We start from the raw sequence: 107,656 nt of genomic DNA, 5'->3' as shown, positions 1-107,656 counted from the left end.
CTAAAAGATTAAAATACTTTATCCCAAATATCAGCCTGACAACAGCTATAGCAAAAGCACTCAAAAGTAGCTACTCTTGACCCCCCCCCATTACACTGGCCACGCAGATCTGGTGTATTTCCAGAGGGAGGGAAATGGGGGGGTCACAGCGGCAGGGCCCCATTCTCAGTGATGCGGAGGAAGCTGTTTTGCTCCCAGTTCAGCTACTGGGCCGCCCAAAAACAGCTCTCAAGCAGGGACTGAGCACAGAAGCTCCTGCACATATATGGGGCATCTCACCTCAAGTGACAGTCTCTCTTTGGATTGCCAGCGGAAAGCCGAATGAGGCTCAGAGGTCTGCTCAAACAACCTGGGGAACACTAGCAGTGCTGGAGTTGCATAGGTATGGAGCCAAGCAGGACAAAACACATACCCCCAGGAGCCCCATGCGTGGGAATGCCAAATGCCCCCCATCCCTGCAGAAGCCTGTTGCCGGCCAGAGTACTGTGGTGCCATCAGCTGGCAAGGAGGGGCCCTGTTGCCTATAAGGTATCCCTTGCAAGGAGAGCCTCAAGAAGGGAGAACTTGATGGGGAGAACAGGGGGGGTTCTTGCTCTCCCCTCCTGCCCTCTGTACATCCTTCTCAGACACCCTGATGCGCTGCCCGCCTCCCTCATCACTCGCTCACAATTTTCTACAGTCAATTTCAGCATTTGCAGAGCTATCAAGTGCAGCCAAGCTGAAAGGGGTGCTTGTGTGCATGCAGAGACAGAAATCCATGTCCACCAGGCAGGGAGCCCCACAGCCAGACACTCACATCCCTCTTGCCAGGGCACCTAAAGTCTGCTACCCTGACTTCAGAGATTACTACAGTCCCCTTTCAAGGGCTTTTCTTCAGGAGCTGAAAAACCTGTTGCTAATTCCATCAGTCTCAGCCCTAGAGGAGCTCTGAGCACATGTGCTGCATCACAGAAATCACAGCTTTCAGATTTTTTTAATGTGGCTTTTTGGTTTTGTTTTAAAGAAATCACCCAAGTTTCCAGTCCTCATGACTACAAACTCTAATTTGATTTTCAAATCAGCCAATTAATTAACAAAGCATGTATTAGATGTATGTATCACATCTGTATCCCACCCTCCCCCAAAAAAGTTTAGGGCAACACAAGCAGTTCTCTCCCCTCTATATTTTATCTTCACCACATTTTATCCTCACAACAACCTTGTGAAGTAGGTTTGTGGGACTGGCCTCAGGTCACCTACAGTGCAATTCTATGTATGTCTACTCAGAAGCCAGTCTCACTGAGTTCAATGAGACTTGCTCCCAGGTAAGTGAGCATAGGATTACAGTCCTAGCAAGCTTGACAGCCTTGTAGGAATCTGAACCCAGCCCCCTCCCCAGTCCTACCCCAACACTAATCATGGCAACCTGCCTGCTTCAGTCAATTACTGCTGCAGGTTAAGGGGACATTTGATTATTCTTTGAACCACTCTTGGTGCCGGGGTGCTCCTGTCACAGGGAATTAAAAATTAAAGAAATTACAAATTGCCCAACACATGGATTGACTGCTTTCCTTATCACATTGCATTTTCTCACACTTCTTTGATTCTCACAAGAAGCCACCAAGGTCAAGATTTGGCAACATACAAACTGGCTTGAAATTTAAGTAACTCCTTAATTAGTTAAGCAGCAGATGGTTAATGAATTGAGGACCTAAATTTCTATACATTGCAGAGAAGCCTACTAACTGGCAGCGAAGGCAGCTCACTTCTCCAGGACCCTCCTCAGGGCCCATCTAGGGGGCTGCTGCCTCAGGCAGGGGGTTGGTAGACAGACACCTGCCTCCATTGCCCCTCCTCTTTCCCTGCCTCCCTGGATTCAAAAAGGAAAAGGGGAATGGAGCAAAGAGGAAGTCTAGAGGAGAAGAGAGAGGGGAACAGAGTGGAAGAGGAAGTGTGGAAGGCTAGAGTGTCTCCAAAACCAGAGAACTGCAGAAGGGGTGGTGGAGGTTTGCCACCTGAGACACCAGGAGGTCTTGGGCCAGCTCCAACTACCTGCTCAGTCTCAAACAGAGGGATTCTGGCAGGCTGCATCAACTCTGGCCCTTCTCAAAAACTACATGGCTCTCTTGGTAAAGCTGTTAATAACACTTGGTAAACCTGTTTGATAAACACTGCAGATACAACCTCTTGCATCCAGTACAACGTGGACTCCTTGTTGAGAACTTTATCCATATTGGGGATGCAAAAGGACAGAAGATGTAGTGATGGCCATTGGCTTAGTTGTGATGGTTACCCCTGCTACTTGGGTAAGAGGCACTTTTTCAAGTGGGTGCTCCTTTTTTTAGCAAGGGGAGAGTAACTGGCCCACATCACCCCAGCACTGTCTGTTCTAGTGGCTGTCTGCTGGTACTCATTTGCATCTTTTTAGATTGTGAGCCCTTTTGGGACAGGGAGCCATTTAGTTATTTGATTTTTCTCTGTAAACCGCTTTGTGAACTTTTAGTTGAAAAGCGGTATATAAATACTGTTGTTAATAATAATAATAATAATAATGGTTATGTGAAACCTCCAGATTCAGGGCCAGTCTACTTCTGAATACCAGCTGTGGGCAGCGACAGTGATAAAGGGGTTTGTGTTCCAGTTTTTCTTGAGGCATTTGGCTGGCTACTGTGGGAAGCTGAATCTTTGATCTGATCCTATCCAGGTGTCACATGGAGGGGGAGACGACCAGCAGCAGCATTTGGTGCAGTTCATCAGGTGCTCAGAGGTTTTCAACTGGCCCTGGGAGAGACTACGCTAGGCATTTAGTGATAGCATACATGTGAATTAGAGATCACCAGTGATGTGCCCAAGTCACTAAACCTGAGTTGCAAGTCACTGAACCCGCAACTCGACTCATGAGTTGCACACACCCATCGTGACTTGACTTGAAAGAAAGTCAAATTCTTTAAGGCATGAATCTGAATTATTTTGAGCCACAAGTCCCTGAGCAAAAATGCACAGAAAAAAGGAAGGTGGAGTTTGTAAATAAGCAAGAACCCCCACATACTATAGAGATAGGGACTGAATCAGTCCAGACTCTTTTTTTCAAGTCACTGGTCAGTGATGTCTATAACTCAAGTGGTCAAAAACAGTCGCTTACCGCAACTCAATTCGAGTGCCCATCCCCAGGGATTATACGATGAACAAATGTCTGGCGAAAGAAATGTCTCCGGGGGGGGGGGGGGGAGAATCACATAGTAGAAACAGGCTTCCACTTACACCGGAAGCCCTTAACAAGAAATCAAGTTTGAGACTGGGGGGGGGGAGCAGAGAAAAGAAAGGAGATGCAGGCTGAGAACTCTCCCAAGGCAACAGCAAGAAGCTGAGTACGAAAGAGGAATCTTGCAAAAAAGGCTCTAATTGCAAACAAATATTAGCATAAACCGTGACACAAATTTAGCTCAATTATCACCGACTCCCTTGCCGGAGTTATAATTAAAGCCCTCAGCACTCAGTACAACTCCAGAGAGAGAGAGAGAGAGAGAGAGAGAGAGAGAGAGAGAGAGAGAGAGAGAGAGAAGGAGTCTTCATAGTTCTCTCTCTCTCTCTCTTTTTTTTTTTAAAGAAAGAAATCAAACACATGAATTTCCATCAAGGTCGCCAAATTGTTAAGGCAGTGGCATGAGAGAGTGTTCAACTTGTGTGCAGGAGACTAGTGTTCAAGTCTCTGCCAAAGACTTGCTACGCAGCCTTGGGTAAGTCAACACTCATTTCCCACCAGTGACAAGCCCTGCTTTTGCAAGGGTGAACAAGTCAAACATCAGCCAACACTTTGCACTGATGCCTAGTTCAGACATAATGAGAAACCATGGCGTCCCACTAGAAAGACAGGCCTCAAGACCTGCAGGCCGGCAGACTCCTGCTCTCCTTCCCTTTCAGGCTCAAGAGGAGGAAGAGATTTTAAGTTTTGGTTTGAATGAAACAAGTTTCCTAAGGGAACTGCGCTTTGTTCAAACGGTGGTTTCACAGCCTCTTTTTCCTGTAGTTGGAATAAACCACAGTTCTGAGTGTACGCATTACAGAAGACTGTGGTTTATTTCAAACCCAAAGTAGGAACCTTAAATCTCCACATCTTGCACACAAGAAAGGAAGAAGAGGTGCCCCATAATCCCACAGGCCTGAGGAGTGATGTAATACTGGGGGCATACTATCGTCCTCCAGACCAGAAACCGGAAGGGGACCTTGAAATGAGGAAACAGATCAGGGAGGTGACAAGGAGGGACAGGGTTGTAATCATGGGGGACTTCAATTACCCTCATATAGACTGGGTCAATTTGTGTTCTGGTCACAAAAAGGAGACTGGATTCCTTGACATGCTAAATGACTGTACCTTAGAGCAGCTAGTCATGGAGCCCACCAGAGGACAGGTGACTCTGGATTTAATACTGTGCGGTACTCAGGACCTGGTTAGAGATGTCAATGTTACGGAGCCATTGGGAAACAGTGATCATGCTGCGATCCGTTTTGACATGCATGACGGGGGAAGAATACCGGGCAAATCTCTCACAAAAACCCTTGACTTAACGACGGGCGGACTTCCCTCAAATGAGGAGGCTGGTTAGAAGGAGGTTGAAAGGGAAGGTAAAAAGAGTCCATTCTCTACAGAGAGCATGGAGGTTGCTCAAATCAACAGTAATAGAGGCCCAGTGGAAGTGTATACCGCAAAGGAAGAAGGGCTCGACTAAGTCCAGGAGGGTGCCCGCATGGCTAACCAGCCAAGTTAGAGAGGCCATAAAGGGCAAGGAAGCTTCCTTCCGTAAATGGAAGTCTTGCCCGAAGGAGGAGAATAAAAACGAACATAAACTGTGGCAAAAGAAATGTAAGAAGGTGATACGGCAGGCCAAGAGAGACTATGAGGAACTCATGGCCAGCAACATTAAGGGGAATAATAAAAGCTTCTTCAAATATGTTAGAAGCAGGAAACCTGCCAGAGAAGCGGTTGGCCCTCTGGATGGTGAGGGAGGGAAAGGGGAAATAAAAAGAGAGATGGCAGAGAAATTGAATGAGTTCTTTGCATCTGTCTTCACGGCAGAAGACCTCGGGCAGATACCACTACCTGAACGGCCCCTCCTCACCAAGGAGTTAAGTCAGATAGAGGATAAAAGAGAAGATGTTTCAGACCTCATTGATAAAGTAAAGATCAATAAGTCACTGGGCCCAGATGGCATCCACCCTAGAGTTATTAAGGAATTAAAGAATTAAAGTTGCTGATCTCTTGACTAAGATATGCAACTTGTCCCTCAAAATGGCCACGGTGCCAGAGGATTGGAGGATAGCAAATGTCACGCCGATCTTTAAAAAGGGAAAGAGGGGGGACCCGGGAAACTATAGGCCAGTCAGCCTAACATCTATACTGGGTAAGATGGTGGAATGCTTCATCAAAGATAGAATCTCAAAACACATAGACGAACAGGCCTTGCTGAGGGAGAATCAGCATGGCTTCTGTAAGGGTAAGTCTTGCCTCACAAACCTTTTAGAATTCTTTGAAAAGGTCAACAGGCCTGTGGATGCGGGAGAACCTGTGGATATTATATATCTGGACTTTCAGAAGGTGTTCGACACGGTCCGTCACCAAAGGCTACTGAAAAAACTCCACAGTCAGGGAATTAGAGGGCATGTCCTCTCCTGGATTGAGACCTGGTTGAAGACCAGGAAACAGAGAGTGGGTGTCAATGGGCAATTTTCACAATGGAGAGAGGTGAAAAGCGGTGTGCCCCAAGGATCTGTCCTGGCACCGGTGCTCTTCAACCTCTTCATAAATGACCTGGAGACAGGGTTGAGCAGTGAGGTTGCAAAGTTTGCAGACGACACCAAACTTTTCCAAGTGGTGAAGACCAGAAGTGATTGTGAGGAGCTCCAGAAGGATCTCTCCAGACTGGCAGAATGGGCAGCAAAATGGCAGATGCGCTTCAATGTCAGTAAGTGTAAAGTCATGCACATTGGGGCAAAAAATCAAAACTTCACATATAGGCTGATGGGTTCTGAACTGTCTGTGACAGATCAGGAGAGAGATCTTGGGGTGGTGGTGGACAGGTTGATGAAAGTGTTGACCCAATGTGCGGCAGCAGTAAAGAAGGCCAATTCTATGCTTGGGATCATTAGAAAAGGTATTGAGAGCAAAACAGCTAATATTATAATGCCGTTGTACAAATCGATGGTAAGGCCACACCTGGAGTATTGTGTCCAGTTCTGGTCACCGCATCTTAAAAAAGACATAATGGAAATGGAAAAGGTGCAAAAGAGAACGACTAAGATGATTACTGGGCAGGGGCACCTTCCTTATGAGGAAAGGCTATGGCATTTGGGCCTCTTCAGCCTAGAAGCCTGAGGGGGGACATGACTGAGACATACAAAATTATGCAGGGGATGGACAGAGTGGATAGAGAGATGCTCTTTACACTCTCTCATAACACCAGAACCAGGGGACAGCCACTCAAATTGAGTGTTGGGAGAGTTAGAACATACAAAAGAAAATATTTCTTTACTCAGCATGTGGTTGGTCTGTGGAACTCCTTGACACAGGATGTGGTGACGGCATCTGGCTTGGACGCCTTTAAAAGGGGATTGGACAAGTTTCTGGAGGAAAAATCCATTTTGGGTTACGAGCCATGATGTGTATGTACAACCTCCTGATTTTAGAAATGGGCTATCTCAGAATGCCAGATGCAAGGGAGGGCACAAGGATGCAGGTCTCTTGTTATCTGGTGTGCTCCCTGGGGCATTTGGTGGGCCGCTGTGAGATACAGGAAACTGGACTAGATGGGCCTATGGCCTGATCCAGTGGGGCTGTTCTTATGTTCTTATGTTCACAGCTGTCCAAGTCTTGTTCTCATCACAGCAAACTATGATTTCCGCTTATGTCTGAACCAGGCCTGAAAGCAGTATGGATATATTAACCCTTCAAATGCAGAGAAGTTGAGGCAGAAGGTCATCCCTGGGACCCATGAATTATGGACTTTGGGAGATGGAGGCACCTTTTGCTCTGTGCCCCAGCACTGAGACAGCCCTTGGGAAGGTCTGGATAACTCCCATCCACTGAAGAAGACAAATAGCAAAATAGCCCAGTGCTGCTTCAGTGGAGGAAGCTGAATTTTGGAGTGGAACCAAAAACAGCCCCTGGCCAAGGGTACCTTGCTGCAAAATGATCCGTACAGGCCTTACTGGAGCAACCAGAGAAAAACCAGTTGCTTCCTTTTCTCTCCCAAACTGCAAATATCGTGGACGGAATAGAAGGCAGGGTGCAAGCGCTGATCAATCCCCAAAGAAGGTGATGTAATCAACTGAGCATGTACAGAGCACCCTGCCCTCTCCACTGAGCATGCACAGCAACAGCCTGAGCCCCAACCTGAGCACTGCCTCAAGAGCAGTCCAGAAACATTCCAGAAATGCACAAGACCAAGTCGTGTTCACGACTAAATCATTTACAATGTGGTTTGTAGTCTGTCCGCAGTTTAACGCCATCAGCGGCAACTGCCCTAGCGCTGCAACTCAGGGTCTCTCCCTGGACCAGCTGGAGATGTTCCTGCTCTGCAAATGACACCCTGGCTCACGCTAGCGGCACTCCATGTAGAACAAGCACATGGTTCGCTGTCCCACAGCAGTTGCCTGGGCTGCCCAGAGCTCGGCCTCGCGGTTCTAAAGGCCGGCGGAGAGGACGTGAGAGCAGTCTTGTTGTACGGATTACAAACACAGGCGAGACTGTCTTTAAAAAGGCGGCCACTTCCAGGCTTGCAAAAAAGAGGTTCAAAACATGATGATATAACACATTGCACATTAGACTCCTGGCCCTAAAAATCAGTTTAGGGATAGGAATAAACTTCTCAACGCAACAGACTTGGCTGTACAAACAAAACTGTTACGAATCTGGGGGTTTAGTGGCCCAAAATGCGGTGGTTTGAAATGGAAAGGAGGCAAATTCACAGAGGAATTTGGACTACCAGCAGATATGATGGTCAGAACGAGCTTCCATGCACAAGGGCAGTCTCCCATACCGCATGCTGGGTAGGGGACTGCTGCCTTCCAGACTGGGACAGCATTCAGTCGGCCACTGCAAGGGAAAATGAACGCGGAACTAGATGGACCCTCCAAGATCCGATCCAGGAGGCCGTTCTGAGCCGTGTTAACCTTTCACCTGGACGTTGCTCAATTTAGAAAAATATGCTTTAGGCCCCTAGAACAAGCCTCTTTCCAGCGGCTGCTGAGCTATTTGCCAAAGGAAAAGCCTGCCCAGTGGATCTTCCCAGCTCTGCAGGGCCATTTGGAAGTGTCCAACATCCGTACAAGAAGCAAAGGCACCGAAAATACTGTCTGCAGTAGACAGAAAACAGAGGAACAGTCCACACCCCAACTCCCAAGCACCGGCACAAACACAGATCTACAAGCAGACTCTTGCCACACTCTGCTGGCCACACGTCCAGGCCTCCCCCCACCCCACATCAAACACACGCACGAGCGCCCACGCAGAGATCCGGAGGCAGGCACAACTGCACTGGCACCCTCCTGCACATACCAATACAAAACCCACACCTCTTGCGCATATAAAATTCAGATCATCAATAGACATGCTGCCTCGCGCATACCAATGCTTCGCAGCATGGAGAGAGCCCAGCCCTTGCTCGACACCTTCGCAGTCTGCAGATGGGGCGAAGGGGGCGAGAACCACTTCAGGCGGCCACAGCAAGGCCCTCTGGACATTCCTAAAACTTTCAGTCTGGGAACAAGAGTCCTGAAACGGTGCCATTTGTCCAGTGTCGAAACAGCCACAACAAGCAAACCGGGGACAAACTCTGAGATTTCAGGACGAGCCTGGAAAATGCACGGCCCTCTTCTGTATGGCGATCGCTCCTTCAAAGACAAAAGGGAAAAGGAAGGAGACAGGAAGGAGAAGGTGGGCAGGCTTCGGGGTCACTGGCACATCAGCACCAAATGCTACACTGCACCAAACAGATAGCTGCCAAGGACCAGGTGGGGTTAGACTGGGGGGGGGGGTAAGGAAGACTGAGAAAACATTTCAGGGTGTTTTAAAATACCATAACCACTTTCCAATGTGGACGAATGAGTATCTTCAGCCAGCAAGGCCAAGAATTTCCCCGTAAGGGGGGGTGGGTTTGATGACAACCCATTTAGGGGAGACGATGAAGCAGCGTGAGGCACACAGAATGCACCCCCAATCCCCTGCAATGACCCCAAGGGCGCTGGGCGCACTGCTTTCAGCGCAGGCAGCCTGAAGCATCTTCTGCGATGCTCACAGAAATTCCAGCTCGCCCCCTGGGATGGCCAATGCAGGCAAACATTTGGGGCCAAATCCTATGGCGGCTGCATAGGAATTTGCTTGGCATCGCAGCTATGGGGCCAGACTGTGCCAACCATGGGGAGAAGGCGCCAAACACACCCAGCTGAGCCAGACGTTAAGGACGACAACCCAAGTGTTCAAAACACACACACACACACACACACACACACACAAATGGCTTTTAGACGCCTGTAGTATAAATTAGAACTTACCATGGATCAAAGCAGCCCAAATGGGAAACAAAGACAGACTGGTCCAGAAATCTGTCCCCAATGGCAGGGACCATGATCCAACACACAACCACCATTAGAAAGTGTCAGAAGGACAGAGCTTAGTGACATCACCACGGCTGCCACCACAGGAACCCCTCCTGCAGGAACAGGAGCCACCCACGAGCGATGTTCTCCCACCACATCCAACCAAGCTGACTAAACACAAAGTGTGCTTGGAAGATACTGCCTGCGTTGCCCGAGGTTTGGTGGTTCCCACGGAGAGGAACTGGCACAGAAGCATGCACTGATCAGGGCCCAGGACAGGAGATGCAAGTCGAACCTCCATGCGCAAAGGCAGCCTGTTTACAAAATTTTAGAGCTGGTGAGCCTCCTCCTGTTGGACGAGAGGGTCTTTGGTCTGCATCCAACAGAGCACTGCTTTCGAATCAGCTTAATGTGCTCAGCTGTGGGTCTGGGACACAGGAAGCCGAAGCACAGAGGGGTGGGTTCCTCCTGCCACCAGCCCCAACACAACCGTGATTTGAGGAAGGGGCTTGTGGCTCAGGACGTCTGATCAGCCAGCAGCAGGCTGAGCGCCAGCGCCTCTCTCATTAATCGAAGGGAAGTTTTTGTGGTCTGGTAATTGGATAGAAATGTTTCACGGCAGGGTAGCGCGCCACTCACAAGTGCGTTCCTTTCTCCTTTCACTTTGAAATGAGTCTGATCTATAAGGCTTCCTGCAGCCGGTGCAAACAGGTGCCTGTAGCCAAGACACGGGTTTGATCTCAGAAAGCTAAAAGGCTGGAAGCAGGAGTCCAATTTTGTTTCCCCCCAGAGAGCTGAAGGCTGCTAGAGAAAAGAATCACTGCTTGGGGCAAGTACATCAAGCTCTCCTCTCACCTCTGATCAAGCAGGTGTGCCAGGTTTCTCCACTGCAAAAACTTGCAAGACCTGTTTGACAAGAGGTGACAGGGTGGGTGGGGGGTTGTGGAGGTAGAAAAATCAAGCCCATCCTTGGCATTACAATTGATTGTCCCGAATGTTGATTTCACAAGGGGGGGGGGGAGAGATGGGATGATCTTGGAAAAGGAACATAACACTTGCACTTGCTCAGGCCAATATGGCAGCCCCCACTTCTTAATCCCAATGTGCAAAATGGGGGCCCACATTGCAAACCCATAAGCCACATTCTGCAGCTTGAATTGGAGAGTAGGTACAAAGTTGTACCCACCAGTTCCAGGACAGTTCCTAGGCGTGTTTACTCGGAAGTAAGCCCCAGCAGAGTCAACCGGGCTTGACTCTCCGGTGAGCGCGGCTGGGATGGCGCCCAAAGAAATGGCATTTTTCATGAGACACACACCTTCCTACTAGTTGCCCAGACTTAAGTGCAGCCTTGCAAAAGAAGGCCAGAACCCTTAGGAGCCCAGCTGGCCAGACACACTTTGCCAGCCACTTGCAGCATCTCAAGGGCCTGAAAGAAAAGAAGCGGCTGAATCACCCACCAGCCAGTTCCTGAGATTACTTTTTTCCTAGCTGCTTGCTTGGAGATTTTTTACTGCCAGAGGCAACTATGCAAGGGGACAGTTTGCAAGCTCGGTTAAGAAGCAGGGTGGGGAGGAACTTACTGCCCCTCCCTGAAAACCTCTATCAAGCCATCCAGGTCAAGAGTCTGAGCCTCAAGGTTGGCAGTGAGAAGCATTGGCACTGACCACATCCCTCAAAATCCAGCTTTGGTGGCAGGTACACGTTTCATCATACATGTATGGAAACATGTATGCTCCCACCATCTCGAGGTTCCAGCTGCAGCCTTTAAACCCCCTTTCGAAATGTGATTTTTTTCTCAACAAAATCCAAGATCTCCTGACTCTGCTGCAAAACCTGGACATTTGCAAATGTAGCCATTTGAGTTCACATTGGACAAGGTCCAATTCAAACTCCTCACTTAGCTTCTAATCTACAGCAGTCCTGTCCCGCCCCTGCCCCCCAGCAAATGCTCTGGCATCTCCAGAAAATACATTTTAATTACTGGGGGGGCCCCCACCTAGAAATCTCTCCAGCCAACTCTGCCTATTCCTTACCCCAGGCTTCAGGATCTGGATTCCCAGCTGGGCTCCCTGAAGTCTCTGTGTCACTCAGTGCTTCAGCCCTACTGGGACGGACCTACTGGGAATCTCCGCTGGTTTCAGTGGCAATGCCCCCCTGCTAGCTACACCTTCACTGGGCCCCAGCACTCCCACCAGGAACTATCATCAGCCCCAGAATGTGCTAAGCTTCAGCAAAAGGAGTTAGAGCTCAGACCAGGTGTCTCTTTTTGCTCACCAGAGCAGCCCTCGGGCACCCGTGAGGAAGAGCTTTCCAGGTCAGGCCCAGCACCTCTTCCTTGAAATGAGCCGCCGGAAGGTGCGTGAGGTGTGTGTGGAGACGACAACAAAGTCCCTCTTGGTTTGGCTGCAGGACAGTCGGGTGCATCGAGTTCAGCTCTTGCCCACTCAGCCCAAGTCTCTGTCTCTGGATTCAAGTCCCCGGAAAGCAAGCAATACCCGGCAGCCAGGATGATGGTGCCCACCCTGGGGGTGACCAGGCCACATCCACGTGTGCCAGGAGAGGAGCCAGGCAGGCCCTACACAAGCTGTAGGCAAGAAAAGCTGCAACTTCCTCCTGGGGAGAAGACACTGGAGAAAGTGTGTGTGGACCGTCCTGGGCATTTCTGCACACAGGTTCTTCTGGGAGGGCAGTCGCTCCTGGAAAGGGGACCACTGAAGACTGGGCAGAGGGAAGAGCCACAGGGCTGGATAAGCCCGAAAGGCCCCGCATGCCCAGTACCCTGTTCCCGGTGGAGGACAGCTGGGTGCCTCTGGGGGCACAGAAGGAGGCCCTGCAGGCAGCAGCCCAGTGGGGGGGGGGGTCTCCTTGCTCAGCTGCTGCCTGCTTCAGGGAGACTCGCCTGGCAGAGTCTCGCCCAGCCCCTCGCCCCTCTCCCATAAGGTGCCCAGATCCATCCACCCCACTCTCAGACCCCTCTGATGCCACTGCCAGGAGTTTCCCTGAAACCCCCACACTCACTCAAGCACACTTGCCACGGCTCAGCCCCCGCTTTGCCACCCCCCCAGCCGCAGGACCCCCCGCACCCCCCCAGCCTCTGCAGAGAAGGGCGACAGTCTCGCCCCCTTGGCAGCTCCCACCCCCCAGTTCCTTCCCTAGAACTTGCCCCAGACGCCCCCCCTCCTTGGCCCGCAGCAGCCCCCCGGTCCCCCTGGGGGCCCCCACCTGCCCTCCTCCCAGAGGGGCCGCGCGCGCGGCTGCCCCCAACTTGGCCACGTGCGCCCCGACTCCTGCCGGCACTCGGGCCCCAGCCCCCGCGGGCCCCAGCCTCCCCCGCGGGCGCCCGCCCCGCGCCCGGCAGCCCCCCCGGCTCGCCCCCAAACTTTCCGGGCCCCGCGCACTCACCCGGCGCGCTCGGCCGCCCGGGCGCTGCGGCCGGCCATCCTCGGCCTGCGGGCGGCCCGGCGGGGCTGCTCGGCCGGGGATCGGGGCCGGATTTGCCCTGCCGCGGCGCGGGCGCTCCAGCAGCCGGGCGCATCCACACCCCGCGCCGAGCGCCGCTGCTGCCTGGCTCCTTTCACATGGTGATGAGCGGGCGCGGCGCTGCGCATACTGATGGCCGCCTCCCCCTCGCGCGCCGGCCGGCAGCCCGCCGGCCCCCACACCTACCCAGCCTCCCCGGGAGGGGCTCCCCAGGCAGGAAGGCGCTCTGCACGTGCCTCGGAGCAAGCGGCCGGCCGGCATCTCCAAGCAACAGGCGCTCTGCACATGCTCAACAACCCCCGCCACTCAGTCTCCGAGGAGAGTCCCGATCCAGGCAGGGCTGCCAAGCCTAGGCGTGTCTACTCGGAAGTAAGCCCCAGCAGAGTCAACCGGGCTTGACTCTCCGGTGAGCGCGGCTGGGATGGCGCCCAAAGACCGCTGAGAGTTTGTTTGGCAGCGCAGGGCTAGGCGTGCCTACCCAGAAGTAAGCCCCATTGAATTGAATGGGGCCTACGCCCAGGTAAGTGCGCACAGAATTGCATTGCAGCCAGTGGCGTAGCTGGAGGGGGTAAAGCACAAAGTTTTGCAGGGAGCTTCCCCCTTCCCAAGCCATTCTGGGCAGCCACTTACACCCTGTGGCAAGACTCCCAACAAAGTGCTTTGCCCCCCTCTAGCTACGCCACTGATTGCAGCCTTGGTGGGCTTGTGAACCTGCAAGCAGGAAATGCAGGTTCAAATACTTTTTCTACAGTTGTCCCTGGTGGGTGTGACAGAAAAAGAATGGCTCGACTCTTGGGGATAAATGAGCAAGAATGTGCCTGCCTTCATGGACTGATGTTCGGTCTCTGTGCTGGCACTGGGTACCTCCTTTGTCTCTACACCATGGCAAGTACCCCCCCCCCCCAAAAAAAAGAGTATCCAAAATAGGTCTTGCCTTCACAAAGAGATCTACAGACTATAATGTATGCAATGTCACATGTATACACCAAACTCTCTGCCCCAAGTACCTTACAATCTAAATGTAAATAGTGGGAGAGGCAAAAGAGGAAGGGGAGGCAAGGGAGAGACAAGAGCAACAGAGAATCAACAGGAGAGAGGTGAAAAGCGATGTGCCCCAAGGATCTGTCCTGGGACCAGTGCTCTTCAACCTCTTCATAAATGACCTGGAGACAGGGGTGGCTAAGTTTGCAGACAACACCAAACTTTTCCAAGTGGTGAAGACCAGAAGTGATTGTGAGGAGCTCCAGAAGGATCTCTCCAGACTGGCAGAATGGGCAACAAAATGGCAGGTGCGCTTCAATGTCAGTAAGTGTAAAGTCATGCACACTGGGGCAAAAAATCAAAACTTTAGATATAGGCTGGTGGGTTCTGAACTGTCTGTGACAGATCAGGAGAGAGATCTTGGGGTGGTGGTGGACAGGTCGATAAAAGTGTCGACCCAATGTGCGGCAGCAGTAAAGAAGGCCAATTCTATGCTTGGGATCATTAGAAAAGGTATTGAGAGCAAAACGGCTAATATTATAATGCCGTTGTACAAATCGATGGTAAGGCCACACCTGGAGTATTGTGTCCAGTTCTGGTCACTGCATCTTAAAAAAGACATAGTGGAAATGGAAAAGGTGCAAAAGAGAGCGACTAAGATGATTACTGGGCTGGGGCACCTTCCTTATGAGGAAAGGTTACGCCGTTTGGGTCTATTCAGCCTAGAAAAGAGGCGCCTGAGAGGGGACATGATTGAGACATACAGAATTATGCAGGGGATGGACAGAGTGGATAGGAAGATGCTCTTTACACTTTCACATAACACCAGAACCAGGGAACATCCGCTAAAATTGAGTGTTGGAAGAGTTAAGACAGACAAAAGAAAATATTTCTTTACTCAGCATGTGGTTGGTCTGTGGAACTCCTTGCCACAGGATGTGGTTACAGCATCTGGCCTGGACGCCTTTAAAAGGGGATTTGACAAGTTTCTGGAGGAAAAATCCATTATGGGTTATAAACCATGATGTGTATGTGCAACCTCCTGATTTTAGAAATGGGCTATGTCAGAATGCCAGATGCAAGGGAGGGCACCAGAATGAGGTCTCTTGTTATCTGGTGTGCTCCCTGGGGCATTTGGTGGGCCGCTGTGAGATACAGGAAGGTGGACTAGATGGGCCTATGGCCTGATCCAGTGGGGCTGTTCTTATGTTTGTAGGAGCACACCTGTTGCAAGTATTGCAAGGGGCTATTTTATTGGTGTGAGGACATGCAATGGTATTTACCGTGTAGGTGCCATGCAATGCCATGGAGTATTTGGCACTGTCTGACAGTTGATGGGATTTGTATTTGATTCCTGCCCCAAGTAAATGCATAAGAGATCAGAAGAACCCTGACAGATCAGGGCAAAGGCCCCCCTAGTCCAGCTTCCTGTATCTCACAGGAGCCTGTCACAAGACAACAAGAGACCTGCATCCATGCACCTGGCCTTCTGAGGTAGCCTACTTCTAAAACCAGGAGGGTGCATCATGGCTTGTAACCTGTGATGGACTTTCCCTCCATAAACCTGTCCAATCCCCTCTTGAAGTCATCTAGGCCAGATGCTATCACCACATCCTGTGGCAAGAAGTTCCCCACACACTGGGTAAAGAGAGAGTTAGAACAGACAAAAGGAAATATTTCAACACTAAATGCCAAGGTGAGATGCCAAGAAGTCTCACAGCCCAGCTCTGTGTGTGTGTGTGTTGAGCAGGCGGGCCTCTCAGCTTCTTCCCAGACTCCTTGCCCAAGCTGCCAGCCGGCCTCCAGGCCTTTATCCAATCTAGGGATGCACAACTGGAGGACCATGTGCCAAATGTTAAATCTGGCCACATGAATGATACCCACCACCCACTGATGCAGGAAAGGAATGTCTGGCAGGAGTGGCATTGGTGAAAATGGGCCAAATTAAGGGGGTGGGTGGTAGGGCTTTGACTTCCTGCCTCACTTCCATTTGCAAAGCAGACCTCCCAGAAACCTACTTGCTGAACAAGGCTTAAGGGGTTGCAGGCCTGGACTGTCTCAAAGAAGGCTTCCTCTCCCAGTGGCTGGCACAGGCCACCCTGGGGCACTCAAATCAGGCCCAGGTCACGTCTTGCAGCAACCAAGGATTCCATCAGACTCCTCCTCCTCTCTCTCTCATTTTTTCTGACTTCTGAGAAGGAAAGATTTTTTTAAAAAATGCTTTAAGAGGAAAGTACAGCCTGCTTTTGTCTGCGTGGCAGTAATTGGGCCTGACAGATGCAAATAAAAACTGATGGCAAAAGCATCTTCCTGGGCGAGCGTGATTGGCAGCAAACACCTTATTAATGCAGAGAGATTAGCAGATAATGGACATCTGTCAGGCGTAATGACCAAGGAAGGCCTGGTGTGTCACTATGTGCTTGATTGACAGATTGATGGGGGGGAGAGAGCAGCAAGCCACGTGGGCACTGAGGCTGCCACATGCTTCCAGGAAAGCACAGTGTGGTGGGGTAGAGAGGGTGAGGGTGGAGCAAGCTGCCCGCCCCGCCAGTGCTCTTCCCCGCCCAAGCTAGGTGGAGACACAGCAGCCCGGATGTTACTGCAGTCAGGAGCAGGCATCTGTCCTGGAAAGCCCTCCATTGCCATACACGCCGACCACTTGCTGAATGTGTGAACTCCTGGCACTGAAAGGTAGTTGCATTTGAAGTGCTTGGACAGCTCTGTCTGCCCAGTTGCAGGGCAAGGACAGCAGCTGGTTTGCCTGCATTCGCTGCTTGGCCACCGATTGTCGGAATCGGCCCCTTTTCAGCACACTGTGTTTGAGGCACTGCAAAAGTCCTCTTCAGGATATCTGACCTATGACAGTGCATCACACATACACAGCACTGCTTCATACTACAGACACCAACCACCGCACATCCCACACACAAACCAGCCCATATCGCTTCATGAGATCTACCCAGTAGCATAGCTAGAGGGTGGTGCAAAGCACTAAGTTTTGCAGGTGCCTGAACGCACTGTGCAAGCTAGCGGCCTCCCCCTCCCCTTTGGAGCCATTCCAGGCCCTGCAAGCAAAAGTGAAGGCATTTGCCTCTGTTTTGCTTCCAGGCACCCTGCAAGATGGGATTCACACACCGTTTCCTGCAAACTTGCAAAGGTTCTTTTCCAAGCCCTGGTTTGAGCAGAGAAGATGAATGGGCAGGGAGGTGTGCGGTGATGCAAGGTGTGTGTGCGTGCGTGTGTGGGGGGGGCTCTGGATCCCAAGCCAAGAAGGCCCTTCCCTGTGCTGTCTGGGGGGACCAGGCCCTAGCTTGACCTGTGGCTCGCCTGGGAAGGCCTTTGACTCTGGCTGAGGCACAGCTGTCAATCAGGCCGTTTCCAATCCATGTCAGAGGATCCCCAGGGGGCCCCAGCGCTGCCTCATCACTGATGCGCCAGTTTCCAGACACTGCCAGCTGCTGACATGCGCCTGACCCCCGTTAACTCTTTCATTGCTTGGGCTGGGGAGCAGAGAAGCGACCCATTGCCGGTCTCTGGCATTAACGTTCTGAGCACAGCAGCTGAGCCTCGACTGCCGCGACTGTATTAATCAAGGGACGGTAATGGTTTTGCCCTGTTCATTGATTAAAACTCACAGGCCCGTCCCATAGGCTCAAAACAGCACATATAAAATTTGACTTATTCTGAGTCAGGGCCCTATCCAACTTTCCAGCACCAATGCAGCCATGATAACAGGACACATACTGCATCCTGCATTTGTGGGGGAGTCCCAGAGGCATTTGTTCCCTTACCTCAGGGCTGCATCAGCTCTGGAAAGTTCGACAGGATTGGGCCCTCAGGCAGTTTGTCCATCTGATGCATTGCTGCACACCAGTACAAAGGGGGTAGTTGGAGGGAAGCACTGGGTGCCAGGCTGCAGGGGGTTGTCCAAGAGGCTGCCCCTTTCTTTTTCAAGGAGAAAACTTATTACTTTTCAAAACTTATTTTTCAGTTGTTTATTGGTGTGATTATATATATGGAGTTACAAATTTATGTATAGATCTACAAATATAAATATACAAACGTACAAGTTAGTGTGTGTGTACATGTGGGGAGAGAGGGAGAGAGAGAGAGAGAGAGGCTGACTCACAAAGTCCAACAAAAGAAAAGGCTCCCTGTCTGCGTTTCTTCTCTGGCCATTATTATTATTCATTTCATGTCATGACTACTGAAAATAATTTTGTTATAGGAGGTGCCAAAAATTTATGGGCCCTGGTAGTCACTGGGTGGCAGCATCTCTCCTGGGTGTCAGAGAACATTTTCCAACCATCCCTGGAGACACTGCCAGGTATTGAACTGGGGCCTTTTGCATGCAAAGGGGGGGTTCTGCCATTGAGCAACAGACCCTCCAAAAAAAAAGATAGGGAGGGAAAAGGAAAACAAACCGATTAAGTACCCAAAACATACACCCCCATTGCCCAGAATGGCTCCAAAGGGGAGGGGCCCCTTGCACACTATGGTGAGGCTCTCTGCAAAACTTAGTGCTTTGCACCCCCTCTAGCTACCCCACTGCCCTGCAGCACTCCAGGGTTGCCCTTGCCCAGCTGGTACTCTGCACAGCAAACTAAAGCAACTAGTGCCACCCCCTGGCCATTAAATATCACACAGTGCACTTCAGAGCTGTTCAGGAGAAACTCCGTATGTCCAGAGGTATGTAACCTGTTCAGAGGTTAGCTGAAATGAAGTCAAAGCAGCTGAGCCCTCAAGAACAGGCCTGAAGGCAAAGCACAAATTCTGATCTCTGCTCCTTTGCAACGCAGCAAACACATGGTGTGTGTGGGGAGGAAATCAACAGGCGTCAACTTCACATGTGTCAAACGTAGGGCTGCAGGCAACAGTGATCCACTAAGCCAACCCTTGGCAAAGCTCCAAGCACAGGGCAGGCCATCCACGAGGCCACCCAAGGCAGTGGGTTGCCAAAGTGGTGGACATCTTGTTTCCCCCAGTGCTGACGCTCCTGCTTCCTCAGCTGAGAAAGGAAGCAAACAAAGCAGGAGAGGAAGATGATGGGCTAGAACACCGACCGCTCTCCTCTCCTTCACACTTCCTCTGCTTTTCTCTTCTTTATCAGATCCAGGAAAAGTGGTGGCCGTGATGGTCGACACACTACAGAGTAAGGGGCAGAGATGGGCACTCGACTCTTGGTGCTTTGACTTGAGTTGCTCAAAAATGTGTTTTTGGATAACTTGTGCCTATGTGAATCATGGATGTCGCTGACCCCGACTCGTCTTGTGACTTGGGGCCAGTGACTCTAAGAGTTGGGATTCAAAATGACTCACGTCCCTATCTCAAGACCCGATCTTGTGCATGTGTTCTTGCTTCAATTTTTTTTCACCACCACTAAAAGACCTCACGGGCAATCTGGAAGCCAGCACTGAGAAAGACAGCAGCAGCAGGGTAGGTTGGTTCCAGGAGGTGGAGGCTGGGAGGGCTGAGGAAGGCGTAAGTGTTTTTGGGGGGAGCGGCATAAGATTTGTTTCTCAAAATGACTCATGACTCAACACAAAAATCAACACAGAAGAATTAAAATTTTTCAAGATCGAGTCGCAACAGCCATGCATTATGACTCGCGAGTCGTGGGGTCACTGACTTGGGGTTTGACTTGCATCTTGGACTCATGAAGGCATCTCTGGTAAGGGAGGGGCAAATGCCATATAAGTCTCCAGATTTCCTTTTTAAAAATTTCATTTGACCAATTTCCCTAACCATTTAAAAAATTTGATTGTGAGCCTCTTGGCAATAGAAATAGTCCCATCGAGACCAACTACTATGGGGGGATATATCAGTGGAACAGATTGCTGAAGGGAGGTGGTACATTCCCTGCCTAGAGATCTTCCAGCAGGGACAGGCACCTGCTGGAGATGCTCCAGGAAGACTTCCTGATCCAGACAGGGGGTTGGACTAGAGGATCTTGTAGATCCTTCTGTCTCTATGATTAGAAATGAAGCACTCAACATTTTCCAGGTGTTGTACGTAGATTTTTAAATGGTGCAGGCTCTTTACACACACACACACACACACACACACACACACATTATATATTTATTTCTATACAATAGGCATGGCATGAAAGAAAAAATAACAGTGAGGGGATAGTGCAGGACATTTACTTTAACAACTTGGTGGGCCTGTGAGTTCAGGACACAGTCTGAGTCCTTCCTAGCACCACTGCTTCTCCCCTTTGTAAAGGATGCTCCATCTGGAATTGAAAGGGGGCTCTGCTGCCTTTTCTATAGCTTATCTCTACAAGCACCTTCTGGGTGGAAGCGTCCCCGGAATGTTTCAAGAGCTTGCCAGGAGCTCCCGGTGGCAAGATCAGCAATGGTGGATGAACTTTCCTGAAAGATGGATGGAGACTGCCTGCCTGCCCCCAGTTTTTCTTGCAGCGTGCAGGGAAAGGGGAGCATTGGGTGTGCTATAGTGTGCATTCACAGTTCACATCAAAGCAATCACAGCACTTGTCAAGGCTGGGGCATACACCCTCCAGCAGGGGGTTGGCCAGACTTCAGGTTCCAATCTGTCTCCAGCTTGCTCACCCACCTCCCACTCCTTCTCCCAGATCTCTGCACAAAGCAAGGGGTTCCTCAGCAGACAAGTGGACATACGGAGTTTCTCCTACAAGCAGAAAAGTTTAAATGAAACCCACCAGAAGAGATCAGTGTCCTCTGGAACCACACAGAGTACAAAAATAGGGAAAGCAGGAAGGTGCTGCCATCTTCTGGCTTCTGAAAGGTTTGCATTGAAAGTTTTTCAAGGACTTCTGGCAAAACTTGTGAGAACACAACCAGACTGAAGTTGCTGGCTGTGTTGCAAAACACTGGTGCTGCTGTTCCTTAAAAGAGGCTGCACTGCTGGATCAGGTCCACCAAGCCCAGCATCTGAGAAGTGCAGACGCAGGGCAGGAAGGTGACAGCCCTTCTCCCTCTTGCTTCCTGGCAGCTGGTAGTTAAAAAGACCACCAGCTGCCAGGAATAGGAAGGTTTAATTTAACTCTTGCAACCAAGAGCAGACAGCAGGCCTCTCCTCCCCCATGAATCTGTCCAAACCTCTTTTGAAGTCATTCAAAGCAGGGGCAATTTTCATATGTATATTTGTGAGTTGCGCAGAGCAGTTGCAGAGCACATGGGTTGCGAGAGCTTGCACACCTCACGCAGTGGCGGCACTTTTCAAAGGACTCCGGTTGGGAGGCTCTGCATCACCTACCTCCCCCCCCCCCCCCCACTGCATGGCCCTGTATCATAGTTTTGTCAGGTCTGGAAGAGGGAGGCGAGAGGCGGGATTCAAGGTACGAGCAACCCATATTATTCGGTGCAATCAGGATGACCATATGTCTTAACCAAAAAAGAGGAGAAGGTACCCCAAAATGTAGGACAGCCATAGGGCATGACAAAATAAAAGCTAGAAACACTCGTATTGATTTCATGTGCTTAACTTAAACACTATTATTTATTAAATTTAAAACTATATTACACATAATTAATTCAAGAAGGCTCTATGCTGCCTGCAGGGGCCCACTCACAGGAAAAGGAGGACATTTAAGTTCTTTTCCAGAACACAAGGCTAAAAAGAGGACATGCCCTGGAAAAAGAGGACGTGTGGTCACCCTGGCCATGCAATTGAATGACGCTAAAGCATTAATTGTGCACAGTTTTAAAAGCCTGCTCTTTCACTGTGTACAGCACCAGGCTGAAAAGAAACAGGCTGGTTCTCTGGATCAGAGGTGTCACTATGATTTGTGTCACCCGGTGTAGGCCAGTGCATCACTCCCATGATGGACCTTCTCCCATGCAGCGGGCAGGGCACTGCTCTGGGTGGTGGGCATGATGAGGAACTCTGCTGATCCCTGCCCCTGCTGATTTTTGGGAATAGATTTCAACACAATTTGTTCCATTGCATTCTGCATGAAATTATGCATCAAATGATATATAACATGATGGTATTTGGAAAAACCCAAGAATTTAAGAAATTTTTGGCCAGTAGTGGTATCACCCACCCCCGTTCATGTCATCCGGTGTGGCCCTCACCCCCCAGCAATGCCACGGTTTTGGATAGCTAATGAAGATGGCAGAAGGGAGATACAGAATGGCACAAGAGGTCAGGAGACTAAGTAGGGCAGGAACGACATGGGACAGGAAGTAGACAGAATTAGTGACTTCTTAAAAAGTTAACTGATGCAAGGTTTCCTTTTCAATCTGGAATAGCTCAGCATGTTTTCAAGCCTTGTTTACTGAGAGGCTTAGTGAGGGCAGAAGCCCAGGCAGACAATACCACCAGTTTTGCAAGAACAGTCTGGCAGCCTAACCAATCAAAACACATTGCAGCTCTGAAGACACAGCTGGTGAGGATTAGAAAGTTGTCCTGAACTTGCACTACCACATGGAGCTGCTGAACTGTGGAAAGGTTCCCTTCGGAAGGTGGTTGCTTCCCTTTCACAGGAATGGCTTGGAGTGACACAAGATAAGGTGCTCCCAGGGCACAGACCCCATCCTTGAAAAGCCCTTGCCAGGGGAGCTTCCCATCTTCATTCAGCCAGGCTTTGCAGATGCATTTCACCAGGCATTCTTGTCTAGGGACATAAAGGTGGTAGAGTTTTAATTTGCATTTCTTTTACAGGGTTTTCAAAATGGTGTTTTTTCTAAAGGTGCTGCTGGTTGCCCCTTCAGGGTCTCCCCTGAAGCAAGAGGCCTGGGTACATCAGTGCCTTCCGGACCAGTGGGTGTGGTTACCACCTGGATGAATGCTGCATTTGGCTCAGGGGATGTGCTTTGCATGCACAGAGGGGGACAAATCAAGAAAACCACACAGCAGCTCAAAATGTGACCACGTGTCCCGATATGCAAGTAAGTGCTTACAGTAATGGTTCAACTCTGCTTGGGGATGGGGTAGGCCAAATGACCACTACAATGTCCGAATCCTGTCAACAGAACATGGTATGCCTCACTGGCCTGGGCAGTTTGCTGTAATGAAAATGACCCAAACATCCACATGCTCCTCACTGGTCATAACAGCATCAAAATAGGACAGTTGAGTTTTGCAGAGTCCTTATCCAGGAGGATCTTCTATGTATACAGAAAAATGGTGCACTCCAAGGCTAGGTGTAGATCCCTGCGTTCTCAAGACCCTCCTGGTGAAAACCGGTACACTTCAGAACTGCATGTCCATCTCCCCAGTGTGTATGATCTGAATGGGCAGCTGCGTTTTGAGAAGACTTGCATGCCAAAATTGCCTGCATGTTTTGTTCCACACACTGGGGTAAGAGGCAGGGCATGTTTCATTATTGCTTGCACTACTTTCAAGCATGTCCAGGTGCCAGTCTGGGAACGGCTCTGCACTAGGACCTTAGGAACTCATGGCCACTGAAGAAGTGCCATCTTCCTTTTGGATAGAAAATAGAAGAGTGCGGCATTCATGCTCACTACAGCAAGGGATTAGGAATCCCCCCACCCAATTTAGATGAGTAAAATATAAGCTGTCATAAGCAGAGGCCTGGCTTGCCACAAGGTGGCATTTTCCACACAATCGATGGCAACAAAGCTGAAGGAAGCTACTGGATGGTGTAGCCTGTTTTGGGGTACAAGATCAGGAGAGATGACTTTTTCCAAAGCATTTTAGCCTGCCTTGCTTGGACTTGCCACAGTACACAGAAATTTAACAGATGGAGGAACAGCTTTGCTGGTTAGCAAAGACAAGAGTTCCAGCGCACCCTGTTCCTACAAATCTAAAAAGCAATTATAGTTAGGCAATTTAGATTATCTTAAGGAGACCCAACACGAACCTACTTGGGGCCTTTTCCTTTATACAAATGAGAACTGACATGCTCTACATGCCAAATCCTACAAATTTCAGGTTAGGAAGTGACCTTGGCCTGTATGTGACTGAATGGCGAGATACGTAGGAGTAAATAAAAGAAATGAAGCCCTGGAGCATGTCCAGCAAAGCCACAGATGCGCAGGGGCACCAACGGTCCATTACCCCTCAGAGCCGAACATTACTGCTGGGTCCACAAGAACCAACTGGTTCTATAGATTGAGTGGGTGGGGGAGGGAACGCCCTGCACCATCAGCTGGGACTTTCTCTAACCATTCCCTTTCCTTGGCTCTTCCAGCCCATTCTGTGGTGCTCAGCTTCCCCTAGCGGGCTGCAAGGCAGCCTGCAGCTAGCAAATTTTTCTCTAGAGGAGACAAAGAAGCAGGCACAGAACAAAGGATGTGTGTGAGAGCAGGAAGAGAGACGGCAGCAACAGCCTGGGTGGGTTGGAAGGGATCTCCTCCTTTTTGTACAAGATTGATTTATTAACTATGATACATATCACGTAAGGCCTTTTAAGTTTTTACACCATTCCCATTGAGACACATACAATACTCTGTAGCAAATACATGATTTTTTTTTCTTCTTCTTTTAAACTCAGCAGAAAAAGGGCTTTTTTGTTTGCCCAGAGCTTTCAACATTATCATGCACTAATTGGATTGGCCTGGGGGAAAAACCCACGAATTGTTAAAAATGTCCGTAAAAGAAGCATAAAAAGGAATATATTCTATCACCAATAACTAAAAGGAAGTTGTTAGGCTCCTAAGAGTACAGAGAAATAACCATTATACTTTTCTTTACATAACAGATTTTTCAATTTTTTTTTTTTTTTTTTGCTCGCTTCTGTGGAAAAAAGTTGTTTGGGCACAAACTTCAGCTTGGAACTACTAACACATTTTTTAAAATCACCATTAATATCCTTTCTTTGTTTTCAACTCAAAAAAGAATTGTTAATTCAACATATATAGAGATCATTTTACATGTGAAAATACAAGTACCGGGAAGAAAAAAATATATATATAAGCTGAATGCCGAACTAAATTCAACTTTTCAGGACAAGGTTTATTCCCATACAATTTGAAAGACAGATGGGGCTTTATTAAACATACACATGGGATAAAAATTAAGCTTTTATTTAAAAACAATAACTTATGGCCTGCCTTAAACTACACTTAAAATACAATATTTCTATCGTATTTCCATTTCACAAATAAAAAGAGGGGTGGTTAAACCTAAGAGTAAGAGCTAGGAGCTATTACACTGGCAGCGCTGGATGTTCCCCCCCAAACCAAACCTCTACAGAAGACTAACCACAGCTGCAGGTGAGACAGATGGACAAACCTAGTGGGTGGTCCCAGTTTAGCCTGGGGGGGCCACAAGACCTGCCCTACTGGCTAGTGATGGGACCCGAGGAGAAACCCAAACTGGCTGTAGAAAAGTCGAACTTTGAAGGCCAGTTGCAGGGTCACCAACATTAATGACAAATTATCCAATTAAGAACTTTAAAAAAAGAGCCACTAACAACTGCCCAGCAGGGTTCCTTTTTAAAGAACTTAAAAGAGAACTCACACTTGTAAGTCAGCAGATAAACTGTGAGAACTGGGCAGAAGCCTGAAGTGCCAGCTTGCCAGCCTGGAAATGTTTGCCATGTTCAACCACAAGGCAGGTGGGGCTGTTTTAGAGGCAAGCGATCGGTGGGAGGGAGCCTGCAGCGGCAATTCAGTTGAGAACCCTCACAGGACAGCAAGGTCCAGTGATCCTCCAGGGAGAGACAGAGAGAGATGACGGGGCAGTCTTTTCCCCAGGGAACGCGAACTGCCAAGACAGGTCTGACTGGGCTTCTGAGCAACACTACCCCATCCATGCAAAGTGAGACTCTGAAAAGATGTGGTGACAAAAGAATGACACAGGGCAGTGTTAGGCAGCCCCCAGCTGACAGATGCAAGAGGAAGCTAGGACTTCACTCAGGACCCGGAGGTCTGGGCACGTTACACTCAGTTTATTCTTCACCCCTGCTTGCTAGACATCCCCAAGTCCACACATGCTTCTCCAACTCAGGACTGTGTCCTCAGCTGTGGAAAAGCCAGAGAATATTAGCACTGCTGCAGAAAAGCAACAAGATGATGGCACAACATGGGAATGGCACACCTAGGCATGCAGAAGGACTGGGGAGGAGATAAACTCCTTTAAGCGAACCATGACTGGTCTCAAAAGAGCTCCTGGCAACCAGATTTAGGTAGTTTGATTGTCCCTCCTTGGAGAGAGGGGGGGAGATTTAGTCAGCTCTAGAAGCTACTCACGTGGAGAGGAGGAATGGCAATGGCCAATGCAAACAGCCACAGAGATCTGCAGAGGTGGGCTGGTCCTTTCTTTCCCACCAAAGAACTGTCGTTTATTGGGAACTACGAAGAACTCGGAAACCTCTCCCTGCTGGACTGGCAACCAACCTGACACCTCAAATGGAATTTGGAAGGGAAAATCCCAGAGGATTCCCCACTATTTTCTTAAAAACTCAAGGTACACATTTTCCGTCCTTCACACAAAGCAGGCTTCCTCAGATTGCAGCCTTGGGAAAACCACGCAGGATCAGGTCTGACCAGAATGCCTTCTAGGCACACACCTCTCTTTAAGCACAGCAAATGAGGACAGATTCAGAAGGCCACAGACCGGCAACTGGAGGGCACCAACCAGCACCCGGCAAAGTGAGGCTTCTTTCCTCCTAGCGAAGGTGATCACCTGACTGGGAGCTGCTACTTCACTTCATGCAGAGATGTCAACAAGCAATTCACTCAAATTACCACCAGCAAGAAATATAATCAGCTTGTGGGGCACAATTCACAGTGTAGCAGGCAGACAAGTGAACTGAGAGGTCTTGACACAACTCTAATGACCAAACACCTTCAAGTCAGACTAACATGGAAGATTGCCCTCAAACCAAATAGTGAAAGGGGGGGGGGTTTAGAGAGAGACCTCCAGCATGACCCATGGAGAAGGCACAGAAACACACTTCATATATTCAACAGCTGCCACCCAATTCCTGGTCAAAAGTGACACTGCCAGCCTAGGGAGTCTGGGGAGGAACCACAGAGCTCCCCAACGCAAGAAGTAAGGACAGATGAAGCAGCCTGTGTCTTGGCCAAGCTGAATGTCAGCGAGGAAACCCTTTCCAGTCCTTCCCCCCTCTGGGATTTCTCTTTAAGTGCAGCTATTCTCAACCTGGTGTGCCACAGGAGTTTGGGGGTGGGTCATTTGACAGTAGGGCTATTGGGGGATGTGAGCTCTCCACCAGCAGAGCCAATTGTAAAAAAAACTGATGGTGCGCCTTGACCATTTTAGCACCTTGTCAGTGTACCACGAGATGAAAACTGTTGAAAATCACTGCTTTAGTGTTATGCATGTATACTTTGAGAAAGGAAGGATAGTTCTTTTGTTCTTTTAGAAGACTCAATTAAAAAAAACAACTCCAGTATTTACAAATAATCTTTTGACACATGAAAAAACAGAACTTGCGAGGAATGCTTGCAGGAGATCCTTCCAAGCACACAATCCTGCCACTTTTCAATGTGATTCTTAAAATAAATCCAGCTTATTATAGGAGAGAAGTCAGTCTGCTGAAGACGGGGGTCTGTCAGCCAGAAGGAAGGAAGAAGCAAGGAGGCATTTCAAATCTCACTCGGGCATCCCCAAAGTGCTAAAACAGCGATCTAACCACAGGTCCAGTTTTAAAGTGCGAAGACAGAGAAGGGGTGGCACATGGGCAGCTTCCTTTTGTCCTCCCAATGGTACCATGGAAGCTCCTGCTGAAAACTACCCTGCTAATGAGAATAAGCAGACCTTCCTCACCCACCCCCAGAGCAGTCTACTGGGCACAGCTGCTGCACAACCACCATTCATTTCAATGGCACTTGTACAGGGAATATAGACTGGTTATCCCTCTAAGGGTAGGGATAGGCAACCTGGCCCGTAGTTCCAAAAAGATATCTCCACCCGGCCTGCGGCAATGCTAAAAAAGAATTCAAGTTTGCCATTCTCTCTCTGTAAGGCTTACAGTGTAGGCAGACCAAGGGCAGCAGAATCACCCTCTGCCTGGGCCTGTGTCTCTCAGCACTGTGCCCATCTCTTTTTTTCTGTGGCCTGATTGGGAGCTTTGCAGATGTGCATCAAACAAGCATGTGCTTTTACTACTGACAGACCCAATGTCTGGCCTCCATGTGGAAGAAGGTTGCCAACCACTTCCCTAGTGGTTTACTCCTTAACTCTCTCTGGCACAGGAACGGCACACAAGGTGCACAGAAACAAGCAGAGGTCATGCAGTTGCCAAGTCAGGTGCACTGCATGCCCACCGCTCAGGCCCTGGCTTGCACGAGAAAAGAAAAGGCTACAGGCTTGAGAACTGTTGGGAATACACAGCAGCTGCAGGTGTGGTCAAAGGAAAGTGGCAACAAACAGTGTGCTGTGCCAGGGCACACTAGTGGCATACATACCTGTGCAAGCGCGTGCACACAGCATGAAGACAGAGGTTGGGAGAGGAGTGGGCACAAGCAGCTCAGGTGCTGGGCCAGCAACAGAATGCGAAGACAGTCTATGCACGGCACTTGTGACATGCTGGACATTTTCAGTGCTGCTGACAATGCAGCCACTCCCAGCACATTTATATTTTGTTCCAAGGCTTTGAGAGCCGACCCTCCTCTGGCTTGGTCACTCCCCTGATCGACCTTGCTCACAGTGAGGAGCAGAGATTCACGCAATGAGTAACCCAGGGAAGGATGAGCACAGAAAGAATTCCTCAACACCAGCCAAGCCACCTACAGGATGAAGCTGATGCCACTAGAAACAAAAAGTGGGGGAAGGGGTTTTTTTAAGTATCTCTTCCTAAACATGTACTTTCAGTCAGGTTCTTGGTTCTCTCAAACCATAACAGACACTCCAGAAGACCAAAGAACACCACAGCGGAGGCAGCAGCAGCACCTGAAAATATTTGGGGGGCACAGAAGAGGAATAGTGTTCTTGGGAGAGGACAAACTTCATCCCATGCTAGATTTTTGGAAGAAAATGACCTATCTCACATTAATGGTCCCATCCTAAAAATAATGGAAGTGAGCCCATGGGGAACTCTTCTTTCTAATGATGCTCGTCATAACCATATGAATGAACAACTGAGAAAAGCACTGTGCTGGTGAAGAGTGCTTTTGCGACACCACAGCAATGGTCTAGCAATGGAGGAACTGGGGAGGTTCATGCTCCCCCCCCACATTGCCTAGGAATGGAGGTGCCAAAACAGCTCTGGTGACACTCTTCATCTCTCCCAACTCGGGGTCTGGGGAGGGGGATTTAAAATATTACACAGTCCTGCACTTGCTGCAATTTCATCCCTGCATCATGTTTTATGCTTCAACACACTTCCATTGCCACCATTTTTTATGAAGCCGTAACTCTGTTCCCATCACTGTCATCCAACCCCCACGCCTGCACCCACACATACACACCCACACATAGTGTTTGTCAACATAGTGTTTCAAAGGAATCAAAACCCAAGTTGGACAGGAAAACAGTGGCCGTGTCTACAGAACAGGCCTGCGCTCGCCTGCCTGTTAAGTGCTAACACCAATATTCTGTTTGACAGGGAGCGAGGGGAGAGATATGTCATGATTTCTCGGGTGAAGAACACAGCAGGACCAGCCAGAACACGCCTCAGCTGCCTCCACCTACCCAAGGACCCTCTGCCATGCACAAGTTTCCACTCAAGTAAACAGGAGACATTGTCCCGCCCTTCTTTGCCAGCCTAAGAACAACTCAATCAGTAGATGGTGGGAACTTTCTGTTTTCTACAGTTTTTTGTGTATTTCTTCCCACTCTGATGGGCCACTACGCAAAAGTCAAGAGAAAGTTACATTCTGGCCTTGCCAAAACATTAAAAAAAGCCTTCCAGATGTGTTGGTCCAGACCGTCAGAGCAGGTATGCTGGGATGGTGTGAGTTGGTCTAAGTTGAAGTTGTGGTCCCCTCAAAACTGGCAAGTTCTCCAGGAGTGTCAGACAGGCTCCGGTTACGGTTCATGGAATGTGTTGGGGGTGGGCTCCATATCCTGCCAGGCTCTGTTCATGCACAGGCTAACATGGGGAGGAGAGGGAGGGATTCCAACACACTCATTCAAAGCCACTGATCTGAGCTCCACCAGCTGAACCTGGCAGTGTCCACACAAGTCTGAGTAAGAACAGATCGTAACCGGACAGCTTCCAAGAGGTCTCAACCTTCTCCCCACCCCTCAGAGAAATATCCAATGTCATCCTTGAGCGAGCTGGCCCTCCTGTGCCAGGTGCCAAGAAGACTCCACGTGGTTTGATGCTCCAAACTTGCTCCTGCTCAATCAAGCCAAAACTTGCAGTCAGGTGGTACGGGTGGGAAAGAGGCCAAGAGGCATTGGGATCGAGTTTCCAATCTGCTCCATGTGCAAGAACAGAGGCAGACCTCCGTTTCCTGCTGTGATTCACAGTGTGTGCTGCTCTGCTTGAAGCTGGGGTGGGAGAAGAGGCTGGAGAGGAGACTGGGGTGATGGAGGAGGAGTCTGTGGAGGGGAGGGCTGGGCCATCACCGGCGTGGAGGACAGGAAAGGCGTGCTGGCAGGAACGGTGGAGGGAGAGCTGGGCATGGCGCCAGGGGGCTCGAGGATGGGCCGATTGCAGAAAAAGAAGTGGCACTGCTGGATGAAGAGTTCTATGATTGTCTGATAAATACGAGTGGCAGTGAGAGCATCCATGGTGCTGAAGTCGGGTCTCATCAAGGTGGGCCAGAAGCAGATGGAGAGGTTCTCGCTTGTCATCAGATTGACTTTGCTGTTGTGGCTCACCCTGCAAGACAGAGGTACACTGTCACATCAGGTTAGCATGATATGCTCACAACTCTGGGGAAGAAACAAGACCCTCCTTGGAACAGACTCAGGGCAGTACAGTGACACATTTGTGCACAAGTGGAAAGCACACACCATGCTTCCCAACAGGAGCCTGCACGACAGGACTCTGGTTGGTTATTTGGATACCTCCACCCATACACATGGCACCTGACCAAATGAGACGACAGGCCCCTACTCTGATGAAGACATAGGAAGGAGGAGGTGGCAAACCAAGGGCGAACTCGCAGTTTCTGCAAGGACACAGCCTTGGGCCGAATTACAAAAGACACAGAGAACCAGGCAGTTGTTGCACAGACATCAACGGGGAAAGTGGCAGGCTACCCCTGCCCCAGTGCAACCTGCCATCTTGGGGCCATCACTGTGCATCTGGACCCTGCTGGGACTCTTGGCTTCACAGTGTTGTTTCTTTATCATGTGACACACGTGCAGTAAGCTAACAAAGCACAACAGTGAAGACTGCCACTGGAAGCCAGGAGGGACCACTACAGAGGTGGTGGAGAAGAGGCAGGGACTGGATGTTATTTACCTGTGAAGTGTTTCTGCAGATACGGCCGTAACCATAACAACAAGCCACACCCCCCACCATGCTCTGCAGATAAAACACTCTCCCCATAGAGAAAGTACCCATGCAGTCCATCAACAGTGGTCATGGCATTATCTGCTCATGCAGAATCTCCAAAATGGAAAATGCCAGGATAGGGCTTGGGTGGAGACTCCAACTAAAACTTGGGTGTGGTTCAAAGCCTGCCTGTTGGCTAACAGGGACATCAACATTTATGAATGGAGCACTCCAGAGCAATACATCTGAAACAGACGCACACCTATGCAAGAGCAAAGAAAAAGGCATCCTGCTGGCATTTTGTTTTTGTAAACTGTGAGACTGTCAAAGTAATACAGAGAACACATTTCCCAGTGTTTCCAGACTACTGTAATCTGGATTAGTGGCTGTGAGAACAGAACCAAAAGGGATGGTGATAATTTGGACTCCTTAAGTGATAACATAACAGTCCAGCCCTGCAAATATGACCCTCCAGCAAGCACAAATGCCCTATGGCCAAGGCTAATAGAACTAGGGAGATGGCAGACCCAACACAACCTCTGCTGGAGTATAGCTGCCAATTGTTGGACTAGCAGAATTCACCATGCCTAATGAGACCCCTGATAAACGTGGGCTGGCTTAATTGGAAGAAACGCCAGGGAAAGGATTCACTCCAGGCAGGCTCCCCTGCCCTATTGTGACTGTGAAACGAGCCTACATTAGCTGTACACGTCTCCAGTGCTCATTAGGAAGCAACTGCTAAAAAGTGAGGAGACAACCCCCACTTCCCTCATTTGCATCTCAGAGGGTGGAAGGAACATGCCTCAAACGTACTTGTTCAAATGAGAGATAACGTATTTGAAGACCTCATGATTCTCCTTGGGAAATTTCTTCAGCACCTCTTTAAGGGCATGTAACTTCTGCTCTCTGTCGTTGATTTCTGTTTAAGGGAGGAAAAAGAACCATAGTTTAGACTTTTAAAGAAGCAAGTGGCCCTCGGCTGTCCAAACACAACCTGAGAAACCCACAACTCTGCAGCTACAATGAGCTGCTACTCGAGGAGTAAAATGCACTGATAAAAACCCCACAGGACTTCCCCCAAAAGGTAACCAAAGTATCTGAGAATGTTATTCAGACAAGGGAGTCATCTGTTAATGAACACAAAGAGCAAACACAGACCATTTGTCAAGCGATGAGGGCTTCGTGCTGGAGGATCACAGCTAATTTGCAAGCAATTAAAATAATTTTGCTATTATTTTATCACCACCATGACAGGTGTCAAATTGCACTGCGTGTACAAGTTGCATTTATTCTGCAACAGTCGCACTTTGCCACTGTCATCCTCAAATATTAAGGGCCCAAATGTGAGGAGGAACCAAGTTTTGATACATAGGTGGAAGCTACAATGAAACTGCTTCGACCCAAAGCACTAAAAGCAGGGTGAACTGGTGGAGAAAGGGAGACAGAGCATAGTTCCCCCACAATCTCAATGTAGCCATGGCAGGGAAAAGATGCTCCACTAGTGAACCACACTGCAAAGCCACCTCCAAGTTCCAACAACTCGGACAATGTCAAAAGCTAAATTCAAAAATGGACGGAAGTGGGATTTCAGGTCCCAGACATCATCACAGTGCAGAATTCCTGGGGAGGGAATGCAACGTGGGAGCAGCCACTTCCCAGAACAAATGGGACTGCACAGCAGGCAGGAAGTGGTGTGGAATCAGTTTGGCCAACTTATTTCAAAGAGTGTTAAAATGCTGAACATGTCTTGAGGGGGGGACTGAACAGGGCAGGAACACTGCTTTCCGCCATATGGAATCATGGAGCCTGAAGATAACGAAGAGTCATGCTAACATGATGTGTGGAATATTAATGCACAGAAGCTTCATGTTGATTTATGGCACAGTCATCGAAGAACAAGATTCCAATCAACAAGTTCTATAAAGTTTCCCAAACAAGAAGTTTTCTGAAGGAGGGGAGACACCGGACATTAATTACGTCCACAAGCTCCTCCCACCACCACATTCCACGTGACTGCCTATCTGGGCATGCCTCCCTGTACAAAGACGGACACTTGAGTGCTCACAACACTCAATTTCTCCACAATGAAAGAAGCAACAATCTGAGAAAAGACATGTGGACTGTGTGCAGCAAGGGCACATTTGTGAGCAAAGGCCTGAAGTGGAATGCAACATCCACATAGCCCCATCATCACCAGTTTCTTTGAACAACTGGTCACCATTTCTCTGGGAGAGCTCAACCAGTCATACGAGGCTTCCTTGCTTTACCTCTCACCTACGCTGCATCTTCCAAATACAGTATCTGTTAATCTCAGGATCTCCTTTGCTGCAAAATGTCTACACGTAAAAGGCAGTTCAAAGACTTCTTCCCCCAAACCACGCCAACATGCACATTAAGGGCACCAAACTGGCTTATGCTAGAAGTTTAATGTATTCTGCTGTTCAATGTTGCTTAAAGCAGCTGAAGTTAGGCTTCTACTCATTTCAAAGTGCATGGAACTTCCTAGTGGATTGGACTTATGGCTCACACCTGCCCCATGGCAGCCCAAAATTCACTGCCTGAGGCAGCCTCCTCACCTTGCCTCCAAGACCACTGCATTTGCTGGAAACAGCTTGCTCAGAGCTATGATTGCTGAACATGTCTTCATTCAGTACAACTCCCAGGAACAAATATATACTTTTAGAAAATTGTGGCACACTAGAATCATCTGATTTTTCTTACCAAGATTGCATAGCATGTTTTTTTTAAAAAGATTATAACCCAGAAGATGCCAACTCAGCAACTCTCACACACAATGGAATTGTCTTCTGTCCTGCCTTCTCTTCTAGCTCTAGATGGTGCAATCGAAAGATTCAAATCTGTTCACTGAACCCCTTCAGAAACAAACGTTTTCTTCACAATAAAAATATTTTACACAGACCTATCAGAAGGAGTGACTAAGGGCCCAATCCTATCCAACTTTCCAGCAGTGGTGCAGCTGCAATGCAGCCCTGAGATAGGGAGACAAATGTTCTCATACCTTGAGGAGGATTCTGTGACTGCCTCCCCACCACAGGATGCAGTGCACGCCCCATTGGCACAGCTGCACCGGCACTGGAAAATTGGATAGGATTTGGCCCTAAGGCTGTGCTGAGGAGAGAACTGCATCAATGCTAAAGCTGATCTGTGGCTTTTCTGAGCACAGACTTGTGCATGTAACTCTAAAAGGACCTGTGGCACATGCTTCTGGAACAGGGACATGCATGACAACTGTTCTATTTCATTCTTTATTAAGCCATGCCTACCTACAGCAGTAGAATCCAAAAGTCAACCCACTGTTTTTAAGACTTGGCAGCATCTCCCTAAACCAAATTAGGTAATAGCTTGAGGGGCTCACAGGGAAGCCTGAAGTAAAACAAAATCTTAATGTTTCTGTAGTTTCAGATTTGAATGTGACTGAGCAGCACTAAGCAGCTTGCATAGACAAGAATGCAGGCAATAAGGCCTGGGGGGTTCAGGCACCTATAAGAATATTGCATCACATACTACAGACCCTAAAGAACATAAAGAAAGGAGAGCAAAGCATTTTAAAAGACAGAAAAAGAGTTCACAATCAATTCCTAATTCTCTTGCTAAAAGCCATGCAGTACGCTGGCAACATACCAGACAAGGAGATAGGGAATACAGGTCTGCTCAGAATCTGGCTGCCATGAATGCAAGTTCCCCAACAGGAGAAAAGTCAAATCCTTCACTAAGGAGATAATGCTTTAAAAGGTTGTCCACAGCGCTAGGAATAAAGGTTTTGAACTCTGACTAATGCATACTCACTATGAGCCTCCACCAGTTCATTCTGCATGTTGTACGGCACCAGGGGATCCGGCAGTTCGGAGAAAAAGCTCTTCATGGCTCCAGCTACAGCATTCACGGTGAAGTCCTTCTCTGCAAGGTCGAGATTGTGGTCTACAAAGAAAAGATTCAAAGGTGACACCTGGCCAATCAGGGCTAGCAGGCTGTCACATGATGACAGATCACATGCACAAGATCCTGGCTGAAACTTCAGGTATTGTTACCAGAACCAAATTTAACAATTTACATCCTCTCTCCACCACCAAGGTCTCAAAGGCTGCTTACACACATGTCTGAATGAAGTCCAGCAGGGGCTTCCAAATGTAGATCTTCCACCTCCCCATCAAGCAAGGAACTCACCCAGTGCCTGACTGTTTACCCACAAGGACCCGCATCAGTGGGCTAATGCACTCTAGCAAAGTACCAGTGGTGGAAGCAGGAAAAGAGAAAGAGCAAGCCCATCCCTGAGGCACACCCCTCACCCCCTGGCTCAAGTAATCCGGAGCAGATATGGTCAGGGCTGCCTACGTCATATAGTTCTTCCCACAGACATATCAGTGACTGAAGGGGATGTTCCTTGTCATTGATAGACGTACTTACTGAAGAATTGCATCAACTATCATAACACAACATCCTACATGTTGAGTGGTGGTATATTTAGAATTTTTAGCATATGGGGACCCACTGCACAGCAATTCAGATGCTGCTGCTGAAATGAATGAGAGAACAACATTTAACCACTTTCAGAAGTCAAATTTGCAACCTGAGAGGTTTATTCCAAGTGCTAGCAATTATTTTAATAGAGCTCAGACAGAATATGAATTTCTGACTTTACAGTGGGGAGATCAGACCCAAAGCTCTTTCACCACATCCCAAGAAACAGCTTTACCTTGATCAAATTGCCGCTGCAAACTCTCCATTTCAGACTTGTTTCCACTAACCCGGTAGATTCCCTCAGTACTTAACCCTGATGAAAGAAAAAGAAAACAAGCTAGAGCAGAGCTGTAAATCTGAATGTTATATCATCAACAAAAGTAATACCTTGAGGAACTGAGAACACCAGTCTTATATTTGGGGAAAAATTAAGCTGCTGTGTGGCTAACCATGTCACAGAGATTAGGAAAATGTGGTTTTGATGTTTTGTAATTGAAGTTATACTGCTGCTCAATGTGCAAAGGAAAAAAAATCAAAAGATGAGGAAATGCTTCTTCTCTTAGCTACTACAGCTCTCTGAAGTTTTAAACTACTCAAATGAAAAGTACAGCTAGAGTTCTACAAGGAAAAACACAAAGCTAGAACTTGGATCTGCAAAATATCCCCTCCTCTTTCCACTCATAAGAAAGAGTCTTCAGGATGGATTTTAATCACTGTAAGCTGCTGTGGGAGCCCACCTTGGCTGAAAAGTGGGGCATAGAAATAAACATCTCATGCTGGAAATGTCAAGTTCCATGACTAGTCAAAACACAGAGTCCATGCAAGGCTGACTAAAGCATTTTGTAAAGTCCTACACAAAGGAATCAGGGCCACAAATAGTGAAGGGGAATTGTGTTGAACAAAGCAGGCCCCTAACCATGGAAATTACAGCCAGGTAGGTGCTTTTGGGCTTCCCAACCTGTATTAGAAACCACCATTTTAAATTTTACAACTTCAGAGCTAAAAACTGTTTTCTCTCTCCCCCCCCCCATGGCCTGCTAAGTTCCATATGAGATACATGATCCATTTGGTTTTGTTTGCCCCAGACAAATGCCTGCATGCAGAGTCACCTGCTGAAATGTACTGCTGTCATATGGAGGAACATGCTAAGTCATCTTATTAGCTCAGTGTGGTCTACTCTCCAGGCCCCCAAAAGAGAAGAGTCTTCACCAACCCTGCAACCCATGATCCTTTTAAACTGCTGCTAGAGACTGTATCTGCTGGGTATGCAATGTGTATGTAATGTAGTATGCAATGTGCACTCTCTCCCTACAGTCCTTTCACAAGTGCTTTTGAGTTGGTTAAAACAAGCTATGAATCAGGAGAGTCCCCAGTTCAAAAACCTGATCCAGGCCAGAAGCTCACTTGGTGGCTTCTAGTGAGTGGTTTTGTCCTCCACAGTATTCACATCTCCCTGCGTGTAGACTCAGATGAGACTACAGCACATGAAGGGCTCCAGACACTCTCAAGAGCTGTATAAGCAACAGAGGTCATGGCATGCTTGTTCATTTTTTTTAAAGAGCATTAAGTAGGTCTGTTGTTTTGGGAGATAGATATTTGTTGTTTCAACTGACTGCAGTCCCTTTGACTAGCAATAACAGAAAACTGGTGCACAAACATATGGGAAGACATGAGAGTGAGTGAGCAGACACAAGGGGGCGAAGGTGATCACTCTTGCTGCAAAGGAGGCCTTCCTCTGCAGGGAGAGGGAGCAGAACATTTCCATTTAGCTATTGTTTTAATTGCTGCTTTAGGAAAAGTCAGAATCTGGTGAGATGAAAGCAGAAGGCCTGCCTCTCTGTCCAGGGCTAGATTGATGGTTGGTGGATCGGGAGTGAAGGGGATTTATTCAGACTTCAGGTCAGCAACTGCCCAGCTCTAAAAGCTCTTAATTGCCACAGAGGCTGCCTGTGCTGAGACCCTGTTTCACAGAAAGCAATTCACCTCATCAGGGAGGGAAACTGGGTTAATGGACCAGCCCAGAGGGCCATATAATTCCAAGCCTGGAACAAAAGGATCACTGTGCCCGTGCGCCAAGGAAAGCGGCAGCTGCTGTTGCCATTTATCTTCCATTGCCTGGAGTCCAAACAAAACTTGTCAATGGACAATTCAGGGTATATTTCTCTCTCACACACACAGACACACCAGTACCTGTTCTGTCTGTACAGAGGCGGACTCTACCACGGTGCAAGGAGAGATGGCTGCCCCGGGCAGTGGTGGATTCTGGATCCCACAAACAGCGTCAGAGTCCTTTCTTAACTTTGCATTTTGTTTTGCTGAGGTTGAACAGCCTTGCACAGATTCCATAAGCAAGAGATCCTCGGTCACCCGCTGCCCTCAACTCTGTGTCTCCCTAGACACATGGTGTCTTGCTACATTACTTGCAGCTGCCCTGCAGTTCCTTGTCATTAGGGCATCTCGGAATACACCATTACTGTGCTGCTGTGACAAAAGGTGGCTAGTTAAGCAGCCACTCATGCTGGTTCCATTTTTGTACACAACAGGGCCCAGGCAGAAAATCAAAAGGCAAGTGCGCGAACGGGAAAGGGAAGAAAGGGCCGTTTGAACACCCTGGCACAGTCATTAGGCTTCCACAAGCGCCACTCTCCAGTTAGCAAGCCTGACCCCGAAAGATCCCCCGCCGTGCTACGCTGAACAAAGCTAGCCTCATTTCTGTGGCAGGAACATGGGTGCTGTGGAATTCTGAAGCACATGCCTGCCCAGCACATGGCACCAAGGACTGAAATTAGACATTTGGGCTAGCAACAGCCAGTGCCAGGCAGTGCTGACAATACTGAGCAAGGCAGACCATGCACACCTAACCTGACGCTGCCACTTCCACCGCCACCCCCAAAACTGACCAGAAAAGAACTCCCACCCAGTAAAGAAAAACCAGAAAACAGGGACTTGCCTTCCTCTTTCCCATGTGATCTTTTTTGATAAAACAAACTGTGGGACATGCTAGGAGTTTCCAAGCTGTTCAGCACTTTGTTTTATTTCAAGGGAGCATGAGGAAGTGCATGAAACAGAACACTGCTGCCCACACCCCAAAAACCAGAACAGGCAGTGGCAATTGGCTTCCCTGACCTCTCACTTTGCGAATGCACAAAAAAAATGAGCGAGGTGAGAGGTAGCCAAGTGGACCAGTGCATCTCTTCTGCAGTGGGCTGGGAGGAGGAAACAGCAGAGTTGGACGAGGGTCACTCCGCACCTGCTGCACCCCCACTACCCTATGCAGGCCATATCATTTGGGTTATGGGTCAGCTGGGAATGACTCTGTAGAAACTGTTTTTTACGTTTCTGCACAAAGCCAGACTGGGTAAAGAGGTACACGGCCTGCAAACATGCCTTGAGACTGCCACATCTACAAAATGGCTTCACAATTACCATCCCTCCCCTCCCTGACAAGTTCAGAGTTTCTCTGTTTCTTCTTTCCATGACCAGCTATGCCAGGGAGTAACAGCAAATGCATTAAAAGGTGAGCCATAAACCAGTGACAGTTTAAGAACCATACAGTGAACTGAGATGAACACAAGTCAACCGCAAAAGCCATTCAACTTCAAGGCACAGAAACAGTGGTGTTTAATAATGGGCTCAATATTTCCTGCAATCCACTTCCATGTTTATATTACAGAATCCTGTTTTACACCAGCCCTGGTCACACACACAGAATGAGACCAGTTTCATATACTGCGGAAGCATATTAAGCTATTTCAGTGAACCCATGTGCATGAACAAGAGCAGCCATGGAAGAACCAAGAGGAATACTCTGGAAGAACACAAGACCAAACCCAATCTGGAGTCATCCAACCCAACAGCTGCTCTGAAGTGAAATGCAACACACTGGTAGTTCTAGCCACAGCTCAAAGCACAACATGCATTCTGACCCTTATGTATCATCACAAGCCCCTTAGAGCAGAGATCTCCAAACTATGGCCTGGGGTCCACATCTGGCCCACCATAAAATCTTATCTGGCCCACAGCAACATTTTTTTTTTGTCAAAGCATTTGCTAATGTTTGACATTTTTACATAGTTTCTCAGTTTAATGACAATGTTTCTTTGTACTTGTCACATTTCTCTTTTGCTCTGAATTGTATCATGCAGATTACCAAAAAGATCAAAGTAAAATTTATTCAATTCATTCATTTAAAGAACTGATTTTTTTTGGCCCATGAAAATGTGTAACCTACGATGTGGCCCTTGGACTGAAAAGTTTGGACTTAGAGCAGTGTTGGGTAGTGGTTACAGTATTTGCACCCAAGGCTTAAATTCCAGCTCAGTCATAAGGCTTACTGAGTTGACCTTGGGCCATGCACTCTCAGTCTAACCTACCTCACAGGGCTGTTATGAGGATAAAAGGGGGATAAGTCATGCACGCTACCCTGAACTCACTGGAGAAAAGGTGGAGTATCAAATATATGAAAATACCCAAATACTACAAAGAGTGTGTGGAACTGAAAAGGCTCCAAACTCCCGCCTCCTAAACAAGGGAACCAAGGCAGAATACTGGCTAAGGGCCTCTCACACAAGGAAAAAGTGACCAAGATGACCCAAGATGACACCTCTCCCATTAATGCTATTTTATCTGGCCCAATTAGTCTAACTCAACCACTGATATAGAAGTCATCTTTTTTAAACTGCTTTGACAAACCATATCTGACCACTCAGTGCCAGCAACCTGCTGGACCCTCACACACAACTCCCAAACCTCCAGTTGAAATCCCAGGCTCTAGTGGCAAGGTTTTAAGTGCCCCACTGCAGATGAACACAGTCCCTCCTCCTCCTTGACCCCACAGGATAAGCAGGCTTCTGCTGGCAAAACAAAAGTTTTACTAGTTTTGTTTGGCTAGGAATAAATCACAGCAGGGGAAGATAAAAAGGCAATATGTGCAGAGGAGATTTGGCAAGTGCCAGAAAACTCCCTTTTCTATATGCAAAAATAAGAGTAGAGTCACAGCTAAGTAACTTAAACCAGAATGGAGTAATGAGGTCTAGGAAATGGACTTGCAGTACTTCAGAATCAACTCACATCATCACATGGGACATGGTTCTTTGGGCCCAAGGGAACCAAAGGAACATGCTGCTGTTCGTTACCGCTGCCTTTCTACCTATGACACATACAGTTCCTGAAGCAGAAGGAGCTGGGCTGCGTGCTCACACAAAGCCCCTCAAGAGAAGCAGTACTCTGAAACTGGAAAAGACTTTGTGCTTCAGGGACTCCTCTACTATCCTGGGAATACCTACATGCACATCATCGCCACAGATTGCTCCCCACAAGCAGATGGGCTTGCGTGTTCCAATGCAGCTGGAAGACAGTAGCATCCTATCTCTCTAGAGAAACAAACCCGGGCTGCATCTGTAGAGAGGAGACCACCATTTCCTTCCAGAAGTTGCAGTCTGGGATTTCACTTGAGGTGGACAAGAGTGGTGGTGCTGTAAGCTGTACTATCCAATTTGGCTTATTGACTCTAATATGTGGTACCTAAATCAATCCCCAGCTTCACTAGCAGGAGACGTCCATGCTTCTCTTTACTCCTGTTTTACAATAAGGATGTGTGCTTCAGCTAGAGTTGGAGACAAGCAATCACCTACTAGATTTCACATTCTTTAAAATGGGGGAATAGTCAATATCACTTCATTGACCCTGAAGCCATTCATCCTCACACCATCATCTAGAGAGGTTAGTCAACACAGTCTGTGAAGCTTCTCATACATTCTTAAAACTGCAGGTTTTGGGGCTCTGCCAACAGCCCCCCCCATTTTACTTTTTCCTTTGTTATCCTGCCTAATGAAGAGTTCTGGGGAACTAGAAAATCCACTGCTCACAACTTCTCCTTTGGTCAGTCCCAAAAGGTATTGCCAGACTGTGGTTTTGCAATGTTTTTTTCAAGGACCAACCCAGCAACGTATGGTTTAAGGACAAGATACTGCACCTTTCTCTAATGGGGAGAGATGCAACCAGACCCAAAATGTCCAGTTCTCTTCCAGTTGGGAACGTCCAGCAAACTCCACAGTCTACAGGCGAAGGCACTTCTGGACACTACAAGAACTTGACTGAGGTGAGGTTGAGGCCTCCCCCCACACCACAACAGTGACGTCAGCCCCCACATATGGACTACTCCCTTGCTTGTTGTAAGGCAACTGCTTCCATGCACATCTCAACTCAGAGAAGCACTTTTGTTGGGACAATGGGTAACTAAGGGGGTTATCCTTAGTTCAAGATTACACACACACACACCTACCTTTTCTAATGTATAGCCCATCCTATGCCATAGTGTCAGTTTCTAGGATCCTTAGCCTACACGTACCAGTGGACAGCACCCACAAATCTGTGCTTTCACAAAATCATCTCATTTTTGTAACATGTTAATCAGTCTTTCAACACTGGGTTTATTTCCAAACTATATTTAGCTTCCTCTCTCCTGTGTTACAAAATAGATTTCTGCCGGAAGAAAAAAAAATCACCACAAAGCCTAAACAGGCCAAGTCTGAGAACATTTGGCTCAGCTTTAATATTTTACGATGCCATCATTCACAATCAAGGACCCATATTTGCAAAGTGCAAAGGGGACTTGTATTTAAATGCAAGTAGCACACGGCATCACCCTCGAGAGTTGCAAGTAGCACACAGCACCACCCTCAAGAAAAAGAAAAGGTTTTCTCATCTTTCCAGATACATTCATGCTGCCTTTTACAGTTCCACCACTCACTGCACTTGCATCACACACAAGTCAGGTGAGTGAGACAAATTTATGCCACTCCTCATATAGTTGCCAATTTTTCTCTTAATTTTCTTTGGCAGTGATCTTCCACAAAAGCCCCTCTATTTGCCATTGTCTCTTACATAAATGGCTTACCTGTCGCAACGTAAGATCCAAGGTTCTGGGGTAAAACCCCTGACTAGAACCTCTGACAAACCTCTGGACACTCCGACTAAATTCAGTTGAACAACAAACAGCTCCCAACCATAGATAATTCTGGTGCTCTGAACTTACAACTATTCTTCCTGTCACACCTGCTGAGTGTCTGAAGCCATAAAATAGCCAAGGGAGAATGCTGTGTATACACATTTATTTTTAAATCCTGAAGGGTGCTAGTAACAACGGGAGCACCAGAATTTAACATGAGACATCACCCTGTCAGTTCAAGGAATCAACTTTAATCTTTTCACTTCTTTAGCATATCTTGTCATTTATACACACCAGACTAACCTGGAGCCTGGCAGCTGTCCAGACTTTCGCTCTTAATTTCTGAGTAGATCTGGTGCAAGCAAAGGTGCGAGATAGCCCCAGAGACCACCGGCCTGCACTCTGCATCTATTACCAGGCATTTTCTATTTGGTAATGGAAACCTCTGTCAAAAGGAAGTGGCTCTTGCTGGCAGCAGGCCATTGCCTATCACCACCAACACGGGATCTTCTGGGTCTGCTGTGACAGCCTTAATAGGCAGCAGCCTGAGGACCAGATGCTGCAGCTCTCCTAATTTATGGAGTCATTATGTACACAGCCAGCTGTGCCATAAAGTGCTTGTATTTAGGGGGGAAAAGAGAGGTGGAAAGCTCACAACATGCTTGGTGCATCATAATGGACACGCTGCTTGGGGGATTCTTTTTTGCCTCAAATCAATTGATGGCAAAATGATCCCAGGGGGGAGGGAAAACCTGGACATGGATATCTTGATTAAAGTCAGAAGACAGCATATTTGGGGGGAGGGCTCATACAAAATGTCAGTACCACACAACCCATGGTGCTCAAGAGTTAGCAGTATCACATTTCCAAGACACAATAATACAGTAGGAAGGGGACCGAAAATAAACCAGTAAAGCTCCAAGTCTGACCAAGCCAGAGACTCTTTTCTACGCAACTACAAACACTGTGTACTACAAGCAAAGAAGATGTACTACGGTGGTCTCCCAAGGAAATTCTTAGGCTGCTTTTCAGCCACAAAAGCTGTCAACGCAACTTCTAATAAGACCAGAGACACTTCATTAAAAACAATTCACTAAAGAAAAAAGTGTAAGTACATTCCAGTTGACTCAAAATCCACCCAGAATTCTACAACATTATAAATGGGTAGAAATCCACTGGTATGACACTTGCAAATGGAAAGGTAGGGAGAAAAGAGAGCACAATTTGGGATGGGATTTTAATGGGCTGGGATGAGGAGGCCCTCTCTGTCTCTCAACAGCCCCCCAGTCATAACCCCAAATCCTTCCCCAAAGCATCAACCACACTCCTGCAAAACCCTGCCTTGCTCCAAACAGGGGCCCAAACAACTAAACACACTTCAAAGCAAAGCTGTCTTGTTGGATAATGCTTTATTTTGTATGATTTCAGTCACATTTGGGGGCCTGAATCATCTGTGGTTTCTTTAATTCAGAAAAATTCAGGATTCCACTTTGCAATAAGTGGGTTTCTTAAAAAAAAATCATGCATTGCTCTCAATAAAAAGATCTGTGTCATGGCATCCGTTTCTGCAAAACTACATTCCAAGTAAATTACATCAGCCTGCTGAAATTCTAAGAGGGCTTCATGGAGCTGTCTCTTCTTTTTTCACTTACTGGTGTCAAAGACTCTTCATGATATTTCTGCTGATATGTATAATCTCTCAGTCATCACATCTGCTGTTTCCCTTGTCTCAGTGAATCAGAGTACTTGGACAAAGCAAGACAGATGTCAGTGACTGGCAAAAAACAGAACAGTAAAATGCGACGAGGTAGTTTTATGATTAGTACTGGGGGAATCTTGTCAATATGATTATTTGTTGCCTGCTCTTGGTTGGTTATCATGCAGCAAAGACATGCCAAGCCAAAACCCCACTTTAAATTTACAAGGTTTTGATCATGATCAGCAAATTTAACAATGTACTCAGCACCTCAACTGATGCTAACTGTAACCAGCAAAAGACCCTTACCACCAGCCTCTCAAGATGCTAAAACAAATGATAAGGAAACAGTAAGGCTAGCAATTCTATAACCAAGTGTCTTATTTATACCCTCCTTCTCAGCCAAAAAGAGCTCCCAAAGCATACTCTCTTTTCAGGACCCCAGCAACTGGGGACTCCAGGTTCCTTCCTTCCAGAGGGAAGGGGCAGAAGGAGCTGCACATGGAGTAAAGACAGGATGATGGTAATCAGGCCAACTGACAGAAGCAACCCTTCCATACAAAGTTATATCTTATTTCTAAATACACCGTTAGTCTTCCTGTTTAAAGTCAAGGTAGTGGCATAATGAGGGGGTAGCTCATTTAAGAAACACAAAAGCCACCCATCCCCATAACTGCTGGCATTAAAAGGAAAGCTTCCAACTGGTATCTTATTTACTATTTACTTGGTGTGCCTTGTCAATTCTAGTGCCTTGTCAGTTTGCCATGAAATGAAAAAGACTGAAAATAGCTGTTTTAGAGGTTGGCATGTTTCACTCTTTTTCCTTCAGTCTCCCTCAACAATAAAAGAGTCCAAGGGAAGAATTGCAGCAGCATATTAAAAGCACGCTCCAAAAACTGTGTGCACACGTGCACTCCCCCTCACTTGCCTAACTCCAGGACTACTAGATTCTAGAAAAAATGATATTTCAAATGAGTCTTTCTAAGACTAGCAGCATAAATTAAAAATGTATCCTAGTCAGAATGAGTATTACTTGTACACCCAAGACATACATTTTAAATATCAAGTGTGAACATTTAACACTGGATATATGAAAGATGCATACATTATTTATGCCTGACTGGATGCAAGATTGATGAGACTGTGCTGAATTCCAGACATTCCAGCTATTCAAACTTGCACTATGCAGACAGCAGAAACAGTAAGCAGAGAGTCACCAGCTGCATGCAAGTTTGACATTCTCCAGTTTCAACACTGTTTGAATTAAGTTTAACAACAAAACAAGCTCCACTTCAATGACAGGAGGGAAGTCATTTTCATGGCACCATCCTCAACATATTGATCGCACATTTTACTGCACCCGATACAGCAGCTCCCCAATTTATGCAAAGGTTCTGTTCTAGACAACCTTATGCAAGATTATTTTTATGTCAGTTGGAATCACTCCACCATAACAACCCTTTCTCTGATGAAGAGCAAACAGGAAGCAGGACATTAACATTCGTTCTTAGTCTCCCTTCTAGGCTGCAGGTTTCTTGTCTGCTTGTCTTGCTATAAGCTTTCTGCTCATAGTGTTTGTTCAAGCAAGACACATTATCACTTTGGGGTAATGAAATGAAGCTAAACAAAGGTAATGGGGCACAGGGAATCGTGGAGATAGAGTTCCCCATTATCCACAGTTTCCGGTATCCACAGGAGAGGAGGAAAATGTCATCTGTATTCATTATTGTTTAGGGAAATTTTTTAGATACATCTAGTCTAGTTTGAGCTGAACTAAAAATGCCATGTTATCTATTACATTAAGTGGAAAAATGCAAGGATTCTCCTTCTTTGGAGTGGGGCAGGAGAGAAATAGAAGCCCCTCAATACAAGTTCAGCTACTGCACACGTTTCCTGAAGTTACAAAGGGAACATCAATTATCCTCATGCAAATGAAGATGAGGAACAGCTGCCTTCAAAACATGCCAGAAAAGAACTACAGAGAAAGTATTGGGTTTCAATGATCAAGCTTTTTCAGGCACCAATCCAGGGTCACTACATTCCCTACCAACTATACTGGTCCACTCCAAAAGCAGCTCTATCCAAATAGTATTCCTGCTACTCTAAGCTTAACTTTTTTTATCATCAACGATGAAGCTGAAAAATATGCTTGAGACCCATGATCACAATTGTTAACTGACAGTCATCGCTTGTGATTTAGTCTTGCTTTCTTCAACTGGCCAACTCATATATATATATATATATATATATATATATATATATATATATATATATATATATATATATATATATATATATATATGCATGCATGCATGCATGCATGCATGGTGGACACTGGACAACAAAAGGCTGTTATGTGAATATATCAGTACATACACAGACAGCCCATGTCTACACTGATCATCATGCATCAAATGAAGAAGAATCCTGTCTACACAGGTTCATGCCACAATATATTTGTTAATCAAAACTGTCACCTGATTGTTAATTACTTATGCCACCCTCATGAGAAAGATTGGGACGGCAGCATTAAAATAAACTCCGAAGGCTGAAAAATTCATCAAGGTTCTAATTTGGGGGCCACCTCCTAGATCCAAAACAAATTTGTTGAACCCTGTGCTAAATTGTGGATAAAAGCAAAAACCATGATGGGGAAGGGGTATTCATAGGGGAGAGGGATGAACACAAACCCACAGCTTTGTAAGCCCTGGTTTTGAAACTGGCCTTACAACACTATCAACAAGTAAATTTCCAACGATTATGCAGTCTTCCAAGACATCTCTGGATGACAATCATAAGACCTTGAGACAGGTCACATGACCAAGAGAGAAACAGACAGACAGATATGGCCTTGAAATGCACATTAATGTTTCCTCTGTTTAACTTGGCCAAAACCAACCATGTTGGTTAATGGCTATCACATTAAGAAGCGCTTAATGGAGCCAACAAGCCTGCCTAATTCATTCTATTTCCAACACATAGAGATAAAATACAAACTGCCTGCAAGAAAACTCTAGTCTAAACCATGACATTCACTTACAAGATGGGGGAGGACAGAGATTAGTTTTAATCCCCATTTGAGAGCAGAAGCAACAAGTTCTGGCTACATTATATCAAGGATCACATCCATGGAATAAGACCAGATCTGCTGAGATTTATGCAGGCAGTGCTGGGGGTGGGGTGGGGGGTGGGATGGCTATATCTTGGTGACAGGGCCGCAGCTCAGTGGTAGAGCACATGCTTTGCATGCATAAGATCCCAGGTTCAATCTTAAAATCCCCAGTGACAGGGTCTGAGGCAGAAAAAAAGACCCTTTCCTCAGCTGAGACTCTGGAGGGCTGCTGCTGGACAGTACAGGCAAGACTTGGCTAAATGGACCAATGGCCTTATCTGTGTTCATATGTACAGGGGATGGCTTAGCAAATGGAGTGTGGAAATTTTACTTTTTTCCCTTTAACTCTACCTCAAAGAAGCAATCACAACAAATCAATTGAATGGCTACAGCAGATTACAGATATAACATCTTCAGTGATGGGGATAGGAGGCAAAGCTAATTTTATTCACATCTTCAGTAAGTCATTAACTATGACACACTCTACTAACAGATATTGAAGTTTCTGACTGAGGTTAATGTTCTCAAGCGATTACACTGGGTAACATCCTGGCTACCACTTCCATGGCTGAAAGGTCCATCCAGGAACAGAAGAAGTGTTCCATTCACACAAGTGGGACAAGATGCTACCCATATCTTCCAAAATGATCTGACTACCACAGACGTCTACTGCTATGTGGTGTGTTTTTGTTTTGTCTTTGTTTATAAAGAGATACCAAGAAGCCAACCAGCTGCCTATGAAAAACCTACAAACAGGTCAAGAAAGCAATGGATCTCCTGTGCCACTGCGTTCCCCACAAGGGATACTCAGAGGCATATCGCCTAATCAAGGAAGTTGCTTATAACCATAGTGAATAGCCAGTGATCTGTCTCTTCTTCTCCATGGATTTGTCTAATCCCCCAAAGCCACGTAACATAAAACTGTTGTGCAAAGAAGCCCTTTCCCTGTCTCCTCACCATTCTAGTCTTATGATGGGAAAGTCTTATCTCAGTCCACTTTCTCTATACCTCACACAACCCCTATTATATTCCCTTGTCACCATTTTTCTAAATTATACTCATACACACCTACTAAATGCTTCCAACTCGCCTTAAAGTATAACATTATTCTGCAACCACAACAAGGTGTTCTTTGTATTCATAACCTAAATGGATGAGAGGGGTGGCAGCTCAGAGGCAAGCCTTCTCTGTGGTGGCACCACAACAATGGAATGCTCTCGCAGGGGGAACTGAAAACAACTCCCTCTCTGATGGTTTTTCAGCAAAGGCTGAAAACATACCTGTTTGGTCAGGCATTTAGTTGCTGACTGGATTTTGCTCTCTGTTTCTCTGATATACTTTGGTGACTTAACTCCCTCCCTGGACTCATCGGTTCCCCATTGGCTCAGTGAGTGCATTTCTCTTTTTCCCTTAAATTTTTTTGCTCTCTTTTTGCTATTGTTTTTCACCATGCGATGTTAAAATTAATGTTTTAATGCCCTGTTTGATTTTTTTCTTGTTGTGATACCTTGTACTTGATTGTAAAGCTTTGTAAGCCACCTTGGGCATTTGCTTCTGCACAGGAAAAGCAGGGTAAAAATTCCTTAAATCAATCAATAAATAATAAAATAAGACAGCAGGCAGCCTGCAATTATGAATCTAATTTAAGTCTCTTAACCTCTTGGAGTGGGGGTGGATGGAACACTTTCAGAAGAGATACCCTCATATTTTTCAAACATGTGTGCCCACACAAAAGCACTCTGCACATTTATCCCATTAGAACGGTGAAACTGAAATGTCAGAACTACTTATTTTGTGTAACTCAAACCCAAATACTCTTAGGCCATTGCAGAAAATAGCTTGGGCTAAAGAGAGAGGCCTGAATGAGCACACAATTTTATCTACAGCAGCCACAGATCCGCAACCCCAGCTTTAAACGTTCTCAGTGAAAGGCCTCATTGGGGTAACTGGGAGGGCCAAGGGGGGCAAATGCCCCAGGGCGCCATGCCTGCAAGGGCAGTGGTGCCATCCATGCCCCATGCTGCCTTCTCCTCCGGAGGCATTTTAAGGACCAGAGAGGCTGCACATGGCCTTTTCAGCCCTCAGAAGGCCTTCAAAGGACTCCAGAGGAAACCATAAGTGATGTTTTAGGCCCTCAGAAGGCCACAGGATGTGACTGGGGGGCATCTTGTAGTCCTGGCCCTGGGTGGCACAGGGGCCCAGATCGCCACTGAAAGGCCTATTTCCCCATAACAGAGACACTCTTTCTCTTACTGGTGACAGTTCTATAGACTGAAATGCACCTGCTAAGATAAGTATCCCTGTGCTTTTCACCACTGCACTAACAAGAGTGCTTGCTGATCTTTTTTCCCCTCACAGGAACATCTGGGTTATTAGCAATGATTAAGAAAGTAGCAACTTTGCTTGCAAACTGTTGGATTAACAAAGCAGTATTCCAATCACTGGGGAATGAGTTGTTTCAACATGTAACCACACAAAACCAAGGCAAATACCACTCATACCACAACGTGAAACCACAGCCAAATGTCCTCCTTGCAGGGAGGAAGTAGGGACTAGTCAAGACAGCTAAACAATTTCATCCACACTGTAGCTAAGCTGACATTCTTATTTTTTTCTGCAAATAAAAAAGCAGATCTTTTGTTTACAAAGCCTGATTTACTGTTTTAGCCCCAATGTTCACCAAGCATTTAAGAACATAAGAACAGCCCCACTGGATCAGGCCATAGGCCCATCTAGTCCAGCTTCCTGTATCCCACAGAGGCCCACCAAATGCCCCAGGGAGCACACCAGACAACAAGAGACCTCATCCTGGTGCCCTCCCTTGCATCTGGCCTTCTGACATAGCCCACCTCCAAAATCAGGAGGTTGCGCACACACATCATGGCTTGTACCCCGTAATGGCTTTTTCCTCCAGAAACTTGTCCAATCCCCTTTTAAAGGCGTCCAGGCCAGATGCCGTCACCACATCATGTGGCAAGGAGTTCCACAGACCAACCACACACTGAGTAAATATTTTGAAATATTTTCTTTTGTCTGTTCTAACTCTCCCAACACTCAATTTTAGTGGATGTCCCCTGGTTCTGGTGTTATGTGAGAGTGTAAAGAGCATCTCCCTATCCACTCTGTCCATCCCCTGCATAATTTTGTATGTCTCAATCATGTCCCCCCTCAGGCATCCCATTTATTCTAGGGATGGAAGGATTTCTCTTAGGACTCAGCCTGGCAAATAATTAAATATTAAAACAGTCCACAGATGTTATCCAACTTTTACCTACTACTGCTATGAGGGATAAAAAGAAACCGTATTCTGTTTGAACTTCCACAGTTAGAAACATTACGTCAATTATTGATGCAATAAAGAGGTGAGCTGATGAGGAGTGAAGTTTGGTGGACTTCTCTCCTGAGAAGAGAAGAGATAGAATTTGAAACTAGCAAATTTGGTTCGAGCCATTGCTGAAGAGCAGCAATTCCATTTTTAGCCATGACTCAGGTTGAAAAAGGTTGTCAGCCCTTCCATGTTTACACAATTTTACCATTTATTTCTCAATACAGTGGTACCTCGCGTAACGAATGCCTCGTGCACCGAAAAACTCGCAGAACGAAAGCGTTTTGCAATTTCTGGTGACTCGCACAACAAATTTTTATGACCCATGCTTTGCAAGACGAATTTTTTTGGGGGGTTTGTTTTGGTTTGTTTTAAGGGGGGGATCTTCATGTCAGTTTATGATCCCCTTCACCCTAGTAATGGGAGGATCTTCATGCCGGTTTATGATCCCGTTCACCCTAGTAAGGGGGGATCTTCATGTCAGTTTATGATCCCGTTCACTCTAGTAAGGGGAGGATCTTCATGTCAGTTTATGATCCCGTTCACCCTAGTAAGGGGAGGATCTTCATGCCAGTTTATGATCCCGTTCACCCTAGTAAGGGGAGGATCTTCATGCCACTTTATGATCCCGTTCACCCTAGTAAGGGGGGATCTTCATGTCAGTTTATGATCCCGTTCACCCTAATAAGGGGGGATCTTCATGCCAGTTTATGATCCCATTCACCCTAGTAAGGGGAGGATCTTCATGCCAGTTTATGATCCCGTTCACCCTAGTAAGGGGAGAATCTTCATGCCAGTTTATGATCCCCTTCACCCTAGTAAGGGGAGGATCTTCATGTCAGTTTATGATCCCCTTCACCCTAGTAAGGGGAGGATCTTCATGTGAGTTTATGATCCCTTTCACCCTAGTAAGGGGAGGATCTTCATGTCAGTTTATGTAAGTAAGTCCCATTGTGCTTGCTCCCAGGAAAGTGTGCACGGGATTACAGCCTTCAAGCTCCCCACTCAGCATCCCCCCGTTTTTGAAATCCTCAGTACAATATGTATGCCTTTAAAGAGCACTTAATAAACACTTTGTAAACCAAATTTGGCTTTGTTCTGACTTTTCTTGTCCATAGGAACGCATTAATTAAATTTCAATGCATTCCTATGGGAAAAAGCGCTTCGCAAAACGAAAAACTCGCATAACGAAAGGACGTGCGGAACGAATTAATTTCGTTATGCGAGGCACCACTGTAATCCTGAAGTTGCTTGTTGGGGTTTCTCAATGAGAAGGATCCGTCATGGCAGTGATGCAACCCTAACTGCTTGCTAGTCAAGAAATCTACGCTGCCTCCCAACAAATATGGAGAAGACACCTAAGAATAAAAATATTTTCTCCAGCCTCTGCTCTGATTCAACTGTCTTTCACCCTTGTCTGGAATCCTGACGACAAAAGCTGTCAAGGTTGGTCCCTACTTCTACATAGTTAAAGAAATTTCTGCATTAGAAGAGAGTGCTCTGTGGTACTATCTTGCCAGATTTCTCACCCCACTGGGACAGCAAGATTCAGAAGCAATAAACACAACCTCACAGCTATTTATACAGTGCTGTCTGAATATATTACCACCAATTATGTTAAAAAGCAACTGAAGGAAACAGATTTCCATGTAACATGGAATCATCCTTCTGATCTCACACTGGCAGGAGGAGTTCGCAAAAAACAGATATAGTTGCGGTGCACAAGGCAAACACCTAAAGTTTTCCCAATATTTAACACTCGGGGAAGGCACCAGGGATTGATCTATAGAACACCCCAATTTGAAGTCATGCTATGTCAAGAAATCTACAAACATATCCTGGGCACTTCAGTCAATACCTTAGTATTTTGAGTTGTTTTAGCTTTTATTATACTCTGTTAAGAGTGCAAGCCACCTTAAATTACCCTGGAAGCAAGAATGGCAGGGCAAAAATGTTTTAAAAGATAATAATCTGCTGGTAAGGTGATCAAACCTTTTGTGTTTATAGTTCTAACATAGCAATTCCAAAAACTAAATATATTCTTCCAAAATCCTCTTAATGATTATCTAAGAACAGCAGAAGACACACAGGAGCCAAGATCAAGAATATGGACATGCTGCTCCACAGTCATGGAAGTGGGTCACAGGATACTGGACTAAGACAGGCTGTCAGCCTGATCCAGAAGGGTTGTTCTTATAGTTTTCTTGCCAACCTCTGCCAATACCTCTCCTTCTCACTTCTGTTTGCTTTTTGATCCATGCCTTGTTTTGATTCTTTACATCCCCACCCCATTGCTTTATCCCTTCAGTCTTTTAATCAACTCACTGAACTTTTTACAGGTACTGGTATACTTGTCTGGATCTCTCAGGAGGGAGCAGGCTGCACATATCCACAAGATCACTACCAATTTGTTCTTTCAACAAATTGAGGAAATATCTGGATTTCCCCCAGATATCTTTAACCTGGGAGAGGAACTCTCTCAAAACAGTTTCCTTCTGCCCAGGTTTCCTAGTTCTAGTGGATGGACCACTAATTTCTGAGTAAATCCCAGTGTGACCAATAAGAAAAATGAAGCAGACAGCAAGGGAAAAGGGACTGTTGCTAACTGCTTGATACTGTAACTGTTTTGATCACTACCTCCCTTCACAGAGCTTCACAGTTCCATTCAAGCAATTTAAAAAATCACACCAACCTCCCTGTATGTTAGGATCCTCAAGAGTTAGGATAACCGCATCATGTAGCCTAGGCCTCCCACACACTGCTCAGAAGCTTTACAAGGCAGATGCACCCTGGTTCTGCTGAAGAACCGCTTCTATCTGCATTGCCATAAGCAATTTGCACAGGCAAAAATAATATCTTTTTGGGTAGTCAAGAACAAAAGACATCAATTTCACCATATGAGGAATCTCTTTTGTTTCAACTGCCCCAAACGCCCTTCAGACCAAAGAGGGGTACTTTTCTCATATTCAGTACTTCAAAGCAAAACCCAATTTTACTGAAAGCAAAATTACTGAAAGGGACCCCAAATCAAGTGGCTAAGGGAAAAGAAGTACAAAATTCAAGATCACAGGAGCAAAATCAAACTTCCCCACACTGTACCCCTAACTTCGTAGATACAGAAATTGAGCAGGCACAGCTGGAAGTAGAATGCCACTTAAAGGAATCAAAAGTTTCTCCCTCTCCCTGAGCTGCATTGAGTAGCACTCCACTGCTTTCCATTCTAGATAAAAAATGGTCTTGCAGCCGTGTCAGGACATAACTGCATAGATTAGAGTTCATCAGAAAGCAATCCTATATTCTAGAAAAGGATTTGTCTTCACAAAGCATTCAGCAGAATTGGGCATGGATGTTCTACATTTGATAAATACCTACAGGTACTATCAGGTGATTATAGTACTTTGCTACCTATTCAGGATAAAGCGAGTTGTGTTTTGGCAGCACCCAAAAGAAGAGGATTTAAAATAAAGATTAGTTTTTTCTGAATCTTTGGTATAATAGAAAGTAAAATAAAACAGCATGTTAATTATCTATAGGCTGCTCAGGCATGGATGGTGTTGTTAAAAGCCTCCAGAGCACAGCAGGCGTATCCTACAAACAATGTTGAAACAATAAACTGCTTTTCTTCTCTGTAGATGCTAATCTGCTTATGGAGTATGTCCTTTAACCTTTTAAAAACAATAGGCAATTCAGATAAGAAAAGGACATATTGAGAAATGTGTAATAGTACGCCAAAGTTCTGTGTCTGTAACATTTCTTTTGAAAAGTCAGTCATGACTATCATGATAGTAAAAACCAATTTTTCTAGGCAACTGATACTGGTTCATTTTACCCATATCATAAGGCACAAATGAGGTAGCATTTTATCAATAGTTACAGCAATGTTGAACTAAAAGACCCAGTCACACATATACCTCTGTGTCAGAACAACAACAGACTAGCTAACCAAACAATTTTGTCTCACCCATGGTTTTGATGTTTAAGGGCTCTTTTGCTATACAAATATCTTACCTGTTGCTTCAATGTACTCAATACATCTCTCAATAAAAATGGGAATGGGTTTCTCTGGAGTCACTACAGTGGATAAAGGCACCCCAAAATAGTTGCTCTCCCATGTCGTCTTCGTGATAGATGGCCGAGGCTTAGGCTTTGGTTTCTGTCAAAAAGAACATATCAAAGTTTAAAATGTCAGAACCGTATAAGTGTATAAATAACGAAGCACTTGATGTAACGAAACTTCAAAAAAGCAACCAAGTGGCCTAAAATAATACTGGAGAGACTGACAAGGCAAGAAATGGCCAGATTTTCCTTCCAAATAGTTTGTGGCCAATCAAACAGAAATACTACTTTTGAAGACAATTATGGGCTCAATTTGCTATAAAGCTTTGCTTGTTATCACTAGGTAAGTGGAACACAATGCATACACAATTATGATAGGAAAAACAATCTTATAAATGAAAGATCTCTGAGTGACTAGTTAGGATGACCATCCATCACAGCAAATGCAACACACAATGGATTGTCGTAACGAAAAAGGTTCGAATGTGCAACACCATTCACACAGGAGATTAAACATGTAGCAAAACAAACAAGTCCAACAAAATCCTACTTCTGCACCTTCTCCTCCAGAGTAAGATTCAAGGTCACAAATTCTACTGCATTCACTTGGAAAATAATGCTATGAAGCCAACAGGTATTTTCTTTCCACAGCAGATAAAGAACAGCAAATAAACAAGGATTGTTTTGGTGGGAGCCAATCTATTCCCAAATAACAATATGACAAGCACAGCCTAGAGCACGCAGGCAAGGGCATAACACAGCAGGTCAAGATACAGTTTCATTCTAAGCAAGGATTCACAAAAGATGGTCAGAGTGATCCTTCAAGAGGTAGCATGGGCACTTGCAAGTTATTTTGAACACCAAGAAAAAAATCTATCCTACATGAGGAGGAAATCAGAAACAAGCAGCAAAACTAGACAACCAAATGAAATATTTTAAGGGTGGGGGGAATGGGAAGGGTGAGATGACTAGCAGCCACCTCAGCACATGCCTGAACCGAGCCACTGCTTAGCAGTAGCAAAGCACATACTTTGTATGCAGGCCCCAAGTGCAGTGCTTGGCACCTCCAGTACGGACTAGAAAAGACTTTTTTCTGTCTGAGTAGACTAGTGGTGGACAACCTATGGTGGACTATAAGCCACATGTGAGGTATCAGTGCTCAGTGTGTGGCCTGCAAGTCACTTTGTTCATCAATGTACATGTAAGATGGTTGCAAGATTCCCCCATGGTAGTCCTGAGATGGTACCCACGCCCAATTTCAACACTGTGGCCCACTGACTAGCCTAGGATGTCCACCACTACCCAAGGCAATACTAAGCTAGAAAGACCAATGATCTGACTTAGTATAAGGCATGTTCATATATTCATGAAAGCCACTTCTCCAGGAGATCTACACCAAGAGTCTCTGCAGCTAAAACAAACACCATCTTGAAATTCTATGGTTCCCTTCAGGGCTGTAAAAATATTTCCAGTTTCTAGGAGCCAAATATCTCATTTTTTAGATACCAACAATGTACAGGACTTAAAACATTTCCAGTGTTTGTTTTTTAATTCTTGGCAAACAGGCAGGATATTTTCAGCCTTTGTTTATCCTCTCATACATTCACTTTGCAAAGTTTAAGAAGTATGGTAGATGCCTTGTTCATGGCTCTAGTGCAGAGGTCGTCCTTTCCAGGCAAAGGGACGAAATGTTCAGCAATGGCATCAACACATCATTACTGAACTTCTGGGTTGCTGAGCTCCTGGAAGAAGCTGCAGGGAGCTCAGCTTGAAAGATGGGCTGCTTGCTCAGGCTCTGCCATTCCCTGACCCGCATGTGGCAGACTGGATGGGATGCAAATTGGATGTAGCGGCCCAGGGACTCAGTGAGCTTGGGTTGATGGCTCTGTCATTCCTTGTCTGGTACACGGCAAATTGGGAGGGAGGTAAAGCCTCCCAAGTCCAGCTCCACATAAGCTGGATGATCTGAACTTCTGGGTTGCTAAGCTCCTGGAAGCGGCTATAGGTGGTGGCGGGCTGTAGGTTGTCGACTCTTGCTCAGTGGGATGACAGTGGAATTCAGGTCATTACCTATACTTTCTCTGTCCAGAGGTACACAGTACCAAAGTATCAGCAGGTTTCTGCATTGACTTTCCCAGGACTAATTTTCTTCTGTAAATCTGAGTTTCAGAAACTAAGCAGCTCCTCTTTTTGCTGTGCCCAATTCTAACAGCTGGACACAAAGGGTATTTTCACTGCTTATAGATTTACAGAACTGAGAGCACAGGTTAACACGTAGAGTATCTGTACCTGTAGAGTACCTCATGAATAGCTCCTTACTCTGGAATCTGCCCAACAATACTTCTGGTATTTAAGAAGATGTTTTTTCAGATTTCTGCGTACAACAGGAATAAGGGATTGGGTCAACAGGAATGAGGGATGGGGTCGAGCTCTGATCAAATGTGGGTCTGGAGGTTATTGATATCGGTTTCTCAGGAATCAATATACTGTATGTAGATTTTTTAAAAAGACCTTGCATATCTATTAGTGTCAGGTATAAGATAAAAACACCGGGGGGGACGGGACGGGACTTTTAAATGATCGCTTTATCTCAAAAACAGTACTTCACAACATTCCCTCTGGATGAGGTAGTTGGCAGGAAACCTCATGGAAGGTGGACATGCGGCAGCAATTGAAAAGTCACAATATGTGGTGCATGACTCAACTGCAAGGAGGCTTCCAGCCTGACAGAGTTGTACAAGGGCAGGTGTCCTGTTATTTTGAGCTCAAAAGAAGAGATTAACTTGCTCTTAGCCAGTAGCTTCTCTTGAGCACATCTGTTGAATCATGTGACCCCAGGAAACCTCTCCCCCCCTCCCACCCTCCATTGTTTATGCCCTATTTCTAACTGAAAGAAATCACTTCCTGTTTAGTCTGTTTCCATACTACTTCCTCCTCTAGAGTACTGGAGGCTGGAGAATACTTAGAACAATACTGGTTTACAACAGGCTGGGTGCACGACAGGTTATTTTCGCACAAAAGTGACAGAACAGGGCTTTTTTGCCAAAAGCACCAGACATTATATTAAGGAAATAAACCAAACAACAGAAACTAAACAGTCAAGAGGCCAAAACTCTCTCCCTTCTTAGAGGACAAACCATTCAGCAGTCCAAGTGCACCTGGCAGGTCATTCCAATATAATATGGTTTTTTTCTCTACACTTGGTACACAGGTGAGAAACACCACCAGTTGTACTTTTAATATTTGGGAATATTTACTGCTATTATTAATGTAACAGAACAAAAACACTGTAGTCATGTTGGTCCATGAGGAAAAAAAAAATCAAGAAGTCACCTCCTGGCAAGATCTTTATTAGAAGAAACCAAATAAAGCATAAAGGGCATTATATGAGCATTATATGGGCATTATATGGTGAGGGAGGGAAAGGGGAGATAAAAGGAGACTTAGAGATGGCAGAGAAATTAAATGAGTTCTTTGCATCTGTCTTCACGGCAGAAGACCTCGGGCAGATACCGCTGCCCGAACGGCCCCTCCTGACCGAGGAGTTAAGTCAGATAGAGGTTAAAAGAGAAGATGTTTCAGACCTCATTGATAAATTAAAGATCAATAAGTCACCGGGCCCTGATGGCATACACCCAAGGGTTATTAAGGAATTGAAGAATGAAGTTGCAGATCTCTTGACTAAGGTATGCAACTTGTCCCTCAAAACGGCCACGGTGCCAGAAGATTGGAGGATAGCAAATGTCACGCCTATTTTTAAAAAGGGAAAGAGGGGGGACCCGGGAAACTATAGGCCGGTCAGCCTAACATCCATACCGGGTAAGATGGTGGAATGCCTCATCAAAGATAGGATCTCAAAACACATAGACAAACAGGCCTTGCTGAGGGAGAGTCAGCATGGCTTCTGTAAGGGTAAGTCTTGCCTCACAAACCTTATAGAATTCTTTGAAAAGGTCAACAGGCATGTGGATGCGGGAGAACCCGTGGACATTATATATCTGGACTTTCAGAAGGCGTTTGACACGGTCCCTCACCAAAGGCTACTGAAAAAACTCCACAGTCAGGGAATTAGAGGACAGGTCCTCTCGTGGATTGAGAACTGGTTGGAGGCCAGGAAGCAGAGAGTGGGTGTCAATGGGCAATTTTCACAATGGAGAGAGGTGAAAAGCGGTGTGCCCCAAGGATCTGTCCTGGGACCGGTGCTTTTCAACCTCTTCATAAATGACCTGGAGACAGGGTTGAGCAGTGAAGTGGCTAAGTTTGCAGACGACACCAAACTTTTCCGAGTGGTAAAGACCAGAAGTGATTGTGAGGAGCTCCAGAAGGATCTCTCCAGACTGGCAGAATGGGCAGCAAAATGGCAGATGCGCTTCAATGTCAGTAAGTGTAAAGTCATGCACATTGGGGCAAAAAATCAAAACTTTAGATATAGGCTGATGGGTTCTGAGCTGTCTGTGACAGATCAGGAGAGAGATCTTGGGGTGGTGGTGGACAGGTCGATGAAAGTGTCGACCCAATGTGCGGCGGCAGTGAAGAAGGCCAATTCTATGCTTGGGATCATTAGGAAGGGTATTGAGAACAAAACGGCTAATATTATAATGCCGTTGTACAAATCGATGGTAAGGCCACACCTGGAGTATTGTGTCCAGTTCTGGTCGCCGCATCTCAAAAAAGACATAGTGGAAATGGAGAAGGTGCAAAAGAGAGCGACTAAGCTGATTACGGGGCTGGGGCACCTTCCTTATGAGGAAAGGCTACGGCGTTTGGGCCTCTTCAGCCTAGAAAAGAGACGCTTGAGGGGGGACATGATTGAGACATACAAAATTATGCAGGGGATGGACAGAGTGGATAGGGAGATGCTCTTTACACTCTCACATAATACCAGAACCAGGGGACATCCACTAAAATTGAGTGTTGGGCGGGTTAGGACAGACAAAAGAAAATATTTCTTTACTCAGCGCGTGGTCAGTCTGTGGAACTCCTTGCCACAGGATGTGGTGCTGGCGTCTAGCCTAGACGCCTTTAAAAGTGGATTGGATGAGTTTCTGGAGGAAAAATCCATTATGGGGTACAAGCCATGATGTGTATGCGCAACCTCCTGATTTTAGGAATGGGTTAAGTCAGAATGCCAGATGTAGGGGAGAGCACCAGGATGAGGTCTCTTGTTATCTGGTGTGCTCCCTGGGGCATTTGGTGGGCCGCTGTGAGATACAGGAAGCTGGACTAGATGGGCCTATGGCCTGATCCAGTGGGGCTGTTCTTATGTTCTTATGTTATGTTATGAGACTCCCAAGCCTGCAGTTTGCAACTATCTTGAAGTACAATTAAGCAGGCTCAGTGCAGATTAACCTTACTAGGTGTTAAACTGGGTCTCAGTTTACACTCAGGGCTTCTGGAAAGGTGAAGATTGAAAATACAGCTCTTTATACCATGCCCCGTCAACCCCATTCCCCTTCTGTTTAACATTTAGCCTGCTGAAGAATTCTGGAGAACTCTGAAGCTTGTTTAACATTTTGCATTTATTTAGTTGGCCCTAATAAAAATATAACCAGAATGGAATATTCTAACAAAACATGCAACACATTTAAATCCCTTCAAAAGCTAAAGAAAATTAATGACAGTTTACCACATGCTTTTTGCTCCAGAAGTAGTTATTAATTTTATATACTGCTTTTCAACAAAAGAAATTCAGAGAGGTTTACACAGTTAAGACCCTCACAGTAGATTTAATTTACTTATTTTATCCAGGCATTTATATCATGTCTTTCTGAGACCCCCAAAGCAATTTTCAATATTTTAAAATACAACAATGAAAACTTTACATATAAAACCAATCCCAAACCAACTTTACTGAACTATAAACCAGTACTAAGAACACAGACTCATAGAACTGGAAGGGACATACATACAAGACTGACAGTCTAATCCTAACCAACTTTCCAGTGCCAATGCAGCCACAGAGCAGTTCTGAGGTAAGGGAAGAATGTCACTTACCTTGAAGAGTATGTTGGGGTGACTACACCCCAACTGCAGAATGCAGCTCTCCCCATTGGCCTGACTGCATTGGCACGATTGCAATGGCACTAGAAAGTTGGTTAGGATAGGGCTGTGTTTCTAACCCACTGCCAATGCAGGCTGTACACATCCCCAACAGACAGCTCTATAGCCCAGAACAGGAAAACACAAGGTTAGCAGGATGAGAAACTTAACATGTCTGCCTGAACAAAAAGTTTTTACCTGGCAACAAGAGAGCACAACGAAGGGGCCAAATTGATTTCCAAAGCCTGGGGGTCATAACTGAAAAGGCCCTGTCACAAGTCCCTTCCCCCCCCCCCGCCCAATTATCTGAACAAAGTAGACAGGCAGATTCAGGTGGCGAGAGAGGTGGTCTTTTAAATATCCTAGGTCCAGGCTAATAAGGGTTTTAAAAGATGGTATGAATTGAGTCTGGAGGCACAATAGTAGCCAATAAAGATGAGTCAAGCTAGGAGTAACATGCTCCCCATGCAGGGGTTCCCACTAAGAACCTGTGCTGCAGCATTACACAGCAGCTGAAGCTTCCAGCCACTCTTCATGGGTAGCCCATGCAAAGCACACTGCAGCAGCCCAACATAGCTTGTAACTAAGGCATACTTTACACTTAGTTGGCCAGTTGCCTTCTTCAGAAAAGGGGTGCAGTTACAGCTCAAGCTGAAGAACTGCCAAAGTGCTCCTAGTCATGGCTGCCACCTGACCATCCAGGAGTAAGGTGGATCCAGAAGCACAGCCAAACTGCAAGCCTGATCTTGAAGGGGAGTCAATCTCCCCCAGAACAGCCATATCCAAGCCAGCTCTCCCACTGACCAGCAACAACTCTGTCTTGTCTGAATTTAGTCTTAGCATATTAGCCCACATGCAGGCTATCACCATGTTCAGATGCCCACAGACAACCTCCAATTCCTTCCTAGGAACAGATGGAAAAGTAGGCGCCATCAAAACACTGCTGACACCTCAGCCCACACACTTGGATAACCGTTCCCAACTGTTTCTTGTAGATGTCAAATACTGTGGGAGATAAGGAACTTTAAGGAACCTCCATAGCTCAAAGGGTCAAATAGCCTCCCAGCACCACCTTCCAAGACTTACACTCCAGGGTGGCGCAGGGCCACTGCAAAATGGCACACCTCCAACATCAAATCCAGTCAGGTGACCCAGAAGGAGCTCATGGTTAATGGTACCCCAAAGATGCTGAATGGTCCAACATAACCCACAGGGATCCCCCCCCCATAGATGTCCTGGCATAGGTCACCCACCAGTACAAAGACCATTTCAGACTCAAGAGTGGGTAGAAATTCAGGGTGATAAGGATCCAGACCCTCAGCATTACCCAGGAAAGCTTGGAGTTGAATCACCACCAAGCACGCAAACCATATCAGATTAGAGACTGGTTTGTAATTACCTGGGTTGGTAAGATCTCAAAGGCGTTTTTATTCATGTGTTACAGAACATTAACATATGTTTCAAGGTTAGAGGAAACAAGCTCAGCCTAAATGCTCTTCAGAAAGCCCCCTGCAGTAATGCCCTGATGGAATGCCTATTGCTACAGAAGTTTCACCACTAAACATAAATTCAGCAGGTAATACAAACAGGATTGATCATGGCCTTACGACACAACAAAGAAGCAGCTTTTTTAAAAGGACTGGTGATTTGCAGCCAGCATGTCAATTAAAAAAAAAAATCTATTGCTGAAATGAGAATAGAAAGTAAAATTGTGATGCCTCCAACCACTGAAAAGCTTTCAAGCTGTAAATCATTTTAATGATGCAGACCACAGCAGGAGGGAAGCCAAATACAAATCTTGAAGTTATGAATTTACCAAGACTTCTTAAAGGTAAGTAAGTAGGATGCAACATCAAGGGACAAGAACAGGAGTCTTAAACAACTGGCAACTCTGTTCACCAACAGAAGAGCTGGAAGAAAACTATAAACCAGAATCAGACCTGCAGGCAGCTCTTATGCAGAGGGTGGCAATATGAAAAAACAGACTCAGGACCCCAGGAGAATGTGCTTGGCCAGAATGTGCTAGTAAGCATGACAGAGAACATTAAACCAGGAATGAAAACTGCCTGATCAGAACCCCTCACAGAGCCAGCATAAGGTACCAAACACAATCTCCTTTGAGCCCTACCCTTAACCAAAACACAAGGCAGCATGGCAAAAATACTACAGTAGTCACTGGAAGGTATGTCAAAACATGTTTTACTACACTTAACTGTACAGCAGGGAGAAACAAAGTAAACTCAGGTAAACGTAACTAAACTGAACACACATTAGACAAGAAGCAAAATGTCCTCTACTGCCCTAAAATCTCTCTCAGTCTATAGGTAGGTTGCTGGTTTTGAGGCCCCAGCCAACCAACTACCAACATGTCACTCACATGACACCACTATGTGGATGTAATCATCAGAGCCCTGACTGAGGCTTCAGTTACCTAAGGGGTTAAGAGCAAAGATTCCTGCTGGAAATGCCATCACTTCAGCGCTTGCCAGATGTCTAGTGGCACCGCCTGTTGCCCTCAGCCAGGCATGTGCGTGCCGTTAGGGAGCCATTAAAGTGTTACACAGCAGTAGCAGCAGGAACTCAGAGAAGAGCAAAAAGCACCATTTCAACATCCAGCTTCACTTAGCCCAGCTAATTCATATCTGGGAGGGAATAGTAAGAAATCCTCTGTACACCCCACACACACACACACGTTCACGCTAGGTTGAGAGTGTATGAGCTGGGCCACCCACAAGCAGCCATGTTTAAGGAAAGCAATTCAAAGAACTGCATCTACAGTTGCCTAATCGCAGAACTGCTCTGCACACTCACACGCTCATTTCCACAAGGAGCTTGGTCTCTGAAGGGTGGACAGGCCTTCCAGTATCTATGCTCAGCTTCTGTAAGCACTGCAGGTGCCTCAAAACAGACTACAGAAAATGCTATGCATAATTGATAAAAGTGCTATAGGCTCATTTGGGTTCTGTCTCAGGACTCCGATTTCCTGGCTCACGACCATCAGGAAAATGGCATATAAAGACCAGCTAACCGGCTTCTCATGCAGTCAGGGACCCGAGTATTACCATTTGCTTAGTGGGAAACAGTACTTCACCGTTATCTCCTTCATCGAAATTCCTACTTCGCAAAAGGGGGATAGGAAAGGAAGCAGGAACCGGCTCAGTGATGGAAAGGAAGGGGCAAACACAAAGTGTGGGTAAGATCTGAAATTTGATGTAATTTATCTGGGAATCTGAAGGTCCTCTAACAGTTATCTCTCAAAACAAAAAGTTATTGCTCCCCAGAGCACCATCTAGAAACCTTCCTAGTCTGTATGTGGACATTCCTTATTAATGAAGCAATTATATCAAGTCCCCACTAAGCATTTGCAAGGCACAAAGAACTCCCTTATATGTAAATTACCACCAAAACAGAAATAGTATTTAGCTCCTCCAGGAAGGCTATGCCTCAAGCCCCAGTTCTCTTATGTATTTCTCAGCCATTAAGCAGAAACCAAGTGAGGTGCACATGAAGCACAAGCTCCCCGTGCCTCAGATCTTCTTCTGTCTGTTTTTGGTTGTCTGCACACATTAAACACATGAACATATCATAAGGATGACAGCACCTAATATACTGTCCCTGTTTGTGTGAACACAGCTTCTGCAACAAGCTAAGGGCATTTTGGATTCTTCTAAAACCACAATTTGATTTTATGCTATGGGATCTGCACAGACCACAAAGAAAGTAATATAACCATTCCTGCTTTTCAAAAATGTCATTTGACAAGGTCAGGATAACAAAGGAAGGTGAGAGAAGGGAACACCTCAGAACTCATTAACACCCATAATATTTAGGTTTCTTGGCTTCTTTGAAAGCCACCCAACGAGCTTAGGGGAAAAGTCAACTCAGCTGGACTGAATCACAGAGAAAACTCAAACTTTAAAGAATAATACAAGCTGCAGTATTCAGTGTTGCCATAAACACAGCAGCCCAAAAACAGAGGCCTGATATGTTTAAGGACAAAACCGGCAAAGTAATCTTGGAACAAAAGAACTGCACAGACAAAGGTACCTCAGCACTTGTTTCACATAATGCAAAACTTTCAGCTCATTCATTCAGACACAGGGAAGGGACTTAGGATGCTTAATTACTAAAGATTGCAAGCAAAACTACTGGGGAAAAGTTTAAATCAGTGTTTCCTAAACTGTGAGTCAGGACCCACCAGTGGGCTGTGAGCCAATTTTTGGTGGCTTGTGAAAAGTTTTTGAAACAAACAAAACCTTTGCAAGCAGCCTTACCCAGTTTGCAGAACAAAATTGTCAGCTGGAATAGGACGGCATGAAGTAATCTTCATACCCCCAAATTAAAATGTCACATTTTCAGATTTTCTTTACTCAGCAGACACCTACAGGAGAAACAGATGGCAAACAGGCCAGAAGTAGAGGAGGAAGACAAATAAATGCTTCTCAATAGAGGAATATTCTTAGCTAAATTTTCTCCAATAAGTGAATGCAGCAGCTAGATCAAGGATGTCAAATCCGTTTCATACAGTGGGCCGAAGTTAGCATTCATGGTGCCTGCTGAGGAATGCAAGTGACATCATTAAGCAGGAAGTGATGTCATTAAGCAGGTGATGGTGAGAAATAAGCACTTTGTTTTCATATAGAAACTCATTAGCTGCAAAAGATGGAAAATGGGTAAATCATATTTTCAAGACATGAGAGAGCCCAATCTTATGCTGGGAGAGCTCACTTATAACAGTGGCCAGATAAAAATTGCTCCCGGGGGCTGTATTTGGCCTGCGGGCTTATGTTTGACACCCCTGAGCTAGATATTGAAAAGGTTCTGGACTTTCATTTTCTCCAAACTGGTACATTGAGTTTCTTTAAGGAAATGCACTGCCAAGCAGGGGTTCATTCTGTACTTGGTTTCTAATGAGACTGCAAACATGAGAATCAATTAGTGCCAATGGTGATTTGTAACTATGGGCCCTCCCCAACAATGACCTGGGCAAAGATCAATTGATTTATTTTGAAGGCGTGCACATTTGGTAACATTCTTCACTCATCCGTAGGTGGAGTCAGAGTGACCCACCAGATTAAGAGGTTCACAGCCCATGGTTAAAATGCACTATTAGGATTCTTCTGTTGCACTTAAGCAAAAACCAACAGCATATTAAGCCACTGTTTCCATACACAATTGACTTGGACCATGTGCTGAATCAGCTATTAAACTTTCAGTCTCGAAACGCAATTAAAAGGGGGAAGAGATTTATCATGAAAAAAATCAATGGGACAGAAGCAAGCAGAAATCCCTGATACAGGCATCTGAGAAGTGACATAACAGAATTGCAAGCAACGGTTGATTTAAGCCAGGGGCATTCAACCTACAGCATGCTACAGGCCACTTTTTACATAGATATCTTGAATGTGACACTCCATAACACCCCTCCCACCCCCTTCTGTCCCTCACCTACAAGGGTCCTGCCCTCCCACTCCCGTGTCCTGCCCCCTTGTGCTGCTTGACGGTGGCAGCATCCTTGCTGGCTCAGCTGGAATGCCCCACGCTGTCAGTCAAGAAGGGGTGGAGCCTGTTCTGCTTGCCTTTGGCAGCAGCTGGACTCTGGCAGCTGTCATCTGACTCTGCTACACCAAACACTGGACTAGAGAAGTAGTGCCCCAGCATGCCTTAAATGTGGGCAACTGGCCTGTGCTAGCCCTGGCTCGGCGGCAGCTTTCATGACTGAGTCAGTTTACACATTTGGGCTTTGCCCAAGTCACAGATGGGGGGAAACAGACTGGGTCTGCTGTGTGTGCCACTTGGAAAGTGTCTGTGTGCCACTAGTGGCATTCATGCCATGGTTGGCCACTCCTCATTTACAGCCCAATCCTGACCTGCCCAGAGGAGCAGTGGCACCAAAACGACTGCTGCTGCATTCTATGCACTGGGCAGCCACTGGTGTCTCCTCGGGGGAAGGGGACAGTTGTCCCCTTCCCCTGTGTAAAGGCACCTTCCCCTGTGTAAAGGCACAGGACCTGCAATGGGGCTACTCAAGTCTGCGCTGACTATTTTGCCAGTGCAGAGTTGAGAGGCTCTGGCCCGACGTGAGTGTCCAGGTATGTAAACAAGTGAGAAGGGCACTTGCAAAACCTCTCCTGCCTAGGGAACAATGTGCATGATCACATCACTAGATGTATACTGGTTCCTCAAACTGGGATAAAGTTTGAGGAACCAATTAGGCTGCTGGAGAACAAGCCAAACCTCCAGTCTGGAGCCCCCTCCTATCATCTCCACCACCGCATCGCTTCCCTGAATGCAGGAATCACATATGCTTTGTCCCGGTAAACAATCTATAATTTCTGCTTTGTCAGTTCACTGGAAGGCAGACAAGTAATAAAATCTGCCATGCATCAAGCTCTGCTATCAAACGAGATGTCAGGAAAATAATGTGCAGGATTTGAAAGCTATCTCTGAAGACAGAATTCAAGACACCTCAGAATTTGCCCATAAGACAATTGCAAAGCTTAGTCAAACCCCTTTAACATCAGCATTCCTTAAATTATTTTCAATTCAAGTTGTCTTCTAAGCTTACTCTACCTCCTGCCTCAACCTCTATTTCAGTATATTATATAGTCAATGAGCAGTTTTTAATTGCTGAATCTAAAAGAAATAGCACTGCAACTTGAGGCAACCCTATCCTTTAGAACCGTAAAAACAGAAAAATTAAGTAGAAGTCAATGCCAAAACTTCAATCACTGGTAACCCTAAGCATGTACAGAGTGTTATTTTCCCTTACCATTTTGAATACAGAAAGCACTCTGAACAGAACCTGATTGTAAGGAAAGACCTTCCAGATTAGAAGGGATGGGTTCCAGGTAAACATGAACCCCAGAACAACCTGAAACTTAGCAAAGTAGGTATCAAGCAAAATAGATAACTGGGGGTGAAGTAAATGGCAGAAGGGAATGCCTGTAGTTTCAAGAAAGACAGAGCTCCACCAACCTCAAAGAGAGACAGTATTATTCTTCTAAAATATATGCCTGCCCTATCCTTATTTGATCCTCACCCTTAACAGCAAATCTGCCTGCTATTACCACTGGTGGAACTGCACAAAACAGTCACTGCTGCTGAAGCTACAAGCAACTGTGAGAGGGCAGGACTGCAATTGTGTTACAGCTTGGCTTGCCTAGTACACTGGTGGGCAGTTACTGCTGCGGAGGCCACAAGTGTGATTCAGGAATATGCAAGCACGGAAGACGGGCCAGCTAGACACAGCTGACAGGAACAATGAGAACAACATTCTTTACTTCAAAGACCCATGGAGAAAGCTATCTGTTGTCATATCAGCAGCTCCAGACTGGGCACAATGCTTAGAAGTGGGAACCCACCAAATACTGAATTTCTGCTTCATTATTTATTCCATAAAGCCTTAGCAGTTCTTCCCTCTTTTTTTTTTTTTTTTGCCTTTTTCTATTAAGCAAGTATCTGAGATTCTCTCCCTGCACTTCCAACAGAGCTTGAAATTAACAAAAGCTTTCAATTTATTTAATTGTTCTTGTATCATCATTAAGCCTTTGTAATTTTGTCTGGCAGTTAACTTGGGCTCCCTCTGCTGGCTACGTTGCTGTTTAGCACCACCCCTTCTTCCAGCCTCTTAAAGCATCTTCCTCCCCACCCCACCCCCATCCCCAAATACTGCATGTATATTCCCAACACAATTTGTGTTTAGTCTTCAGATGGGCAAGAACATAAAGAGGTCCACACCCTTCTCACTGTTCCACACTGAAAGGGAACAGTCAATGATAATCACACTCCAGTGAAGATTTGGTCTCCTAGTCTGCAATCATCATGGGATTCAGGACAGAGTACAGGTTTCTAAGAAGAGGTGTTAGGGTATTCTATTCTTACCTTCAATTGTACACAAACTCCCCTACTTACATACTTTCAATTTACTAATGTGGCAGGTTGGGGCTTCTGCCTCTGGATGTATTGCAAGAGGCCCTGGGGGATTTCAATCCAGCCATTGCTGCTTTCTGGGGAAATTAACTAGCCATTCTCTTGCTGGGTCACCACTGCAAGTCTTCCTGTCTTTAAAAGGGATGCTCAAGCCTGTTCATCAGCAAGAACAGTGAATCTGCACTGTAGAACAAAATGACTTAACAGGCCCTGGAACATAACCTCTTTGTAAATAGGAGGGCTTCTGTATTGAACTGTAACACAGTTTTGAAATAAGTATTTTTTTTAAAGGCAAAAGACAAGAATGCTAGAACCTATTACTCAAGCTTCCTCAAAATGAAAAAGGGGGTTTTACCAGTTCAGTCTGCCTTTGTGTGCTTTCCTCCCCCCTTCTAGGAACAGGACTCTAATGCCAATGAAGAGAAGTATACCCTGCTGGCAAGGGGACAGCTGCTGCAAGTATGAAATCACCACTGTTTTGCAAAGCAGTCACGACATTGTTTAAAGAGACAAAAGTCTTTGCATGAATGAAGCAAACCTACTTCTGCTCAGTAGTTTTTTTCATGGTGTAATGGAAAAAAAGAATCTTCTCTTCAAAAGCCCAGGTTAAGAAAATAACTTGGTGAAAGCTCCAAGTTTGAAGAGGGAATAAATCTATTTACAAGATTTAAAAACTGCCATTTAATTGGCTTCCCCCACACATTTTAGCCAGGATATTACAAGTCATTCTATTTTAGAGTAACAAAGTTCCCAAACTGCAAGTTGCTTGGCCTACAAGCTAACCTGTCCTTCAAAATTCACTGCCCATTAACAAGGGGCCTGCTGCTTTTTATTCATAATTTGCTTTTAAGCTAGAGTTGAAAGAGAAAATAGGACTGGGGGATATTATAATCTTCTCATTACACTTTTTCCATCTTAAGTAGACACACCAGATCTACCATCTTGATCAGAGGTTGCCACCTGCAGACAAAAAAGACGTAATAAGACAAAAGTAGGGAGAAAACCCTGCACTTTAGGAAATGCTGAAAAGAAAGCGTAATCATCCTTCACAGCAAGGTTTCTTGTGCATTTGCATACATACAGGCACTACCAAACAGGTGAAAAGGGGCTTCCCACATTTTGTACAAATGTCAAGAACTATCTCTAAAAGCACGCTGAAGAGGAGGCAGTCCACTGTACTGAGATACAGGGCACGTAACAGAATTTATTAGACATTCAACAGCTGCATATCCTTAGAATATGCACTCCCAGAGCGATAGTCATGTCAGCATGTTGCTACAAGTTCAACAAAGAACCCTGTGACACCATAAGGCAGCCATTTTCAATCACTGTGCCTTGGCACACTGGTCTGCTGTGGATAGTTTGCAGGTGTGCTGTGGGAGTTTGGGGGAAGACCATTTGTTAAGAGGGTCACTGGGGGATGTGAGCCCCTGCTGTCAGTGTGGTGTGCATTGTCAACTGCCAAAAAACAGATTGTGTGCCATGAGACGAAAAAGACTGAAAATCACTGCCATAAGGCCTACCTAATTTATCATAGTACTGTATAAGCTTTTGTGGATCATAGTCCATAAAAATTCATGCTACAGTGTGTTAATTTTTAAGACGCCACAGAATTCTCTCGTTTGGGGGATACAAAATTTCCCTAACTGAGACTGACCTCTCATTTTCTTCCCTGCAAAATACCAGATTTTCAAGGTAGTATAGGTCCAGCCTTGTTATACATGGATTTTTTATACACGGATTTGACTCAACACGAATGGTCACTGCAAATGAGAAGGAATGTGCTGATTCCTGGAGAAGGGGAAAAATGCATCCCTTTAAAAGCACAGTTTTAAAAAACTGCTTTTCTTACTGTTGTAGAGAGAGACAGTCGTGCAAGCCATTACAGGTATAACCTAATCATCCATAGATTTTTCTCTCAGCGAAATGAGAAGCGCCCTTTAAATTAAAGGAAAAGAGTCCTTTAACAATGAGAGAGAGAGAGAGGGTAGCAGGCTGACAATCCATCAGTCATTCTCTCTTCAGGCAGCTTCAGCCCAAGACCCCTCCCTTCCCCCTGAGAAAGTGAAAGGAAGATACTTTGCATTGGTGAAGGGAGGGGACGCAGCAAGGCTGTTTTTAAATCACCAGAGCAAAGAAACTTTGTTTTTTAAATTGATTTGCTATAGTGCGTTTTTTGCAATCCACGTGAGTTCTGGGAATGGAACCCACGCAAATAATGAGACTCAACCTGTATTAGTATACCTTGAACTGGAAGTGAAAGGCCACCAAATTACAAAGCAGCTCTCTAGAACTTTTAAGTACTAAAAAAAAACACCAAATGTAACAGTGGGTTACCTTTGTTGTCCTCCTCAAGCTACGCAAAATGTTCCTTTTCCTTGGATCCTCATCAGTAGTTTCATACGGAATGACAGCATTATCCCCCTTGTATCCTTGGGAGGTCTGATCTTCCTCTTTCTTCCTAATGGGCCCCAACTCATCATCACTCCCTACACTGAAACTGGTCCTGTAACTGGCAAATCTCCCAAGTCTTGTGCACCTTGTCCGATACAACACTGGTTTGCTTATGATCGACACCTTTCGGCCACGTTCTAGGGAGCTCGTGTCCATTTCACTGTCCGACCCGTTACCGCTACCGTTGGACTGGGTTTTGTTAATGTTACGAATGGTAATGATTTTGCCTTGGGTGCTGTCGTGAGGCACAGAGTAGATATTTTCCTCCTCATTCCTTGGTTTCACTACTGCATCCATGGGCTCTGCATAATCAGAAGGGTCAAAGCCATCTGTCGGTGGCCAACTGCTAGAAGACACAGACTTCCTCTGTCCATCCCTGTGCCCTTGATCCAAATAGGTGAGATCCCCCTTTGTAATATCGAAGTGGACAGGGGGCTTTGGTTTCACTGGCGGAGGTACTTTGTGGTTCAGTTTGCTTTCAAAAGTGCTCATTACAGAAAAGACAGAAAGACCGTCATTCCCCTCCAGTTCCATGGAAAGTTTAGAAAGATCTTTGGACAAAGTGGGCATAGACGTGTCCTCTCTGAAAGGGCTGTAGGTTGAAGGCTCAATATCCTCTTCTGAATCCTGAAGATTTGAGTTACAGACAGGTGATCCAGCCCGGGGAGAGTTGAACACTTCTTCCGTTGTACTGCAGGCCTCAGCAGCATTATCGTACATGTGAGTGGCTTCAATGATGTTCTTTTTCTCCACTACATCTTTGAAAAATGGGTGAAAAATCTCCAGTTTGTGTTGAGGGTGACTACAAGGTATGGTTGTAAACTTTCCATCTATATCTTGGGCAATTTCCTCTCCCTCAGTTAACTGGTCCCTGCTTAAATCATTGTCTAGAACATCTATAGAGCCATCAGTGAGCGCCACTATCTGAACGGGAATAATATCCTGCACTTCACAAAGAAAGGCACGTAACATAGCCAAGGACGCTTTACGTTTAGCTGAATAAAACAAAATGTAGCCATGGACCAACCAGCTTTTCCTAATGCTAAATGAGGAATGGTACGAGAGCAAGGAAAGTTCTATGCGTCTCTTGTGTGGTCCTATGGGAAGTTCAAGTAACACGGAATTGCTGCTTCCACATTGGGAAGGCCTACAGGTTTGGGACTGAAGAATAGGTAGAAGGATATCATCCGCATTAAAAGGATCGCCACACAACAAGCACATGACAATCCGAAGGTCAATGTCAGCCAGATCTTTAATACTCGCTGTTGAGCTCACCAGATTTAAGTTGCGTTTAGAGTCCAGCAAGCCTTTCAGAACTTGACTGATTTGCTTTTCATTAATGTTACGCCCATATCCAATACCGGCAGATGCAGGGTCAAGGAAGACACACTGTAACTTACTGGCAATCTGCTGCCCTTGCTGTATTAAGCTGTGTAGTGTTTCTCCACTCGTGTCTCCTCTCTTGTTCACCAGGATCAGAGTCAAGGGAAGATGAACTATGTGGTTGTCCCTTCGGCCAAGAGTAGATTCTCTGCTTTTCTCAATACTTTCAACAACATAAGACAGAGATTCCTTAGAGTTATAAAGGCAGAGGCAACCATGTGGCTGAAATGTCGGTGTCTGGAAAGAATTAACAGGAAGTCTGACGTTGCCTTCTATTGGTCTCAAGGAGAGTTCATACATTTTTCCATCTATCACATACTTGTCATCATTTGTGCAAAGAGCTCGAATCTCATTTGCTAGCTCACGGGCAAGTCCATCTTTACCAAGAATGACTAGGTTTATTCTATCTATATTGGAATCTGAAAGCAAGTTTTTCTGATTGCGATCAGACGGCCGTATAAACCTGGAACTTATCAAGTGCTCAATTTTAGCATCTATGCAAGCTGGACAGCTGGGACACGTCTCCTTTGTTGGGTGATACACAAAATGAATGTGCTTCAAAATCAGGGCATCACGCTCGGCTTGCAGTTTCTGTAATGCTTTAAACCTTTGCTCTTCGCCCAACACATCCTGAATGACACCCATTTTCTCCTTGCTGGGTTTAGCATCAAGCTCAAGCTCATAGAACAGTTCTGAATATTCTAGAAGCAGCTCCTGAAACTCCTCTTTTGCCTTCTCTATAATTTGCTTTTGGTGTCTACTGTAAATATCCATGTAGACAGACTCCTCAAGCCACATATAGAAATCTTCATTCATGATGAAGCTGCGAGCCTCTTCCCAAGGTTTTCCGGGCGTTATAAAAGGAGAAGTCTCCAAATTCACTTTGAAAGACCTTCTCATTTCTGCCCTTTTCCTCTCATTCCGCAGCTTTTCTAGGTGGGCCTCATAGAGCTGCTGTGCAGGCAAGGTCTCCATTATATCAAAGGGAATGCGGTCATTCTCCATGTTGTCTACGTGGCTGGTGGCATCCCAGGGAGTCTCCTCCAGAACAACAAACCATTTTAGGAAGTCTGGCTTGGTCTCCAGCTGCTTCTCCACTTTTATGCAGCTCAAGTGGTTAATTTCGTCCAGATCTGGAATCAGCGCATCGAAAGCAAGAGGCAGATTAGCAAGGTACAGCTTCCTCCTGCGCTCTATATGTTCTTGCTTGAGGCGATGGATGTGCTGCAGGAAGAGCTTCTTGGCTTTCTGCGTCCCTTCCAAATACACATAGTCTTGATACTCTGGAGAGGACTGCATCTTCCGCGAGACATTCAGCCAAGTCTCATTGTGGTTTTTGACAATGCGGCCCACCAGCCACTCATACTTATCTTTGGCAGCAGCGATCTGCTGGCTCTGCTGCTTCAGAGCTTCAAAGTAAGGGATAATCTTAGTCTTGCCCCTGCTTTTGTCAATCAGTTGCACTAAAGTGCTGAAAGCCAAGTCAACGTTCACATTGGACCTGGCAGACGTCTCCACCACTTGGAGGTTCTTTTTGCTTAAGGCAAAAGTGTGCGCGTCCCTAATGTACCGCTCCACGCCCTCATCACACTTTGTTAGGACCACCACAGTGGGCTTCTTTGTTTTTGTGAGTTGATTGTACAGGTTCGAAACAAACTTGAGCTGATCGTCAAAGTTCCTGTTCATGCCCCTGCTGACATCAATGCAGAGCAGGAAGCCGTCTATGAGCAGCTTCCCATCCGGCATCTGCTTCTGCTCAAAGTCCTGCTCCAGCCCCAGTTGATCAGTGCAAAAGTACATGAGCTTTTCGGCCGATGCAAGTTTGGTGGCCGCTGCCCTTTTGATGTAGGGCTGCAGGGCTGTGCTGCGGTGTGGCTGGAAAGTCTGGTCATCAATAAATTCAGTCTGTTCCACAATATGCATCTTACATTCCACACAGTCCTCCAAGGAACGCACAACTTCCCCCCAATACAGAAAGTGGTCATTATTAACAACTCTTCCTCCAAAGTCACTGGTGCTGAGAACTGATGTGTGATCCAGATGAAAATCATCTGCCCTGGGCCGCACAAACCGATTGCACAGGCAGGACTTCCCAATGCCACACTGCCCTTTCTCTTTTTCTGTTCCAGACAATCCCACTACACTTATGTTGTAGGTGGGAATGCGGACATCTTGCTTCCTTGCCATCATCATTGTACAAACATCCTGCCACACCGGGCTGCTTCCGAGAGTATTAGCGTCTTCTGTATCCCATACAATCTCAAAACCGGTTGGGCAATTAGCGGCAGTCTGGGTTGACGATCATCAGGACAACCACGGCAACTGCTTCCATACTGTGTGCACAACCAGCAGTTCAGTTGTCACTGATCCTCACAACAGGATAGGCAGCATTTCCCCCTAGAGAAAAGGAAAACAGATCACAGTTTTAGGATGTTTGAAATTACAGCACACACACAAACACCATTGTAAAAAAAGATCTTTAGCAGGGTTTTAAGAGTTTCAGAACAAATGAAACCTAAATTCGGTCTTAAATGCATTACTAAGCTAGAGAGAAAAGGGGGAAAAGAAAAGCATACAGAAGCTGTTCCTTCAAGTGTTCTAAAAGCCACCCACTGAACTGCTTCTCCCCCACTTCCAGGAAGTGGGCAGGGAACAGCTCATGAGCCATCTTTAGAACCCAGTTTCCTTCTTTTAAAGTGGGAGGTGGGAGGCTGGGCTCTGAAGGTAGCACAGAGGGCTGTGCTTACTTTCATTCCAACCCCCCTTTTCCTAAATGAAAGCCACCAGATTGGAGGGTAGTAAACCTGAGTGCTGTCTCCCTTTGGGTCTTATTTCTCCTGCAGGCAGCCTCCAAGATACGGTTGCTATAGGCAGGGCTTTCTTATTTGCACTGCAAAGCAAGAAAAGAGAAGCAGGACCGTTCTCACCTGGAAACCCCAACAGCACAGCCTTCTAGAAGCTGCTTGTGGGGTTCTCTCATTTCTAGTAAGGTTGGAAAGGGGAAAACCTTGCATACGGCTTCAGGGGAAGTTGCTCTATGCCAAGATTTCAAGATACAAGCACCTTCTTATTCTTCAGCACACGGCAAGGAGGAGAAAGCCCTGCCCATTTGCCCATATCCTGTTTAACACAGGAAGGCCGTGCTCAAGATACAGATGGCCTATATTAGAACAGCACTAAATCACAGCACCCTTCTTGGAGCTCTCTCCAATCTTGGGGATGGAGACAGGAGTGTAGTCCACAAGGGCATGGGCAGAAGTATCGGAAGAGCAAGGAGTAGAGAGGAAAAAACACACAGTCTCAAAGTAACAGAGTGAATGATAACCCCCTACAGCTATCCCCAAAGTTGAGCATGAGTCATTTTTTCCTGGCCAATGTCCTGTGCCCTTAGTAGCCTCTTGACAGACAGATGCTTTTGGCAGGTTCTCTAACATTGAGGTAAGAGACACTGCACCTGCTGAATGGCTGTTAGATGCACAGAAGCCTGGCAGAAAAAGAACATACCCTTAAATTATCTGATTCCCACAATCTATGCCCCCGCATCACTGAATATGTTGGGCCTACCAGCCCTGCAGAAACATTACTGTGCTACTGAGGTTTGAACTTGTTTGCTTTATTAAGGAATTATACACCAGATCCAGTAAATGGTTACAGAAAATGCTCCAGGGTGACATGCCAACATTCAGAGCACAGTACTCTAATAATGGGCTGTGTCCCCAGAAAGTGAATCCTAAATAAATAACATTGAAATAAATGCAACACAAAAGCATGAAAACTGAGACATGATTTTCTTAGGATACAACTCTATACATGTTAATGGCACATATGGAACCAACTTGGGGTAACCGATGTTCAGAATCTTGGCCATTGCCAACTACTGGAAATATTCCCAGAATGCCAGAAAGACTTCCTGAAGTGAAAAAGGAAGTCACTCTGAGCTCAGGTCTAAGTCATGTGCATCTAGGTATCTTTTATTTTCTGCCTTGGGTGATTTTCAAAAACACTAGAGAAAGAGGATGCATACAAGAATGTGAAGCAAGACTATTTTCAAATGTCCTGAAACAGTCAGCTTTTAAGCTAGGATTTCTCAAACCGTTGGTCACGACCCACTTGGTGGGTCGCAACCTGATTGTTGGTGGGTCGCGAAGCTTAGCCAATAAGCTGATGGGTGAGAAGGCAAATGCACAAAACCCTATGGAAACAGATATATTGCATATTTACCCGCGAGTAGGTGAACTTGCCTTAGTCCATTGGAAAGGGCAAGCTGAGAAGAATCTAACACCAGAATGGCCCCAATCCGATGAATACAGTTCCTCCCTCCAATCTAATGAATGTATTGAGCCCTATGGAAAGCAAAACTAAGCTACATGTTCACGTTTACTCAAAAGTACGCAAATGTGCCTTGACTCCTGGTCAGATCAGGCAAAGAGGAAGGCAAGGCCACCAAAATGGTCCCGATCTGATGAAAGTGGAGCTCAACAAATGTTCCAGAAGGCAGCCCCCACCCCATAATAGAATAAAAGAGACACTTGAGCTGGTAAGGTAAATTTTTTTTTCTATTTTAGACTTGTAAAGCTAGGTAGGTCCTTATAGTGATACGGTTTAAATATAAGAACTTAAATTGAACTGGGCACTGGGTAGGGCTGAAAATCTTACTGATTTTTTTGTGGAGGAGAGGCGTTATTGCAGGAAAATTCACTAGGTGGAACAGGGCTGGCTTCCCCTTATTTAATTATTTGTTTTACTTTAATCACTTATAATTGTTTTTTTAAATTTGCTTGATGATGTTGCTTCCGGTGGGTCCCAGATAGATTGTCATTCTAAAAAGTGGGCCCCGGTGCTGAGAACCACTGTTAAGCAAAGCTGACCAGATAAGCTAGTTTAAACAAGGAGCGCAATTCCTATGCACCAGGCAAAGGTTATGCCAATAAACTTTCAGAAACAACTTTATGTCTACTTGCATCATTTTCTCTGGTTACCCAAGTGCTAATTGCAATGGATGAGAAATGCACCCAAATTCCAATTGACCATGCAGTTTGTGATCACTAACTCCATATCATCTTTATGCTATCTACTTACAAAGTCCAGTTAAAATGCTGCAGCATCAACTAGAAGAGTAGACAAATATTAATTCTGACAAAACTTGAGAACAGAAAAACTCAATGTACTGACTAGCAAAAATAACTGAGCACCACTACAGACACATACCCTCCAACTTTACTCTCCCTCCCCTGATAATAAATCTAATATTTCATGCACAAAATGTTAACACAACACACCAACACAAGCTCTCTCTCCATTTTTAGCTTAAAGTGAAGAACGGAACCAGATGATTATCCAATGTTTCCTTTTATCAGGCAGATTATGTCTCTGGAAACTCCAAACAGACAGGCTCTGTCTAACAGGATCACAACTGGTTGTAGTAGCTGGCAACCTTCAGTCTCGAAAGACTATGGTATCGCGCTCTGAATGGTGGTTCTGGAACAGCATCTAGTGTGGCTGAAAAGGCCGATTTGGGAGTGACAATCCCTTCCACACTGGGAGCAAGTGCAGTCTGTCCCTGGTCTGTCTCCCTGGCTATGGGCCTTCCTGGTTAAAAGTGTGAAAATTCATAAGGATTCATACTGTGGCATTTTAACCAAGATCTAGGTAATATAAAAGCAGATGTTTTGTAAATTAAATAGTAAACTGTCTCAATCATACTGCTTTTGCAATATGTTAAGCATGTTATTCGGGATTTAAAAAACAAAACAGATTAACATACTTTTATTTGAAAATTGGAAAAAACAAATGAAACTGGCATGCAGATGACACTGTTGACCTTCATAGCTACAACATGCCTGCTGTCAGAGAACATGGACTTTGAATCTGGTCTAAATTATTCTTTGCTTAGATGGCTGAATAATGCAGTTTAACTAGTTCTTTGGATGGAATGAATTACAAAAGACAAAAGGCGGCTGTAAATCTGAAAATGCTATTGTATGCTTGAGTTAGAAAAAGAAACCTGGAACATTTGATCTTAAGTGCATTCAACTTTTCTAAGAGGCAGTTTAAAAAATCTGTTGAGTCACCAGATTAAGTATTTGGAATACTACAAAAAAGTGGGATGCAGGAAGTTGACATGAACTGGAAATTCAAGGCTCTTCTGAATCTGAGGCCAACTGAAGATTTCGTCCTAGCTGAGTAATAAAAAACTCAAAGATTTTCTACCGACCCATTCAGTAGAGTTTGTCAAGGTGGTACTCTGAAAGACTGGGCTTTCTTCTCACACATCCAAAAGGAAAGGAAATAGTGTTCTCCCTCCTCGACCCCCCCCCCCAGAAAGAGCACACTCCTGATACGGTCTTCTGTATTTAGAAAACTTAACTAACCATTTAAAGAGGATGTTTAGTTATAAAGCTCAAACCAAGAACTGTTTTTTGCATGCTAATGTCAGGGCTTGCTGTCTCAGGTTAGTATTTGTGGGGACAACACAGTGGCCTCCAGTTTGAGAACCAGATCCTACTGGTATGCAGCCTAGTACCTTGACTAGATATTGCATCAGTCTCAGTAACTAAAATCTTATCCAGTAACTGAAGGAACTTATCCAGATGACAAACTTTGTAATTTGATTTTTCAAAGCGGATTTTTCTTTGTAAACTGCTTTGTGAACTTTTAGTTGGAAAGCGGTATATAAATACTGTTAATAAACTCAAAAGTATGGGCGTAATGTGAGGCACTAGGTTTCCACTGAGAGATACAGCTCTGCGGGCCCCAATTAAAAGGAAATAACTTGATATCCAGTCCACCCATAAAGGGCTATCACAGAAATGAGGAGTGTAGCAGCAAACGAAAGACAGAGCATTCAGTCTGCAAAGAGTTCACACTGACACTGAAAAAAGATTTGCCTTGAGGCAAAGTCTGCTCTAGACAGCAAGTCCAACTAACCTGGCAAGGCAGAGTGAGATCAGTCTTCTCCACACTGTGCATCACATATTAGTCAGTTTCAGCTACTGGTACAAGTCCACAGCAAACCAGCAACAAAAGAAAAGCATCAGGAGCCAGTGTGGAATTGATTCAAGGGTGCTGGTACTGGAAATAACTGGAGGGTACCAAAATACACCAGCAACATCAACACACACTAGAGCACCTGAGAGAAGGGGTAATAGGAGGTTGTCCCAGCCGTAGAAAAAAATTGGGAGACTTTTCTTTCAAGAAAACAGCAGAACAACACATGCAACAAACTGATGATACAACTAAGCAAAGGCAAACAAATCTGCAGCTTGGAAGTCTGCCATGTAAACATTCCTCAGAGGACAAAAACTAAACCTTGCTGGACACTGAACTTGTCTACTATTGAATCTTTAGTCACAAATATGCTTAGTGGGCATCTGCTAAAACATTTAAGCAAGCTTAATGAAACCCTATGGCTTGGGGACATCAACACAGACTATTCTTCACCCTGAACTTGGCTGCTGTATTTCTGAGAGTGAAACTACATAAGAGTGTGTCAGCAAATTTACTACCAAGTTTTAAAAGGAAGTTACAGAGACAATGACAAGTGATCCAACATCTAACAGTCATATAATCAGCTGAATTCTATTTTAATTTATCCTTGCTCCTTCTGCTCCACTTTTTTTGTTGCTGTTGCTTAAATACTATGTTACTTCAAATTTTCCCAGTCCAACCCTGAAATTTACCACCAAAACAGACAAGTTTGCAGATTTCTATGAATCTTTAGTAAATGAGGCTCTAAGCCTCAAATTAAACAGCCCCAGGAAAGGGTAAATCAGAAAAAACGTCAGTTCAAAGCTACTGTATTTCAGTGAAACCGAGTGTGAAATCTATGCACATACTAGGTGCCCAGTATTAGCAGCCCCACAGTGGGGGCTGATCACTCCTTCCCCCAGTAAAATGACACCCTGAGGCAGGACTGAAGCTTGCAGCACCACAGGACACATGTCTCTCTAACATGCATTTGTTTTCACAACTGAATAGGGTTGCCATTCAGTTAAAGATATACTGGCTGACCATATGGTTAAAGACAGGAGAGGGAATATAGTCGTGCACCACTTAATGATGGGGATGCGAACTGGCATCCTGGTTGTCAAGCAGCGCTTGATGTTATGTGAAGCCTCTGAAGGGGGAGTCATGCTCCCCTAGCCTCCAGAGGCTTTTTGATGCTTGGAGAGGTAGCGCGCAAGTGTGTGCTGCCTCTCCGAGGCTCAGAATGCCCATTTTGGGTGAAAAGACGTGACTTCATTTCCTGGGAAACCGGAAGTCATGTGTTGTCGCCCAAAATGGGCAGTCTGAGCATTCAGAAGCAAGGGGAGAACAGCTCCCCTTGACTTCGGAGGTTGTCAAGGGGTCAACAGGGGCCAGCGGTAGCTGTCGGATATATGAGCTGTCGCTGGCTAGAATGCTGTTAAGCGGCGCTCACCTGTACTTCTTCCAGGATGGCACCTGAAGTTTTTATACATTTCTACATTGAAAGTGTGAAGTACTAACAGAGGCACCTTTCTAGCAAACAAAAGATTCTAAACTGACTAATTGTTGCAAAAATATAGGGCGCAATACTAACCGGCACTTAGGCTGGCATAAGTGTCCCGGGAGGGTTGGAAATGTGCCATAAAGCACGTTTGCACCTCCGTGGGAGGAAGCTGCGGAGATGCATGGAGTCCAGCAGAAGCCACTGCAGCGGCTTCCTCACCACCACTTGTGTCAGCACACCCGCGCTGACACAAGCAGCGAAGATGGGCGTGGGGGGCGTGGGGGGGCGTGGAGGAGGCGGGAGGGAGGTATTTCTGGGCAGGGGGAGGGCGGGCGCGCGGGGAGCCAGGGGCAGGGCTGGGACCCGGCAGTTATGCCAGATCCCCATCCCCATCCCTGGGGAGAACGGAGTGGCTTCAAGTCACTCCACTCTCTTTGGACTTGCACCACTTTCAGAGGTGGCGCAGGTCCGAGGAGACCCATTGGGGCCAGCAGCCCTTACCCAGGGGTAAGGGGAAGAGCTTCCCCTTGGCTCTGGCTGAGCTGCTGCAGCCAATGAACCTGCATTGGATGCAGCGCAAGCCTCCTGGCTTGCCTGCCCCAGCACAGGTTTGGATTGCGCCCTTGATCTCCAATGCCTCCAAAAGCTGGTCCATGTCCTTACTGAATGTCACTTTCATTTACTGAAATCCAACAGTGATTTTGTCTGCCCATGATAACTGTGGCATATGCAAGACACCAATCAATAAAAATGACCCAGCACTGAGTGTGATTGGAGAGAACCAGAACTTCTTGGCACTAACTAGTTAGCAAAGCAGCAAGAACAAGAGCCAGTCCTGGTTCACGCTGCATTCGCGGTATGGAAACAAAGGCGCACGTTTAGGCTGTCTTATTTGCAGGGTGATATTCCTCTGCTGCAAATGGTCAACAACCAAGTTATCTTCTCTATTTGCTGGATACCACACTTCAGCAAAATCAACACACCCCAAAGGAAGAATTTCTTTAAAACATACCACATTAACCTAATTTAAAGGATGTTTGTGACTGATAAACAAAATTTGCACTATTTGTATTTGAAACGAAGTTTATCTGGTAAACCTTTAAGAGTTCAAAATGACACACTGTTGAAAATCACTTTTAATAAAGGAAATAGCAAATGGCCCTGAAGTCGAGAGGCAGAGGCACAAAGAGTGCCGCTTCAGTCTGCTGAATATACTGTATGTGTAACAAAGGGGAAAGGATTTCCTCAAAGAGTCGTAAATTTTCTCACTGCACTGCAGTGGCTCAAGTGTAGAAAATCTCTGAAATGGGTCATTTGTATCTTTGGAAAGGCTGGTTTAAGCTTTTAACCATCTGGATCTGAAACATTTAATCTCAGGCAACAGATGGGCTATTCTTAGATGGGGCACAGACATGAGCTTACAGCCATGAGCACCAACCCCAAAGTCACCCCATCATTGGATCTCTTTGGAAACTCACTGACAAGGGAAAAAGCAAGTATGGGTCCAACAGCTACTGCATGACAGCCTATCTTTGATCTTAAATGAGGGAAATGCACTCTCTGTATACTTCTAAACAAATGAAGCTTGCACAGGAACAAGTCTTCTCTTCAGTGGATGGAAGCCTTGCACAAGAAAAGGCTAACCATGACAGGTGGCTTTTTAAAACGATTCCTTGAATCTACACTTAGCAAGACTGCACTCTGTTTATTTCTGCAACACTTCCAATACTGGCAAGAAGCCCGGGAAACAAAATGGGTGCTCTAGTTAAGTAAATATATTGCAAAAACTTGGTTTCCAAATATGTTACTAGCCCACCCCCTACCGCATCATTAAAAGGAAGAAGAGGTAAGAACAACATGCTCCTTTTGGTGCAGTGTGAGAAAGTTCAGATTCCTTTCTCAATAAAGGAATCAATAAAGACTCTCAATAAAGACAGAAACATTTCTGAGCCTGCATTCAAGTACTTCTACTACATCCAATGTTGCTCCAGAGAGTGGGTCCCCTGGCTGCTGAGACTGGCTTTTTCAGTAACACAGCAGCCTGCAATAGGAAAGTAGAGACTTCGGAAACTCCCAATGTGTACACTCAAGTTTACTTCACAGTCCCACCTGGGATGTCTGCTGCTTATCCAATGAAAATTAATGGGTGAGCAGGACAAGGTTGCAGAAAGTAGACATCAAGGTATGCAGGGCCCAAACTGCATAGGGTTTTAAAAGTAATAAGCCAGAACCTTGAACTGGGCCTGGAAAAAAATGGGAAGCCCATGCAGGATGTGTAAGATCAGAGTCACATGCTCCAAGCAAGAAGCCCCCATTAACATGACTGTGGTCTTCCATATCAGTTATAATTTCCAAATATTGTTTGGGGACAGCTTCACAAAGAGCACATTGCAATAATTCATTTGGGATGCGACTCAGACATGAACAACAATGACCACATCTGCATTCTCAGAATGGGTTACAGCTCAACACACAAGTTAATGCTTGCAGAAATGCTCTTAAGTCAGCTGTCACATGATTTTGCAAACAGAAAGCTGAATTCAGGAGTACCCCCCAAGCTGTGCACCTATTTCTTAAGAAAGAGACCCCCCATCAAGAACAGAATGAATCACCATTCCCTGATCAGCTCTCCTACTGACCACGCCCACTTCTGTCCTATTCAAATAACTTGCATGTCCCAATGCAACCCATCACTGCGTTCAAAGAAACTAAGAGACAATAACAACATTACACAAATAATACAGCTAATCAATTCAGAAAATTTCCTAATTTGATATATAGGAAGCTACACATCTTCCAACAAGTTTAATCTTATCAGGAGGTGTGTCTAATAGAACCAGCAACTGGGAAGCCCTGTCCAGTTTTCTCTAGGGGAATCTATGCAGTCTGATTCACACATGCATGTCATCATAAAAATGAAGGATAATGAAGAAGCAGAATACTCTTTCAGCATATCAGCAGCAATAACCTCACTGTTAAATAACATTTTTTTAACATGCTACGATTTTGAAGAGCTAGCTCAGGGATGGCCAACCTTTCAACTTTAGGGCTCTTGGACCTTTGTTAAAAGGTCTACACAATTGTTACATTGTGTAGACGAGGGAGTGACAAGTGACACATCTCACAAGTGACAAGCTGCACCTGCTGAAATTCCTTCTTCTACACAATCGTTAAATGTCCAGGAGCCCTAAAGTTGAAAGGTTGGCGGCCCTGAGTTAGATAGTGGAACTGGGGCAAAAGTTGGTTTTGTCATGTGTCATTCATTGACAGTGGTCATGATCCAAGAGTTACTTTAGGTTGAACCAAAGGTTTGCACAAGCCCTTGAAAAAAAGACCCAGGTTGCACTGGAAATCCCTATCACAATCAAAGCAGATGTACAATAAGCCTAGGAGGCAAGCACTTTTTGCTCACCATTCAAAAAAACCAAAGGGGTTACTGCAGAGGGACATGGTCTGTCATGAGGTGAGTCAAATTGTGATAGCAGCCTTTCCTTAAAGCGGCTCATAGTCTTACTTCATAAGAAGCAGAATTGCCACTCAGAACCTTCTCACATGAAACCAGGAGTGCTCAATTCTCTTTTCCCATCTTCCAGTCACTGAACTGTTTTCTATTGGATTGGTTATTAACAGGGATAAATGGTAACTTCTCTCACCTTCTTGCTGTAGTGTTCTAGACCAGCAGATGGGACGCTGTCTGACTGCTTTGTTTTTCAAGCAGCAAAGCTCCACCTCTATGCCAGCGGTTAATTAAAAGTGATAGAGGAAAGAAGGAAATATCTATGCTAGCAGCACTCAAGCATTTCACACTTCTCCCATTTCTTCATAGATATAGCGAGGCCTAAACCTTATGAACCTCACACCCCCTTCCTTGAGAAGAACCAGGTACCCTTCACAATTCTTAGGTTTGGTTCAGAAGATACAACCGAAACCAACTAAGAACCCAATGCGATCCAACTTTCCAGTGCTAATGCAGCCACAATGCAGCACCGAGGGAAGGGGACAAATATTCCCTTATCTTGAGAAGGCCTCCATGACTGCCTCCAAACTGCAGTATGCAGTGCCCACCCTGTTGCCATGAATGCATCAGTGCTGGTAAGTTGGATAGGACTGGGCTCTAAATCAGGGGTCTCCAAACTTTTCAGAAAGCAGGCCACATTGTTTATTTTACACATTTTTGTAGACAGAGAAAAATCAGTTTTATAAAGGGCAGAGGCAAGTGGTGCACTGTACACTCTCCCTGGCTGACCCATTGCGAAGCGCATTGTTATTTATTTACACATATTTGCAAAAATGATGCTATTTTCTTACCACAACCATTTTACAGCATTGTTGGAAGTCAACGTGTGGAAACTCAATTTGTTTTACCTGCAGGGGTGAGGTTTTGAATAATTATGGTTTCAGGGTCTTCATGCACATCTGGCCCAGGTGACAGAAAATGAGGTTAGCCAGAGTCACCACCACTCTGGCCATATAGAAATGAGTGTGGTGGTCAGAACTGCACAGCTTATCTGTCCAACTGTGTGGTTCAGAAGAAAACATTTTAAGTTGCTGAGGGCAAGATAAAAATCTTATGGTGGGCCAAATGTGGCCCCTGGGCCATAGTTTGAAGGCCCCTCGCTAAGTCATCAACCTTTGGTGGTCCTTAAGAGCCACCAATGTTGAAGTTAACTGGAATCACAAGGTTTGTCCTTTCCTCTGGTTCAGAACCAAACTTGGAAAAGGGTTCCATGAAATGTGAGTACTTGCGCCCCATTCTGTATTTTTTTCAACTCGTTCTAGTACAAGTATTACTTTTATGTTGTTTTTCCTCGTTGGATTAATATTGGTTACCCCTTACCACCCTGCTCTGTTTAGAGGGAAGCGTGTTTATCACCATCTTTTCAAAAGACTTTTCGGCAAGGCCTGAAGACCCTTCTGTTTAAACAAGCCTTCTGAGTTCTCGGCCTTTATAACATCTTTTAATATTTTTTACAGGCCTGATTCTTTTATGATTTGCTGCTGCTCTATGCTCTTTTTACCTGACTGCTGTTTTTTATGATATGTGTTAATATGTTTTTATTTGTTTTTAATTATGTTTTTAATCTGTTTTAACCTGTTGTAAGCCGCCTTGAGTCCCTTCGGGGAGAAAGGCGGGGTAAAAATAAAGTTATTATTATTATTATTCAAAACAGACTTGGAGATGAAATGGAGTTAGAAATATTTAACTCACATTCGTTTAACTGCAAGTACAGAACCCAGAAACAGTATGCATGAGACCTGGGAGAGGTAAGACACACATCAACGAGAGAGAATGAGAGAAAAATATTTTCAGCATAGGTATAAGTGTACTTATTAGCCACACAATGAACTTTCCATTCCAATGCAAATAATGCTTTAGCTAAGGAAACAGCTGAAAAATAGAGCAGTGTTACATACTTTTACAGTGGGCACAGCCATTTCCACACCTCAAGGAGCTATTTTTACTAACAAGGCTTTGCAAATCCTTTTGTATCATCAAATAAGAATGTTAAGAATTCCCACTGTATGGCCTGGGTATATCTGGGCGCCAATTAAGATGCAAGGGCACACACAGCAAGTTCCGAGGTTTGCTATCAGCCTGTACTCCAGCTCTTTTCGTTGTGCTCAGCTACTTAAAGTGCAAGGCATTGCTGCTGTGCAACATTCATTCATTTTAACTAGGCTCATTTCAAATAATGCCCTACATAGCATACCATACAGTCATGCTTTTTCTCTCCCTGATTTATAAGTAATGCACGCTGATTTTTGTGACATATGCCTGTACCTTGCACTATAACAGTTCAATCAACAACAACAAGGCCTTTCTTCTATTTTCTACATTAGGAAAAACTAAACAGGCGCAGGCTATAAAGTAAGGCACATCTGTCACTAGCAATGGAAATCCTCATTCTCTCACCAAAAATCCACAGTTAAAAGAAAATGTGAAACCCAGTTTGGAATCATTTTCACTCTAAGCAATAGCTTATTATAAGCCCCAACAACTGTCTTAGGGGAGCAGAATTAGGTCTTAAATATCTAAGAACCAGGCAAATAATGCAAGGCATTCTACAGCTCGCTTAAGCAGTTCCAAAGCCCTATCACTGTGGTATCAGAACACTTTGAAGCATCTAACAGCTCAGATGGTGGAAGACTTGGACAGTAGCCAAGCAGCCTGGACTCTCTCTCCAGCTGGGTCATTAAATTTAACTAAAGCATGCAGGGGAGCGAGGGGGAGGAGATCCAAGCTCTAGTAGAACAGTATCTCAGGCCATAAGATTCTGCCTTTTGCACTTCCAGAAATGCCTTCAGATGGGCAAATACTCCCAAAAGAACCAGGTAAGTCTATTGTTGCAAAGAATTGCTTAAGATTTCGGCAACTGTAACCATACAGCTACAGCTAGCATTAGCCTCTGAAACAAAGTTGTGCACTTAGAAAACCAAGAGAGAGGGAAAGGAGGCAATTCACTGGTAAGTGGGACCTGCACAAAACCTAATGAAACTAATGGGAGCTGCACAAGGCTATAACACCTGTAGTCCTTCCATTTTCAAGGGCCTTCCAATCCAAAAGTTCTCAGTTGAACTGTGAATCAGATCTGCTAACAGCTTGTCTAACAAAAGGTTGACATTTTCCTACTATCAAAAACTCCTCTGAATTTTTTTCTATGAATACAACTAATACAAAATATAGAACATGCACCAAAAAAAAAAAATACACATTTAAGGAATTACCCAGCAAAACTAGCAGCCCTTCTAATCCCAGAGACATATAGCAATGCATGGATAACATGTGAAGATGACTCATGTGATCAGCAAGACATAGAGATGGCTTTCTATGATGCTTATAGTTCTGTAAGCTATAGATCAGCATTTGCCTCTATAAAATGGGTGGAAGCTCTCAAAGATTAAGCCAATCACCATTTCACCTCCAATTAATTGCCAACTGGACGTGACACTTATTGAATACTCCACACCTGGGACAGAACACTCAGGTGGATTCATGTGTATAAAAATTTGATGCCATTCAACTAAAAGTTCTGAACAGAAAACTTAGTACTCAGGTTTTCCCACAAGTCACTTGTTCTTTTCACCCAGCTGAAAAGATTCGGGTGGCAGGAAAGATTATGCATCACTGAAGGAGACTAAAGTTTAATACTAGAGGAAAACCCTATGAAATCTGCAACCTATCCAGCAGCCATCAAATACAAGTGTCTTCTCACCTAAAAAGTAATACTAATCAGGCTTTGGTGAATTCTCTAAGGCAGTGGTACCCAAGCACTTTAGTGCTGGGACCCACGTTTTAAAACAACACCCTTATCGGAACCCACCTAAGTTTACAAGACTTAAAAAAAAAAGATCTAGAAAATGAAACATTGGGACTAGATCCTATAATGTGTTTTAATTCATGGTTTAAAAACTCAAGCAACATATTAAATTATGTTTTAAACTAATCCAGCCACAAAAGCCTTAGTATGTTTGTAAATTATTTATTTGTTTATTTACAAGTAATAAATCGTTTATTTAGGGAGTTGAGCTCTTTGCAGGGCAGTTAGCAGCTATCTGATTATTTAATTATCTGATCTTTCCATTATCTGTGTTTTCATTGAAGGCTTTGCTTGGTAGGACCCATCAAAAATCCACTAGTGGGTCCTAACCCACAGTTTGAGAACCACTGTTCTAAGGTGACATGAGGAGATTCCAAAAGATGCACAACAGTTATCATGAATATTGGCCACTTGCTTTAAACATCTGAACATGGATAGTACTGTTGAGTCCAAATGCTTCAGCCTTACTGGAGATAGTTGTTAATAAAATGAAACAGACATAAACACACAATACAAATGAAGATATGAAAAAACAATTGGTTAAAAACTGATCTAATTTCTGTAGCATTTGACTACATTTAATTTAAAAATATTATTAGACTGAAAAATTCACTAATGGTATAGCAAAATTGTATAGCAAAGTTAAAGTCTTTTCACACGTTATGTTTTACATTTTTATTCCATCTTTCCTACAAGGAGCTCAGGTTAGTGTACATAGTTCTCAGGGTGGTGTAACTCCTTTTGTCATCACAACATCCCTGTGAGGAAGATGAGGCTGAAAGATAGTCACAGGCCCAAGTAACTAAGGAAATTTCGTGACTGAGTAAAGATTTGAACCTGGATCATTGGCCATATAGTACAACTCCCAAACCACTACACCAGCGATTTCCAAACTTTTTTGACTGGCAGTTTGACCTACTGGGCCATTGACTGCAGCTCCTCATTAGGGTTACAATCCTATACATTGTATAGGCAGCAGCTTTTTTGTGAGGATTCAACAGTTCCCCTGGCTGGTTTCTACAGCTCCCCGGGGAGCCACAGCTCACAGTTTGGGAACCACTGCACTACACTATCCTGGCTCTGAGATTTAGTGATCTCAGTTCTGAAGTTTACGCAGTCTGTTCTCTGCAACAAACAACTAAAGACAAGCAATTTTGGGTTAGCCAAGATTCTGGGTGACCAGATTTCAGTTAGTAGTAGTTTAAATCCAATTTCTCAGGCTAAAATCTCCTATTCCAGGGGGCTATTGCCTAACTGCAGGCACATTATTATAATGTGCTCCCTACCATCACCATTCTGAAATAAAATAAGCTGACAATGTCATCGTCAAAGGAGCATATGGAAGGCTTCTGAAACATTAAAAACCAATACAGAGGCCTCTTAGAGCATAATAGTATTCACGTGATTCCTACAAGAAATTCTGAAAACATAGCTCTAAGGCAGGGGTGCCCAAACCCCAGCCCTGGGGCCACTTGCGGCCCTCGTGGACTCCCAATGTGGCCCTCAGGGAGCCCCCAGTCTCCAATGAACCTCTGGCCCTCGGGAGATTTGCTGGAGCCCACACTGGCCTGACGCAACTGCTCTCAGCGTGAGGGCAACTTTTTGACCTCTTGCATAAGCTGTGGGATGAGGGCTCCCTCCACTGCTTGCTGTTTCACATCTGTGATGCAGTAGCGGCAGCAAAGGAAAGGCCAGCCTTGCTTTGTGCAAGGCCTTTTATAGGCCTTGAGCTATTGCAAGACCATTCATTCATTCATATAAGTTCATCTTTAATATATACATTTATGTAAAATATATACATTTATGTAAACATACGTAAATTTATTCAAATTTTAAATGTAAATTAATTGCACACAGTGTCAGAGAGATGATGTGGCCCTCTTGCCAAAAACTTTAGACACCCCTGCTCTAAGGCTTAACAACACTGGATCAATGGAGCTATATACTCTATGGTAGGCCTGACCTTTAAACCTCTCCAGGTATCAAACTAATGGTGAGTCAACCATTTATGCAGACATTCAAAGAAATGCAGAGTGGGGGACTGGTGTCACTCTGGCTCCTCAACCACTAATCATTCAGGCTTTGGGCATCACATCCACATATAAGATTACACAACAAAGGCTGGTGCACATTGGTCCAAACTACAGGATCTGAACACTAATAAATCCAAGCATAAGGTCCAGCTGTTTGGACCTACATGTGTTGAGCTTTATACATCTATGATATGGACAAACAGAGGGGCTTGGGAGCTGGGTGAGCCAGTGCAGACCTGATCCTCCAGAACACATTCACTCAAACTTCTGCATGGGGCAAAATCATGACCCAGAAAGTGGCTAGCTAAGAGTAGTAGCAGTGCTCTAACCTGACAACTCCTGGAGATCAAGGGCAATTATCTTCAGAAACTTAATACCTCCTTTTAGGAGAAAGAAAAGTGATTGTAAGTAGCAGCTGCCAGTTTACTGTGAGAATTTTCAAGCAATTTAATATGCAATCCAGAGAACACACAATGCCTCTGCAAGTAACCAGCAAGAGAAGACTTTCTCCAAAAACGAGATATGATGCAGCACTCATATCCACTTTTCACAGAAGATAAATGAAAAGCATTTGTTGCAGCAGCATAGCATTCCACTTACCACCTTTATTCCTTTAACACGTAATTTGTCTCTCCTTCATTTATTACTAAATCAGACCAATTGCAACCACCCAAAGTAGGCATATAAATGTATGCCAGTGAATGCTTTCATTTGACACTTGCAATCCATACTAAACCTAGACCTTAATGAGATCAGGATACAAAACCACCTGCATTAACAATCACTTAAGATTACTTCTTTCATGGAAGTGCAAGACAGTCATGTCACTGGTCAGGGTAATTAGGTTGGCTTTGAACAGTACGAAAGTTTCCCATTGCTGCACAAGAGAGAACCACAATGGCCAGCCAGCCAGTCTCTCTCTCCTCTACCAAGCATGTTTCAAGAACAGAGCTCAGTCCCTCAGAAAAAAAGGAAAAAAAATCCCACAGCACAAGACTACAAGGTGCAATCCTTCTAACTAAACAAGCAGCTCTGATCGTTCCTCACAGAGAAACTCTCCCTATCAGACAAAAGGTACAAACAACCTAGAATTAATAGTGAGAGGGGGGAGGGAGGGAGGAGTCCCATTACTTTTAAAGTTGTAGAAGGAAGATTCTAAAAATTTGTGGTTTTTAAAGGACCACTAACATATCTGAGAAAGACTATTTAACTCAGCCCTGATGCAAAAAGATGAAGTATTTAATTGAATTCAATTAAGAAGCATAATCTTATTCCATCTGGTATACTGTATTCTTTGCAACAATAAAGAAACACCTATTAAATTCAGATATGATGTGCCAGTGGCTCATGAGGAAAAACGTGGGGGGGCAGGGGTATCTGGGTCAGTGAAAAGGACTGCAAGTCAAACAAAACTCACCAAACTGCTTCATTTAATAAAGTGGCCAGAAGCGAAACTCAAATATACATTCTGCAATGAACAGAGCAAAAATTTTTAAATGGTTATGACAGAATAAGAAAGAACATTTACTGCTATCAAATACAGTGATATGGAATGAGTCAAGAATACTACAGGAAAAAAACAGCAAATTTTTATTTTACTTCTTCACTTTTACTTTTTGGAGTACAGGACATCACTCTGACCTCTGCCCCAACATCTCCTCTTCAAATACGAAAAATTTCTTTTGTTCAACATAGGATAATTTCAAGGAAAGTGAATTGGAAGGACAAAAATAAAATGTGAAGTGTTCTGCAAGAATACGAGTAGTGTTGCTTATTATAGCTTCCTCAACATCAGTAGAATGATATGGGCCATATTCAGACATAGCACTAAATCATGCACTAACAAATCAAGTGTTGATGAACTTCCCTAAGGGAAAGAAAAGGAGACTGAAATCTCTTCTGAACTCTTTTGTGCAAGGGTGAAAATGAAAGTTTCTGCTTTCTATTTAAAGGACTAACTGCAGCTTCCCATATGTATAGTATGCACTTAGGAAACCTGGTAGAATAAGCCTGACCTCAAACCATGGTTTGACAGCCTCACTTGTTCAGAATATGGATAGTAGACAAAGGTCCCCAGGTTCTTATGTAACAGGCAACTAGTCTGTTTAAGAAAAGCAAACAGTTTCACTTTCACCCTCGCACAAGAGAGGAAAGGGGGGCAGTAAGAGAACCCATAGCTCCTTTAGGCTCATTCCCGTAGAGCACTGGCTCAACCTGTGGTCTGTGGACTGCAGGTGGTCCACAAGACATTGAGAAGTGTTCCACAAAGTCTCAGAAAAAAATAGCCTCCCATCACTTCCAGCCTCTTGCAGAATGAGCGCTCTCCCATGAACCACCATAGAGGCAGAGAACGGGCTGTCCACAGCTGGCAACAAAAGCAACAATCTACATATCTCCTCTATAATGCAGAAGTTGAATAAATCTCTAATAAATCATACTAATTATTACAAATTTAATTGTATTTTTTGGTGAGCTAGGGGTAGGGGGTTGCATGTGGTCCACAACAATTCCAATTTTTACTTCAGTGGTCCACGGGCTCCTAAAGGTTAGGAACCACTGCCATAGAGCCAAGCCATCCAAGACGGCCCTTTTGGTTGTGGCGTCATTGAGAGAGGTTAGGGGGGATGGCAGTCAGAAACAGTGTCTTCTCAGTGGTAGTACCTGTATTATGGAATACCCTCCCCTTTTGAGCTGAGAACAGCTCCCTTGTTATTAGTCATCTGGTAAGGCCTGAAGATGTTTTGACTTCAGAAAGCCTTTGGAACCCTGTGGGGTTCTTAGGGTATGCTGGCTGCAGAATGGTGCACACTGATTTTTAGTAAGGTATTCAATGTTTTTGCAGTTGCTACTGTTTGCCACTGGCTGGCTTCTAATGTGTATTTTACAGTTCATGTATTTTATATGCATTTTTGACTTGTTGTGAGCTGCCTTGGGTGCCTTTTGGGGGAAAAGGTGGGGCATAAATTGAAAGAATGAATGAATCCATGGCTGAGCATTATATCTGAATTGCACCAGCATTTCCAACAGGAGCCCAAATGAAAGGGTTCTTATAGAAAACTCATGGCAATTGCTTGTGAGATGTGTATCTTCCATGCTGGCATCTCAAATCCTTATTTCTGTTCACATAGCTGGCAACCAGAATGGCATAACACTGCTGTCATGTCAGAGTAATCTATTTTGTGACTGGCACAGCTGCTACACACCATTCGAAGCTCTCATGGTGCTGGCACAGTATAGTCTAAAGTTCAGGTCACTTATCTGGGCAATGCTTGCCTCAGACATGCAAGTTCATCCCTGAGTAAGCTGGTCTTTGTACATTTTAACACCATTAACTTTAAAAAAGGACTGCACAGAATTCACAGAAGACAGGTCTGTCAATACCCGTTTAGCAATGATATTGAAACTCAACCTTCACATTCAGAAACTGTGAATACCAATTGGTGGGGATAAACAACAAAGAGGGCTATTGCATTTGTGCCCTGCATGGACACTTCCAGAAGCACTTGAGGCCACTGTTAGAAATGGATCAGATTAAGGTCCAATATTCTAACAAAGCCGTTCTTACTAAACAGCTGCTCTTTGATACACACCCACACACCAACTGAACAATTTGGCATGCTCATCTTCCACATGTTTGGTGATGTGCCAATAACTCCTTTATATCAACTTCTTCACTGATATTCATTTACTAACCCAGCTTGTACCGTCTGCTAGAATGGCGGGGGGGGGGGGCGCGACCTTAATTTTTAGTCATTACAAACTCCCAACAGAATATCATTATGCAAAAATAATCTTTGATGAGAAGTGCATGCTTGCATCACAACCAATCTTACCTCATCAGTTTATAATGGCTGTTACCAACAGGGCATTTATACTACTCCCAGCTGCTATAAAAATCATTGTCTAGGCTTGAACATACACCTACCTTGGGGCAGCTTATTCAGCACTCAGGATATATGCACTTGAACTATCATTGAAAAACATGTTACTCTTCTTGTAAGTTTTATTTCAAAATTTTCTCCTGAAGAGCAGCTGAACAGTGTTTCTCCATAATGTGAAAAATAAGTGTCCCTTGTATTTTGCTGAAGGTAACTTGAACAATAAAATATAAAATATATGATTTCTGTAACAGCTGACCTCAAAAGTCACATATTTTTGCCCTGAGCTTGTTTTTTACATTGAAAAGCAGACTTTAACTACAGTTTGCTTCTGGAAGGCATATAACAGTAAGTTTTCAAATTAGTAATTTTGCTTAATTTCCATAGATGGGCACAGTGCTAAATAGAAATCCTAAATTTCACAACTGTTCCTCTAAGCATTCTGTACTGCACAAGGCATGTGGATTGTATGACCAGAGGCTTTAGACTATATTTCTGGGTAGTAAAAAGGCTCTTATTTAGAAGCAAATGGATACATTTTAATTGTTATAGCAATCAACTGAAATGCATGCTTGCTCAGGAAAATAAATGATTTACAGTTAGAGCCTCGATTTAAATTATTTAAAATTGCCTTGATTTAAAAATCAATTTGTCCTGTCTCTGTGAGAAACATAATTCCAAATGTAAAAGATCAGATACTTTGAAGTAGAAAAGATCCTAGAGGGCAAATCTTCCTCTTTCTTGTTCTACAACAACTAGAGTTAGACCAACACTGCCAACACTGTCACTATTATTCCCTCTCATAAGAACATAAAAAGAGCCCGGATGGATCAGGCCAAAGGCCCATCTAGTCCAGTTTCCTGTATCTCATAGTGGCCCAGATGCTCTCGTGTACAGGTTTAAGAGACACCAAATACTGTACAGACTTTCACATAGAAATTTAAAAAAAAAAAAAAACTATAGCAAACAAGTCTGAATTTTTCTTATTTATCTGAAGGATTAAAAAGGAACCAGGGAAAACCACAACCAGATTCAGAGTAAAATTGTACAGATCTACTCGCAAGGCTGAAACACAGACTGGGTGTATCCTAAGGTTAATGAGTCATGACTAACAGCTCGCTCCTCTGCATGTTTACTCAGAGGTTAAGTCCCATTCTGTCAATGGGGCTTACTCCTAGGAAAGTGTATACAGGACTGCAGCCAAAGTTCTACTAAAACAATTAGGCTTACAGCTCAATTCTACTACCAGGCAGAGCTGGCGCTGCAGTTGCACATTTTCTGACATGTGAGTAAGTGATGCTGGCAGAAAGGCCTGTGCCATCCTGTGGTGCTACATCCCGTCCAACAGCCACCAGCATATGTAAGTGCTGCACTGAGCACTGGAGAGGGAGAGTGCAACAGAGGTGGGGAGGGATGTTTTGGGTGAGGGAGGGTGACAAGAGGGGTTGGTTCAGGTCAGAGAGGTGAAGAAGAGGCCTTTGCCACATCCTAACCCTTGCCCCAGATCTGAAAGCCCTACACAAGGCTACTCAGTTCTGCACCAATGATTTAGCAGGTGCAACTTCACATAGTACCACTGAGCAGGCTGGAGCTCTACATGAGCTACAACCTGCTCAACTGCAGCAATGGGTACAGCATGGGCCTGACAGCCCCACTGCACAGAATTGGGCTGTTATGCCTTAGAATTCAACCCAGTATTTCCTAAAACAGTGGTTCTCAAACTGGTGGATTGCAACCCACCAGTTTGTGCAAAGGGTCCCTTGTCCCTTTAAGGGGTGGGGGAGGGGCGAGGGCAGCAATGCGCATTGTTAACAGAGTGGAAGGGGGTGCTTATACTTACAGGTGGCTGCAGGATGCTGCAAGAGGTGCAGGGAGCCCCATGCAGCCTTTTGCAGGGGTCCCCAATGCTTAGAACACTGACAAAAGCAAGTGTAAAGCAGTTCCTCTTTGCATTTGCAACTAGGAAGAGTTTTACGCCTGCTTTTTTCAACATTCTAAGCACTGGGGAGCCCTGCGGAGGGCTGCACAGGGCTCCCTACACATCTTGCAACGTCCTGCAGCCACCTGTACATAAAAGTACCCCCCTTCCACCACCACCCCGCTACCAATGTGATCCTCTGGATCGCGTTGCTGCACTCACTTCCTCTCCCCCAAAGAATAAAATAAGGCAAATAAATTGTAGCAATGCTTAAGTCACATGGTTACTACTAATACAGGGTTTTTTTTAAGTTTATTATAAGTCTTTTTGGAGTATCCACAGAGGGCCCAAAGATGGAAATGACATTTGCAAATAAAATATGAAAAAGTTAAATCTTCATCTTGACAACTGACCTTCCAAAATCATCAGCGCCAAGTACTTTGCTTTCAGATACCAACCAATACAGAGAAGGATAATATACAATTCACAAGGTGTCTCTGCAAAGCCAGTAAGCCATGGAGAACTGGCACTTTCTTTAAATATCTCATGAGTGCAGTGACAATCTGTAACCCTGGATGGGTATAAGCACAGACAATCCATGATCCAATTCTACAAACCCTGGGCTTGCATGCTGCCTTTCTCCATCTTGCAACTTCCCTTCTTGTTTCCAATTTATTGTCAACCACTGTTTGCCCAGTTTGAATGGAATGACAAAGTATGGTTTGCATGAGAAATCAGCATTTGTGAAAGGGAGTGAACAAGTACAAGATCTGTTCATATAGTTCCAAATCACAATAGACTGTTACGTCTGAACCAGCCCACTGGGTTTGAAATGCTTAGTGAAAACAGCATCACTTCCAGGGTTGGGGCAAACCCTGTGCAACAACAGATTATGGGCAACCAGGTGCCTGAGACCATTCCAGGCCTGAAGCATCCTTTCATTTTCAAATCTCAGAGTTCTACAGGCCAAGATTGCCATTCAAAACATTTGGAAACAGTCACAGCAAAGTCCTTGGATTGTCTCCTCAGCGAGCAGCACATTAGTGGATGCCTGACCACCACAGTAAGCCACCACATTTGCCATGTATGTTCTGCACTTAAATATGCTAATTAGTGGAATCTTTCCAATTCTTAATACTTCCCAAACATGTCCCCCAGTAATGAACAAATTGTATGATCCTGATCCAACAGCACAGATTTTGTCAAATACAAACACAATTGTAAGCGGCAGCACACTTTTACCTCACTCCAAGTAGTTATACTAATGCAACCACAAAACTTGAAAGTTGCTTGAAAGTTATCTGTCAGCACACAATGACTCTCCTATGTTAGAAAAGAGAGCAAGCTTCAAGCAAGAGGTTTCTCAATAAGCATATACTGAAAAAGAATGCGAGGTTAACAAAGGAAAGGTGAAGGGACTGGGAAAAACACATTAGAATGGATGAAGAGAATGCTTAATGATGAAAATATCCAACCATCCTTCAAAAGAAGGGGAGAAAATCCAATAGCAGGATTCCAGGGCATGTGAAGATCTCTTAGCTATAATAAATCTGCAAGCAGACAGTTATATGGCTAAAAATAATAGATCAACAAGAGTAGAAACACTTATAAGTGTTGTGTTTTTTTCCTGAGACACTGAGTCAAACTATTCATGCAGTTGCTATTTAAGGACAAGGTCAAAAATGCTGCTCTATGAAACACTTAACCTTATACACACTTTAAACATGTTTAAGTTGCAGTCCTAAACACACTTATGGTAATTTAGTAAAATCAATTGCACTTACTTCCAAGTAAACATACTGAAGTGCCAGCTGCGAAGACAAAATGACTGGATTTCTCTCATACACGCGCGCATGTCCAGTCTGAACCACACACACACAAAAATCAATCATTTATGTTGTACGAACTTGACTAAAGAAAATGCAGCAGCATTACATCAGCATGCTAAAGCTCTTGTACAAAACAAATGTGAAAAATCACTGCTGGTTTTCAGGCTCTCACGCCCAAGCTAGTCTCACAGAGCTGAAACACACACTGCTACCAATTCCCTTGGCTTAGCACCCCCGTTTTACCTATCCAAGATACACCAGTAAGGAAATATGCTGAAAATTTGCAGAACACACCTCCCTTGAAACAAAGAACCACAGTAACAGGCATACATAACTACCAGGTAATGTATTACCTTCTATGATTCTTGAACACATTAATACATGAACAAAAGAAGTTGTAAATATCTCATTAGCTCTGAATTTCCTCCTTCACTTTCAACATGGAAAAGAAGTGTCTAAATACAGCAGCTACCAAGCCAGTTATATGGCTTGGAAACAGAGAAAAATCGGTTCTCAGTGGAGCTGTCTACTTGCTCTATTATGTAAAACACTCTTCTTGCAGAGGAACACACACTCACATTTCTCTCTTAAGAATGTGAATGGTGGTAAAAAGCCAGGTCCAAAACTTCAGCCCACAATGTGTGAAGAAAAAAAAAAGCTATTTACTGCCACATCCTGAAAATCTGCTCTTGGCAATATTTTCAGACCTCACTAAAAAGAGAACAAACTTGAATTCCTGAGACCAGAACGCCTTGCAATTCACCACTCCAACACAGATAAATCTAAAAGGCCTTTCAGGATCAAATTAATTTCCTAGTGACTGGAATTAACCAGCTTTACAAAAAAAAAAAAAAAAAAAGCCCCTCTGCTAACAGTATGCATGCTCTCTGGGTCTTTCCAGAGATTTCTCCAGCACCATTTACAATTAAAACCTCATGACTGTCCCACTGATCAAAACTGTTTTGACTTATATCACAAAGGAGCATTTTTGTTTGGGAGTGACCTAGAGACACACAGTATTGCTGAATAGACTTTTGCAGAGGAACTGCCTTAGAGATGGGTCACAAAATGCTGTTGATACTGATATCATGAGCAAAGATTCAGTTTATTCTTCTGTGCACAAGACCAGGCAGAAAGTTATACCTGGATTTAAGGACTGAATTAGGATTAGGAGCAATAGAAATTGGTATGAAGAAACTTAAACTCAGTAGGTAGTTGAGAAGATGTTCCTGCAACAACCAAGAAAGCTAATTCAGGGGTTCCCAAACTCCTACAGGGGCACTGGGAACCAGGAAAGTCTTTGCGGGGGCAGGGAGGGGGCAGCTCTGGCGCCACAGTGATCATGTCACACTGCAGCCAAGGGGCATTTTCACTTTTCTGGGGGGTAGTACTGGCCCTCGGCAGGGTGCAGGGGGCTCACAACCCCCTCTGCTTGCCTCCTTGCTGCACTAAACAGCACTTATTCTCCTACCAGCACATATTCTCCTACCGGAACCCATTTCCGGTTTTCAATCGAAAACTGGAAGTGGGTTCCAATTGGGGAAAAGTGCAGTTTAGAGCAGCAGGGAGGCCAAGAAAGGGGGCTGCAAGCTCCCATACCCTACCAAGGGCTGGTGCTGCCCCCCAGATAGATGAAAAAGCCCCATGGTCACAGCAGCAGCACAGTCCAATTGCTACAGTGCTGTTGCTGCCATCCCTACAGGGTCACTCCCCTTAAGGGGGAAATGCCATTTCCAGTTCTCCTGGTGGGCCGTGTGTGTCCCCCAGTTTGGGAACCACTGAGCTAATTTACAGCCCAATCCTATCCACACTTTCCTGGGAGTAAGCCCTATTGACTCCAATGGGACTTACTTCTGAGAAGACATGCATAGGATTGGGCTGTTACTCTACTTTTTTTTTAAAGACAAATAGCACTTTAAAATCAAGGTTTCCAACTTTATGAAAACTGAACTTTACTAGTTCAGGATATTCAGTAAGGTAGGTAGTATTTCACTAACTTCCAATTAGCTGAGCATGTTCTAGTAGTTCATTAAACAAAGTGCTGGCCCAGCTCTGAGTCCAGGGCTGGGAACCCTGCAATTTAATCACAATGACTGAAAGTGGACATGAGAGATCCTGGCTAGTAAGCTGGGCACCCATCACTTGCCTTCCAGCTGCACACGATGACTTATTTCAGAACAGGCTACGAAAGGATGTTGTTGGATGTTGCCTAAACACAGATGAAGACTGAACAGGGACAATAAACAGAAAAAATGTTAAGTATTGAAATAACCTGAGCTATCCAGGCTTGTAAATTCTCCATGAACCATGAACAAAATGCAAAGGCAGGGAGGATAAGAGAGGGGAGATCCCATCCTCCACCTTCCCTCTAAAATTGGAGATACAGCACAGGAAGACAAGAGATGCCATCTTTACAGGGCACAACCCAACACAAAGCCCAATGAAGACTCCTCCCAATATGAATACTGAAACAGAACAGATTCTGAAGAAAAAGGCACTTACTCTCAACCCCCTTTCAAAAAAACCATCACAAAACCATGATCTGGAGCAGCAAAGTTTGAAGGCAAAAATGTTCTGAGTTTCAATAGTAGGGAAGGGGAAAGAGAACCACGAAGGTTCAATAAGATAGTGTTATTCACAAAAGCCTAAGAGACTGTTTCCTCATTCTTTCCCGTTTTATTTTGAGAGGCTTTATACAGAAAGCAAGACTTTATACTGACGTAGGTGTCCAAGTGTTACAAAGTAGTAGAGTCTATTCTAGGGCATTCCACCTATTATTCTAGCACTATCGTATAGGTTTCAAATAGTTTAATATAAAATAATGTCTTTTAAAAATAAACCCCTCCTTTCCGTGGATTAACTAGCACACATGATGACTGCACAGGGCAGAAGTATGCCATTCCTCAGGAAGTTGGGAAATATCCCAACAAATACTACATGGGTGCAGGAGAGACATCTTAGCCATCATGGGTCACTTGGGTGCAGAAGAGACATTGTGTGTAAGAAAACAGGTGGAAAACAAGCATTGCAGCCCTCAAACACAGCATTTTGACTACAGTTTCATACAAGACAGAAGACATGGAGGAAGGAGAATGATGCGTTCATGAAGAGAAGACAGACATATACAGTATTCCCTTGGCACCCATTATGTCCTGTGGGGGCAGGGTGAATGCACACTCCCTCTGAAAGGGCAACAGGCACCACTCCCCACCATCGCTGGAACGTAATCCACTTCTCCCTTAAGGCAAACCTACAACATCAGATCTCCTTCAAAACCGAGAGCTTCCCACGTTCAAGAGAACTAAGTGGGAGAAAGCGTCTAGAAACATACAGTCATTTGCCATTCCTGTAATCTCCCAGAAATGGAGAGGCACATAGGAGAACCTCACAGAAGTAATCAGGAGGATGACTTCCAGCTCCTAACCAACCTGGACCCAGGCAGGATGCTTCCTACACCTCTTTCCTGAGGCCTGTAGCTATGGGTCACTTCTCCTTGCGCCAAGCCCAGACTCCCCAACACGCACACACCCAAAAAAAGCAGGGCTGAGACTGCCACTTGTGCTCTCCTCCAGGCCAGGTACCAGACAGGTTTCTAGCCACTCCTCCCCTTTGGGGGGGGATGAAGGAATGTGCTCCCATTCCTGGTGGTGTTTGTTTTTTACTGGACTCTCTTCCAGTCACCTCAACACCGGATTTCAAATACTCTTCTACAGGCCCCCCCAGGGTCAATGCCTCTCTCTAGTCCCAAGCAGCAGGACATACTGTGTGTGCATGTGTGTGTGCGTGCCCGCGCACAATGGTGATAGAGGTGTTGGGGGGGGTGCTGTCCACTCTCCATTTCCAACCCTGTCCCATTCTCACTTCACCTCCAGCTCCCTGGAAAACCCTGCTTGTGTATTATCCTCTACTGGGGGGAGGGAAGGAGGGAGGCCTTCCTTTTCTCGCAGAAGTCGTCTCTGGCTCTCCCACAAAGGACATGGGGGGGACACAGAGACACACACAGAGAAACAGTAGAGAGCCTCCCTTTTATACCACCCCAAGTTCACCAGCCCAAATAGGACCCTGCCAGGAGTGAGGGGGGGCAGAAGTATAGCTGCCTTTACCTGGCAGAAAAGGGGGTGCCACAAAGGTGCAGATGGGAAGGGGTGGGGTGCCACAAGGTGGCAGATGGGGGGAGGGCGGTGCCACAAGGTGAGGGGTGAGGGGGTGCCACAAGGGGGCCAATGGGGAAGGGCAGATGGGGGTGCCACAAGGGGCAGATGGGGTGGGAGCAGATGGGGTGCCACAAGGGGGCAGATGGGGCGGGGGGGATGGGGGAGCCACAAGGGGAGGGGGGAGGGGGTGCCACAAGGGGCAGATGGGGTGGGGGCAGATGGGGTGCCACAAGCGGGCAGATGGGGAGGGGGGAATGGGGGTACCACAAGGGGAGGGGGAATGGGGGTGCCACAAGGGAGCAGACGGGGAGGGGGCAGAGGGGAGAGAGGGGAGGGGTGCGTCTTCTGCCGCCCCCGCGGAGGGACCCCCAAGCACCCCAGGGGCACGTGCCCCTCCCTGCTGCTGCTGGCTGGGTCCCCCCCCAGCAGGGAAGGCCACCCCGCCACGCGCCGGGGGCTGCCTGCGGTGCCGCCCTGAGGCCGGAGGGCCATTGTTCCCCCGCTCCAGGGGCACGTACCGGGTCTGCGGCGGCCCGAGCCGGGCTGGCGGGGCGGGGCGGGGCGGGGACGCGGGACCGGCGGCGGGCGGAGGAGGCGCCATATTCCTCCCCTGCCCCTCCTCCTCCTCCTTCTTCCCGGTGCCGGCGCGGGCGGGCGGGCGCGGCCTGGACAATGGCGGTGCCGCGGCGCTTCCCTCCCCTCAGGAGCCGAGGCGGCGGCGGCGCTCTCCAACGGGGGCAGGGGAGGCGGCGGCGGCGCGCGACACCGTTCTGCGCATGCGCAGCTCCCGCGAGGGCAGCGCGCGCCGGCCGCGCGAGAGGGGCGGGGCGGGGCGGCTGCAGGAGCGGCGGCGGCGGCGGCGGGTGGGCGTGGCAGGAGGCAGCGAGCGCGTGCACGGCGAGGGGCGGGGCGGCTGCGGCGGCCGCGGGGTGGGCGTGGCCGCGGGAGGGAGGGGCTGCTGCAGCCGCGAGCCCCGCCTACCGGTGGGGTCCCTCCTGCTCTGCGGGGCGCGCGGCGCGCTCCTGCAGGGGGCGCCTGTGCGGACAGCAGCCTTTGTGCGCGCCGTCCCGCCCCTGCAGCGCTCCCTGCCCGGGGGGGGGGGGCAGAGCGCTGAGGCACCCCTCCCTGCACTGCGAGACGTAGTGCTTTAACCCCCTTCCTGCACTGCAAAGCTCAGGCCTTGGCACCCCTGGGACCTGAAATGCAAAGCAGGTGCTCCACCCTGGGTTTAGAGCCCCCTCCTCCTGAAGCTGTGGGTTTGGCTTAAGCACCTTCTAATCCCTTCCACCAGCGGCTCTGTCACCCCCTCTCCCAAGCAACCCAGCTCAGAAAGAAGTTCACATTTCTAGGGACCTGCAAGACATTTTTAGACAAGCAACCATCAGGTGCCTGGGATGCGTCCAGCCCTGCAAAAAGCAAACCTTATATACGTGCACATCAGAAATTACTAAGGGCACAGTGCTGACCAACTTTCCAGCACTGGCATAGCTGTGGCAGTGGGGCATGTGCTGCATCCTGCAGTTGGGGGGCAGTCATGGAAGCCTCAAGATAAGGCAATGTTTGTTCTCTTACCTAGGAGCTTCACTGCCCTTATGATTAGTTGGCAACCTTCAGTCTCGAAAGACTATGGTATCGCGCTCTGAATGGTGGGTCTGGAACAGCGTCTAGTGTGGCTGAAAAGGCCGATTCGGGAGTGACAATCCCTTCCACACTGGGAGCAAGTGCAGTCTGTCCCTGGTCTGTCTCCCTGGCTATGGGCCTTCCTTCTTTGCCTCTTAGCCTCAGACTGTTGGCCAAGTGTCTCTTCGAACTGGGAAAGGCCATGTTGCACAGCCTGCCTCCAAGCGGGCCGCTCAGAGGCCAGGGTTTCCCACTTGTTGAGGTCCACTCCTAAGGCCTTCAGATCCCTCTTGCAGATGTCCTTGTATCGCAGCTGTGGTCTACCTGTAGGGCGCTTTCCTTGCACGAGTTCTCCATAGAGGAGATCCTTTGGGATCCGGCCATCATCCATTCTCACAACATGACCGAGCCAACGCAGGCATCTCTGTTTCAGTAGTGCATACATGCTAGGGATTCCAGCACATTCCAGGACTGTGTTGTTTGGAACTTTGTCCTGCCAGGTGATGCCGAGAATACGTCGGAGGCAGCGCATGTGGAAAGCATTCAGTTTCCTCTCCTGTTGTGAGTGAAGAGTCCATGACTCGCTGCAGGACAAAAGTGTACTCAGGACGCAAGCTCTGTAGACCTGGATCTTGGTATCAGTGCTGGAAAGTTGGGTTAGGATTGTGGCCTAAATCTTTGCCCAGTTTTAATCATCTAAGGGCCCAATCCTATCCAATTTTCCTGTGCTGGTGCAACTATGCTAATGGGGCATGCACTTCGTCTTGTAGTGGGGCAGCAGTCACATGGAAATGGAAAAGGTGCTGGAAATGGAAAAGGTGCAAAAGAGAGCGACTAAGATGATTACTGGGCTGGGGCACCTTCCTTATGAGGAAAGGCTACAATGTTTGGGCCTCTTCAGCCTAGAAAAGAGACGCCTGAGGGGGGACATGATTGAGACATACAAAATTATGCAGGGGATGGACAGAGTGGATAGAGAGATGCTCTTTACACTCTCACATAACACCAGAACCAGGGGACATCCGCTAAAATTGAGTGTTGGGAGGGTTAGGACAGACAAAAGAAAATATTTCTTTACTCAGCGTGTGGTCGGTCTGTGGAACTCCTTGCCACAGGATGTGGTGCTGGCGTCTAGCCTATACGCCTTTAAAAGGGGATTGGACAAGTTTCTGGAGGAAAAATCCATTACGGGGTACAAGCCATGATGTGTATGCGCAACCTCCTGATTTTAGAAATGGGTTATGTCAGAATGCCAGATGCAAGGGAGGGCACCAGGATGAGGTCTCTTGTTATCTGGTGTGCTTCCTGGGGCATTTGGTGGGCCGCTGTGAGATACAGGAAGCTGGACTAGATGGGCCTATGGCCTGATCCAGTGGGGCTGTTCTTATGTTCTTATGTACATAGGCCTCCTTAAGGTATGGGAATTTTTGTTCCCTTACCATGGGGCTGCATTGTAGTTGCACTGAGGCTGGAAAATTGGATAGGATTGGGCCCAAAGTCTCTGGAAAACTTGATTTGGGAATCTTAAGTATTTATATTGGCCTTGCTCAAAGCCACTGGCTAAAAAAAAAAAAATCAATTTTCCCCCTAATTGTTCACAGTTTTTGTGACTATGAAAAGACCAAGAAATCACAATACTTGAAAGACAGCTTTTATAAAATAAAAAAAAAATCATCTGCTTTCTGTAATCTTTGCTCTGCTGTGGCACAGTTTGCTCTACTGTGCCTCCTTTCACAATTCAAGGGAGAGGATGTCTCTCAACTTGTGTTTGCTTTGTTAGCTGGATGTTGGTCCTGATCAGCCTTTGGTTTTGTTGTTTAGAGTGCAAAGATCAGCTGCTGCTTTGACTTCCAGCCACAGGACCAGCGTTTTATAAATCAAGGCTAACATAAGAAATGTCATAACAACTGTAACTCACCAAGCTGTACAAGTTGTGCATTTACTGTGCTCACCTATGATTCCTCAGTGGTTGTTTGGGTACTCTAAGCCCCGGCTTGAAGTACCCCAACAAACACCAGGCTTCTTTCTTTTGCATTTTTGCAACATCTTTCTGGCCTTTTTGATTCCAAGAGGCTAAACATTTGACCACCCTCTCTTCTCATCAAGGGTGTGGGGAGGATAGGGGAGGGCTTGATCTTATGGAACTCATCCCACAGCAGGAAGGTTTTCTTCCTCTGTATTCTACCTTTTCACATGAGGGGAGAGAGATGAGGATGGGCAAGGCTGCTTGTGTGCCTCAGAAATGTACATATCTAGTCTTGGAAAGACGGAGGAAAAAGATAACTGGACATGAGCGGCTCAGTGGCGTAGCTGGAGGGGGACGGAGCACCCAGCCTGGCAGGGAGCCTCAGCGCGGTGGGCAAGTGGCCCCTCCCTTTGGAGACATTCCTTGCGGGGGGAGCAAAATGGAGCCAAAAGGCAGGGTGGGTGCTCCACCCCCCTCCAGCAACGCCACCGGAGCAGCTTGCCACCAGCCGTCCCGCGCACCCTTGCTTCTTTACAAGCAAGGGAAAAAAAGGCCAATGGAATTGAGTAGCAGTCAGAGAAAAGGAAGAAGAAAACTCAGCAGCCCTCACAATATTGGTTACTTTTCAACCAAAGTGGCTTGTTTGGTGGTGACCTTTGTTTCTGCAAATGCTTCTGTCAACACGTCTTCTTCGGACAGCAAGATTTGAACTCTGCTCCTTCCTGGACCTTGCCCAGGGTAGCCGTAAGAGAAGCAAAACAAACGTGGGCACTTTGGAAGAGAAGACACACCCTCCAAGGATGTGACTGCTTTTTCCAACGAACCCCTGCCAAATCTGATTTCAGTTTGGGATTGTCCTTGGTGGCTCAGGCAGAGGTAATGTGATGCAAGGGATGGGGGACACTGCGGTCGTTCAGAAAAGGTTTGTCCAGCTACAACCATTTCTCCCTCTTCCTTGTGTAAATGGGTTGGCATTTGAAAATTGCGGGGGGGGGGGGGGATGATATATCTGACCAGACCCTGTTGTCCCAAGAAGGAAGCACATTTTTGTTTGTTTAAAAAGTTTCTATCCTGCCTTTCCTGTGGCAGAGCAAATGCTCAAGATGGCTTACGATTCAAGAACTAAAAAACAGACAATATATTAAATAATAAATAAAATCATAGAGAGCAGCCTAGAGAATAACATTTCTGAGCAGCATGAATTCCAGTGCTCTAGGAGACACCCAGTGCTGCCTGGAGTGTGTGCCCAGCCCAGGGTGTCAGACTGGAGGTGTTTCCCATCTGTGCCTGGAGGTGATGGGGACTGAACCTGAGAACTTCTGCAGGCCAGGAGCTACTTTGCCACTCAGTCACAGCCCTTCCCCTTTCTCTGGGCTATCCAGGCCTGCAGGTCACTTTTACAACAGGAAGCAGGAGGGGGTGGCATGTGAGGCCTTTGGGATGCTAAATATGCTGCATGCATGACATCACCATGGCAGAAGCAGAAAACTCCAGGGCTGGGCAGTCCCTGCCATTTCCTTGAGAGTCCTAGAAATTACTGGATGTTGGCACCCAGGAATCAGAAACTCATACCTGCTGATACCTGACACAGCTTACCCCCCCCACCCGGCCTGGGCCTGTGAAATGTCATGATTCATAGTCACGCTTATCACTGTTTGAGCAAAGGAAAGGGGATCTGCTCTTTCCTTTCTGCCCCTTT

General features: G+C 45.7%; 1 protein-coding gene across 1 annotated transcript; it reads right to left on the bottom strand.

The window, feature by feature from the left end:
* Positions 1 to 24,341: 24,341 nt before the first annotated feature.
* ARHGAP35 (Rho GTPase activating protein 35) lies at positions 24,342 to 103,099 on the bottom strand. The gene is made up of 7 exons (XM_066638403.1): positions 102,890 to 103,099; positions 71,271 to 75,167; positions 54,915 to 55,059; positions 36,060 to 36,137; positions 35,153 to 35,284; positions 32,159 to 32,264; positions 24,342 to 30,724 (listed from the first exon to the last, which is right to left on the bottom strand). The coding sequence occupies exons 2-7, from the start codon at positions 74,961 to 74,963 to the stop codon at positions 30,364 to 30,366; spliced, it is 4,515 nt and encodes a 1,504-aa protein (XP_066494500.1). The 5' UTR covers positions 74,964 to 75,167; positions 102,890 to 103,099; the 3' UTR covers positions 24,342 to 30,363.
* Positions 103,100 to 107,656: the final 4,557 nt, after the last annotated feature.

This window comes from Tiliqua scincoides, chromosome 10 (genome assembly GCF_035046505.1).
Source record: "Tiliqua scincoides isolate rTilSci1 chromosome 10, rTilSci1.hap2, whole genome shotgun sequence".
Lineage (NCBI taxonomy): Eukaryota > Metazoa > Chordata > Lepidosauria > Squamata > Scincidae > Tiliqua > Tiliqua scincoides.
The sequence above is the reverse complement of the archived record's forward strand: the minus strand, read 5'-3'. Positions and strand labels throughout refer to the sequence as shown.

Excerpts from the sequence above, each read along its gene's own strand:
- ARHGAP35 (XM_066638403.1), bottom strand. The coding sequence starts at position 74,963 with ATGATGATGGCAAGGAAGCAAGATGTCCGCATTCCCACCTACAACATA. Across the intron at positions 36,138-54,914 it reads TGAGTACATTGAAGCAACAG|GGTTAAGTACTGAGGGAATC; the intron begins GTAAGATATTTG and ends TTCTTTCATCAG. Across the intron at positions 30,725-32,158 it reads GTTATCTCTCATTTGAACAA|GGTGAGCCACAACAGCAAAG; the intron begins GTACGTTTGAGG and ends TCTGTCTTGCAG.